At 38.8% G+C, this 144,179-nt stretch overlaps 1 protein-coding gene across 1 annotated transcript; it reads right to left on the bottom strand.

The window, feature by feature from the left end:
• Positions 1–3,019: 3,019 nt before the first annotated feature.
• On the bottom strand, positions 3,020–73,756 carry SESN3 (sestrin 3). Its single transcript, XM_004427425.3, has 10 exons — positions 73,470–73,756; positions 32,042–32,107; positions 28,453–28,650; positions 26,774–26,956; positions 22,415–22,651; positions 21,754–21,928; positions 16,287–16,405; positions 15,271–15,461; positions 12,454–12,598; positions 3,020–10,848 (listed from the first exon to the last, which is right to left on the bottom strand). The coding sequence occupies exons 1-10, from the start codon at positions 73,545–73,547 to the stop codon at positions 10,762–10,764; spliced, it is 1,479 nt and encodes a 492-aa protein (XP_004427482.1). The 5' UTR covers positions 73,548–73,756; the 3' UTR covers positions 3,020–10,761.
• Between the last annotated feature and the right edge of the window lie 70,423 nt (positions 73,757–144,179).

The raw sequence follows: 144,179 nt of genomic DNA on the forward strand, positions 1-144,179 counted from the left end.
TTCAAGGCCAGAGAGTTAGCAATGGTGGAGTCGAGATTTGAGTTTATTCTGGGATCTGCTTTCTAAGCCCCTACCCTCATCTTGGCCTGGGCTCCCCGGGAAGCAAAGGCGGAGACCAAGGTTTATTTGAGACGGAGGGAGGTCAGAGGGAGGGAACAGGGAAGGAGGGGAAGCCCAGAGATTTCACCCGGTCCTCTGAGTCTCCAAACTGTGGCCTGGGAATGAAAGAGGGAAGCACTGCTCCACAGTCCCCAGTTAGTCACTGCCCCTGGGTTAACTGTTAACTCCCTGCACTTCTGGTTGTGCATGCTTCGCACAAAGGCAGTTCCCTCTGGCATCCTGCCACAAGCACTCAGAACAGCCCCAGGCCAGGAAGCCAGAAGCAAACAGGCCAGGGCCACCAAAGGTACTTACCCACTGAAGCTGTGAAAACCAGCCAAAGCCTGCGTGGAACTGGTGGCCGCAGCAGCAGGCAGGCGGGAGCTAGAGAGGGGCCGGGTGATTGTGAAGCGGTGGACAAGAGGCCTGCACTAATGCCTCTGAGCAAAGAAAGGAGAGGGTCAGTGGTGAAAAGTACTATAACCAGGGGAGTTTCCCCAAATTTCATCTTGATGTGAAAATGAAGGATGTGTTTACATGTATTTTAGGAGCAGGCCAGTGCAAGAGGGAGAATTAAGAATTCTTGCCTCCAATTCCTTTTAAAGAGTTCTGTGGAAATGTTTGGGCTCACCTGTGTTTGGAAACTTGTCAAGTATGTGAAATTATGAGAGAAGAGACATTTTCTGAGACTTGCTTCTCAATTCAGTTAGAAAGTTACATGCATTAGAAACTATGACTTTGAATTAGTAACTTCCACCATGTGGTAGGATGGTCCTAAAAATAAAAATGCAACACAGTTTTAAGCTTTCCTGAGTCTTCTTTATAATCACGCTTATTCACCTGAGAGAAACTTGTAGTGTTTAAATTGACAGGTACTGATTTTATATATGGGTCTGTGAACCTTCCCCTCAGAGATCATCTTTTAAAATCAAAGGGCCCGTTCAGGACTGGAGAAAAAAATCTATTCTTTAAAATTAAAAAAGTTGCAAGTTGGGGCCGGCCCAGTGGCATAGTGGTTAATTTCTCACGCTCCGCTTTGGCAGCCCGGGCTCTGCACGTTTGGATTCCGGGTGCGGACGCACTGCTTGTCAAGCCATGCTGTGGCAGGCATCCCACATATAAGGTAGAGGAGGATGGGCACGGATGTTAGCCCAGGGTCAATCTTCCTCAACAAAAAGAGGAGGATTGGCAACAGATATTAGCTCAGGGCTAATCTTCCTCACCAAAAAAAAAAAAAAAAAAAAAAAGTTGCAAGTTAGCCAGAGAGGAAAATTATCTAAGCTCTGGCTTGGAGCATGGACTATCCTTTTACTTTTTAGTAAAATGTCATGTTGATAGCATGATCATTTATATCATTAAGCAAGAAATTTAGCCTGAGTTAAGGTAGTGAAGTTCAGTATAAAAAGTGACATCAGAAAGATCAGAATTTACATCCCCACTGTGCCGATTCTAGGTGCCAATTCTTGGGCAAAGCTAAGAGTCAATTTCCTTGTCTGTAAAATGATATCAGTTCTTTACAAAGTTATTGTGAGGATTAAATGAGATCATATGTGAAAGGACCAAGCACACACAGAAACATGGAGTTTTATTTTACTTTTAAAAATGACTCAAAGTTATTAATAAATTCTGAGGGAACTAGTGTCAAAAAGCTGGCTTTTGAGTGCGGGGGGGAGACTTGTGGAAGGGCTGGGCTGTTGGCTGAGTGCGTCTCATGTGCCCTGTCCTTTATCTCGGCCAGAGGTGGCATATTATTGGAAAAGACAGACTCTAATCAGCAAGGAGCTGGTTTCTGCTGATCCCCCATTACAGCTGGACATATGGCACCAAGGGAGAGCCCTTGCCTTTGATATGAACTTTTATGTCATCAGAAAGTTAAGAGAAATGAAAAGTTAGGACTTTGGAAAACCTGGCACAAAAGACTTTACACATCCCCTCATAGCTTTCCAAAAGCCTATCCTACATTTCTAGTTGGAAGCCTTATCATCACTTCACATTTCACATGTATAATGTCCCCCTCCCCATCAATTCTCCTTCCTACCTCCTTCTCTCTGGGCTCTCTCTTTTACCCATTCAAACTCATCACTGTACCGTATATTTCAAACACATTATTACATTTCACCCAATTCTCAAACAACCATCTCAAGAAGGTGTTAGTCCCCTCAGACTATGGTATGGAAATCAAGGTTCATAGAGATAAAATTACTTCCAAGGTCACAAAGCTAGTAGAATGTGAAAAAAATAGGTTTATTTATTTTTTTGTGAGGAAGATCAGCCCTGAGCTAACATCCATGCTAATCCTCCTCTTTTTGCTGAGGAAGACTGGCTCTGAGCTAACATCTATTGCCAATCCTCCTCCTTTTTTATTTTCCCGAAAGCCCCAGTAGATAGTTGTATGTCATAGATGCACATCCTTCTGGTTGCTGTATGTGGGACGTGGCCTCAGCATGGCCGGAGAAGTGGTGCGTCGGTGCGCGCCCGGGATCCGAACCCGGGCCGCCAGTAGCGGAGCGTGAGCACTTAACCGCTAAGCCACAGGGCTGGCCCAAAAATAGGTTTTGAATCCAGGCTCTGATCCCATGTTCAGTGCTCCTTTCCCCATTCTACACTACTATTTTGGTTAACAAGAGATAACAGTGACATTAATTTGCTTCTTGCTGAGCTCACAATCCACATTTTAAAAGGTAATAATAATTATACATTTTGCACAACTGACACTATTGCAATATTCCATTAATGCAATACTGAGTGATTATAACAAATGTCACAAGAAAACTGGGTCAGGAAGAAAAAAGGGGAAAAATGACTCAATTCTGATGTCTTTCAGAATGCCTGTTGCAGTAATTAAGCAGAAACCAACCTAGGCAAGAATGCTACTCCAATACAAACATAAATACATATATATAAAAGCAAATAATCAGGGTTCAGTTTTGCCAATTTTATTGAACCAATAAAATTCCTACTAATAACAATGAAATAAATTTCTGCAAGTATAAATGTGATACAGTTTAACAAAACCCATTGTTCTGTACCTATAAATAGATTTTCAAAATGTCATAAAAAGTGCAGTTATGAATTGTTAACATGTTAATACAGTTCCTTTATTTCAAATGTGTTTGTCTTGACTCACTAACAGTTCCTTCTGCATCTGTTCAAATAATATTACCCATCCCTCCAAAAAAAAAACAAAAAGGAGGCATTAAAGCACTGGAATATTACACTTAAACTGATCCGCTTAGGTCAGCTTTAGTCAGAATTGTAAAATCAGCAACATAAGAAAAATAAAACCTAGTTATACATACAAAAAGCTTTCATAAGTTCTATAATCTCCTTACTGCTGACTCACGGGGAGGGTGTAATAGTTGAAAAGGCTTATATGGTTAACTACCTTAGACTACATCTACAGCAGGGTCTGGTCTGCCAGAACAAATTTAAAGTGGCTGTTTATCAAGTTTGCTATTTTCAGAATTGAACCTATAAATGTAAGACCGCGATTTGACACTGAAAATTGTGTGCATCCTAAATTGCATCAATGAGCTATTTGATAAAAGCTTATTCTATTTGAAAACCTTATATAGTAAGAGACTGATATATATAGCAGTCTTAAAGATCACGTCATCCGCCTCACATTAGTCCAAAGTCACGTGCTTCGTAAAAAAAAGAAAATTACAGTAACAAAGCACAGGACTACAAAGGCAAAACATCACAGCTTCTGATTACACTGAATAAAAAGTACCGAGGAACGCAAAAGATAATTCTGTATTAATACTGATGAATTAAAGAACTATAATAGACGTTTCACAGCATGCTACATACATCACTCACAACTTAAGGATAAAATGATGTCTAAAATTCAAAGTCAAGAAGTTGGCAATCTGATTTCATGTGCAATTCAGCTACAAAGTCTTAATATATACATTCATTATGTAGCTGCCCTGCAAAATCAGGATTTTAAAAAAAGAGAGATTTCAAGTTCAAATCCTATTTCATACGCTAAAGGATACATCCAGTTCTTCTGTGACCAGGAAAGTTATTTTCAGGTTTGAAGGAGCTAATTAAGTAGCAAGGCCATGTTCCAGGTTGACCTGACAGGGTTCTTTTCTACCTTGCTCAGACTGTGCCTGTGGATGTGACTATTCTATTAGCATGGAGAAGATGCCAAACTGGCTTGTGTTTTCCTTTCTGTGTCTATCTTATTTTGGGTTGAAAAGAGTAAATGTGAAGAGAAAGAGGAAGGGAAAAGTCATATTTTCTTTCTAGAGAAGATATATGAATGCAAAGGAATTATTTGTACTAGATAGAGAGTTTGGATCACTTGATGAACAGGGTATGATTTAATTCTCAGCTTTTATTTTAGAGAACCAGTGAAATTCAGAAAAGAGAAAATAGTCTCAACATTACAAAGGAAACTTCTTGGCTACCCAACTGATACGTTTCCTTTATCCTACCTTTGGATCCTTCCTTATCAGATTTGGGAGTCACTTGAAAATTTGTAAAGACTGATTAATTTAAGGAAGAGATGTATGATCAGTTTCATTTGGTAAGTGTCATAATGTGTACATTTATCTAGCCAGGATTCATGAATGATATTTTAGCATTAAAGACCAGAGATTCTCTCTCCCTTGGATATTCTTTCTGTAGAAATTATACATTCATTTTTAAGAGATTAAATTGAGGGGTGCAAAATAGACTGTTTTAGCAAAATGTATATAGCAAAAATTATATTTATCATACTTAGACTTACTAATGTTTGATGTTGTCCTATGAGCTGTAAAATGGGGTGTTTGTTCTAAAGCCTATTTTATAGTATGCATTTCATTATTTCAAAGATTTCCAGAAGCATTGAAAAGGATCAGATATTCATTCTTTTTCCCTCTCTCTATTTTTTTTCAGTTCTGTACCTCATGGTGGTGTAGTCTTAATTAATTTAAAGCTAGAATGAACATTTCATGATATATGATTTAATAAAAACCATCCCTTCAGTCTCCCATTATTAAGTCTCATTTCTTAACTAGGCATCAATTCATTCCTGGGCTCTTACACGCATTTACTGGACTCTGCTGTCAGGTTGGGTTGTTCATGAATGGGAACGGAAAGCATGCAAATACCACCATAGATCATAATAATCTATACTTTCAAACAGGGTGGTTCGTCATCAGGTCAGACAACCATTCATAAACATGCCCCACATTAGAAATCTGACAGAGTTTTCATCTACGAACTATACCAAGTGCACAACAGCTGGAGAGGAAGAACTGTCGCTTCTTCCTCCTCTGTGCATTTCTTGTTCCTTAACGATACTGTCTGGACATATCTGAAGTGCAACCAGGGGAATAAAGACTGCAGTCAATGCATTCCTTTTTCATCCCATAGTGCATTTTTTTTCCCATGAGAACAGGGTAGGAATGGGGTTAGAAGCTTAGTCTAACCCAGGAAAGTTTGATCAAAACCCTTAGGGATCCAATTTTGTGGTATTTTATCTAAATTATAAATCAAGTGGGCTTCTGAGATCCAATGGGACCACCTAAACACCCTTTATCATATGTTGTTCTATTAGAAATGTGTTTAAGGCCCAAACACCACCAAAAAAAACAAATGTCTCAAACACCACCCATTTGTATGCCAGAAATTTCCTGTTCTACTGAAGGGTTGAGATCAATCTGGCTGCTGGAGAATTTTAACTTTACATTCAAACAACTTAGACTAACAGCAGTATTTATTACCTAATATAGATCCAGGTTAGGATGGCAATTCAATCACCTTAAAATCCTGCTAAATGCTAAATTCTGCATGGTAGAAATAGTTCAATTTCTGTATCATGTATAAATATAAAGATTCTTACTTTGATAGAAGGCAAAAATCTTCTATGATTTATTTAAAATATGGAAGTAATATTACTGAACAATAGAGAGTGAATCCATGAAAAGGTTGGATACTCTGAATTTATAGGCTCTTTGGGGATGAGGTAGAGGAGAGCAAGATATTTTGGCAGCTGGGAAAGGGTAGGATAGGATGGGATGGACAAGATTACACTTGGTGCTGCATAATATCTGGTAGGGTGTCTAGGGCAAAGGTCAGCCAAAATATAGCTGGATGGTTGAGGGATTCAGGGGGAGTTGGGACAAAGTCATGTCAATGAATGGAGAAAAGTGACTCAGAAAAGTAAATGCTGGTGACTATCAGCAGGTGGCTGGTGATGTTTGGTTTGGATTGTGAAAAGGCATTCAGACCAAGACAGGCTGAGGGAAGGGGAGGAGAGGAAGCGTGCAGAGGTCGAGGCACTTGGAGGAGGAGAAAGCAGACAGGAAAGGGTGGACTGAATGCAGGCAGGAGCTCCCACAACAGGAACTGCTCCCTTACATTAGTTGTATGATGCTGAGGACAGCCACACTCTCAGAATTATGTTCCATGTGTTTGAAAAACTTTTCCTTCCTCCCAGGGCTCTGCCTTGTCACATACCTCTACCGCTATGATCTATCTCACCCCAGCTATTTTTGTTCTAGGTCTCACCTGAGCAGACACTGCTAACTAAGCCAAATTAGCATGGAAATACGCTCCAAATACAGGCGGCATTTCAGTTCTGGTGACTCAGATGAATACATTCATGTTACAGTACTGCTTTGAGGAAAGACTACTTAATTTGATTCTCAGTCTCCAGAGGGATATAATAGGGAAACCTAGTTTATGATGACGGCCACCTAGAAGAGGTTCTGATTATACAAATTAGGGAACTTAAAACTCATCTGAACAGAGGAGCCACATGTCTCTCAGTTTGCTGCTGAATTATACTTCTAAGAAAATTTCATATACTATTTATAAAACATTACTGTCGCATAAATTTTACTCCATGCAAGACCATCTATTTGCATAAAAAGAGAAAAAGTCCTATTGGATAAAGAGAAGAGTTAAGGTCTTGCTTTCCAGAGGAATGATTTACACTTGTCTTTAAAATACAACATAAAACAAAACAAAAACTTCATTTTACTACGACAGTGCAAATCATTTTTATAACATGCACTGAAATTTACTTTTTTCCCTGATGAATTGTCTTTAGAGTTTAAAAGACTCCTTCCATCATATACGCATGCACTCTGCACTAAAGTGGTGAACTATTTTTAAGTACAGATCTTTAATTGTTTGCTGATAATTTTATTTTGCTGCAGCATAAAAATCTAAGATTTTGGATCTGAAAAAACTTGATAAGACGGAAAAGGAAAAAGTTGCTCTGGAATAATATTAATTGGTTTTTAGAAGCATTTAAAACCTTTAGGAGATTTTATAACAATTAAAATAGGGGCTCTGGTTCAAATATGATTTTGATAAGGAGCTTACATGGAATTTTCTGTTCTAAAACAGTCCTGTGTTGCTCTGTTATTATTTGGGTTTAAGGCCATAATTAAAGGGCAAGGCCATGCCCCAGATTCCAAATTAGCCATCTTTTGTTTAAAAAGTACCCCAAATGGGACAAAGATTCTTCCTGAGACTGAGACAATTAGTTCAAAAAGATGAAGAAGGTAATAAGTAGTCCCGTCTCAAAAGCCTCTCTTCCTCTAATGGTCACGCGTGCATCTGAGGAAGCCTGATCTGAAGGATCCAATGCGGCAGCTGCCTGGCCCCTCCCAGAGTCAAGGGACCGGGTTTAAGAACAGATTTCCTTTCAAATGGGAGAGTACTTAAGATATTTTTTAAGGTGATGTGAGAAATTAAGAATTATAATCGAAGCTGGAAAACTTGATGTTCCAAAGTAACTAGACATCAATCAAGCATACATATCAGTGGATTATTAGACTAATTTTAACATAATAAGCAACGAAGTTAGAGAATTCACATTCACATGTGCTTTCTTCACAGACACGTGCATTTACATTTGGCACAATGTGAGCCCCAGGTGTATGTTAGCATATTGTATGATCACATCATTACACCAATTGAACCAGATATCTCTTTTAAAAATATCACATTTTAATATAAAAAGCTATACTATAAATTACTACATAGTAAATTCAATACTCCGAAAAAATACCACCCTGGAAAACCGCATCAGAATTTCAAGTTTGCATTAGATAAAGTTTACAGCAAACTAGTTGTAAAATGGTATTCACAACCTGGAATGCTGTGCATGCTGCATCTTAGGAGGTGCTTTAGCACTTCAGAAGTCAATTTCTCTAGGCTGGTTCACTGAGGTTCATAAATATATTGTTTTGTTTTGTTTATAGTTCCAAGTCAACTGATTTTCCTGATTATTGATGAGATAGATCAATGCTGAGCTAAAAAAAAATTAAAAATTGCTAGGAAAGAGATCTAGTAAAGGCACTAATATTTCCATAACCCAAACTCCAACTACTTACATTTCTGGGGGAAAAAAACAAAAACAAAAACTAAGTGGCCATTTTAGTTACTTAAACCTTGTTTCCCTTTTGGTCTAAAGCTCATGTGGTGTTCTGTGAGAATTTCCCCTCCTTTTCAATATACAAAAATCATTTTTCATCCTGTAATACAGGTCACCTGCACAAAAACATAGGGCCATTAACTAAAAGAATTCTAGTAAAAAAACAAATGTTAAGAATAAAAGATATCATCAACTTGAAAGTTCTAAAGTTAGGGAAGTCAAAGGGACATTTATGTTGTCATCCATGTTTTGTCATTCTCCTAAATACTTTCTTTGTAGTTAATATGTATCTATATAATGTGATACTGAATAAAATCAACATATGGTATATGCAATAAACAAAACAGAAGAGATCTGGCATGAGTTCTTCAAATAATCTCCCTACATAAACCACCCTGTCTTAAAAAATATTAGTCATCTTTTCCTCACATGGAAGATTTCAAAGATCCTGTAATCCAAAAATGCAGAACTACCTTATGTTAATAGGTTTACAGTCATCTTTCTATTTTCTTATCTGGAACAAAATCTAAAAGAAAGGAATCTAATGTATTGTACCAGAAAGGGATGATAAATGGAAGGGGAAAATGATTTAATAGAACGCTAGTCCACGATTCTTTCATGAGAGGAAAAAATGTAAGTCCTATATAACAGGTAAGTCAGTCTAAAATGAAATCTTTGTGGGAAGTCTAACGGAAAATTTTAACACTATTATTTACTATGAAAAAATGGATCTGTTTTAAAAAATTAGCATGTTTGTGTAAAATTCAAGTCACCCTTAATTAACCAAAAAGTGTTTATGCAGTGCATCCGTGTCCTACTGGATAGTTGTAAGCATCTCTTTAGGCACTTCACTGGTTCATGAGCATAATACAAATTAAAGCTATAAACATATCATGTTGTGCTCTGTGAAGATAGTCTAATTAAGCAACAGAAACCAATGCAAAAATGTGACTTTCTGGATGCTTATTCCTCCCCTAAGACTTGATATTTTTAACCAGTTGTCCAAAGAGATTTTTCTGGGGAAGGGGATGCTTTGGCATTATGAAAGGAACGTTGTTCAACCCCAGTAAGGCAAAAGCCTTGTGCAATAAAGAAATTTGAACAAAATTTCTTTATGGCTCTGTTTAAAAGGACACTTCTGCAGTGACATAACAGGGGGAAAGTTTAGTTGAGTATTTTTTTTTTAACATATTGCACTTTTTTTCTTGTTGTTGTTCAATCACATTAATGCATAGAAACACAATTTTTACCTTTGAATAATAAACTGTTTAACCTAGTATAAGAAAAATCATGGAAAATAAGTTCTAAAAGCCTAACAGGAAAAATATAGGTATAGTAACCTTCCTCTGCTTACTGCAGTATAGAAAACACTATGAGAAAAGAAAAATGTGCAAAGAAAATTTTTGGTCAGTCTTGTGTGTGTACAGGTTTATATGTGCCAACTAAATGAACTGTAAGCAGCACTGTGAGCACTGATTATTCAAGATGACTGAGGATTACTGTCAGTGATAGAAAGGATTGTGCATAATTCCACTTTTAATATATACATCTGATATGGAAAACTGAAACTTCTGTTTCAGATGAGAAAGAAACAGCTGAATTTGGCATTTCAGTAGCATGCTATAGAATTCATCATGATTAATTTCACATTAAATTATGGACAATGGCTGTATCACATTTCACGTTATCACCAATAGCAGTAAAAAAACAAAAACAAATAAACAAAAAAAACAAACAGTGCCTGACAAATAATCTCCTGGGGACACAGATGTGTGTCCTGTGAGCAGCTTAGTTCAACAGCGCATGCTTTTCCTCCACCAGATTTAGGACACAACATTAAAAGTTTAGAATGGCCAGAGGAGGTCATTCTTTGCCGAATTCCAATATCTGAAAAACAATTGCTTGAGCAGATTGTAAGCGCTTTTCCTTATTTAAAAAAAAAAAAAGGAAGGAAAAAATACACATACACACAAACCCAAAAGCGCTGAAGTTAAGCATTAACAAACCAGGTTCATGATTTATGATCAGTATCCAAAAATCCAACTATGAACAATGCAAAGTAGTGCTCCTCAGTATTATTTTTGCAATTGTTAGTAATGTTAAGCATCAAGAAAAAGAAAACACATCATTGCACATTACAGCCGCCAAAAAAAAACGGCTCAACTTTGACACTAGAGAATTGAATAATTTTTGATGCTACATCACAAACAGCTTCTGATGTATATCTCACGTGAAAAGGTCTTTACGCAGACACGCTACTGTCCCGGGATGATGCTTCAGGTCAAATGCCGGGTTATGGCACGAAGAGCATAAAGAAGTTCAGCTTGCATCCGCGCTTCCATTAAAAGTAAATTGACGTGAACCTAGAAATGAAAATGTTACCAGTTTAGTGACCGTTATAAACAAATGAAAGAACTTTCATTTATTTTCATATATCAGATATTCACGAAGGTTTTTCACGTGTAGTTAGACACATGTACACACATACGCACACACGCCTGGGCATATTTATGCATGTACATGATGTAACACCCAAGAAAACTGCATTTATAAATAACGGCTCTTGTGAGCAGTAAAAATGACCCCAAAGACTTAAAAATTCCAATGATTTTGTAGAATATATGTTATGTAAAGCCAATCAATCTTTGAGTTAAATAAAACTAAATTTTATAAATTACGCTTGTCCTACGAAGTACACTTTCCTCCAGTTGTAAAATTTTATATGGCTAAAAATCAGCCCTACATTTCTTATAGCCTATGTTTATTCCTTAGAAAGCTTTAAAAAACATTTCTTACTATTTACTTGAAATATACTAAAGCGAAACTCTGAATCTTACAGCAGTGTGTAATTAGTGTCTGGTACTCATTAGATACGCATAGCTTCTCTAGAGCCTTTTAGATAACAGCTGTGAACAAGCACCTGACTTTTGGGGCTATGTCTCAGCTGATAGGTTAAAATGAATACACACACGTTTTCAAAATTTATTACAAAGAGTACGTTATATTATATTTAAGTTATTTTGATATCTTTCTATAGGCTGGATACATTGTTGGATATATTCCCTTCACGGGTAAAGAGAATTTCTAGATATAACCTAGTAAAGAAAGAAAATCTAATGCAAACATATAAATAGGGCATAAAGATCCATTAAGGAGAGATGCTGGAGATAAAATGGGTATTTATTTGATGTGATTGGCTCTAAGACTTCAAAAAATCTATTAGGTATTGAAGCCATAACATTCTCTGTCAAAGTCACACAGTTAAGTAGTGAATATTAGGACCCTGAAAAGATTTTCTTACCCTCAAGCTTGGAAACTGTGGTATAAATGGAAGATTCTGAGACTTAAAGGTCAAAAGACCTAGGATTTAAGTCCAGTTCTTCTACCATACAGTTGGTAAAGATCCTTAACATTTATTAAGTCTTAAATAATGAATCCTATATATTTCACCCAAAAAAATATTCCTATATATTTGGCTCAAAGGTCCTGCATTATATTGTCAAAATACTAAATTACCAAATTGGAATAAGAAGCTGTTGTTCTAATGGGTTAACTCTAATGGCTAGGGTTAAACAATCTCTAAATGGATATGTCTTCTGGGCCAAGATAGAACTACGCATAACACACATCTCAGTAGGTTTGATTTTTATTAATAGTTAGAATGGTAGACAGTTTCCCAAATGTACTTTTAAAATATCAGTATTAAGATCCAATCTTTCAAAGGCTGATGCTAAACCTATACTTTATACACCACCTTGGACAAAACATATAACCAAAATTTAGTTAATATTCAATTAAACCAGAATTTAAAAACATTAAAAAAAAAAACAAAACAGATGGCTAGATGGTGCCACTTCCATTTCTGTAATGGCACTAATTTATTAATGTTTTCATGTATAACTTTTCATAATCATTATTTCTTATATTGAACATTGGTCTATGGTATAGTGTTTGGTCATGAAACACACCTTTTCTGAGTGTTTGAACTGACGCCAGTAACTGTCATACATGCGCTTGGTAGTTCTCTCAGGATAGCAGGTCACTGTCTTAATGTAAACCTTCAGGCTTCGTTCAAGTAATTGATTAACTTCTCCATAATCATAGTCATCATACCTAGATGGAATATGACAACAGCTTTATAACGACAAAGTCAAATTTATGACTTATAAAGTTGTACAAAGAGACATTTATTGTCCAGTAATTACACACCAAAAGCTCATTAATTCATTTAACAAATATTTACTGAGTGCCGATTATCTGCCGTGTACTTTCCATGTACTCTTCTAGGCACTGGTGGTACACTAATGAACAAAATAAACAAAAATCCCTGGTGTCATGGAATTTAAATTCTACTGGAGGAAAAAGAAAAAAATTAAAAAGATAACTATATAATATATCAGATGGTGATAACTGCTGCAGAGATAAAATGAAACTGGAGGCTGGAGGAGAGGAGCTGTGATTTTAGATAGGGTAGGCAGGAAGGCTTCTCTGAAAGGCTGACATCTGAGCAAACACAAGAGAGGGAGAAGAGAAAATGTACAGCCCTAAGGCAGGAGTCAAGTGTTTCAAGGGAGAGGGAGGAAGTAATCGACTATGTCCCATGTTGCTGCCTAGTAAAATAAGATGATAACTGAGAACTGACCACTGGAAGGAGCTATACAGAGGTCACTGGCAACCCCCATAGGAGCAGTCTTGTTGGCATGGTAGGAGTAAAAGCCTGATACTGTAGTGGGTTCAAGAGAGAATGGGAGATGAGAAAATGGTGGCAGTAAATATACAAAATTTTTTCAAAGAGATTTGCTGTGCATGGGAGCAGAAATATGAGGGAATAGCTGGGGGAAACAGGGATGAAGAAAGGATTTTTTTTAAAAGAGAGAAATAACAGTATGTTTATGAACTAATGGGAAAGGTCCAATAAAGAGACAAAAGTTGATTATGCAGGAGAGAGAAGGGAGAATTGCTGGAATAGGGAACTTTAGAAGATGAGATGAGATGGGATTTTGTGCCGAAGTGCATAACAGCATTGACAGTTCATTCATAATAACAGAGAAGAGACAGGGACTGGCCCCCTGGCGTAGCGGTTAAGTGCACGCGCTCCGCTGCTGGCAGCCCAGGTTCGGATCCCCGGCGCGCACGCACCGCTTGTGAGGCCACGCTGTGGTGGCGTCCCATGTAAAGTGGAGGAAGATGGGCACTGTTGTTAGCCCGGGGCCAATCTTCCTCAGCAAAAAGAGGAGGATTGGCATGGATGTTAGCTCAGGGCTGATCTTCCTCACCAAAAAAAAAAAAAGAGAGAGAGAGAGAAGAGACAGCAGAATAAATGGGCACAGAGGCAGACAGGAGGGTAAATGCAGCGGTGGGAGCTTGTGGGATTTCTCTTCTATATTTTTCAGTTAATTTTTAACCCAAACACAAGGCTTAGTTAAAAATAAGTATATCCAGGGCCGGCCCCGTGGCGTAGTGGTTAAGTGCACACACTCCGCTGCTGGCAGCCCAGGTTCGGATCCCAGGCACGCACCGACGCACCGCTTGTCAGGCCATGCTGTGGTGGTGTCCCATATAAAACGGAGGAAGATGGGCCCAAATATTAGCCCAGGGCCAGTCTTCCTCAGCAAAAAGAGGAGGACTGGCATGGATGTTAGTTCAGGGCTGATCTTCCTCACAAAAACAAAACAAAACAAAAAAATAAGTATCTCGAGGATTTTACATAAGCTTTATTTAGTTACATCCAACAGATAAACACAATCACCATAACATTTGTTATTTGTTGTCTTGAAGATAATAAATATTTATCATAATTGAATTCAATTCTGTTACTGTTTATTTTTCTTAATTAGGTAGGCATAATATCTGTGTTTTAAAATGTGATGATTTTGTGATAACTTACTATCTAAGATGGTAAAGAGCAAATAGCATAGTCATCATTTACCATCATAACAGTGTCTTTTAAGTAGAATGTTTCATTATTATTTGATTTTTCAGGAAATTTGGGGGTTTTTTCGTTAAAATTATAGAAACTACTTTGCTTAACAAATTGAATTCTAATTCCATTCCATAAAGGCTTTCTGATACTATATCAGAGAGATATAGTATAGAGTCAAACTGAATGTATTCATAACTGGGAATTTTCTCTTTCTGCAAATCTATCTCCACAAAAGCCTTCAAAACCCAGCAATAAGGCACATTCTCCAAAAAAAGCTTTCCTGATTACATCATTCAATCTCATTCACTTATTTACTCACTGTCCTCTCAATGCTAATGTTCTAAATTTAGAGGCCATCAATTTACATTGATAGTTTCATTTCAGTGTTCTTATGTGAGCTTATGTAAGTCAGCTTTATGAGGGCAGAATCTATCCTAGTTTTATCGATACCCTAATGTAACATTCCTTCAAAAATAATAAATAAATAAACAATCAAACCAGCATTTATTATAGTGATCTAAAGAGACATAATTTATGTTTTTTAACTGTCCAATTCTTCAAAGAAGGATTCTCAAATTGAGTCTGATATAGAATCTTCAATGATTCTATCCCCAATGATTACTGATGTTTTTTTCCCTCCTTAGTAAATTCTTACTACTGTATTTATATATGCATGTTAAGATTCACTATAGTTAAGCAAAGGAAAATGCTTTTTTGTAAAATAGAATTAATTTTTTAAAATCAGAAGTCCACGTGTAATATTTTCTCCCCAGAACTGTATACTCCTAAATAGGATAGAAGTAAAACTCACGTCAGAATTTTCATCTAGAAATGTATAGAGCTCTCTCCACAATGAACATACCTGATTCCAAACATACAGTGAACATAGTTAAATAAAGCTCTGCGCAGCATGGTTGTGTCAACATCCTCATGGGTGGCCATAGTGTTATAGGTGAGATTGTAGACCATGCGAAACTTTTCATCAAGAAGATGTCCAATGTCAGAATAAAGTCTGTTCACCAGGGAGAACCCATGATTTTCCCAGGTATAGTCCTAAAAGAATAAAATGTATCCAATTACAAAATGGGCATTCTCCATTTAAACTCTACGATTTTATTCAATATAACTACTGAAGCAAGTAAGTGAAGATATTTCAAATTTAATTCTAAGTCTGTAGCTTTACTAAGAACCTTTCCCACCAGTTTGTAGATTGGAGTGCCATGTAGTTTCCTCAATGGGGCCCAGGATTTGGCATGTTGGTGGTGAACTCTGGCCACCTCCTGGGGTCAGGTACTATGCAAACTAAGCCCTTATCTGGAAGGACCCCAGAAGATCTTGGAATATTCCTATGTGATCAAACCTACGCAGTGACATGGACAGTTAGTAGATCATCTAAAACAAGCACAAAAGAGTCTGTCTTAATTCAAACTTACACCTTCTCCAGGAGCCACATCACTATTTATTGTGGCTATGTTTCCTAGGAATGGGGAGGGATGCAGCCCTTAAGCCCATCATTCCTGGTATGTGATCTTCTTACAAAATGCCTTTTTATTATAAATGCAACTGTATCACTTGATTTCCTCCCTGCTTCTCTCCAAAAAGTGGTATGAACATTATACGACTACCATGAAATAATATGGGTAACCCATAAAACAGACAGTTTTCCTTTTGCCTTCTTAGGGAGAAAATGTTGAAATAATAATCCATCTACTGGGACATCAAATTAGACTAGGCTGAAAACTAGGCTACGTAAAAAGATTTACAGACTCTATCAAATGGCCTATTAATTTCTTTAGAAGTCTCTTTACATTTCATCATTTCACAGGTAAAATGACAGTATCGATTCGCTAGTTTCCCTGAATTAAAGGCATCTTATACCTGAGCTCGGAATGTTGGCAAATGTTCTTCTCCTCGCCTGGCAAAGTCTTCATACCCAAAACCAGGGTCTTCGATATAACGGGAGACATCAGAGGTTATAACCATGTCATCCTCAAAATCTAAGGACAATAATGAACAATCCAATGTTAAGGAAACTGTACACATTTAGAACAACGAAACAACTCCATTTTCCTCCACTTTTTAGCTTTTCCACAGGTTTCCAAAGTAACAGTATTGTCTACGTGCCTTAAATCATATAAAATATCTATTGCTGGCAACTTGAACATTTAACTGTAGTTATCCAGGCAAAAAACTGACTAAATTGAAATATCTAAACAGTAGTGGCAAAGGATGAACACACTACTGTAGCTCTACTTCTTTAGAAAAGGAAGACAGCAAAGGCCTGTAAGCACAGAACTTAAATATTTTTTTGATCTCTCTAGGGGTTGAAGTGGGATGTGGGGAAAGAGAAGAGATGAAGGTGAAGACCACTTTAATTGAGTTTAATGTTAAGATAGATTTTGTTAAAATTAGATGGTGTTTCATCTGGATGTATTCACAGTGAAAATGAGTTCAGTATAGTTCATTTTTAGCTTACAGAGAGGGATAAGGACTGGGAAGGGAACACAACAGGGAGGGAAGTAGACTTTTGGTGCCACTAAATTCTTATTTGACTTGGCTGCTAGTTAAACAGCAAGGCTCAGTTTGTAAAAATTCATTGAGTTTTACACCTAAGATATGTGCCTTTTTCTCTGCATATGAAAAAGTGTACAACACATGAAGTAAACATGTGCTAATGAGACTGTGATTAGAGATTGTAATTAGAATATTACCAAAGTGGCATTTAGGAAGACAGGAAGATTATAATATTTTAAGACAGCCAACTTCTGCATATTTCAGCACTGAAAACTTTTAAATGCCCAATGCATGTTAAACTGGTTTAAAGATTATCTCTTCCAACTTACTTTTTTTTTTTATTTTTATTTTTTTGTGAGGAAGATCATCCCTAAGCTAATCCTCCTCTTTTTGCTGAGGAAGACCAGCTCTGAGCTAACATCTATTGCCAATCCACCTCCTTTTTTTTCCCCAAAGCCCCACTAGATAGTTGTACTTCATAGTTGCACATCCTTCTAGTTGCTGTATGTGGGACGAGACCTCAGCATGGCCAGAGAAGGGGTGCGTCGGTGCGTACCTGGGATCTGAACCCGGGCCGCCAGTAGCGGAGCGCGCACTTCACCGCTAAGCCACAGGGCCGGCCCCCAACTTACTTTTTTTAGGTTAGTCTGTCTTTAAAATTACTTTTTTCTGATTTCAACCACTAAAAGGAAATGAACAATCTTTATTTACTGCCTTCAACTCTAGAAAATGAACATAAAGTTTTCAAAATAAAAATTAGCTCCTTCCATGCCAAGAACAATATTCTCTTAATAAGTATTTCAATTAATATTAAATAAATTCAATATTTAATAAATATTAAATAGTTAACAAAACAATTTTATGCCATAATAAAAAAACTATAATTCTTAATTAGACAGTCTTGAGAGGCTTAAAAAACAAGTGCAATTATAATAATTCATCCGAAACACTTGGTACCTTCATTATCTTTAATTTTTGCTATTTCATGAAAATCCTAGCAACAAGTATTCTTTTCTCACAAGTTTTCACCTTTCCTTAGGGTGCTGCCATGGACTAATTGGGATGCTCGATACGGGCAGAGAACCACCCTTATCGAGCCCAGGCCACCCAACTTTGGAAATATCTTATTAATATTCTTCCCTAACTTCTTTATTACACATAAACAGAAGAGATTGGCATTTGTTGAGTACTTACTACATACCAGGTACTGTGCTATTTACTTAATATCTATTTTTTCTTTGTTTCATTAATAAGAAAAGAAGTATCTATAAAAGAAATAAGTAAACTAACTGTAAGTTACTCATATCATTGTCAGTACTGAGTGTCAATTAAGAAATACAATGGGGATTAGTTTAAGATGATGTGGAAAACTTGTAAACATTACACCACTTAAACTGATCTGAAGCTTTTAAGTCACTCTCAGTTCTCTGAAGAGAAATCTCAGACTTAGCCCCAGCCCAACCCCAGCTACTGTGTCGTCTCCTTGCGCTCCAGCACTCTATGCAGGTATAGAAACACTTCAGAAATGGCATTTTCAATGCCTTATCTCTTAACATTTATGAACAAGGTTATGCTTTCCTTACTTCAGCCTGTCATGTAATAATCAACAGAAACAAAGAAAAAAATGTAGTAGCGATCACTGAGGCTGCTATGAAAACTAGGAGTTTTGTGGGTTGTAAAGTAAAATTAAACCAAGAACAGTGACTGATAACTAAACTCTGTAAAACAGAGTTTTGAAGTGATATTTCCCCCCACACCGTACAGCTGGGTGGTTTCGTTCGGCAAATATCAATACTGGAGTTGACTATTACATAGCTGGATCCTTTGACTTTGATGTTAGTTTTTGTTTTGCTCATATACGTTTTCAAGTCATCATATGACTTTTAAACATTTTTAAATAAACAATAAAGACTAACCAATTTATCCTATGAATAATATCCTATGAACTTATCCTATGAATAATATCCATTTATTCTTTTTAAAATTAGAAGCCACCAAGACCTGTTTTCTAGACAATTCTGCCCACAGAAAGAAATGTACAGAGGTCTCTCAACCCACAAATATTTTTTTCCTAAATTTATCTTAAGAAGTTAAAATATTTTTTAAAAAGAATTTAAAATTAGTACTCCAATCAACAAATCTAAAATTCAATTTTAATTCTATCTGAACAAATATTTCAAAGTCTGGACTTAAAGGAAATAATATTTTGCACATTGTCTGCCTTCTTCTGCCCCTAAGAGGTGGCTACTAACATAATACAGAAGAAGCTATGTTACAGTATTGGAAGATCTTTCTAACTTGAAAAACAAAAAACAATAAAAGCTAGTTGACTCTGTTATCAAGCTCTAGAATATGACCCCTATAGAACACTTTAAACATTCATTTTCTTCGAAAGGCTTGAAAAACTATTCTTAGAATCTCTACATGGAATCTGGAATGCTTTATCACACTGCTCAAACCAAGAAATATTTTATAGGAAAAAATAAATTTCTAATTCCATTTTAAAACACGCTAAGTCTATAAAAATGACTCAGCCACTGTACTGAGTCATTTTTCTATGTTCTTTTTGTGATCAACAAATTTAGTACTGGGAATGGTTAAGAGTAAATAATGAAATGATTTATTTCCTTGAATGATCTGCAAATGATACAGCCTCTTCTGTTAAAATTAGAATATAATTTTTGTCTAGGGTCTAAGACTTGCTAGTCAAAATTCAGTTTAGAAGGCAGTAGTCCCTGCTCAAGGGTCCAAGAAGGTAGAGAATGGGATCCAAAATATATTTTCAATATTTAAAAAAACCTAAAAGAAATAAAACATTTATATCCTTCAAGCTCTAGTGAATCTTAGCAAAGTTCTTGAAAATTAATGCCTAAAAGCAAATAGATATTAATAACCTTAATAAATATGTTAGATTTTTAAATATTGGTTTACCTAGAAGGTTCACCTAGGCTCATTATTTCCCTCTGTCCCATTTGTTCTCCCTGGATGATTTTTATAATCAACTCTTTTGATTTTAACTCCCAATTATATGCTGATAACTTCCAAAACTTTATCTTGAGCTTAAACCTTCCCCTGACCTTCAGACTATCTGCTAAACCCTTGCTTCTCCAAGTGTGGTTTGCAGACCAGCAGCACTGACATCACTTGGAGGTGTGATAGAAATATGGCCTCTCAGAATCTGCATCTCAACAAGATTCCCCAGTGACTCATATGCACATTAAAGTTTGAGAAGCACTGTACTGGACATCTCCAGTACAGTGTCTCAACTCAAAATGTCTAAATATGGCAGGTTTCATGTTCCTTTAGGTTAGAAAGGTCATCATGATAAGGTCTCTGTCTACCTAACCAGCTTCCTCCTCACATTATCTACCTCATGATTTATGTCCTAAGAACACAGAACCACTTGTTTCTGCGCCCAGAATCCTGTTTCCTTACCATTGTACCTTGGCTCAGGCTTGGATGCTGGTTACCACCAACTCCCCTATCCCCCAGCCATTGCCTGACTCCCCTGCACTCAAGTCTCTAAGATTTAGCTTAGAGTCAAATGGTTGGAGGAAGTCTTCCTCTAGGATTCCTTCTGTCCACATTCCTCCCCACCAAGACTGGGTTCAGAGTCCTCTTCTAGGTTCATACACCTTTCACATTCTGCTATGTGTTATAATTATTTATTTCTCTCCCACTAGCAATGAGAGCTCCCAGAGGGCAGGAAGCATGTCTTACCTAGCCTGAAAACCTTAGCACTTACCATAATGCTGTCACTAAATGAGGTACTCAATAAATGTTTGTAGAATGAATATTCAACCAATAACTAAAACACTAATTTTTTTTTATTTTGGTTTCCTGTTGATTAGAAGCTCTGAGAAACTCTTACTTAATACACTCAATTTCGCAGATAAAAAAAGATTGTCAGGGAAAACAATGAAAGGAGTTTTTGTCCTTCCTGGTAAAACATCTGAGAGCTAGTGGTCCATGTTACGTTTAATGTTAACAAAAAAGTTATGGCCAAGTCAATTACCCTCAGAATTTATGAGATTGACTAGCTGTAAGACTAGTAATTTTGAAGCCCTCTTTTAAACCAATGGAACACTATTCTAAAAATAAATGTTATGTAGATTGACGACTTTGAACGGTTTAAGCTTTCTATTGAGTATATGCTATTTTAATAACATTTACTATGTGCTATTTGATACCTTTTTAAGTCATAATCACAGTTACCCTCCTATTTCTGTCTCAGAATATTAGAAAAAACATATTTTTAAGACTAGAGCAAAGAAGCCTAGCTTTTAATACAGAACGAATTCTTCCAAATTCTAAGAAAATGACCTAAATAATACATTTTTATAAAATTCCAAAGATTTCTCCAAAGAAATGCAAATGCAAGTGCAATGTAATTTTAGAACTAATCTGGAAAAGCAGCAGTATAAGAACAGTCCTCCCACACACTCCCCACCCACAAAAAAGGCAAAGACATCTTTTTAAAAATTATATCTATTGAAACAGGATTTCACTTATCATTAAAGAAATCGCAAAAGTGGGGTGAATTAAATATTTCTATCTACCATTATAAAAAACTGGTCTGCTTTGAATGACATTTCACCCGGGCTAGAGTATGGACCACAAAGCTGGAAGTTCCTCTCGCCTGGATCTGAAATGTACTCAAAGATGCACTGACCTGAGAGGTGAGGCATAACACTGGGGTAAGGAGGGACGGGAACTGAATAAAAGGAAGAGGGCAGTAGAATTTTGTACACATCCATGTGGAAGATACTGAAGGTGGTCTGTCAGGGTTCTAACAACAACTAAAAGGCAAAGAGTGAACACAAAAATGCACCTGAATGAGGAAATGAATGAAAAGTATCTCCAGAAACCACAAAAAGACTTTCTTTCTTCTCCTTCTCAAAACGAGTGGTCATTTCTTCCTGAGATGCCTCTTCATCTTCCCTTTCTTCTTGAAGCCTTTTCATTCTTTCCATTAAGGCCTCTAGCTCACTTAGAGAATCTACAATCTGGAGCCAGATAAGATAATGTTGGGTGTTATTAATATTAAAAATTGTTCCAGTAAATGTCTCCATCTCCCAATGTCACCTTATTAAGTACAGTGGCATGGGCACCATTACTAAGTATCTGAGTGTTCCACTAACTCCAAAGAAAATCATATGACATACTCAAACATTTTGCTTCAGTTATAAATATAGAAAGGTTATAAGTATAAATACATTTAATCTAGAATTCTAGCATTTGGTATATATTAAATTATATTATAGTTTATTTTTTTAAAAATGAGGCAGCCCTATATTTGTAATAATATCTATTTGCTTTAAAAGCCTCTTTAAGACAATTCAGAACTTCAGGTACAAGGTAAATTCTTACAGTAATAAAAATTATGCAATAATATTTCAAGTATATAATATCCTGTTTAATCAGAGAATAAATTCTTTCTAGATATTTTTAATGTTAGGAAGTTTAAAGGCAAAACAGTTAAGAAAACTAACCCCAAAGTTGCTGCCTGTAAGGGATGCATTCTCTATGTTGTTGTCATTAGCGAGATCACAAACACAGAAATTGTTGACTGATATGAGCCTGAATCCATTGGAGATTTCTGGATCTCTCTCTGGATTGATGCCACTACCGAAAACAAAGCTTGCCAAAGCATGATAATGTGCCAGTAGGACCACAGCATGTACCAGTTCAGGCAGAGACCAATTATTTTCTCCAGTTTTGACAAGTTTCTGAAATGAGAAAGCAAATTAGTGTAAAAATGTAAATCACAGAATGCTACAAAGCAATTTTAGGAAGCATGGAAAATTTACCAAATTTCATAAGTCCATTTATAGTAATAAAACTTAAAACTCCCTTTAAAAAATATTTCATATATTAAAGATACGGCTTTGGTCAAATAATCTTACACTGTAACAAACAATGTTACATTAAAACTATCAAACCTAACAATATAATTATGTTGTGGCTTCTTCTAAATTCCTTATATATACAATGAAACTTCTGCTTCCAACTTTTACATATTATGTTACTTTAGAAAGATATTTCAGAGAATCAAAGAACATTGAAACTAGAAGGGACTTTAAAGATTATCTAGCAAAACCATTCATTTTAAGGTTTTAAGGTAGACTTTACCATAAAAATCACATAAAAATCCAATTCAGTAAGTCAACTTTTAGTTATCTTTTAGATATCTTCTCTGATGGAGAAAGACCCTATAGTAGATGACAGAAACTGTAGAATGTTACCTCACAGTTGAGTAAGAACTTAAAAAATTTCAAAGCATTTTTTCATATGCTATTTTACTTGATCCTCCAGCTGACTGATGGAATCACAAGTGAAGCCATTAAAAACAGTAATCCCTCCATCCCCTCTTTCTCCAAGAGCCAATTCCGTCTATTAATCTCAGGGATTCTTTCCCATCAGTGTTCTATGTCTCTCTCTCTCTTTTGGGGTGTGTGTGTGTATATCCTGCTGCTCCCTGCAAATCTAAAACTTTCATTTACCTCACTTCACAGCTAAAACCCAAAACCAAAAAACTGCTTTTGCTTTACTCCCTATATTTAACTACACACACACACACACACACACACAGAAAAAAATCAATCATATTCTACCACCCTAATGTAACTTTTACATATCTTCTTTTATTTTTATAAACATAATTATATAATCAGAGTATATATCTATTTTTTTTTCTGCTTTTCAAACTTGACATTTTGACATATTCATTTTTCATGAGGCTACACTGTCTTATATTAATTTTAAACATGGGCTATATTACACAGCAATGGATGTACAGAATTACTTCTCCATTCCCTTACTGTTAGATATTTAAATTGCTTCTAAACTTTTTTTATTTGCTATTACTTAAACAGCATCTTCATGTTATAGCTTCATTCATATTCTAGAAACAATTCCTAATGGGATTTTTAGGGCAAATGGTATTGATATTTTTATGACTTTTTGATAATACTGCCAAAGAGCTTTCCAAAAGGATTGGTTGAATTTACAATGCCTTTGCCAGTCTTTGCAGGATTATCATTAAACCTGAAAGGATAGCCAACAGTCATCATCTCAAATTTCTCACCTCACATTCATTTCTACTTTTTTAATTCATTATAATCGGGTTTCTTTTTCAAACAAACTCCTGAAGTTACTTTCACTAAGGTCAAATATGACATCCAAAAGGCCAAATCTGACTATTTCTTTTTAGTCCTTATCCTGTTTGATTTCTGCAGAATTTACATTTTCCTAATTTCCTCCCTTCTTGAAATTCTTGAAATGAATCTCCCTTGACTTCAGCAATTCCACTATTTTTTTGCACCCTTTCTACCCTGAGATGCACTTTTCTCCATCTCCTTCACAGCCCTCTTCTTTTTCCTGCTTGCCTCCAAAATGTTGGCTTGCTCTATTCTACCCACGATCTTCTTTCCTTGTACAGTATCTCCTGGATGGATCATTCATTCTTTCAACTTGACCTTTGCTTTTCTGTAAATAACTATCTGATTTTTTTCCTAATCTATTCTTATCTTGAGCTACAGACCTGTACTTTCTTCAGTAACTGGACTTCATTACACGCATGTCATCCTCTTTTGTTCTCAGGCCTCTGTATGCTATCCTGCTCACGGCATTGCCTTTTGCCCAGTCAAGAAGGGCAAACCTTAGAGTTACTCTCCCGTCCCAGCCTCTTTCTCCATTTTCACATTCTGCCAGTCGCCAAATCCTGCTTATTCTTATGCAGAATAGTTCAGACAGTCTGATCTCTCCTCTTTATCGCCCCACGTCTTAAAAAAAAAAAATCATCTCTCAGGTGGATTTCTAAGCTGTTTTATGACTGGCCTCCCTGCTTCTAGCCTGAACCACATATAATTTGTCTTCTGCCTCACCAAATATGCTCATATTACAACTCAGTTCAAAAACTTTTAATGATTCTTGATTCTTTATCACAGTTATCTCCAAGCTCTCTTTTTTTTTTTAATTTTATAACATATTTTATATAACCAAATATATCCAAAATATCATCATTTCAACATGTAATCAATATAAAAAATAATGGAATAGTTTCTAATTTTTTCTTTACTAAGTCCTGGATGTTTGGTGTATATTTTTACATGTACAGTATATCCTCTGTACTGGACAGCCCAGCCCTAGAAACAAAGGCACTCTTCTACCAGGGGAGTACGATCTCCAAGCTCCTTTGATCATATATACTTCTGACAGCAACAATTGGGGGGCCCAACTCCTGATAGTATGTACATTTATTTATAAATTAATATATACTTATAAAATATAACATTTTATATAGGTTAGTTATATCCATGTACTGTAATATTAATATTGTAAAATATACAAATACAGAAGTTTAAAAGGATGAGATGAGAATATACACACACACAGACAGACACAGTTTTCTAACATTTTGAAGGATTGTCTTGTGTACCCCCTGGGGTACCATAACATAACTCTGGAGACCATAGCTTTTTGAGGATAAAACACAAATTTTTTAATATAGTATTCACTGGGTCATACAGTACGATCCCAATTCTTCCTGCCTCTTATCCCCCACCTTACATAACCATTCCTACACGACAGTAACCTGAAGCTGTTAGCTTCTTTTCCAACATATCAATATTTCATATCCTATTGTTTGCCTGGAACACCCTTCATCTACTTCAAAATTCCCACTTATTCTTCAAGACCTACCTCAAATGTTACTTCTTTCTAGAAACCTCCTTATCCATTCTCTTTATTCATACCCTCAAACACTATTGTGCTGTGATTATTGTCATTACCTCCGTGTCTCTCCTCCCCTAGACTCCAAGCCCGTCAAGGGCGGGGGTCTATCTTTTTAGACCCACCAAAGTATCTGGCACCAAGTAATTAACATTTGACACAGAAATAATGATTAATTATCTTATCTATTTAACATATTACCAAACCAGAACATAAACCTCAGGACAACACTGTGTTTCACAGATTCCCAGACAGATAATCAAAATCTTAGAGTACACAGATTGACAAAAGCTAAGTTTGGTTTAAGCGAGCAAATAGCTAACAAAAATGTAGTCTAATAAGAGGATCAAAAAAACAAGGACATTTCTATACATTAGAAGCAGGGATTTTAAATACCTAAAGCTTCTACTGATAATAATTTAGATGATAGCTCCTATTTATTGAGTGGTTACCAAGTGCCAAGCACGGTGCTAAGAATATTGTGTAACAACCACACCCTGTATGCCTTTGATGGACACTCCTTTTGAGGAGCAAGTGTTCTAGTCAATCACAACTCTATTTCTCATGTAAGCTCTAGCTTCTAGAGGCATTTAAGCATTCACACACCAGTTGGCAAATCGCTTTTTATTTGTAAAATCATTTTTTGAAAGTCTTAAAATTATGAAAAGTTAGAACTAGAAAAGAGTTTAGAACTCATTTAATCTAGGCCTCTCATTTTATAGAAGGGGAACTACCGGGGGCCACAGAAGTTAACTCACTAAAGGTCACCAACTTGTCAGTAACAGGGTAGACACTAGAACCCAGGTATCCTATCATGCTAGTGTATTTTCTTTGTTCTATCTACGGCTTGAAAATAGAAATCAACTTTTCTCACAGCCACTCACTGAAGCACTTGTATAGCTAATTACTGATTACTTAAAGAGAAGTATTCACTTGTATCTAAATTAAACCCACTGACTTTCTAAATTCATTTCTTCTACACATATTAATATACTATTTTTTTATTTTTCAAGCTCCTAATATGCAAGTTATTTAAAATTAAGTCCTAAGCAAAAAAATTAACTCTTAGTTAGAATCATTGGTAAACTTCTTTTTTATTTCAAAGGAACACTCAGTACCTGAATGTGCTCTTTCGTGATCAGCCAGGGTCGGTGTGCTAGCAGCTTATTGATTTCATTAAGATTTTTCAGTCTTTGTGGTACATATTCCAAACCATTCAACCACTCAGCAATACCTCCTGTCTTTAAAAATTCGTCCACGTGCATGTTTATTAAGTAAGAACACTGATGTCTAGCTGCAGCCTAAAACACAAAGAAAAGAGTTAGTTGATAAAACAAGCATAGAGTCTTATGTTATTTCTCTTTCTAAAATAATTTAGATGGAGTTTAATAATTTTTATAGGCAATAATTCTTTTCTTACAGATTCCTCTTCCTTCTAAAACTTTCATCACAACACTGCCACAGATTCTTGAATGAAATCATGTAGCTGATACTCACATAAGCAAATAATTGTCACATGAGGACAATTTTTTCCTCATCCAGAACTTGGTACAGGTCAACCTAGAACGCACTTTCTAGCTATATTAGGAAAACACATGTCCATTGCATTATGGTAAATGATATCACCTGTTTTCTGTTTAAAACATAATAAAATCTCATTAACCTGTATTCTACCAATTCAGGATGCATGCTAATTTGGGGCCCTCTCTTATCCCCTTTAAGATAATTGTGATTTCAGTCTTATCTGTGCACATCACCCTACTGAGACTGAACCGAAGCTCACCGACGCGTTCCTTCCTAGGCAGTCACAATCAGCCCCCATACTGACAATCTAGTAAATCCATGCAAAGCAGACTTTTCACTGTTCCTTTCCTCAGGGCTGATTCTCAATAAAACAGCATTGTTTTATTCTATTTTCCATATCTTATTTACGTCTTTGTTCGTAACCATTCAAAGTCTGCTTTCAGCCTTACTGTCATCAAAACTTTAACCTGAAATTATAGTCTTAGTCAAGTTCATGATTCAATAAAACATAGAAGGCTGCCCTCTTTTGTTGCTAAAACTTCAGTGAGGGTATAAACAAGATAATCAAATTAAACTTGGTAAAAACTAATCTCCTAACTCCTGGCTAGCTCTGCCAGCCCAGCTGTTCTCCTAAACTCTCCAAATATATAGGACTTGCACCATGTTCTCCTTCCTCTTTTTCTCTAGTAATAGTCCAACTGTAACACTGTTTTCTTTCTATCCTTCTCATTCCTGCTCCCTATCATCCCAATTTATAATTCTCTCCCCCCAAAAAACGTTAATTGGTTAACTAGCTTGTACCAAGTATTATACTTAGAAGTATTATAACTCATTTAAGAATTCCTCTCTTATCCAGAGTCTCCACCAGTGCTGATACTTTCTCTTACTTGGCCAAATTACTAACATTGTTTATGTATAAAATGACTAAATAAAATGTCACAAACAATCTGTTTTATATTAATAATAAAAACAAGATATCAAGAGCAAAAACAAAACTTGTGGGATATTAGGGATATTACTTTGGATTCTACCAGCATCTTTAATCATAAGAGATTAAACTGATAAATGAGAAACATTCAGTACATTAAGTGGTTTAAAGCATTCATAATGTATCCAAGGGATTTGGTATCCAAAAAGCCACAGGCTTCTTCAATTCTCATTTCTATAAAATCATATTTACCTCTACACACACACAAACACACATACAAACAACATTAGGAGGGAAAAGGAATAAGTGAGGACGATGTCTCGTGAACACAGGAAACGCGCGCACCATTATTGCGATGTAGTGCCTGTGTGGTAAAGGAAGGGGGCCGTCCATGCGCAGCATGTAGAACTGGCTTCGCAGGAAAGACTCCAGGTACTGAGCGTGCAGACTCATGACCTGAGTGATGTTGTCCAGACGACCAGATGTAGAGTATTCTTCCACAAGAAAGTTAGTACGTTCATCCACTGTGTTTGCTTGGACAACCTTACAACCAAGAAACACAAAACAATTATTGAGAAGTAAACACATCTTTGGTTTACATAAATTATGCCACTATTGAAGCAAATGAATGTTCTTTTGATATTAACAGACATTGAAATGTTGCAGTTGCTCATACTAGAACTGAAATAAAAAAGAAAGGAACATTTATTTTTGGCTCTGGGACTACAATTTATTAAACAACAAATGTCAAATTATCAAACATAATACACATAGCTACAAAACTGGAGAAAAGAAGCTTCCATCTGCTTTGCCAGGCACATAAGGTGAATTTTTCAGGGCCCACTTGCCTGGCCATTGTCACACCAATTTGTGGTACGGCAAAGGCAGTGGCAGTTGATTACATATATTTACAATTTTATCTCATCATCCTATCAACATCCTTAATCATATTATCTTAAGACAGATATTTTCAGTCTGATCCTTTGCTTGTTTTTGTTATTCAACATTAAAAAAAAAAGCCTTCTGAAGTATCTTTAGGGACAAAGGAAAATATGATAATTTGTAGAAAAGTGTTAATTGAAAAATTAATAAGAACACTAGAATACTGTCATTCCTATTTTGAGCCTATCGTATTAATTACTAAAAACAAGTTTAAGTTATTAAAATGGACATCTTCCATCCTAGGGAATCAAAAGGGCTTTCTCAAAATAGATTATTTATATACAACTTTATGCACCATGATAGCTTGGGCATCACACCAAGAATTGGCTCTGAAGTTAAGTGTTAAGAGCTTATTAGCACCTTGTAGAAGGACTCAGCTCTGTGGGAATTAATGGACATGAAAGGCATATTTCTAGGATTGGTCCATTATTTATTGATATTTTAGAATTAGAGTTCCAGACTGAAGAAGAATGGATTCCTTATTTTAGATAAGGAAATAGATTCAAGATTAAATTCAAGCTCATACACCCAGTTAATAGCAGAGCCTGGACTAGAATCCAGCTCCTAAAGTCCCGACTAACGGTCTTTCCAAAGAGCCACAGTGCTATTAAGAGACTCCGTCTACTCTTCAGGGCTGGCTACACAGCCGCTTCTGAAAAATAAGTACAAATTACACAAAGGCACTATCGAGTGAGGAAAATTTAATCCCAAAGGAAATATAATGTTTGAAAAGTGTAAATTGTGAGGAAATGTTAATTACAATGGTGTAAAAAAGAGGCAATTTCACTTCAGCTAATTATAAAGCCAGATATACTTTCATTTGCCCATTTCTCCCCATTTTGTCAACTACAGGAATCAAGATGATAGTTAAAAACATAAGAGGATCCAGGTAAACCACATACAATTAGGGATAGAATATTTGCTGTTTTTATTTCGACTTCCCCAGCAGAAGTTTCTTCTGTTTAACTGATGCCTAAGATACATTAACAGACTCATATGACGCAAAGATCCTGAAAACAGTGGTGGCTTCTGCAAACTAGATTATCTTCAAATATATACTGTGAAAATGACTGTGCTTCAGGAAGTCTTTATATCTATGAGGCAATCACTCCACTAAGAGCAGCCCCTACGCTGTTTGAGGGAAACAGGCACAAGTTCTGCAGTTTCTCTAATGTGCGGTCGCTACCTAGATCAGCTACAGTCATGGAGTTCCCCAAACATTACTCTCAACTTTCATTTAACATTTTCCTTTAAATGGTAAAGTCACTAAACGAGCAAAATGAAGAGGAAGGGACTGCTGACTTTGGCAACGACCTGGCATGTATTATTTGAATTCTTTTTTTTTTTTTTTTTTTTTAATTTTTTGTTTATTGCAGTAACATTGGTTTATAACATTGTAAAAGTTTCAGGTGTACATCATTGTACTTCTATTTCTGCATGGACTACATCATGTTCACCACCAAAATACTAATTACAACCCATCACCACACACATGTACCGAATTATCCCTTTCACCCTCCTCCCTCCCCCCTTCCCCTCTGGTAACCACCAATCCAATCTCTGTCCCTATGTGTTTGTTTATTGTTGTTATTATCTACTACTTAATGAAGGAAATCATACGGTATTTGACCTTCTCCCTCTGACTTATTTCACTTTGCATTATACCCTCAATGTCCATCCATGTTGTCACAAATGGCTGGATTTCGTCGTTTCTTATGGCTGAGTAGTATTCCATTGTGTATATATACCACAGCTTCTTTATCCATTCGTCCCTTGATGGGCACTTAGGTTGCTTCCAAGTCTTGGCTTTCGTGAATAAGGCTGCAATGAACACAGGGGTGCATGTACCTTTGCAAATTGGTGTTTTCAAGTTCTTTGGATAAATACCCAACAGTGGAATAGCTGGATCATATGGTAGTTCTATCGTTGATTTTTTGAGGAATCTCCATACTGTTTTCCATAGTGGCTGCACCAGTTTGCACTCCCACCAGCAGTGTATGAGAGTTCCCTTCTCTCCACAACCTCTCCAACACATGTTGTTTCCTGTCTTGTTAATTATAGCCATTCTGACGGGCGTGAGGTGATATCTCATTGTAGTTTTGATTTGCTACTTATCCCTTCTTTTAAGACAATGCCTGGCACAAAACAATTTATATAAAACTGCTCTACAAATATTTGCTGACTAATTTCAGAACAATATACGATAATGCTGGTGCTCTAAGCTAAATGATATCTTTGCAGTAAATAGTGAATCAGTATATATAACCGTATTCAATGTGAGTTACTAACTCCTCAAAGCAGAGAAAAACTCCTCAATTAGTGGTTCTTAAACTTTTCTTAGCCCAAGTGTATCTGAGAGACATCTAGGAATCTGGAAGGTCCTGCACATTGCTGTGATCTTTCATAGAGATATATACACAACAGGCACAAATCTTGTATTGAATATAATCTCCTTTGTGTCACTTTACAACCTCTCATTTTTGCATTCACCAAAGGTGCAGGTTATATTGGAGAGTCTGTGACATTCTGTCCAATCAGAGACTTAGAAATGAAAACAGTGACTACTAGTGATGTAATAATATCATATTTTGTTTAATAGGTTTAGTTGGGAAACTCACTTTTTCATTTCAAAATATTTTTTCTTAACATTTATGTACCCTATAATCACCATGAAATAGCGGCCATTTTAAAACCTAAAACCTTCAGGTTAGTATTAAATTTCATTACTGTTAGCAGCTTTCTTCAGAAAAGTTATATTTGAAATCAAATGTTTTTCTAACCTTGCAGTACTATCTAACTCTGAAATAAGAAGGCAGATTACACACATAAACTTTTAAGTGAAGTTGAAAAGAAAATATCTCTATGGTTTTCTGACATATAAATAAGAAACAAGAGCAAAACACGTTTACTTCCACATTAACAATGGAGATTTTTTTGATACAATTAAGTTATTTTTTTAAATCACACTTTATATATTTTAAGACAAACTCACTTCCTTCTCTGGAATAAAGGCACTTGGTCCTCTTGTCAAGGGTTGAGACACTCTGATTCTTTTATCCTGTTTTTAAAAGAAAAGTTTTGTGTATTAATGATGACTTTCCAAGGAAAATTAAATTGATGCAAATTTATTGCTAAGATACTAAAATAAATAGAATAAATAAATAGAATTATGTAAAATCAATAAGTGTTACATCTCAGATCAAAGAAAATCCAAAGGGCCATTGCGTGAATAAGATAATGGGGCGAATTCCTACCATAGTGCTGGGTGCACGGTAGGTTCCCAAAATGTCATTTTCCTCAGTCATATTCTACAGCACCATTGATTTTCTAGCCCATATTTGACATGACTGAAAACCATCAACCTCCATAATAAAATCGTATCTAACAGTATATTAGCACACTGTTAGACCTCAATTTGAAAGCTAAAGGAAAAGTCAAATTCAAAGAGGATTACATCCAACTCCCCAAAGCAATGACCTGACCTGTTTTTTTCGTGAATAAAATAGGAATAAGCATATCTAATATGAAGTTTTGAAGTTTTAAGCAAAAAAAAATGTAAAACTTGGAGAAGTAGAGATTAATTTAATCTAAGAAATGGAGAACACAACAATGCTATGCTCTACTTGCTGTTCTATTTAGTATTAATAACTAGTAAATTGCCAATGGTATGTCTGAGTGCTAGATTTTTTTTTTAAGTTAATTTTTTTTGTTAAATTTTTTAATTGAAAAATATTTTTGTGTCCTCATTTAAGTGTGATTATCTATAATCCAGGAAAATTCCAACTAGGGAATAACTTCCTTCTCCATAGGCATGTTGAGGAGTAGGAATAATCAGAGGGAGGCTCCCAGGCTTTGAAGTCCTTCTCAGCCAAGAGAAGAGATAGGAGAAATGGTCGCTTAATTTTCTATAATAAAAGTAATATTCTAAAGTTCTGAAAAAGAAGCCCTCCAAAACCATAACATAAAAGGTAGGGACTATGCCACAGTTTATAAAGATTATAAAGACTGAGTGGGCAATTGAAGAACATAGGAACAGATGTCTACCGGAAAAGAGTGTATTAATAGGTGCCACCAAGCCCTCCTCTGGAAACTTTTAAACTGAGGAAGTAACTCTAGGTGGTTCCTTATCTGAAGATGGCAATATCTATCTCACATGACCTTGTCTCCCTGTCACAGCTGACTAGACCAATCAACACAGACGCTGATCTACAGCCCCTTGATGAAAAAGTTCTGCCCAAATAGAGTTGAGGGTAATTAGCTGGACCCGTAAGATTCTAGAGTACTAGAAGTAACTCCAGATTACTACTAGAGTTGTATGAAAGTTATATATTCTGACAGAGAGAAGAGAAGCAAAAGAGCACTCAGAAGCAGAGGCAAAGAGAAAACCATGAAGAGGCAACAGAGTAGGCATCAACAGATACCTGCTTCCAAGGAGAAAACCACGAGAGTTTCTATGGATTCACCAGAGAAAGCAAAGCCTAATCGTGGGCTCTGTTCTCTCTTTCTCTCCCTTCTCCATTAATTTAATCAATTTCTTAAGCAGAGATGTGGATCTAATACAATTCTGGGGGTGATGTAGCCTCTGGGCCAGAGAGACACACACAAAAACAAAGGAAAAAAAAAAGAAAACCCAGCTGAGAAGTGTCTGCTATAGCCCAGGGGAGAGATGAGGTGGCCTGACCTACGAGAGCTGTTTATACACTAAACAGAAGGGAAAAACTAACATCATTTTTAAGTTTACCATCATGTATCCTTCCTCTGTTGTATTTTTAAAATGGCATCACTACTGAAATGATCAGCCTAGTTCCTGCTTCTGTATAAGGAGCATCTTTTATGGCAAGGACTCTACTATTGTCTCAGTTGGCTGCTTTGTGTATTTATACGAAGGTGAAAAAAACAAAATTTAAAAAATGATCAACACAGCTTATAAATTCCACTGTAAACTCATTTACAGACAGTTTTCTTCCCCCACCTACTCTCTATCTCTGTATGTTTTTAAGTTGATAAGATCAAATACAAAAGAAATAGGATGGCACTATATCCAAAAGATTCACTTTAAAACATAAAGCTGGAGTTCTGGTCTCCTGTAATACCTCGTAATACATTTCCCTCAGCTTTTATTTCATATCCAAAATGCCCAGGACCGAGTTCCTATTTCATTCATACCCTGATTAACTTTTCTGAAGTTGCTAGACTTGTGTTGCCTTGTATGGTAGCCATCAGCCACATGTGACTAAATTTAAATTAATTAAAATTAAATCAAGTTAAAAATATAGTTCCTCAATCATGTAGTCACATTTCACGTGCTCAAAAGCCACATGTGGCTATTGCTACCGTTCAGGACAGGGCAGACGTTTCCATCCGCCATCACAGAAGGTTTTACCAGACAGTGCCGCTCTAGACTCTTCATCACATCTTCAGGCATTTTAATGCTTTTTTGAAATGTTAAATGACTGCTCTGCAGAGATATTGGTTTGGTGGTCACACCTGCTCAATCCCTTATCCAAGCATTTTAAGGTATGTAATTGCAGAAATGCTTTCAACCAAATTAAGAGTAAACCCAGATTGGGGCAATTCAGGAAAAGACAAAATAAAAAAATCAGCCAGTTTCAAGAATCCTTGTCTCAATTTCCTCTCACATTACAGTCTCAGAAAAATATCAAGAACTTTTTTTCTTTTTCTCCCTTTCTTAAAAATTATGGTAAAAAAAAAAAAGCATAACATGAGATCTACCCTCTTAACAAATTAAGTGGACAGGACAGTATTGTTAACTGTAAGCACAATGTTGTAAAACAGATGTCTAGGGCTTTTGCATCTTGCATAACTGAAACTTTACACCCACTGAACAACTCCCCAGCCCTTGGCAACCACTACTTTCTGCTTTGTATGTAAGCACACTCCTCAGATCCCAGCTGAGAGGCTCCCTTTTGTAATCATCAGCCTTCTCACCTCCCTGCACAATCCAGATCTGCCTCTTTCTGTGCAGCTCTCCCTTTGCTCGGCTTCCGTAACACCAAACCATCCAATCCACTTACTTCCTTGACCACTTTTACACTCTTCCTAGACATTCCCTGCATTTCTTTCATCAATATTCATTCTCTCAACTGAGTGTTCTTGTCCGTGGCTTACATCTTCTTTACGCAAACAAAATTCTACTGAATTGTGTGACAGTCACTATATTGGGGGGAGGAGGGTGGAGCAGGTAAATGAGAAAAAAGGGCATGTGATATGAAAACAAGCAAGCCATGCAACTGACTCCTGCATCTTTTATATCTAGCTAGGAACTAGCTCTTCTCTGCCCTTCAGCCTGGCTTTGGGGTGTTTTGAACTGCCTGTGACATCCTCTGTTTGTAATATCAGCACCTTAAAATCAACATTTAAAACTAATCTTCTACCCCAAACCAGATGTTCCTCCTCAGTTTCCTCTCTAAGTTATAAAATCACCACACAGATCAGTAACCCTAGCTCCGATTTACAATTATCTTTGACTCTTCATTCTAGGAGTCTGCATTCAAACAGTTGCCAAATCCTCTGATTGCCTTTTCCCCCCTAAATCTTTAAGTCATCTTCTCCACAGACCCTTGTCAACCATAAGAGTTAAGAAATATTTTCCCCTAACAACTGAGAATAATGGCAATTCTAGGTCTTAGCTTTCCCTCTTATTGGGAGGCTTTGAGAAGGTAACACATAAAAATGTAAAAACTGCAAAGCACAAAACAAAATAATGCCTTATTTTTGCTTTTCTCCTGCCAATTTTCCCTAATGTAAAACAAAACACCACAACTAGAATAGCTACGTTTTCTCAACAGATGCTACTTTTATTGAAGAATTCAAGGGTTGTTCTTTAGGTGAAAATAACCTGTAGCTGCACTAATTTAATGTTGCCATATTTTCCTCTCTTTACATATAAAGCTAATATCTTATTCTGGGGAACAAATGACTTTGATCATACTAGTGAATCTTATACAACGGCCTTTAAGTTATGAGTCTTGTTTTGTTTCTATGAAAATCTAAAACCAAAAAACAAGCACTTGAGGTTTTTTAGCTGCACTTTCCATTATAGTAACCATTAGTCACATGTGGTTATTTAAATTTAAGTTGATTAACATTAAATAAAATTTAGTGCCCCAATTGCACTAGTCGTATTTCAAGTGTACAATAGCCACATGTGGCTAGTGGGTACCATACTGGACCATGCAAATCTAGGATTCTTCTGTCATCGCCAAAGTTTCTATGGTACAGCATTGCTCCATAGCATTGATTAGTCCTGATTTCAGCTACTGAAATGATGCAAAAATACAAAATGGTTAAAAATTCAGGAAAACCATAATAAATATGTATTAAGGTAACTTCATAGAAATAAAAATTGATTTGGATGTTAAAACTGGAAAACCAATAAAACTAACAAATTAACTACAATGGCAGAATAGTTGGAAGATACCATTCTTCAGACTCTTAATTTGATGACAATGTTCAAGTCACTAACTAAAAAGAAGAAATTCTGTAAAATGTTGACCAGGGTTAAAAAATTAAAAAGGGTTTACCTTAGACAACAGTCACAGAATTTGCTCAGATTTTGTCCATAAAATCCTATCATTTCTTTTTTTTTTAAAAGATTTTATTTATTTTATTTTTCCCCCCAAAGCCCCAGTGGATAGTTGTATGTCGTAGCTGCACATCTTTCTAGTTGCTGTATGCGGGACTCGGCCTCAGGATGAACGGAGAAGTGGTGCCTCGATGCGCACCCGGGATCCGAACCCGGGCCACCAGCATCGCAGCGCGCGCACTTAACCACCAAGCCACAGGGCCGGCCCGAAATCCTATGATTTCAATCGAGAAAAAACTAGTTATAAAATAGGAACTGATACTTTCTATGTGTCAGTTCTATATATTCTAAGAGATTATTTTACAAGGGTTGTGATTTCAAGAACACTACCACAAGGAAAGTTTCTTTTTTCAAATATCTTATTATAGCTGAATGAAGTTATGCTTGAAATTCGTCAGTTGTGATTATGCCTATTAAGTAATTATCTGCTGGAAAACAAAACACTGAATGGATAAAGATGAATTATATTTAGAAAACTGCTTATTTTGACACTTAACAGCTAAGCCAATTTACTAGATCACTTTATATAAATTAATCCCAATAGAAAATTAAGACACTTGGATGTTAGAAATTCTTAAAATTATGAGTCTTTAGAGGTAATCAGCAAATTACCTGGCCCTAAAAAGCTGACTGCCAAAGAGAATTAATTGCTGCATTTTAAGCTACTAAATGCTTTTAAAATAAATTATTGAATTTAATTTTTACTTATCTCTTCAGTTTATTTCATTAAAAAATGGAAAAATAAAAAAATACATTCTATCCATTAAAGTGTAAAAGCTGCTTATGAATTTAGCCCAATAGGAGAGAAGGATATTGAGAGTAATACGTGTAATTTTACACACAGACACTTAACGAAGAGATTTATTAAAAAAATCTATTCAACATATAAGAAATTCTGGCAAAGCAGAAATTTGACTCCACCAAGCATACTAATCCTACAATTTTTAAAGATATCCTTAGAAGATAGTTTAATAGCTTCAACATTCTTTTTTAACACACCACAATGACAAAATACCTTAAACATGAAACACATGCCCCAAACAAAATTTTTAAGTGTGACTATAAGAAAGTCAACTACAATTACCAATACAAATAGTAAATTTCAGTTGTTGACTCTCCTTCTATTCTTTATAGATGTTCCATTTTGGCAGAGACCACTGCAAAAAGGGCAGAGATGGACAGGTGGCTCTATACTATGAAATAATGCTGATGCCATCTTTTTATTCCTGGCAGACAACCTCAGGAATAATGGCTGTGTTTATAGAAATTGATGACATTACATATTTCAGAAGGAAAGGGCAAATAGAAAGGAACACAGAGATAAAAACTCTCTATCCCTAAATGAGAAAAGAACAGGTTTTAAATTAGATTAATTGTAATAGATTGGTAATTTTACAGTAAACACAAATTTAAATGTCTACCATTACCTGGAATACACATTATGTTCCCACCATCCCAAAACAGCCCAAAGACTAACAAAATTGTGACTTCTACAATAGATTAAAATACGTATTGACCTTCGTGGTACTGTAATAACTGAGATCTAAGGTCATTTAGTGAGAAAAGATCTGGAAGCAGAAAATGGCAAGAGCACCAAGGGTGAGAATCTTTCAAATCACACCATCATCTCTCTGTTACTTAGAACTGGAGTGGTGCAAGGAATCACTGAAGATCAGGAGCCCAGCCAGGCACCACAGGGTGTGGCAGAAATTCACTGACATTCCAAAGAGCACTCAAAATTTTCCTCCATAAGTGGGGAATCCTGTCTCATGCTAAAGGCCTGAGACTTTAGGGGTGGACTCTTTTTTTTTTTTGCAGGGAAGGATTCACCCGGAGCTAACGTCTATTGCCAATCTTCCTCTTTTTTTTTTCTTTTCTTCTCCCTAAAGCCCCAGTGCATGGTTGTATATCCTAGGTGTAAGTCCTTCTAGTTCTATGTGAGCCGCTACCCCAGCATGGCAACTGACAGATGGGTGGTGTGGTTCCACAACTGGGAAACAAACCTGGGCCACCAAAGTGGTGAGAGCACAGAGCCTTAACCACCAGACCATCAGGGCTGGCTCAGAAGTGGACTCCTTTTAACTGAACTATTAAAACCAAGGCTGTCATGTCCTGCCTGCAACAACTCTGGGTAGAGTCACTTGAGGAACATCGCAAAGATCTTGTTATGAATAGTGTGAATTTCAGCCTTCTTCAACAACACATACTGATTAAAATTTTTAACTTGAAATGTCAAAAACATTTCCACTAAAAGCAATGCATTTATCGACTGTATTTTAGCAATTTCTTTACCTCTTCTTTCCCCTACTAAGCTGTCAGCTCCAGGTGGGCCAGGATAGTGCCTTGTTCATCTTTGAGTATTTCAACTTTAGTACAGTGTACGGTGTGAGGTAAATCTCTGGTCCATTTTTGAAAGTTTTACATAATGGTCATTTGAACAACAGTATTATTTTTTTTTTCTATTTCACTTTTCAAAAACTGAGTCCCAAGAAATAATGAGATATCATGATTAAGTAACTCATTAAAAAAACAAAAAACCTTGGTTGCCATTTGGTAGGAACCGTTAGGTAAATTTTGTTTTACCAATGTGGGCCTAAAAATAGACAAACTCACCTACTGAGTACTCTAGAAATGGTAGCTATGAGTACCGCTATTAATAGCAGAAATCGGCAGTAGTTGTTGCTGTAGTAGATGCAGTTAAGCATGCAAAGATGAATGGACCTCATCCCAGCACTAGAAGAATCAAAAATGTATATCCACATAGCAAAGGGTAGCTAATGAGTTAAATTTGCAATGTATAGCTGAGTTTCTAAATGAGCTTTTCCTTGGCTAGTAACAAAATCCTTTACATTTCACTCATCAGAACACATAGAGAACATGTTCAAAGTGCCAGCAAGTTTTTATATTTATACACTGACTATGGAATAGCAAACTTCTAAAAACAAAAGGACCACTAGTATCCCGTACAACCACAGAGTGACACAAACCTACAAAGGTGGAAATATTAAGAACAAATATGGGGGTAGGATAGTTTTTCAACTACACCATTAGCATCATACTACCACTAATCCTTTAAACTGGAAGTAAATCTAAAATCTCGGTCATGTCCAGTGCCATCCAGAGGCAGGTAGCAAAGAATATATCTCCTTTTCCAATTTCTGTGTAATGCCACAGAGTAGCATAAATCAATCAAGTTAGATTCATCTGTAAGTTAAAAACTGGTAGTTCTAATACAGCAGGTCTTTTCTGTGTTCTGTGGAATTTAGATATATTTGAACCAGCATTTCCTGAGGCTCTGCCTTCCCTTTTTATCTCTATTGAAATGCTACCCATTCTTCCTTTAAGACCCAGCTCAAATACCGACTCCTTTGGCCCCTCTCCACTCCCTCTAATTTCCAAGCTCTTCTATGAATTTAAACCTATTCTTAAGAGTCACAATTATGTTTCTCTCTCTTAAAGCTATTAACATATATCATTATCTTATCACTCCTTTCAGACCATAAATAAGCTCCTCAAAGAGCAGGATCAATTTCTAACATGATATCTGTAGCATTATAGCATAGCAACATGAAAATAATAGATACTCATGTATTTGTTCCATTGAATTATGGAGACAGGAGTCTGGTGCAGAGTCTTCCACCCCTTTTCTTGTCCTTCCTTCAACAGAGTAAGAGCGTCCTGTGGACTTGAGGCACTTCTCTGTATTCTTTTTGAGAAACACCAACAAATTAAACTAATAAATACAGTCCTAGACATCAATCCACTACCTTCTTTGTACCCTCTGGGTTCCCTATGTGACAAATATTCACTTTTCCCCATTTGTTTATTTTCTTATGTTGTTAAAACAAGTAATATCTGCAATTTCCTATAATTTGCGCTATTTTATTAGAAATCAGTAATAATATTGCATGCTGTGACACTAATCTTGAGCAACAGAGGCTTTCTATATAAGCTTTTAAGTGTTGAGCACTTTCTTTAGAGATGCAGAACTACAAAAAATACTTGTTGAATATGCTGTTAAAATTTTGGCTGAAGCCCAAGAAAATGTGGGCTTCTTAAGTCTTTGTACCTGAGATAATGCAAGTCCACAATAACTACCTAAAACTCAATGCTTCCTTATTAACATACAGACAATATACTTTTCTACCACTAATTATAAGATCTCTCCCCAGGTTCCACAAAAGTATTAATAAGAGCTTTACCTCCATACAAACAATTTTTAGTTCTGTATTGCATAATAGTAAAAACTCGCCTTGAATTTTATAAAGCTTTACCTATTAAAATTATGTCCCAGTTAGATTTAAAGAAATTAAAATTGGGAGTTTTAGAAAGTAAGACTCCCACTAGAGATAACTACAGTTTCATAACATTCTAATATTACTCATTTGACAGTTGATAGCTACCAGTCTTTTGGAGAAACAAAAAATATGCTGTGCATGTTAACCTTGGTATATGAGGGAAAAGTAGAGTTTTAAATCAAACCTCTATACTCAGCACCTATTACCTAGATTGTAACAAAATCAAAAGGCCTTTAGGTTATTCAAATAGAATACAGAATGACAGAACAGTTTCCAGGTGTTTCAAAGCACAGATTAATAAAACACAGGTCACTTGCTCAGATTAGAAGAATCAGAGAAAAAACATTAAATACAGTTGATTTCTAGAGATTTACAAAACATAAGCATTTTAGCCATCTGAAAACCAATACTTCTTTACACATGGAGTAGTCAAAAATAACAAGAACTCATGCTCTTATTTAAATTGAGAAAGTAAGTTTCATACAGCCTCCCAGGAACACAACAACTGAGCAAATTAAAATACATTTGATTTTACACTGAATTATATTAAACTTCAATTTTAATGAAACTTACAAGAAAAACAGAAGTTTTTGTTTCTAGTTTTGAAAAGAACAGTTGTGTTTTAATTTTCTCATGGAATAAAAATAGATCTGATCTGTATAGTGAATTTTCATTAACTTCATCTCTGCTCTATTTCGTAAACCCCTAAGACTATAAACAGAGGACTACGAACGAAATTGTGCTTTAATGTACTTAATGTATACAGATAAACTTTTTAAAATCTATTGTAAGCAGAATTAACACCATGAATTGTGGGGCCGGCCCTGTGGCGTAGCAGTTAAGTGTGCGCACTCCGCTGCTGGCGGCCCAGGTTCAGATCCCGGGCTCACACTGGTGCACCGCTTGTCAGGCCATGCAATGGCGGCGTCCCACATAAAGTGGAGGAAGGTGGGCACAGATGTTAGCTCAGGGCCAATCTTCCTCAGCAAAAAGAGGAGGATTGGCATGGATGTAAGCTCAGGGCTGATCTTCCTCACAAAAAAAAAAAAAAAAAACCCAAAACCATGAATTGTTATGCTTATTTAAATAGATGGTTCACAAATTTTTTGATATTAGGACCCCTTTATAGTGTTAAAAATTATTGACTCCATAAGCTTTTATGTAAGTAGTATCTATCAATAATTACCATATTAGAAATTAAATCAAAGGAAATTTTTAAGTATTTATTAATTCATTTAAAAATAGACATAATAGGGCCGGCCCTGTGGCTTGGTGGTTAAGTGCGCGCGCTGCGATGCTGGTGGCCCGGGTTCGGATCCCGGGTGCGCATCGAGGCACCACTTCTCCGTTCATCCTGAGGCCGAGTCCCACATACAGCAACTAGAAGGATGTGCAGCTACAACACACAACTATCCACTGGGGCTTTGGGGGGAAAAATAAAATAAATAAAATCTTTAAAAAAAAAAAAAAATAGACATAATAAAGTCATTACATGTTAACACATATGAATTTTTTGCAAACTGTCATTTCCAAAACAAACAAAATTGCTGAGACCAGTAGCATTGTTTCACATTTGTGTAAATATCTGGCTTAATTGAAGAGAACTGGAGTCTTATATCTGCTTCTGCATTCAATCTGTTGCTATATGTGGTTGCACAACATGAAGAAAATCTGGCTTTACAAAGATATGTAGTTGGAAAAGGGAGGAGTATTTTAATAGCCTTTCAGATAATTTTAGACATTCTTTCACACTACCCTAAAATTTGACAAGTGGTGGCTTTTAAAAGTTTGCTGCGAGGGAGAAAGTCAATTACCGTATGATCTCACTCATAAGTGGAAGATAAAAACAAAAAACAAACACATAGAGACAGAGATTGGATTGGCGGTTACCAGAGGGGAAGCGGGGAGGGAGGAGGGCGAAAGGGGTGATTAGGCACATGTGTGTGGTGATGGATTGTAATTAGCCTTTGGGTGGTGAACATGATGTAATCTATGCAGAAATAGAAGTATAATGATGTACACCTGAAATTTATACAATGTTATAAACCAATGTTACCACAATAAAAAGAAAGTAAAAAAAAAAGTTTGTTGAAATGTGGAATCTGAAATCATATCAATAAACTTCTTACTCTGTTACATTAAAATCCATTGGCTTATCTTGTACTTTGAATGAGTCATTTACCCATGCATGATTTTGTAATGTTAACCAGTGGTCATTTAGAAAATATTGGTTCACTGACCTTTGCAGGTTTTCCAAATGTTGATACATTTAATATGGTATTAATAATAAAATTTGTTAATACCACCACTGATCACATCATAAAAATCTGTAAATATTGGGAAATGGTTAAGCTCATGGTAGAAGATACAAATTTTCCAAAATCCTTTTCTCCTGAAAGCTCAAATTTTATCATTGGCAATAAATGCTGTGAGTTATTTCCTTTAATGTTCATTTTTGTGAAAATGTCTGCCAAATACCCAAGTCTGTATAACCACAGTTATCAGTCAGTCATTCTTTCATGTAAAAATGGTGTTCCATAAAAAGTGACTAGTTTGGCTCACAACTCAGTCACACGGCTGCTTTTCCTTGAGACAACCATCATTCTTCGGCATGCAGACGAGTTCTGTGCATATCTTCCATTTTGAAGCAGAGATTATTAAAAAGATAAGTATTCAATGGTTGAAATTTAATAAAATGTTTAATTTTTACTGTTTCATCAAGGATATTCTTGAGTGAAACTGACATTTTTACTGTGAATTCAGGGTGCTGAGGAAAACAGCGATTACGATTACAGTGTGATGTCATGGCTTTGATTTGTGCTAAGGTGCTAGAGGTCCACAGACCACACTTTGGGAACCACTAATTGAAATAAATGTTTCCAATACACTCTTGTCTCTCTTCCTTTTAATTATATATCCTTATAAATGGTTTCAGTCATCTGCAAAAAGATTGCTACATTAACCTTCATATTAAAACAAAGTATTAAGAAATCCTTAAGAACAATTATTATTTTTTATTTTTCTCATTACTACATGGTCATAGAACTTCTATGGAAGTGTTCATTTTCTTATTTGTGAAATAAACTTTTAATCAATTAAGCAAGCATGAATGATCGAGAAAACTCTGTAAAAGAAGAGCAATGTAGGAGGGATGCTAGCTATGTTATACAGAAACATAATATTTCTATAATTAAGAGTTGTGTTAGCACATGAACAGACTCACAGACCAATGGAACTTTCCTAATGATGACTCAAATTCAGAAACAATAAAACAATTTGGCAATTCAACTATACACACATACACAAAATATAAAACAAAAAACTTTTGCATGGTACAAAAACACCATAAGCAAAATCAGATCACAAATATTTGCAATTTAACACAGACAATGGCTAATACTCTAATTATATAAGGAGCTCCCGAAAATCAAGAGGAAAAAAATCAACAACCAAATTGAAAAATGAACAAAAACTGGGCAATTAGAAGAAATTACTCATAAAAATAGAAAAGCAAATATTATATTTCATATATCAGATTGCCAAAAACCCAAGGTAGGAAACATATTTATTGACAAGACTGTAGGGGAACAGGCACTCTCAAAATTGTGGGAATGCAAAATCAAAAAACCCTCACAGATAGGAATTTGACAATGTCCAGAAAAATTAGATATGAATTTATCCTTTGACCCAGCAATCCCACACTTCCAGGAATCTAACCCATCAATACAGCCATAAAAAAGGATGAGGAAAATTTCTATATACCAAAAAATAACTTGAACCTGAATCTAATAGAGGCTTTAGCCCAAACTTCAAATTAATAGGAAATAGAGGAACAAGTTAAATGACAACATGAGGAAACACAGAAAAATATCCAGATTATGAAATATTCTATAGGACAACTGACCCAATCAGTTAAAGGCAAGAAAAACAACAACAAACAGGAGGTACTACTATTAAGAGAGACTTAAAAAACATTACCAAATGTTAATGGTGGACCTAATTCAGAAAAAGTCAACTCTAAAATGACATTAAACAACTGGAAGGAAGTTGATTAAGATGGGATAACAGACGGTATCAAACAATTATTACTAATTTTGTTAGGTGTGATACTGGCATTATAGTTATACAAAAATGAGTTCATGTATTTCAGAAATGCATACTAACCTATGCAGGGGTAAAAGGAAAGGAGATTTAATTTAAATTACTTCAGCAACAATAACAATACAGAACTGATGAGGTAAGAGTGGCAAAATCTTGCCAATATTGAATCTGGTGATGGGTTTTGGAAGTTCTTTACAGTATTCTTTCTGCTTTTGTGTAGCTTGACATTTTTCATGATAATTTTTTTAAAGGTAACTACAAAGCACCTGCATGTAACAGACATTTAATAAACAGCAATTTTTACAATCAAGTTTGGTAATTTATAATACAAGTTAAAGAAGAAAAACTGTTATGTATATTTAAACCTTCCTAAGATTAAAATTAAACATTATAACTTTTATAAAGAACTATTAATTTATTCAACAGATTTTTTTCCTTTGTAAGAGTCATTATTTGGAAGGTCTTCGGCTAAGTCCTGGGAGTACCAAGATAAATGAAGCCTAAGTGCTGACTTAAGGACACATCAGGTAAATAAATATGGATGCACAACCACAATTAATGTTCGGAGCTATCGTGGACCAAAACGGGAATGCCGAAGTCTGCCTGCAAAGGGATGGATCAAAAAAGCCTTCCAGAACGGATAAATTTTTAGGAAGGAATAGGAATGTGTCAGGCTACTTAGAAAAGAATAGATGGGTCTATGTGGGTACAACATCCCAGGCAAAAGGAATAGAAAATACAAAGACATGACACATTTGGGGAACTATATACTGTTCTCTATGATCCCTGAACCTCTCTCAGGGAATAAGACTAGAGACATGGGCAAGGGACACATCATGAATGCCATGCTCAAGACCTTGGATTTCATATAAACAATAGACAATATTAAAAGGATTGTATCTGTCTTTTATTTATTTTGGTGAGAAAGATTGGCCCTGAGCTAACATCTGTTGCCAATCTTTCTTGTTTTTGCTTAAGGATGATTAGCCCTGAGCTAACACCTGTGCCCATCTTCCTCTATTTTGTATGTGAGATGCCGCCACAGCATACCTTGATGAGCGGTGTGTAGGCCCGCGCCCAGGATCCAAATCCACGAACCCCAGGCCACCAAAGCAGAGCCATGAACTTAATCATCACCGGGTGGGCCCCCATATTTGTCTTGTAAAAAAATATTTGTGACGTCAGTTAGAAAATGGGCTGAGGTGGGGGAGGCTTGAGGAAATAAAACCTGTTAGAAGGCTACTATAATTTCTAGGAAAGAGAAGATTTGGGTTAACTAAGCAGTATGGATTAAGAAAAGGAATTATGTTGAGAGCTATTTAGGAGACAGAATAAATAGACGAGTGATTGACTGGATATGATGGTAAAGCAGTGAGAGAAGACTAGAATGCCTCACAGAATTCTGAATTGGATGACTGGGTGGATGAATAATGGTGACACCAACTGATATAAAAGAAATCAAGAGAGTGAGGCAGCTTGGATTTAGCTTATAATAATCCAGGGATATATGTTTATAAGGCAGGTATACAGAAGGATATGAGTTTCAGGGAGATGAAAGTGCTGGCAAGAGTCAAGTCTTTCATTATTTTAACCTGCATTTAAAGACTCAAATTTCCTATTATGCATAACACTCTAACATTTAATAACAACTTCATACTAGGTTATCTCACCACCTGTTTACAGAAGTTTCTTTCAGTGACTCTAATTAAATGTTTTCTATTTCTACCACCACTACTACATTTAGTATATCATTTTATCCCCAGCTATGGGGGAAAAAAAGGAACAGTAGAAACAGGGGGTAGGGTTTTCAACTTTCTGGCCCTTACCTAGCTTTCTGATGTTTGCTTTCCAAGTGTTCCAGACGCGAACACTTCACATTGGCTACACTGATCTGCCGACTCCCAAACACTCTTTTGCACATTTCTGTGCCTTTGTTCCTTTGTCCTTGAACTTTCACGTAGAATGCCACATCCTTTCTTCATATTTGTTACAATGTTGCTAACTCATCTCTTACCACCCAACTCAGTTCCCACATTCTCTATATGGAGTCATTCAAACCCACAGTGAGTTGTCCCCTCTCCTCGGTTATCACTTAATATGACTACCTGGTCACCTATGTGTGTCTTTATCTTCTCTTTCACTAATTTGATTATAAAAGAAGTGTTCCAGCTTACTTAATAATTAATTCAAATCAGGTGCTCAATAAATGTTGATCGATCATGTAATATTTCTCTATATTACTGAGCCTATTACACATTTAATGATATTAAGTAACTATTTTTGAACAAAAACCACCATAAAAATTGTTTCTTGGCCTCCTGGACTCATGTTAGCCCTAAAAACACAAACACACAGGTACACACACAATTATAACTGAACAGAATTATTTTACAACATCCAAAGGTTTTGAATTTTTGTTTTGGCAACAAAATTCTCAGAATGTAGTTTCTGGGTGAAAGAAAGAGCTGTAATTATGCTACAATTAAGATCTGTGAAAGTAATTATCTTGTAATAATCAAAAAGACTTTCTTTAATTTGTCATTCTCCTGATAGCTCCTCCCATTTTCTTGATTAGCTTACAGACAGATGCTATTCATGCACATTTCTGTTCTTTATCATTCTATTTTAACTAACAACTCATTTTAACTAAGGATAGCCTGTACTTAAAGGCTTCAATGTTAGTATACTAAATCCATAATTTTCTAGTTAACTCTAAATAAATGAGATCATTCATATGCTATAAGCATTACCAATTTTAAGCAATAAAAGGACATCTAATGGGAACTAGAGCTGGCTGTTGGCTGAGGTGCCGGGCTTCTCCTCCACATGGGCTGCTTTTGCTTCCTCCAAGAATGGCAGGGTTCCGAAAGGAAGAATCCAAATGGCAAAGGCTGAAGCTGTGGATCCTCCTTGAGTTTTTGTTGTTAGCTCTTCAAAGCCGAATTTTACTTTCTAAAGCAAAGAATTTTAGTTTCCCTAGTTCACCCCAAACTATCTTTTCTCTAAGGTGAGTGTATTACAGTGGGAACAACTCTGGGTTCTTTCAGCACAATTATATGAGTGGTAACCAGACCTAAGGATTAAGTTCACATGACAAAGTACATTTCCAAATCAACACAACTAGTCCAGTGATAGTTTTAGAGGATTTAAAGACTAATCAAATGGTGATTTTACATTATGATCAAGAGCAGAAGTGAACTTATCAAAGTTAAGTCACTCTTACCCATAAGGTGAATAAAATTATTTTTAATAACAGTTTGAATAGACATATGTGATTACTTAATCAGCAGAGTTTAGTTGGCAAATATTTTTAAATACTTTTAACATACCAACAGACTTCTGCACTTCAGATAGCCAATAATTTCTTTTGTATTTTGTTAATGCTATTATTTGACTTTTTAGAGAAAAACATGAACGTATCAAATAAGAATGCTATATGGAACAGAGGCCCCAGCTTAATTTCACTGATAAGCATTGAAGTAACATTTATTCCTATAATGGAATCTAAATATAGATCCATAAGTCTCAAATGGCAATATTCTAAAATGTTATAAGGCCATGGGGTCCCTCTCCACAAAAGTTGACAACCTTTTTTCCCCAGGAAATATGGTTTTTTTTCCTAATTTAGAGAACAAGATGATAGTGTTTTTCTTATTACAAATAAAAAATCAATGAAAGTGTTTCAAAAATACACATTTCCCCAGAGAAAAAGAAAAGTAATACATCATAATGGTAACAGTGTAGTATCTAAGGAGCAGGTAAACATTTAATCTCTTCAAGCCTCAATTTATTCTCTCATAAAGTGGGGATGGTATCTCAACTTCATAAGATTGTTATGAGGATTAAATGAGACAAGGTATGAAGAAAAAAACCTAGTACTGTGTCAAGAATATAGTGGGCACAAAATGAAAAGTAGCCCTATATTAAAATTTTAAATAGAATTCCTGGCAAGATTTACTAATTTCTCTTCATTCTGGATTGTTTTCCTAAGACCTTCACTAAGAAATGAATTAAGTCATTAGTACCACATCCCCCGACACACTCACTGGCGTGCTTTCCCTCTCTCTCTCTGTAGTTTTCCTTTTTTTCTGATTATAAAAGTAACATTTACTTAAGGTGGAAAATAAAGAAAAGTACAAATAAGCAAATAAAACTTCTTTATAATTTCATCACACAAAAATAACCACTGTTAACATGGTGGTTTCCATCTTTCCAATTTGTAAATACAAAATTGTATAAAATTATGATCTCTGGTAAATTTGTAATTTCTTTTTCTCCCCCAAATTCCCCCAACATGTAAATTTTAATAACTTCACAATAATAAATTACGCATTTAATTATGAATTGAGGTGATGTGTTCATGACAGTTCTCTCTAAGGCCCTCATAGTTGACACGCTTTAAAGACAAACCCACTGAATTCCTATATCTGATTTACCACATATATAATTTGTAAATTTACTAGATTAATCACACTATTACAATGAATTAACTAAAATTCAAGACTAATTTGGAAAAAAAAAATAGGGTAACCTTTCAATTACAACCATTCTGCTATAACACAACATATGTGCCCCTAAAAAAAAAATCACTGCACTATGCAAAATCATGCAATGAAACCCACAGGGCTTATGGGGAAAATGAAGTTAAGGGCACAACACTAAAAAAATTGCATCTAATAAAAAATTGTACCACAGTTTCACACGTTAAATTGTTTAAAAAAATACATAAATATTACAATAAATATGGCACATTACTTTGAGGAAAGTTGTTTATGAAAGTGAGTATTGGAAGGTGTGCAGCTTATGAGTGATGAAGCAGCTTGTGAGTTATGAAGATGATCTGGGGGCTGGCCTCATGCCAGCACTCCGCTGCTGGCAGCCCGGGTTCAGATGCCGGTTGCGCACCGAGGCACCACTGGTCAGGCCATGCTGTGGCAGCGTCCCATATAAAGTGGAGGAAGATGGGCACAGATGTTAGCCCAGGGCCAGTCTTCCTCAGCAAAAAGAGGAGGATTGGCATGGATGTTAGCTCAGGGCTGATCTTCCTCACAAAAAACAAACAAACAAAAATAAATAAATAAATAAATAAAATTAAAAAAGAAAAAATAGGATATATACCTCAGATAATCATCAATTACTTCCTGGTGTATAGATAAAGTATGTTTTAAAAACAATAAGGACAAATCAAGTTTGCAAATTCCAAAGTTGTAATCAAGTAAATCAGCAAAATTTCTATCAACCAAAAGGTATTTTATATTCATATTTATAAGAAATATAGTTAAGTTACTCATAGAAACACTAGCTTTTAGAAATAAAGACCAAAAGACCATTCCCTTCCATGCTAGACAGAATAAAATCCAAATTATTTCAATATTTATTCTGTTTAATTTAAAGGCTCTAAGAAGAGGAAAACCAAATCTATCATCTCTCTTGATACTGACTATGTTTAGCAACTCTCAATCAAGAAATGCAAATGTATTTACCTACATTAGAGTTTATAGACTTATAAAAGGAAATGAAATAAAATTATCAGGGCACTTGGATGAAAACTCCTTGGCGATTAGTAATACAAACACTAAAGGAGTTCATTTCTATTTATGAGATAGAAATGGGGGTAAAACACTGAATTTCTATATGCTTTCATTTCTGGGTATTGAGAATTGCTATCTAGATTAAGGGAAAGCAAACATATAAGAAAATGGTTAGGGGCACAGTCATCATAGTTTCAATCCTCATCATAGTTCATACCCTCATCTATGAAATGGGAACAATAATAGTACCTACCTCATAGGGTAGTACAGTGTAAAACCTAAAATTAAGCCTCAATATTATGTGCTGCCTTGACATCTGATAAAATCGGGAAGACCTCAAATGGCCTAACTGCAAGTTCCCCTCCCCATTCTGCTCATGGGGATAAGGTCCCTGGCCAAACAACTCCCCTTATCAAAAGGACCAGGTACAATTCCTGCTTATCCCTGAGTAGCAGGTTTCAGTTCCTTACCAGCCCATGGAATTAGTCAAACAAGTCAGTCACAGATTCCCACAGGAACCAGGGGTACCTCACCCTCTTGATACTACAAAGCCTCTCTCCCACAGCCCCTGATTGTTCACTCCTGAGTGCAACCTCCATATGGCCCTGGATGGCATGCAGTGTTTTCCTCCCTCAGGCTGTGAGTATATGTAACTAATAAACTGTTGATCTCATCTGTCCAGTGTTGGGCATTGTATGTTTGGCCATCCCCATGACCCAAAGTTGGGAATCCATCCCTCACCAATGGGATGAATAGGAGGCCATTAAAACAGGCAATGAGAATATTATGTATGAGTTAACATCTGAAAAGCTCTTAAAACAGTGCCATATTGTCTATTACATAAGTATTTGCTATCATTAGAATTATGCAACACTGAGTCCATAAAGTACAATCTAACTAGTCAAAATGTTTAAACATTATCTAACAAGTTAAAAAAAAGATTTAGAGAATAGACTGGATTTAGAAAACTATTAATTGGCTCACAGTAGTCCCTTAATTCAATGTTTTGCACAACAAATGACCCAGGCAATTAAAAATGAAAAATAAAATTGGCAAATAAAGTCACTTAAGTGAGAAACATTAATTTACAAAATAGTTGGTTATAGATACTCTATAATGAGTAGATGATCATTTTCAAGAATTAAAATTTAGATTTAAAAAAATGATTAAAAATGCAGTCATCAAGATCATATTACTCTCCCTTGACAATAAGAACATCTATTTAATATTTAATATTTAACTATCCTTTTCCACACAGTAGCGTATTCAGATGATCGAAACTTTATTCATACCTTCACAACTGCTACCGATAAACAATAATCTGTGCATATCTATAAAAAGCCAAAAGGATATAATGTTTTCCATTTTTACCTCTCTTCATAATTATTTAGAAAATATTTTTCTCTCCAACCACAGAGTAAGCTCTTTAAAACCCAGGTCATATTCTGTATACCTTTTTATTCTTCAAAAACCCTAGAATGTAAATATTAATTAACTGTAAAATTAAATTATTTCATACAATAACCATCTTTTACTATCTTCAGGGTCTAATCGATAACATCTCTAGATTATACAATGTTCAAATTACATATTTGATAAATTCCTGAAATTTATACAGTCTTATCTACCATACAGCATAACAGTAGAGCAATACAATTGTAGCTATCTTTTGAATTCAAAATTAAAGAGAAAAAACTAATTTTCTGATTAAATGTTAATAAGTACATCAGGTTAATAAAGGGAAATCCTGGAATGATTGATATGATAACATAAAGGAATATGCTGTACAGACAGCTATAATACCTTCATTCATTTCCAGATTGTACATATGGGAGTCCTCATTAGCCACCTACACACACATTATTCCATTGGCAATTTACCCACAGCTTCTATGGATCTCTATTAAATCTATGAGATTTTGTTTTTATCTCAATGTGTCTTTAATTTACCATCTCATTTGGATTTGGTCTCTGCACTATCCTTCACTTAAATTATTTGTTCTACTCTATTATTTCAAAACAGTAACACCTCTTAAAATTTTTATGAAATCTACATTTATTGTTAAAACAAACAAAAGACAAGGAAGAGAGGTAGATGGTAAAAATAATTTCCAGTAATCCCACCACCCAGAAATTAATACTATTAGAGTTCACCCTTCTATATCTTTTTACCTTTTTAAATATGAAAATGAAAAACTTCATATCCTTTAAAAAAAACAGGCTTTTCCACTCAATTACCTATTATGGACATCTGTTCACTTCAAAACATAGATCTACATCCTAAGAGTTGTCCAGTACTCCACTGTAGTTAGGTTGCACTATTTGTTTAACCAGTTCCATCCTTAACAGTGACCTCAGAGTATTAAGCATCTACTGATGATACCTTAAAAGTAAGAGATGATTCAACTGGAAATAAACCCTATATTGAGATATGATTTGGTCAAGGAGGAAATAAATATAGAAAAGAAAAGGACAAAAGAAGATTACAAAGGATAACATGGTCTTATTCTTTAACCCCTAATACACAGCACTCTCATTGACCTTCACTGGTTCTTCACTGACCCAGCGGTGAGAACCCACCACTCTTACGTGGGTGTGGATGTAAGAGGGAACAAGGGAAGCAGCTTGCCGGCGGAGTTTTTTACACAGAAGTGATCCATAGACACAAAATTGTAGGAAACAGTTAGAAAAAACTGGCATAATCTTGTTATTGCTTCCAGTGTTCCAGAGATAATTCTGTTTAAATATAATCAAGTATGACCCATAATTTAGGCAGTATTTTTATTCTTTATGAGAATAAAATTACAACCAGAGCTAGGAAACTCTTTTTTTCTCAGGCATGGGCCACAATCCTAAGCTTATATCTGAGTTTCTCAAGCTTTCTATTTATCTGAAGATAATAATTACCACTCATTAATTAGAAGGAACTGCTGTATAGCACTTTCAAATACTCAGATAAAAAGGGCTATATAAAAAAAGATATGCTATGCTAGCTTAATCAGTCATGTAATAAGTGACAGGAAATATTCTCATACCTTACTTTTGCTGCACTGCTATTTTAGACCATGAAAATGCTTTTTAAAATTTCCTTTTTTATGAGTCTCAAAGTCAAAAGCTGACTGCCCATTGCCATGGAGACAGTTCTATTTAAGGTACTATATTAATCCTTTCCTCACAGAAAAAGGATAGAAAAGTGGTCAATTGAAAAGCATCACTCTCCATGGTTTAGAATTAATTCATTACATATGCTTCTGGGGCAGCCAACACATAAGGGAATTTGGGGGTGGGGGAGCAACTTAATACGGTCCATTATTTTTCCTAAGTAAAATCAACACAGGCTAAATTTTAGCTTCAGCTAGAGACAATTATGAGGAAAACTCCCATTACCTCAAAATTAGATGCAACCAAATCGCAAAATAAAATTACTTTTATTCACTATCCTCAATAGAACTGCAACTAACTGAAATAGTCTTTTCTTTTCAAAGAGCAATCTTTTATCCTTTTGATTTATCTAAGGCCCATGTATAATATACATTCCTTAGGTTTGTTTTGTTTTAATTTTTAGGCTTCCTGATGTGACTTTCTAACACCCCGTTTGTAATTGAAGAGTAAGCTACCAGTTTATAGGTGAAAAAGAATACTCATAATTTACATGCATATTTAATCTTGTCTAAGAGACTCAAAACAATAAAAATATATATATATAATGTATCCTAAACCTGTCTTTAGGACAAATATTATCACTTCTCATTCTGTTTAAGGAAAAAAAAATGTCCAAGATAATCTTCTTCTCCATGAAAGCTTAAAATATCAATCTTCCTTGAAATAAAAATAATCTAAAATGGTAAGACCCATCAGAGCCTACCAATGTTAGCACCAAAACACTTATTCTTATGTAAACAAGCAATCTCAAGAGATATTTTCACTTGATTTCAGTCATAAGCGAGCTTCCAAAACCCAACTTTCTTTTTTTCCTTAGAAGTTCAGAATCTAGCAACAGTAAAATAAGACATTATATTTTTCTTAACCTGAGAGCATATTGTGTCTGAAGATCTCAAGTCTATAACTATATATTTAAAACAGGCAAAAGGAATCTTCCTGATTCTAGAGCTGGTACTGCCATTATTATCTACAGAGTAGGGATTTAGTATTGATTTAATTTGAAACAATTTCCTTTTTTTTTTTTTTACCATATTTCTCAAATAACTGAAAATGCATACTGAAAATAAAATGGATGTATATAATTTTGACTTGTAGAAGCGTTTGGTTAATAATCCTAGATCAGTGGTTCTCAGTCCTTAGAGTGCATCAGGATCACCTGGTGGGCTTGTTAAAATACAGACTGATGCGTCCCACCTCCAGAATTTCTGATTCAGCAAGTCTGGGGCAGGCCCAAAAATCTGCACTTCTAACAAACTCCCAGGTAGTGCTGAGGCTGCTGGGTCCAGGACCACACTTCAAGAACCATTGTCCTAGACATTAAACAATCTTATTAGCTTACGGAATTGTTATTCCCTGTTAATAAATTACTTCTATCTTTCCCAAAATGAACCATTTTAAATAAAACAATACCTTCAGTCTCTGGGGGGGAACAGTCAATCATAGCAATTTGGAAAGGATACTAATTCAATCAAGACCAAGTTAATTCCTAAAACTTGCTATCCAGAGGTTGGATAACTGCTGTGAATTACAATGACATTCAGGAAAGTAAATCCCTGACCAGCAGTAAATGGCTTGTGCTGCCTGTGAGTTCAACTGGCCTTAAAAAGCAAGCATCTACTATAAAATTGTGAAGAGGAACTCAGTATTCAAATGTAAATTTTTCTTAGAAATAACTATAAACCAATTATGCATTACACATGTTCCAGAAAAGGTATGTATCAGGTTTCTGTGAGTCCAATCTAGTTCTCCCACTGACTTACACCTTCATTTTAGAAATCCTTTATCCTGAATTGATTGATCTACAACTGACAGCACATTATAGTTTTCAAGTGCTTTACAGCTCTGTCAAATAGTTAATTATCCATAAACACTAAAATGTATTAAAATGACTATAAAGACAGAATAAAAGGAAATGGTCTTTTATGATAACAATGTATTCCTCTCCTCTTTTATGGTCATGAAATGTATACCTCTCACTGAAAAAGTGATGGACAACTTAGGAGTTCTAGAAAACAAATTGCTTCACTTTTATGACATCAGAGTACCTTTCATGAATGATAACACAATGATTTATTAAAAGCTAAAATTACTAAATGCACACTGCCACAACTGGTTCAAATTTTAGTGGGACTCTAAAATGATGCAACATCTGGTAGCACACTGATGGCAGGATTCTGAGTTAGTTTCATACCCAGTATTTTAAAAAATCTAAATATTTCTATAAATATCTGAAGTCAAATGGAGTTTATCATCAAGGTACTCACATAATTATCAATTCTTTCCATTTGCCATTGTGACAAACATTTCTCTGCAATAGCTTTAATAAAGACCATTAGTAAAGGAGGCAAGAGAAAAACACATAGATGTCATGTACTTACCTTTAAAAGTTTAACATCGATTAAAAGTAAAATACTTTCCATTAATGGCTGCTTATACATCATGGGAATTTGTTTTTTAAAACCAAGTGCATCCCATTAGTGATTACTTCATCAGATAAAAGAGAACAGGATAAGAATTATCATCCATATCAATGCTTGGATTATTTAATTCTTTAATTCGCTTAATTCTCTCATATATAATCATAACAATATGCAATCATAACAAGATTTGGTCAAAAGAACTCCCTACCAGATCTAGCTTGAAGCACACATCATTGAAATGCATAGTTGTCAATCTTCATTTCAATGAAAATTCTGATTGCTTGAATAGGGTTTGAATCTTGCACTTTGCATTGGCTATGTCATTGCTGTGGGTATCATTAGTTCCCAACCATGGAAAACATCATATACTGATGCTTTTACAAACATGCAACCTGGATGAATGGTGCCTCATTATATTCACTGATTAAATGCTCAGTGTGAAATTTTTAAAGCTCACCTCCATAAAAAGTATCCTGAATAACTAATGATTTTCCATTTTTAAATTATTGACAGCCATCGCTTCTGTTCACCAGAGGAGGGTTTGTTTCCACTGAATTACCCTCCCCTCACACACACTCCCCAACACCAACATTCATGTATCTCTGCATTCAGGTACTACTCTTGTCGGCTCTGGAGTATGTTTGTTTCACTTAGTCTATGACACATTTCTTGAGTGCCACTATGTTAATGTTGGTTGAAGAAGACAGTTAAGGAATTAGGACTTGAATGGAATAAGACAATGAGTTCAATACTTGAAAATTATTTACTATAGGAAAACTACTATGCTTGTTGTACTGCCTAGCTATAGTCATAAAGAGTGTCTATGAAACTGCCATACATTCTCCTCACTCGAGACCTTAAAGAAAATATGAATGACAGAGATCTGAAGTCCTAACAAGGGGACTCTGACTGGCATGAAACACATTCAGACTCTTAAGTGACTAGTTTTGCACTACAACATATCAATCCAAACCATTCATATAAATTGGGTTTTGGAAAACTCTCAAAATGTAACTAATTAAAATGTAGGGCTCTGGAATACATAATGGCACTTCTACTGAAATCAAACAAGGTGTGACAACTTCGTAAAAGGTAAAAAACACTGTTTATAAGTGCCAAATGACCTGACAAATAGGCTTTCAAGCATATTTAGTATCTACAGATTTTTTAAAGTTTTATTTTGGATCTATCCAAATTATATCTATCCAGGTACTAAATAGGTCATTCTAATTAGATGGTTTTACAAATGATGGTGTTTATTACATAATCAGCTTTTGATTAATTTTGCACACCAATGAAAGTATAGTTAGAATGACATAGAAAATGTTTTTTTAACAGGTACTGTTTAATAATGAGCAAAGCACAATTTAGAAAGGTCACCTAACCTACGCCTTTGATGCCAAATTCCTTGTACTTTCTTCTATACCAGGTTAGCAGGAGGTCACCAAACGCGACCCGGTGCCTCTTTTTGTACTGCTGGGAGCCAAGGATGGGTTTTATATTTTTAGATGATTGAAAAAAATCAAGAGAATGTTCACGAGACATGAAAATTATATAAAATTAAAATTTCAGTGTCCATAAATAAAGTTTTATGAGAACAAAGCCACATCCATTCTTTAATGAATTGTCTACGGCTGGTTTCATGTTACAAAGGCAGAGTTGAATAGTTGTCACAGACACAACTATTTAGGCCTTCTTAAGCCTCAAATATTTACTATCTAGCCTTTTACAGGAAAAATTTGCCAAACCCTGTTCTATACTATCTGTCAAGTGAGGGGCATAATCTTGAAGATCTCTTTGTGAGATCCAGATGTATGTCACAACTCATGACACTGCTTAGGCAAGAACCCTGATGTTCTAATTCTGTGTTCTTTCAGTGCCCAACAGGTAGGAGCACTTAATGTTTGTTGAATGAACAAGTAAATGAATGAAAAATATTTGTATAATACATGTGGGGTTTATAAATGTTAACAGCCTTTACATTTCTTGCCTGCTTAAGAATATGAAGGGCATGAAAGAGTAAGAGCATTGAGACACAGAATAAGCATAAAATGGCAATGTATATACTTTTACCAAAAAAAGAGAATCACTTCTACATTTCTATTTACCTAAATATATATTTTCCCTCATTCCCTATTAAATACTAAGTAGGCTCTTGCATAATCAAAAGAATATTTACTAGAATTCATACTAATCTTGAGTGTTCAACAATGCACTTTGCCTAATGAATATTAGAACCTAGACCTTATAGTTATTTTAATAGCTACACAACATGAAACAATATCTCACAAGATTATTAACTATATGTCATACTCTATTAAAAAATAAAACTACAACACAATAGATATTCTACACCCCAACTGAGAATTCACTAATTTCAAGTAATACATTATACAAAAAAGTTTTGATTAAATAAAAGAATCTGAAACATTACTTGGGGTTAAGTGTGAAGGTAGCTTTAGCTTAGGTGATTTTTGTTTTATTTTAATTCTGTTTTAGTGGAGTAAATTTGCTGGGCTTGTTTTCCTTTATTAATATATACCAAAAAAATTCAGATACACAAGTTAAATTCCTAATTTCATATAAAAAGGAAACTTTCTGGAGAGTTAAAATTGACTATTTTTTAAATTTATATTACCTTAAAGACAACGACTAGTAAAAAATATGCCACCCAGGGGCCAGCCCCGTGGCTTAGCAGTTAAGTGCAAGCGCTCAGCTACTGGCGGCCCGGGTTCGGATCCCGGGCGCACACCAACGCACCGGCCATGGTGATGCCGCATCCCACATACAGCAACTAGAAGGATGTGCAACTATGACATACAACTATCTACTAGGGCTTTGGAGGAAAAAAAAAGGAGGAAGATTGGCAATGGATGTTAGCTCAGAGCTGGTCTTCCTCAGCAAAAAGAGGAGGATTAGCATGGATTTTAGCTCAGGACTGATCTTCCTCAAAAAAAAAAAAAAAAATTCTAATACGCCACCCAGCTTAAAATGCACCATGTTGTATGGCCAGAGCCTTATTTAGTCAGTACAAAGTGAACAAGGATAAGCCAGCTTGATGCTGGCCTTTGGTTATCCCAGCACGCTGATTATCACAATTTCTATCCCTTTCTTCATTTGAACTCCTACCTGAACATTGGATGGAACTGCACTAACGCCGTTCTCCTATTAGACCCAATAACCAACCATATTCTCGGAGTGAACATATTAAAAAGTATCTTTTGTCAAAATCATTACCCTTTCTAGTGTTAAGTACACAAGTTAGGACAGACAGCCTCCAGTGAAGCAGTTACTTAGATTTCAGGATATATTTTTCCCTGGAAATCATGTCATACCTAGTGGCTAGGTTTCCAGGCTCATCAGTAAATGCCTATTGAATATATCTTTAATTTTGATAATACTCTGGAACTTAACTAGGTATCTTACTGTGTTTCTATGGAAAACTCTCAAGTTTCTAATTTACAAAGAGCAGAACCACATCTTCCCACAAATCCCTCTCCCCAACATAAACCCTCTGTAAGACTGCAGACTCTTCTGAAGACCAAGCATTGCACGGGGTGTAGGTAGAGGAAGGCCAGTGGAAGGATACCAGTCTCAGGGTTTCTTTGCTTCCTTTTACCATCATTTTTGCCTCAACACAGAAAGCCAAAATGACTGGTGAAAATGAGCATTCATGTTATTTCTTATCTTCATAAATAACTCTTTTTTTTCTTTTTTGTGAGGAAGATCAGCCCTGAGCTAACATCCATGCTAATCCTCCTCTTTTTGCTGAGGAAGACCGGCTCTGAGCTAACATCTATTGCCAATCCTCCTTTTTTTCGTTTTCCCCCCAAAGCCCCAGTAGATAGTTGTATGTCATAGCTGCACATCCTCCTAGTTGCTGTATGTGGCACGCGACCTCAGCATGGCCGGAGAAGCGGTGCGTTGGCGCGCGCCCGGGATCCAAACCCGGGCCACCAGCAGCGGAGCGCGCGCACCCAACCGCTAAGCCACGGGGCCGGCCCAAATAACTCTTTTTTTACGGAAAAAAATTTACCAAAATGTGAAAACATTTCTTAGAGGTCAAGAGATACAATACTTAAACTCAAAATGTTTTTAGACAGTGTCTTTTGTCACAGATATTATAGCAGTATTGAATGAATCAATGTTATCAAACTAATGAATGACTGGTTGGCAAAAGGAGTAGGCCAAAGTTTGCCAGGAAATTAGGAAAAATATATCCTGGAATTAGGAAAGAACAGTCACATAACTAACAAGAGATTTACAAAGATAAATGAGTTAACTAGGTAGGTCAAAACTGTTCAATCAATGAGAACTTCAATTTGTTTCTCAATTGATTTAATCTTATAAAGAGAAAATTCTGCATTTCTAATGTAAAAATAAAGTAGTAGATAATATCTGAATATGAAATCACCCCTATTAATCTCTTGAATAATCAAGTCCTATTCAGTTTCATTAATTTTATATTTTCCTTTTGCATAAAGAAAACGTGCAATGTATGGAAATGCAGTGTTTATACCTCTATAGTGAGCAAGGCTTTGGAGTTAGACCTGGTTTCAGATCCTAAGTCTGTCACTTATTGGTCCTATAATCCTAAGCAAGTAACTAAAGCTCTCTGAGCCCTAGTTTCTTCATCCATAAAATATAAGTAATATTCTTTATAGGTTCATTGTGATGATTAAATGTGATACACATGTATGGGTTAAATACTTCACCCAATCTATGGCACACAGGCGGTATTCAGTAGAAGCTACTATTGTTATTGATTTTATAAAATGTATTTCAAAACCAAGAGTGACAGTCTCTGATTATTACAATAATCTTCCACAAAATCCAGCTTTAGTTACTCATGAGGTATATTTGACCTCTCTAAATATTTAGCATATATCTATAACTGAAAAGAGAGATTTCATTTTTCCAACTGACGAGTTGCATCTTTGCAATAGAGGAAGATGTAAAAATAAAATATATCTCTAGAAATGAGAACACATACCTCCATTACAAGTAGCTACTAATTAGTAGAGCAAATAAGTCTGACTCAAATATATATTTTAAGAAATCTCTGGTGCAAGAAATAATATGGCCCTAAATCAGCCATTTTTATACTTGGTCACACTTATTCATAAATATTATATTCAACCCATTCTTTTTGAAACATAAGGTAAAATGCCTGTTAGAAGCTTTTTTTTTTTTTTTTGAGCTTATTAGAAGCTTTGAGTAGTAAAATGCAAGGTATTTCAACCCACCATTGACTATCCCATAATATTCATGTGTCCCTCGGGGGGCAGTCAATACCCTGGCCCACAGACCAATAAATGACTCACTTCTGGGTAGATCTAAAAAGTAAAAGCTAGCTAAGGGGTAGTCCAGGCCTACGAACAACTCTCTGCTTCAGCTCCTAAGGGAGGGCCTACTGGCCCAGGAGATCACAGCTGGCTTGGGAGACTTCCAAAGTTAAGGGACTTGGGGGGAAGCGGAAGAGGGGAAGGCTTGGCCAGAATTCTGTGGTGAAACTGGAACCTTAGGAAGAGGCCTACAGATAATCTTGGAAGTTTGAAGATTACTAGTCTAAAATAGCCATTCCCTATAGAACACTAGCAGATTCCAGGAGGTGGAGCATGTGCCCATACCAAAGCAAGGCCATTTCACATTTCTGAGAAGGACCAGCAGCCAAAGCCAGTGTCCTGACCCTCTTAGTAGACTAACATTCTTGCTTCCTATCAGAACTCCCTCCAAAAGTGGTATGATATTAACTGAAACATTCCCATGGTCACAAAGACAATAATTACTATTGAAGTGCTCCTTATAGATAAAAGAACAAAATATGGCTGTAAGGAACAGACATATCAGACAGAGTTTGGAAAATGAGAAAAGTTTTCATTTTATTAGTTAAATTATACTGTATCCAATAGAAATATACTACCAATATTTATAAGCCCAATATATCTTTAAATCAAAATCCTGTTTTGCTAAAAATAAACTTTCCATTAACTAGATCCCAAATAAGTGGCAACCTAGTAGGGGAAAGATATATGTAAATTGTTAATTATAATTCAATGTGCTAAGTGCAATATATGCAGTATACTGGATAGCATGGCAGTCCTGAGGACAGAGGGAAAAGGAAAAGAGTATGAAGATTAGGAAAGGCTGTTTGGAGTTGTCACAAGAGTTTTGAAGAAAATTTTTGAAAGACAAATAGGAATTCTACATGTTAACTATAAATTTAGGTGGTATAAGATATATAGTTTTAAATAGTTTACACTGCATCTACTTATAGGTTTAAGGTAACTGTCATGGGACACATAACTAAATGTTTTGGCCTGGCAATGTTTTTACCATATATAGTGAATTCCACCTCCTCCCCCATCCCCACTCCCATCACAGTGATGTCTAAGGGACAGTTTAGATATTGGTAGGCATTGTAGATCTCACCAGATCTAATCATACAGAGTTAAGTAGATCCTTATGCCCATGCCTTCAAGACCACACTGAATTACAGGTGGTTGTTGGCTGCCATGGCTTTTGTGTACAGTGTACCATCACCACCCCCCGTCACACACACACAAAGTGGAAAATAATCTAAACCTCTGAAGATGGCAGTATGTAGGACTCCCACATTCAGAGCTATCCTATCTCCTGTCTACAGTGGTGGTTTTCTTTTCATTATAACAACGCTCACTATCAGTAGTCTACATTGATACTTCTCTTTCTTCTGACTCCTGTCCCTTCTTCTGCTGCTTCTCCCACATTTCTCAGCTTTCAAGAAAAAAAGGCTAACCTTGCTACTCGGGGCCTTTTTTTTCTTTTCAGCCAAGAACCAACCAATTAGAGCCCAATGGACATAATCTTTGGATCTGACCATTCTTCAGTTGTTGCATAGTGCTAAGGAGAACATTCCTTCAAAGCCAAAGAGCTTTGGTTTTTTCCCTCCCTGGTTTCTACTAGGCAAAGAGATGCTCACAAAATTAGAGAAAGATCATCTCTAGTTAGCTTAAGTCTTTCTGTGGTAGTAGAGAAGCTTCTAGGATGTCACTGGAAAGGTGCTAGGCAGCAAGTAATCCCCACACAGAATAGAGGTGAGTGGGTCGGCCTTATCCATATTTTCTGTCAGTAGTATTAGCCCTTTTTCCCCTCATTGACACTCCTGAGAATTACAAGCATACCCCCCTTTATTGTGCTTCACAGATACTGCATTTTCTACAAATTGAAGTTTTGCGGCAACCTTGCATCAAGCAAGTCTATCGGCACCATTTTTCCAACAGCATTTGCTCACTTAGTGCCATATTTTGGTAATTCTCGCAATATTTCAAACTTCATTATTATTATATTTGTTGTGGTCATCTGTGATCAGTGATCTTTGATGTTACTATTGCTAGTGTTTTGGGGTGTGCCCATATAAGATGGCAAACTTAATCGATAAATGTTGTATGTGTGCTGACTGCTCCACCCACCGGCTGTTCCCTCATCTCTCTCCCTTTCCCCAGCCCTCATCTCTCTCCCTTTCCCCGGGCCTCCTTATTCCCTGAGACATAACAATGTTGAAATTAGGCCAATTAATTACCCTACAATGGTCTCTAAGTGTTCAAGTGAAAGGAAGAGTCGCACATCTCTAACTTTAAATCAAAAGATAGAAATGATTAAGCTTAGTGAGGAAGACATGTGGAAAGCAAAGACAGGCCGAAAGCTAGGCCTCTTGTGCCTAACAGTTAGCCAAGTTGTGAATGCAAACAAAAAGTTCTTGAAGGAAATTAAAAGTGCTACACGAATGACAAGAAAGTGAAACAGCCTTACTGCTGATAGGGAGAAAGTTTTAGTGGTCTGGATAGAAGATCAAACCAACCACAACATTCCCTTAAGCCAAAGCCTAACCCAAAGCAAGGCCCTAAACTCTCTCCAATTCTATGAGTGCTGAGAGAGGTGAAGAAGCTGCAGAAAAGTTTGAAGTTAGTAGAAGTTGGTTCCTAAAGTTTAAGGAAAGAAGCCATCTCCATAACATAGAAGTAGAAGGTGAAGCAGCAAGTTCTGATGTGAAGCTGCAGCAAGTTATCCAGAAGGTCCAGTTAAGACAATTAATGAAGGTGGTTACACTAAACAATAGATTTTCAAAGTAGACGGAACAGCCTTATATTGGAAGAAGACGCTATCTAAGACTTTCATAGCTAGAGAGGAGAGGTCAATGCTCGGCTTTAAGGCTTCAAAGGACAGGCTGATTCTCCTATTAGGGGCTAATGCAGCTGTTGACTTTAAGTTAAAGCCAATGCTCATTTACCATTCCAAAAATCCTAGGGCCCTTAAGAATTATGCTAAATCTATTCTGCCTGTGCTCTATAAATGAAACAATAAAGCCTGGATGACAGCACATCTGCTTACACCATGGTTGACTGAATATTTTAAACTCACTGTTGAGACCTACTGCTCAGAAAAAAAGATTCTTTTCAAAATATTACTGCTCATTGACAATGCACCTGGTCACCCAAGAGCTCTGATGGAGATGTATAATAAGATTAATGTTGCTTTCATGCCTGCTAACATGATATCCATTCTGTAGCCCACGGATCAAGGAGTTAATTTTGACTTTCATGTCTTATTATTTAAGAAATACATTTTGTAAGGCTATAGTTGCCATAGATAGTGATTCCTTTGATGGATCTGGGCAAATTAAAAACCTTCCGGTAAAGATTCATCATTCTAGACATCATTAAGAATATTCGTGATTCATGGGAAGAGGTCAAAATACCAACATTAAAAATAGTTTGGAAGAAGTTAATTTCAACCCTCATGGATGACTTTGAGGGGTTCAAGACAAGTGGAGGAAGTAACTGCAGATGTGGTGGAAATAGCAAAAAACCCTAGAATTAGAAGTGAAGCCTGAAGATGTGACTGAATTGCTGCAATCTCATGATAAAACCTTAACGGATGAGGAGGCTGCTTCTTATGAAAGAGCAAAGAAAGTGGTTTCTTGAGATGGAATCTACTCCTGGTGAAGACTGTTGAAATGACAAAAAAAGGATTTAGAATATTACATAAACTTAATTAATAAAACAATGGCAGGGTTTGAGAGGACTGACTCCAATTTTGAAAGAAGTTATACTGTGGGTAAAATGCTATTAGTCAGCAGCCATCAACATGGAGACTAGACTCTCCAACAGCAAAAAAGATTACGATGCACTGAAGGCTCAGATGATGGTTAGCATTTTTTAGCAATAAAGTGTTTTTTAATTAACGTATGTACATTGTTTTATAAGACATAATGCTATTGCACACTTAATAGACTACAGTACAGTGTAAACATAACTTTAATAAGCACTGGGAAACCAAAAAATTCATGTGACTAGCTTTATTGAGATATTTGCTTTATTGCAGTGGTCTGGAACGGAACTTGCAATATTTCCGAGGTATGCCTGTATATTTATATGTACCATACACTGCTGTCAGGAACTCCGGCTCAGCAGTTCTCAAATGTTTTGGTCTTGGAACACCTTCACACTCTAAAATTATTGAGGACCCCAAAGAGCTTTTGCTTAGTGGGTTATAACTGTCAATATTTACTGTACTTGAAATTAACAGCAAGAAATTTTTAAATGTCTATTAATTCATTTAAAATAATAATAGTAAATCTATTACACATTAACATAAGTCACATATTTTTATGAAAACTTTTTCAAAACAAAAAAGTAGTGAGAAGAGTGACATTTATGTGTTTACAAATCTCTTTAATGTCTGTTTAATAGGACAGCTGAGTTTCATATCTGCTTCTGCATTCAATCTTGTGGGGTTTTTTTTTTTTGTTTTTTTGGTGAGGAAGATTCACTCTGAGCCAAAACCTGTTGCCAATCTTGCTCTTTTTTTGCTTGAGGAAGATTAGCCCTGAGCTAACATCTGTGCCAATCCTCCTCTATGTTGTATGTGGGTTTTGCTTGAGGAAGATTAGCCCTGAGCTAACATCTGTGCCACTCCTCCTCTATGTTGTATGTGGGTTGCCACCACAGCATGGCTTGATGAGTGGTGTAGGTCCATGCCTGGGGTCCAAACCCATGAACCCAGGCCACCAAAGTGGAACGCACCAGACTTAACCACTACGCCACAGGGCTGGCCCCCTGTTGTGATGTTTTGACTGAAATATGTGAGGAAAATCTGGCCTCACACAGATATGCAGTTGGAAAATGAAAGAGATAATTATGAATATTCTTCTTTGATAGTATACCAAAACTCGACAAGTACAGCTTCTTCAAGGTTAGTTGCAATGTGGAATCTAAAGCCCTATCAGTAAACTTAAGCTTCTGCATTATATTAAAATCCATTTGTCTATCTTGTACCTTGAGTGGATCTTTTACTCGTGTATGATTTTGACAAACATTTTCTCAAAGTGATCCTGAAAATTCAAGGAAAACAATTGATAATATTCATTGCCAGAGATAAAAAGAATGGTCAGATGGCAAAGATTATGTCCCTTGTGCTCTAAGTGGTTGGTTCTTAGCTGAAAAGGAAAGAAAGACCCTGAGTAGCAATGTCCTCATGCATTGGTCATTTGGAAGATATTGGTTCACTAAGTTATGCAGATCTTCCAAATTTTGACACATTTTGTTATACAGCATCAAAAAAACCACATCCATTAGTATAACCCTTGATCTCAAGAGGAGAGTCTTTAAGAAGTGGGAAGCTTTTGTGCTAATGGTGTCAGATACACATTTCCCAAAATTCTAATTTTTCCTTGAAAGCTTTAATTTTATCACTGGCAATGAATATTGTCAGTTTTTTTTCTTTGAATTTTCAGGGTCACATTACTCATTTTTTAGAAAATTTTTATCAAATACCCAAGTTTAAACAACCGAAGTTTGTTGGACAGATGTTCTTTTAAGTAAAAATGGGGTTACATTTAAAAAGTGCTAGTTCAACCCGCAACTACAAGCACACAAGTTCTCTCCCTAGAGACAACTAGTCTGCTGTGCACTTTATACTCTTCTCATTTCCTCATACAGGATTTTAAAAAGATGGACACTCAAGGGCCAAAATTTAAATTTTTACTGCTTCTTCAAGGACATTCTTAAGTGAAATGGGCATTTTTTTCCCCACTATGAGTGTATGGCAGTGAAGAATACAGTGGTGACTGTTTCGTGCCCCTACGTTGACTATATACAAAGGGGCCAGCATAGTTTTACCTCCTCTGCTTTTGTACACAGTGAAAAAGGCAATAAAGTCTTAGTATGATGATGAAAATAGTTTTGACCTCCCAGAGCCCCTGAAGAGGTCTTGAACACCCCCAGGGTCCAAAGATCATATTTGAGAACTGCTGCTTTATCTTATTAAGGAATTAACCAAACAACCATTACAGAGATAATAAAAATAGCCAGCTAATTCTTCTCCTTCACCTCCAGTTGATCTGCAATAATATGTCAAAGAGTGGTTAAAATTCAAACTCCCAACTAATAGTACCTGGAGAGTTTCAGGTACCCATAGGCATTCCGCAGATGCTGAAGCTGGGAGTGGGGATATTCCCTGATGGCCTCAATACTGAAAGGGACAATTCGAACACAGTTTCGTTTATTATAGAATAAATATAGAATAGTATTAAGAATTAAATGGACTTCTTACTAGTTGTATGACAGAGGCTATGCCACTTAAATTTTCTCAGTTTGTGAGAATCAACTGATAACGTGAAAGCACTCTAAAAATTGTGACGGTCTAGACAAACCTAAGTTATAGCCCAATCCCTTCAAAAGGGAAAAAAGAGATGAAGAGACGGGGAGAAAAGATTAAGAGATGCTTACTTCTATAACTCTTCTCCTAAATTAAAATAATTAAAAACTCTTTGCTTTTCCCTAAATTTATCCCCACTTCTATTTATAATAATCATCCTTAACGCTTAGTCTTTTCAAACCAAATACCAATTTCCCTCATTTGCTGAAGTGTCCAAAAGGCAATTTTATTTTATTTAATTGTTTGAAAAACCAAAAGCAGAACATTGGATTACTATTGGGGGTGGGGGGGATAGAATACAAATAGAAATACCAAATCAAAAATCAGTATGTTGATCATTCTAACTAAAAGTATAGTATATTTACCTCTCATTTACAGGCAATAATTACACAGGACAAACAAGTAAAGGTTAACCAAATCACTCAGTGTGTAGTGAAAGATATTGCCACAACACACAAAGAACTAAGGTATTCTGGGAATAGGGAAAATAAATAGGCTAGTTTTTTTCTTTCTTATATTTATAGTTGTACTTTATGGCTTACAAAGTACTTTAACACACATTACCTCTCTCGAGCTATGCAGCAACCTGTAAGACAAGTAGAAATGATCTACATTTTACACAGAAAACTAGGCTTCAAGGAAGTTAACTAACTTGCCTCAAATTAAAAGACCTATCCAAGGCCTAACTGTGAGCACATCTTGTGGCTTCCAGTATACTACATTAGCAGTTATGTTTTAGCAGTTTATTTATTTGGTGGTGGGAGGGGAAGAAGCAAAATCCCTTTTACAAAAGAAATCTTATATTGACCTGAACTATGAAACATAACAATACACAAAACAACCATTTTTATAAATGTTTTAAAGTAACAATTACTGATAAAAATGTTTGTGTTCTCACAAGTAAAAATTTAACATGAATAGATATGTACAGGAAGAAAATTTTTTTTAAGGCCAGTGCCTTCTTAATCAATGGCAATCTTTCTCATCAATGTCATATTAACAAAAAAGTTCAAATGTATGTACAACTGTAGCAGAACAAGTTTAATTCAAGGCCTGCACAAGAAAAATCTTACAACAAAAGATTTTTAGGTAGCTGTATTTTTAAATTATAATTTAAAATGTACTTAAAAATATAATCCAACTCAAGCAGTTTTGAACACTGAAGCATCTTAGGCCTCCATAAAAAGCAGTTTGAAAACCACTGCATAATGGTTTGCTGTCATAAATTCACTGCTTGATCCCTGCTTAGTTCATTTAAGATAAAATTAAGTAAAAAACTGCTTTTGACAATCAAAAATATGTACATAAGAAACCTGATTATTCTTTTTTTTGTGTGTGTGAGGAAGATCAGCCCTGAGCTAACAACCATGCCAATCCTCCTCTTTTTGCTGAGGAAGACTGGCCCTGGGCTAACATCTGTGCCCATCTTCCTCCACTATTTTATATGGGACACTGCCACAGCATGGCTTGACATGCCGTGCAGCTGTGCACGCCCGGGGTCTGAACCCGGGCCTCCAGCAGCGGAGTGCACGCACTTTACCGCTATGCCGCCGGGCTGGCCCAAGAAACCTGATTAAACAAAGCAGAATATAAGTACTAACCCAGTCAAAGCAACTCCATTCTATTAGTTGAACCATATAAAACTGCTATTAACTGACGATTTTGACTATAATAAAGGGTTCAAATAGTTCAATCTAATATTTCCAATTTTATTTTCCCACTTCAGTTATAAAACCATCAAAAAGTTGTTAAAATAGTGGTTATATAAGCAAAGTGGAAAAGTGTAATAACCAACAAAGATATACCACTGGATCTACCTAAACATATTAAGAAGTTTTAAATGTTTTTTTTTTTTTTTTTAAAGATTTTATTTATTCATTTTTTTCCCCCCAAAACCCCAGTAGATAGTTGTATGTCATAGGTTCGCCTCCTTCTAGTTGCTATACGTGGGACTCGGCCTCGGGTTGGACGGAGAAGTGGTGCCTTGGGGCGTGCCCGGGATCCGAACCCGGGCCGCCAGCATCAGAGCGCGCGCACTTAACCGCTAAGCCACGGAGCTGGCCCAGAAGTTTTAAATGTTAAATCCTCTAACTCATAGTGAGGAGTTTACTCACTTCAGTAGCACTAACTGCTCAAAACTCAAAGTACATTGTAACATGCCACCTTTTATTTATCGGAAGATGGGCAGTCTGACAGTTACCTACCTTTCTTAATGCAGTTTGGCGCTCCACTCTGAAATTTACCTAGTTTTATCACTGGAATTTCTTCAAGTAAAATGTATTACACTTCAAAACTCATTAACTTTTCCAAAGTAAATAGAACCATTTTCTTTTTTATTCAAAACTTTATTGAATGGGGCCGGCCCAGTGGCACAAGCGGTTAAGTGCGCCCGCTCCACTGCGGCGGCCTGGGGTTCGCCAGTTCGGATCCCGGGTGCACACCAACACACCGCTTGTCAAGCCAAGCTGTGGCGGCGTCCCATATAAAGTGGAGGAAGATGAGCATGGATGTTAGCCCAGGGCCAGTCTTCCTCAGCAAAAAGAGGAGGATTGGCACATGTTAGCTCAGGGCCAGTCTTCCTCACCAAAAAAAAAAAACTTTATTGAATTATTTCATTGATAACATAGCAAGTTAGGAGTTATAGATTTGAGGATACTTTTGTTTGTTTGTTTCCCTGTATGGCATACTTCTCCATTTCTTTTTACTGACATAAGGTTACCAAATTAGGTATATTCAATATTTTAAGAAGTCTCTTTAGGGCCGGCCCCGTGGCTTAGCGGTTAAGTGCGCGTGCTCCGCTGCTGGCGGCCCGGGTTCGGATCCCGGGCACGCATCAACGTACCGCTTCTCCGGCCATGCTGAGGCCGCGTCCCACATACAGCAACTAGAAGGATGTGCAACTATGACATACAACTATCTACTGGGGCTTTGGGGGGAAAAAAAAATAAGTCTCATTTTGGAAGACATTGAATCAAAATTGTAAAGGTACTTCTAAGAATAAATGTGATTCTCATACAATATATAATTCAATTTTCAGATATTGGATTAAACCAAATTATTTCATTTGAAGGTGAACCCAGTTCCTTTCGAAGTTCCCCCCAAATTCAACAGATTGCAACAAATTAAGCCACTCAGAGAAAACGGCTTCACGCCACATATAAAGGTGACTCTTCCCCCATCATTAATGAGGATTCTAACAGCAAAGAGTACTTCACACTGGGTGTGCATGAGTTTCATTTTTCCATTATGAACAAACGACACTGAACTAAAATTCAAAATGCTATGACTCACTTGGTTATTACTGAACCTTTTATTAAGTGGAAAATACAAGATAAATTCAGAGAATCACATTTTGAGAGTTATTGATGAATTCTGCTTAGAGTTATATAGTTTCTATCAAAAAGAAAGCCATCTCTTTAGAAATAAACTCTTACATGCTATTTTTAGAATAATGAAGAATTCAAAATGCTAAACACTCGATATCTTTTAAGAGCACTTAAGAATGGCACTCTTAAAAAGCTACAAATGTTGCCAAGTCATGTCATAACTGGTTCAAACAATCCCATTTCCATCTAAAGTTATTTCATGCTACTGCATGAATCAATATTAAATACCTTGGAGTTACTAAAAACTAGAATATTGGCAGAGTGTGAGCAGCAATTATAAAATATGAAAACGGTGAATATCCATTTTCCATATACTTCTTTTAATAATGGCTAGAAATGAGGATATTCTTTCCAGGTAAACAGAAATAGTTTCTTAAAAGCTAAAAGAAAGCTATAAAGATGTTTCAAATGCTAGCAAAAGTGTAACAGATCCATAGCCATGGTTCTCTCAAAAGAAAAATAGATTTTGAAGCCTACTATCACCTCCAAATATTTTATTAGCCTACCATCGCCAGAGCCATTAAAAAAAAAAAATCGAAGTCAAGATAGCTTTTTTCCCTTATTCAGTTAAAAAATAACTAGCTGTTATTTTAACCAGGCTTAAGTTTAATCAAATGTGTCTCAAACAACACTTTTTTCATGTTAAAGACATAACATCACTTTTAAAGTTAGGAAATAATAATCATCATTTTCTTAAAAAAGCTAAATTTCAGATGACATCTGGCCCTGAAGTGAAAGAGTTAACATTCAACTAAGTTGATCTGCACTTCTGATCCATTACATTTCTCACAAGCTGCTCTACAATGAGCTGAGCAAGTATCAACTGTAATTTGATCCCAGAGTTTATGGAAAAAAATAACTGCACATACTCAACATGCACATTTAATAAAAATCTGTTTCTAGAGAAACATATCCAATAACCACAATTTAAGGCATATTTAACTGTTCGCTTAACTTCAAATCTACAATCCCTTTGCTTTCTTCATGCTCGCAAATGAAGGGAAAAAAAAAAAAAACAGCAGCCCTACTGCAGGGAAAAGAGGCTTGAAAAACAACTTTGATTGGCATTTGGCCTGACCCACAGAGGAAGAAAAACAGTTTTTGGACAAAGAGCGCAAATATTTGAGCTTGCTTACGCTTTCTTTCTAATATATAAGGAACAATCCCAATTGAACCGTATTTAGAGAAATCGACTAAAAACGGTGCCGTATTCATCTCGCTCTTTCAGTCCCGGTGCATTTGCACAGCTCAGCAATTTTAATTCATTTGTACTGGACAAACAGAAGCACCTCAACTAATGTTTCCACTTAATGAAATGTAAAAACAGACTTGGGAGAAGAATAAACTGATTATAATATTACCCAGTGGCGGCTGTTCCAAGTCCGATTAAAAGCTTTTCTCGGTCTAAAACGACATCTTTTCACACCCCCCTTCCCCCTTAACAGAGCGATTAAGCCAAGTAAGCTAAACAATACTGGAGTAAACTTTCTATCAGTCACTCTGGGAAGCAATAAGCTGATTGTGCGTCTGATTTTTCTGGACCAACGCGGGAGGGGGAAGGGGGTGCTAAGGTGGGATAACCCACGTCCACCTCAGTCTCCTCCTCCCCCAACCCCAGCCTGAGGAACTGCGAGGTCGAATAGCATTTCCCATGGGCATAAAGTTTAAGCTGCTTTACCAGTTCCTTTCAGGACTGAACTCTACACACAAGACGACTATCAAAAGAATGTACAAAGGGGGTGTTAGGAAGGAACGCGCAAGGAAGGCAGAAACAACCGAATAAACAAAAACAACGCCCGCAAGAGTTGCCGCAGCAAAGAGGGGCCAGGCTCCTCAAGACCAGACCAGGCTGTGCTGGTTTCACACCGACCTCCATCAACAGCACCGGGAGAAGGATCGCACCGGTCCCTCCTTCCCTCCGTCCGAGGAGCAGGCCTGGGGCGGCAAGGTAGGGAGGTGACCCGAAAAACAGACCACAGGGACCAAAAAAAAAGATATCCCCAACCCCTCGGGACTAGCGTCTGTCCCGGTGGAGATAAAAAGCAACAGCAGTCCCAACCCTCCACCCTAACCCACGCCCCCTTCTTCGGTCTCGGCGTAGCAAAGGTGCCCCGGGATCGCTCTGAGCCTCGCCCCAAGAGTGCGCCCCGAGGCCGAGCAGCCAGAGACCCGGCCGGCAGGAAGCCCCCTCTCGGGCCGGACCCCAGGCCGAGCCCGTACCTTCCGCAGCACTTTCCGGCAGTTGGTACAGAGCAGGTAGTTGGCGGCGGCCGACGGGCTGCTGCTGCCCCGGTTCATTGTGGCTGCGGGCGCCGAGGGCGAGGGCAGGCGGCGGGCCGGGGCCGGGCTGTCACTGCGGCCGTCCGCGCCGCTGCGGGGCCTGACCGTCCCCCCGCCGCCGGCCGCGCTTCAGCCTCTGCCTCCTCCGGGCGGGATGTCGGGATGGCAGGCGACGGCCCGGGAGCGAGCGGCGCAGCCCGAGCCGACCACCGCGGCGGCTGCCAAAGCGACGGCGGAGACGGCGGCGGCTGCTCCTCACCGGCTCGTTGTTCCACCCGCCCCCATCCTCCAGACCCCCGCCCCCGCCAGGCTAGGATGAGCAGCCGCCACCGCTGCAGCCGCCGCCGTCGCCGCCGCCGCCGCCGCCGCCGCCGCAGCGCCTCAGTGCGGCCCCGCCCCCGCCTCCCCACCACCTTCACCACCGCCGCGCTCTGGTACCGCCCCCTCCCGCCAATCGGACAGCTCCGGCCACGCCCCCGGGGCGCTAGCCCGCAGCCAATGAGCAACTAGAACCCGGCTGGGAGCTGCGCCGGCCAATCACTGAGGCCGAGGACGCCTTGAATCTCCAGGCGAGTTAAGTTTGTCTCCGAGGCTCCGAACTGAAGGGAGCTGGCGGGTTAGTTAGGTAGTGGGGTGGGAGGGGATACAGTTTGTGCTGCTCCGCCAATAGGAGGAAGAGGGAGTGTTGTATGCAAATTACCCCGGGAAGCCCAGCCCCTCCTCTGAGGCAGGCCACGCCCCCTTCTCTAGGTCCCTGCAGAAATGGTGCGGAGAGTGAGATAAATAAATGGGAGATAGAGCTCGCTAGAGGGTCTAAGACTGAGTTAAATATTTCCTGATTTCTTGAGCAAGATTGGGAAGGGGGGGAGCTAAAACGTTCATACCATCAGGGCAGTGATTAGGCTTTCTCTCAGCCACAATCTTAGCTTAGCTGTAAAGAAGATTGCAGTCACGTAGCACTTTGCATCCAGGGATCTCAAAGAACTTTATGCATCATTTATCTTGAGCCTTGTTTTTGCAAAAAGAACAGTTACCTGAGGCTTGGGCGGGGGGTAGGGGATAGATATTTGAGGTGTATTTACACCAATAATCGAGTTAGGGAGGAAAAAAGACACAAAACCTCTGGTTTAGCGGTTTTCTCCTCCCATCTGTAGCCCCTTCTCGCTGTCCTCCCAGCAATGAAAGTTCCTTTATTTGTCCAGCACGAAAGGGCCAAAGAAACAGGTTTATCCTCTCGCCCAAAAGTCATTTCTGAGGCGGCTAATCAGACATATACAGAGCACAGAGCCCTGCTTGGGAAGGAAGGTTTAGAGAACAAATTGCCTTTTAAAACTGCTGGGCTGGACCTGCTTCTTCCAAAGCTAAAAATGGTGAGTCAGGATTTGGGCGTCCATGCTGTGGGGAGAGAAGGCAGATGTAATTGGGGAAAGCTCTGGCTGGCAGGGTGTGGGGGGACAGGCGAGTGGGGGAGCCAGTTCTCCCGAAGGGGATAGCAACGCGCGTGCTGGCCAATTGCGGGTTCCCGACACGAGACACCCCGAAACCTGCTCCCCAGTGAGAACAAAGGCAGGCGCCGAGCGAGAACCTGATTGGTGCCCGGTCCTCACCGGTGTCCTCCGGGCCCCGGAGATAATTTGCTTCACCCACTGGCGCGGAGCTCCGTGCTCACTGGAGCCCCAGCTCCCCACCCAGCCTTGGCTGTGACCACACAGGACTGAGCGTTATGACATCACCTGTTTTCCCTCTTTAGAACACGATCAGTATTCTCGGCTTCTTCTTTAAAGGTCTCGTGCATGAGGATTTGCGAAGGCCTGCAGTTCGCAGAATGAATCTGTGGAGATGATTTAAAAGAATCGCTGGTTTGCATTTCTTTCTTTTCTTCCTTTTCTTTTTAACAATGTAAAAAACTACCCTGGTTTCCTTAGGGATTCAGTGTGGTGTTGTGATGCAAAATCAGAAAGGTACACTTGGAGGAGCTAGCAAGTTTAGCATATCAAAGCTGACCAAATTGTGTGGTTAAAACTGCCAATCTCCTCATTTTTCAACAGCCGCCTCCTTTCTGTCCCTTGTAGAGACCAACACGCTTAAACCAGGTCTACACAAGAAATAAAGGAAATGGAAATCTGCCAGTGTCAGGTTTAAATAGTTTAAAATAGACTGGAAAACCCCAAAAGGATCTAAGTTATGTGGTTGGGTAAACGTGTTGATCCAGCTAAAGAGTGATACTTAAAGGTCGCTTGATGGTGTGTAGACATATATAGCCTAGAAAGCAATGGTATGGGGAAGGTGCTTAACATTCAGTTGGAAGGAGCTGTAAAAGCAAGAAAATTCGGCAAAGGGAGAAATTACCACATGCCCTTCAATATTAAGAACCAAGAAACACAGGGAGAAAGTTAGCAAGGCAGTTTTCCTAAGAACTGAAACACATATGTATCCCCATTTAGTGGTAAATTTCCTGGGCTGTATTCCTGGCTGGTTCTGTCTTGTAAAGCAGATTTTATGTGAATACATTTTAAAGGAAAGGAGAAATTGAAAGATGACATGAATTTTTGTGCAGAGATGGAACTTTCTCAAATAGAATTTTAATTTCAAATTGTTTTCTATCATATTCTTCTTATAACCTTTCCTTTTACTTAATAGCTAAAATCCTTTCACAGTGAAGTCCTTAAGTTCTTCAATAACTAAAACAAGATGGCCAGGAGAGTCCAACCCTACACAACTATACCCTCTAACAAGGATTGCTACAAGGTTTTAGAGGAATATCTTCATTGATACATGGTCAGATACATGTATGTGACCAAACGATGGCTCTCTCCTCCAAACTCCTCCAAACTTTTATAATATTCATTGTCTATAGTGCCATTTATTTGGCAGTTAACCATGTACTACTGCATTGTGACATTTCTTATACATATTGAACCGTTATACTATATGTGTCTATGTTCCACCCCTGAAATCTTCAATCCAGTAACTCATTCTGAATACACAACCACCACCCTTTCTTCCAGTTCTTCACTACCCTTGCTCCCATCATATTTGTTCTCCGCTGTCATGGTGGTGTTCAGCTTCTAGATCCTTACTTTCTTTCCATTCCCCACCTGGCCTCCCTTCCTTTCCTAGCCAGCCTGAACATCATAAAGAGAATGTGATTTAGAGAATAAGTGACTTGCAAATCCTGGATCACGCTGTTAGTTAAGAAAGAAGGAAACAAAAGCCAATTCTTTTGATTTCACACAGAGCGAGGAGAAACTCCACCCCTTTTGTTGTCTGTTACTATGTCTAAAACAAGAAAGGACTTTAGAAAAGGAAGATATGAGTGAAAAATCACAACCCATGTTGAGAGCTACTTTTTAATTTTTTTATTACAAAATTAAATGATACTTCATTAAACATTTTGCATCATTTTTTAAAATCATTTTTGCTCATTTTGAAATATTCTTTTAAAATGTGATTTTTTTTCTTATAAGTAGTGCATAAAACCACATGGCTTGGATGTACCATAACTTAGTTAACCATTACTCCATTATTGAACATGTAGGTTGTTTCCAGTTTTTCAGTTATAAATAATGCTGTGATAAGCTTCTCCATACATAAGTTACTGACAGCTTCTCTGATTCCTAAATTCCTAGTAGAATTTCTAACTGAAAGGACATGAATATGTTTTAAGGCTCTGGATGCAATTTGCTAAAATATTTTGTGGAAAGGTTTAACCAGTTTGCACTCATCTCCCAGTGAATAAGAACACAGGGGAGAGAATCACTTGAAAGCACAAATCAGATCTGTCGTTCTCCTACCTAAGGCCCGTCAGTAGTCCACTTATCTCTACCTCTAATGCCCTCCATCTCCTTCTGCCTGGTGATTTTATTCTCCCATTACAAGGTCTCCTGGTAGAGTCAAGCACTTGTCAAAGTGTCCATGGTGCCTCTCTTATATCTCTTTTTTAGCTTCAAGCTCAGTATTAAAATGATTGGTTTAAATTCTATTTTCTCATTAGACTGTGAACCCCTTCAGGGCAGGGATGGAGTTACATTTACTTTGTATTCTCAACTCCTAGCCCTCTCTTACTTTCCTAAATACACCATATATTCTTCTAGGGTATTTCTTTTGAACCTCTAATAATAGTGACAGGATCTTATATAAGGGCCTCAGTAAATATTTGTGAATTGAATGGTTCAAAAAAACTACTGCTGCAGAGCAGAGAGATAGGGCTCATGTCCCTATCTGTCACCTTTCTTTCTCTGAAGGGCTGGGACTTGCTGTCTCTTTTATAAAATGAAAGTTCTTGCCATAAACCAAGGGTGTGGGGAGGGTTAGGGACAAATGTTTATGTTTAGCACTTTTGAAAGAAGGTGCCCTGTTAATAACATGCTGTGACTTTGGGACTTGAAATTGTTTACTTCTCTAGATATTTTCATTCTACTGACCTAAGAACTGGGCCTCTTTATAGTTCCTAAATAAAGATTCAATTGAAAAAAATCAATTACTAAAGATATTTTTTAAATTCCATTTCTTGAGACAATAGGTCTTTTTCTAACATTTTGCCTCCTCAGACTTCTTTTTCTTTCTCCCGGGGGGCACCCAAAGCCTTTGGATGGCAGGGTAAGTGCTGCCTTATTTACAAACTTGCAAATTCTGTAATTTGTTTCATGCACAAAGGAATTTGCACTTCACACAATTGTAAATTGATTGCTCCCTTTGAGCTGTTAATTAGATTCCTGCAATTTTTTCCTAAGGCTCAAGACCAATAGTACGCCAAAGGAGAAATTAGGAGGGTCTGATCCCAAAGGGCCACTGCTTTAGTGCCCATTCCCATTCCACCCCCTCAATCACCCACCGCCACCAGGAAAGTTATTCTTACCAAAACTCATTTTGCAAAGAACACATATTCCACTGAGATCCAAATTTCTGTCAGGCTTCTCTTCTAACTTCCCATTTCAGGGTTTCCTGCAACTTAACGCCATATAAAGCAGACTACAAATGAGAGGCCCAGGAATGTGAGGTTTGTTTCTGTTTGTCTGTCCTGCACTTAGCTAGCACAGTGCTTTAAAAAAAATTGAATTACTTTAAAATATTTACAATTAGGAGATTTTCCACCAAAAATCTAGATTTCCAGTTTCTCTTGAAAAATTGTCAGATCTGGTCACACTGGGTTCAAAGTGCCACATGGCAACCATCTATTGAAGCCCAGGACTTGCTGTTTGGTTTTGGACATGCCAACCCGAATTTACCAAAGTCTCTGTCACTCCCTGGGAGTTACATTTTGCCACTTTATTTACGTGTCTTCTTGACATTTGTAGGGATTTGCCACCTCTGAAAACTTTCTACAGCAGCTAAATTACTGGTCTGCTGATTGTCACTCTTAACTTTATCATAGAATATGAATTAAAAATAAACTTGTCATCTCTTGGCTACGACAAAAGTTGAAGAAACAAGTCAGATGCAAGAAATATCATGCTTGTAGCTAGGTACCCTGACACAGATAAGTGTGTGCACACAATGGGATATATTTATGTTTCCCACAACGGGAAGGACAGTTGTCTAAGAAGGGACTATTATGTCCTTTATGCCTCTAACCTACTCCTTATTCTAATTCTGCCCAGCATTCCCATTCTAATTGTGGCTTCAGGAGAAAGGGACCACATAGAATATGGCAATAGTAGAAGGGCATGGAGGGTGTTTTCTTTGATGGGCATTATCACTTTAGAGGCTAGGAGCCCTGGCTCTGGAGTCAGACATGGATTCGAGTACCAACTTTGCCCCTTACTAGATATATGACCAAGTTACCTAATGTCTCTGCACTTTAGTTTCCTCATCTGTAAGATGGAGTAGTAATGCTCCCTATCTTAAAGAATGATTGTAAGATTGAATGAGATAATACACTATGGTGCTCAGCAAGGTGACAAGAACATTGTAAGCCCTCAAAAAATGTTTGCTGCTAGCTGCCACAATACAAAGGATGTTATGCTCTTCACATACTGTGTGACCTTAGTCTAGTTACTTAACCTTTCTATGTCTCAGTTGTCGTCATCCGAAAAATGAGGATATTAGTATTAGCTTAGTCAGAGAGTTGCTTTGAGGATTAAAAGATTTATATGTAAAGCACTTTAAAACAATGTCTAGCATATAAGAAATGCTATATAAATATTTGCTATTATTATATACCATGGTCAGGAGATTTTTTATTACTTGCTTCTTTTTTTTTTTTTCGCTGAAGAAGATTGGCCCTGAGCTAACATCTGTGTCAGTCTTCCTCTACTTTATATGTGGGTCACTCATGGCTGATGAGTGGTGTAAGTCCGAGCCTAGGATCCAAACCTGCAAACCCGGGCCACCGAAGCAGAATGCGCTGAACTTAACCACTACGCTATGGGGCTGGCCCCTTTTATTTTCTTCTTTTTATTTTTCAGTTAAGATCTTTGATTTTTGAGGTACTTCTCAAAAGTCAGATAATGTAGAGCAGTAGAAATAGCAATGGACTGAAAGTTAGGAGACCTAGGTTTAGTTCACTACTGCTGTGAACTATGTGATATCGGGCCTCAGTTTCCTCATCTGTTAAATGTGGAAGGGTGGGTAAGTAGGCTCAGGGCCAGATCCAGGTTTTAGGGGGATTGAAGCTTATATACTATTGGGACCTTTAAGAAAAAAATATAAAATTATGGTTGCAAAATTAGATATGCAAGTGAATACTTATTTAAAATTAGCAACAAAATCACAATAAATTTTAAAAAGCTTGAAAATACCATAGACATCACAAAATCCAAATAAATAAATTTTTTTAAATTAACTATCTGATACAACCCATAATACTTTTTTTCCTCTCATTTTTTGGGCTGTATACTTTGATTTCCTCTTCATATGACAATGATTTTTGCAATGTTATCTTCTATGGAGAGAATAAAAAGAAAGTTTAGCATACAATTCCAGTGCTAAATGCCCTAGGACACATATGCATCAAGAAACAGCCTCTAACCCTACATCTTTGTGCCATGATACCAGTGAATTGGCTTGGTGATGTGGAAATATTCCTAGAACCCATTTTTACATTGGGACAACTCGAAACAACAACCACACACTGAAATGACTGTGATCCACATATATATATAACCCACTAAACCCAAGCTAAAGATATCTCCATGTCAACTTCCCCTTAGCCAGATCAACAAAAATACCCATAGCTTCCCCAATTCCGGCAGCATCAGGGAGAGTTTGAAAGAGTTAAACTGGAGTGCAAGGAGACTGTGGTCTTTACCAAGAATGGTTAAAATAGCTTACTTTTGAAATTTAATTAAAAATATGACCATGTGAATACATGGCTCAGGCCTCTCCCAGGGCCTTGGAAGGGGCCAATGCCAGTGACAGACCTTTAAGTTTAAACTTCATTAAGTGTGTGGTTAATCTATGTCTGAGGAGAGAATTACAAAGACCTTTCAAGCTCTAAAATTCTGTGAATTTGTTTTGTCTTAGTATTTCCATGAGAATCTAGTGTAAGCAGGATATAGGAGAAGTAGAAGAATTTCTTCAAGTGGGCAGGGAGAAAGTAAAAGCGGCTCTTTTCTCAAAAATCCCCAGAGTTGTGTTGGTTTTCCTTTGTTTCCTCAGAGATTATTTCTCCTGTTAGCCTGTTTGTCTCCTTGATAATCCAAATTCACTGTCCCAGAGTCTCAATATCCTTCTTTCAGAGATGAGGAAACTGAGATAGAGCAATATTTTGTATATTTTAAAGAAAGATCATTGTGAAATATACTGGCTTCTGGATGTTAAAAAGGAAAGTAGATAAATAAAATAGAAAAATCACGTGAGAGTAAGGGGTTGAGGAGTAGGATCTAATTAATGGGAGTACAGAAGAGTTAAAATTTGTAGACTCGGAAGTCTTAGATGCAATTATATTCTTTTGTGAGGGATTTGCAGGAAATCAACATGTAGGTCTGAGGTGAGATTGAAGGAGCCCTTAGACAGGAATGGTCTACCCTTCAACTTTCAGACCCCCTGGATGTGATTACGGTATGTACAGACTTTGAGCATATTCAGGGGCGAGTCTTATTCATCTGAGTATTTCAAGTAGATGTAACCTAAGAGGTGCTCCAAAAACCTTGTTGGATGAAATGATTCGATGTATTAGAGTTTGTTAACTAGAAAGCAAGTGGACATATTATTTTTACCAACAGAAGTTCCCAAATTGTCTTAAAATCGTAAAAAGATTTTCATGCAAAGGTAAAATTTGCCTTGTTAAAAAGAAGAAACTTTCAGAATTTACTCGAGTGATAACAACAAAGACAGCAATTTCAAAGATAAAATGTTGGCTTGAGATGATGCCTTCCTACATGAACTCAAGCTTGGAATCACAAGAGCAACTTTTGAGATTCTGGAAGGCTGCAAGTTTGGAAGAGTATGCTTCAAAATATATGCTGTCCAGATATTCCTTTATTCACTCATTTATTTATTGGATGCTTACCAACTGGTAAGTCCTGGTAATAAAAATAGCAAAAGACAGGTTTATAATCTAATAGTGAGACTGAGGTATAATCTCTGCATTGGTATAGAAGACAAATAGAAAATGGAGAATAGAGAGTAAAAAGGATTATTAGCAAAGAGCTCAGAAAGATCTTTTGAGCATTTGTGTCTGCAACCAGATGCCTCTTAGTGGTAGTGATGGAGGCATGATACAGAATTGTTCCTGTGTCTTAATGCAAGTTACAATGTCAACAGGAAGACAGGATTAACCCTCATAAATATTAGAGAACAATACAGAACAGCATATGATGAAATCACCTACTAATTCCATGTTCATTACTTCATTCGTCCTTGCATTCATGCATTCATTCACTCAGCATATGTTTGTGGAGTGCTTACCATGTACCAGGCACTTGGCCAGTCATGGAGATAAAGTGATGAACATGAGAGTCAGGGTCTTACAGAACTTATAACCTAACAGAGAAGATGCACTTTAAACTAACATTGCCAATATGTAATGAGTGTCATGGTAGGAAAAACACAGGAAGGGAACATACAGCAGGGGAATCTGGTTTGGGCCTCCGTGGGGAAGTGAAATATAAACCCAAATAATGGGCTGTCCCCTGGTTTCTGACAGTGACTCCCACGTATTCCATCCAGTAAGTCCTTTCCATTTCCAACTCTCCTCTTAATGTTTCAATTCCCCCTTTCATGCTTCAGTTATGAAACTCCTATGAATCCTAGCTTCCTACATTACAATAGACAAACTTTTATGCTGGGAGCAATCCCTCCTGTCTTTTCTAAGAGGCACTATCCCTATTAAAAATTCACCAGAATTTTAACCTCCTTTTCCTGATTAAAGAATATCACTTAACATCATTATTTCACACTTAGCATTTCACATTTAACCCACCATTGTGCTGAGTTCCACTTGTGTATGTGCAAGTTATATGTATGTATGTACCATTTCTAATATGTATGTCTATATTATCTCTCTTAAGACTGCAAAGTATTTGAAGATAACCCTCATATCTCTAATCTGTATTCTCTAATCCTCATAACACCCATGGTAATGATATTGTAATCGTAATAGATATAGTGATAGAAGCAACCACTGCCATTTATTGAGTGCTTACTATGTGCGTCATTTTGCAATAAACTACATACGTTATCTTGCTTACTGTTTACAAAACCTCCATGAAGTGGTCATAATTATCTCCATTTTACAAATTATTTGTAGAGATTAAAAGTTTGGTCAAAGTCGCACAGTTATTACAAGACAGAGCTGTGATTTGAACCCAGATTTGCTTGATGCCAGTGTTTCTAGTGTTATGCAATCTGCCTTGGCCTTATACAATCAGTCATTACTGTAACTATTCTTTGAACTAATTCTCTGTATTAGGTTACCAAACTGTGAGGTCCACTGACTTAAATCTCCCAAATATTCACCAAATATAGTTTGGGCACCTCTATTAATTGGATTCCTATTGAAATAAAAGCTATAGGAGCAGGCAAAGAAGTATCAATAATTCCCTATTCTAATATCTTATTGCCCACTAGCATGTTACTCTAAAATAAAACAATTGAATGATCCTGGTTTCAAAAAATACTTTTGTTTTTATCTATAACTTGGCACTTGGTTAGTCATGAAGATAAGGTGATGGATGTAACAGAGATAAAGTTGATAAAGTCGAGTGAAAGGGGAGGGGAAAGAAAGTGCTGCTGCTACTGTCACATGCTGTATCAAGGTAGTCCAGGTCTATTGCGATTAGTTGAGATTAACTCCTCTAAGAAAGAAGATGAATAAACTGATTTCCACATAATCTGCCAGTGAACTAGAGATACTTATCTCAACTTGTCCCATCCATATCCTCCTCTAAAACAATCTTTCTGCTTGTGGCCTCATTCTAAATAGTCATGCTCTATACTATGTGTTGCTCCTTGTCCTAGATGAGTGGACCAAGGGGTAGACACTTGGCTCAAAGATAGCCATTCTGTGACATGGCCAGCCATCTATATGGACTAGCTTAACATAATCACCTGGGCCAATCAGATGTCTTTCTTGGAAATTTGGCAATGGGAAACTAAGACACTAAGCCAGTTGGCAGCAAAGTCAGATTGTGAGAGGATACCATGAACCATATGCAAGCTAAAACTATGAAGGAACAGAAGAGAGAGAGAGTAAAGGCTGAGACAGCTGGTTAAGAAAGGAGAATGGGAGCAACAACAGAAAGAAAGTAGACAGTAAGACACTGGAATTTAGAGTTGCCTTCAGTCCTGGTGTGTTTCCACTTCCAGTCTCTGTTGTGTATCCTTGTAACAATTCCCTTCCCCCATCTAATCTCCTCCCCCCACTCATTTTGTGAAGTAACTTGAGTACGCCTCTTGTTTCTTTCAACCAAAAAAGACTGACTGAAACAATCTTCCCTCATTTCTGTGTCAAGCACTTACAGATATGAAATATTACTCTTAGTTCTCATTAGTAGATGGATGTGAAAGTCAGACATTCCAAAAGAAAGAACTAGAACTCACTGGGCCAGAAAACCCCATTTTAGTTTCTGCACATGAAAAATTCTTACAGCCTACGTTTTATTAAGAAAGTCTGCTCTGCAGAAACCTCAAACTTTTTAGAAACTTTTTGTGTTCCTAGTTGGAGAATAGAGATCAGTAACCTATTACCCAAACTGCTTCTCCTCTCCAAGTTTAATGTCAAAGTGATTCTAATGTGTCTACACTAGCAACTGCCCATGAAGAAAACCTTGAGAGACAAAAGGCATTCTTCCTTTCCACTCTTTATCCTTCATTCAGACTTAATGCCTGTTGGCCCAGTTTAATGATTTTCTAGGGTTTTTGAACCAAAAAGATTTTTTCAAAAGTAAAAACAAACAGAAATCAAAGTTAAATTTCCTTAAAAGTTTCCAAGAACTAAAGTAGTCGGAAAAAAATAAAGTGAATCAGGGCATCTTTATGTCTGTTTGCAGGGTAAAGATCACTGTGACGGTCTTCATGGAGTATAAAGGGGTCCAGGCGTATACTAGGAAGTCATTGTGTTTTGGAAATATAAACACATGTAAATGTTTTAATTTGACTCAACTTGCTAAATGTGGAATGTACCTAAATAATTGATCTGTTTCTGTAGAGCCAATCACTAGCCTTAGAGAAGCTCATCTCAGTTAACCGTAATAGATCTGGACTTTTCTTGGTTTCCATCCTGGTGCATCATATGCCTCGTCTCTGCAGAAGCCAGTGCTCCTTTTTCCCTTTCTAAGTCTCTCTCTCTCTTTCTCGCTTTTGTTTATACTGGGCTCATTCTGAGCTCAGCACCTCTTGAACCTGTTCTCTACCTCATAGATAAAATAGTTCTCAGGATTTGCAAAGCTTTTAGAAAATAAAGAAGGATCCTTTTACCAAGAAGAATCATCTTTGCAGGTGTGCCTTGCCACATCTTTGAAAACTTTATGGATGGGGAAGGAAAGAAAATGATGCTTCTCCCTGAGCAATATGAAAAGTGTTGTGGTTGTGTTGGATTTGCTGTTGGTGAGATAACTCTACTGTTATTTCTGTATATGCAAGACCTGTCACTTTGCATTTTCTATTTTTCTGAGAAGACCTGAACATCTAGAGATTCACATATCTATGGGGAACTAGAATGCTGAGGAATGGAAGCAAATGGAAGCATCCACATAGTGTACAAGTGAAACTTTAGCTGTGATCTGAAATGTATTGCCTAAGAGCTCTGTTAAGGTGAAATTGAAAACTTTTCCTTTTCTCTCTCAATGTTGTATAATCTAGTCACTGTTCAAAAACTCTTCAAATTTCATTTTTTAGTACTTACTTTATAGGGCTTTTTGAGGACTAAATGAAAAAAAATGTATGTAAAGTGGTTACAACATTGTCCCTCCTATTATGAGCACTCAATAAATGTTAGCTATTATTATTTTTAAAAGGTTTCATACAACAATAATATATTTTTTCAATAGCAATTGAAATTTACTTGAATTCTGATGTTTGGGGTTTCCTGATACATTTGCCACTATTTGTTTGAATTAAAAGGGCCTCTAGTGCTTAATAACATGCAAAGTTTATCATTAAACATCTTTATTGCACTTGTGTTTGCAAAGTACATTTTTATCTTCTGTTAGTTAGTCTATCTGATCACATTCTAAGATAGAGAACTCTGTGTCAGAGACACTGTTGAATAATGAAGAACTGAAGTGCTTGGAGAAATTAAATGACAACACTGTATCCCTCATTCTAACCTCTCTTTAGAGGAAGAAAGACGATCTTCTCTAGAACTTGGGCTTGCACAATTATATAGGTGAGTGTACATGCACATACACATATATGTATATATACCTTTATGTGTCCTGCTCTCAACAAATTCTTTTTTCTAAGGTAGAGACAGTGAGTCATTACCATTCTTTAAGCTTTTAACTGAAGAGGTGCAGTTATTTTTTTTTTTTTTATAATTTTATTTATTTATTTTTTCCCCCAAAGTCCCAGTAGATAGTTGTACGTCATAGTTGCACATCCTTCCAGTTGCTGTATGTGGGACGCGGCCTCAGGGTGGCTGGAGAAGAGGCGCGTCGGTGCACGCCCGGGATCCCAACCCGGGCCGCCAGCAGCAGAGCGCGCGCACTTAACCTCCAAGCCACGGGGCCGGCCCTGAAGAGGTGCAGTTTGCTAGTTAATGAAAAGGAAATATTATTCCCATGTAAGAGCTGGAATTCTGAGACAGAGTCTCTTGGAATACTTCAAGAGCTTTGCCTACTAGCCAATAGCTGATGTTTCCCAATTAACTCTGCAGGAGGCAACTACCCTCTATGATAGGAAAAAATCATGAAAGATAGTGTACCTGATGTATTCTGTATGACTCAAGCAAGAACCTAACCATATTATAAATAGGTCTGTATTTTTTAAAATATAGCTCTGGGCTGAGAGGGTCTCTGGATGGTATAATGAGCAGCATATATAAAGCATGCACCAAGCCACAGTTTCTGTCATCTTTGCCTTTTACAATTGCCCTCTGTTTATAGAAGCCTATTTGTGAGTCTGCCTTGGTCATCAGGCAAAATGCCTTATTTATTTCCTAGTTGTTTACAAACCAAGGATCCAGGCTACAGGATATTTATACTGTTGTCTATCAAAGCATTCATTGGGAGAAGAGATAAGCAATTCTTCTGCCAAAAATATTGTGGCTTGCAAATTATGAGTGCACATGAAAAAGGTCACTGCATTACCAGGTCAGAAGTAAATGAATTTGTTCTCTTGAGCAAATGATGCAACTCATTTAGGTCAATTTCACCTTCTTCAGATGTCATGAACATAATTTTTTCTTTTTCGCTATAGTTCTTAGCCTTTTCAAAGAACTAGGGAGTATATTTAGCCAAATGAGGATGAGGTTGTAGATGTGGAGGGTAACAAGGAAGGGTAAGATTTTTCTAGGTAGAAAAACTAAAGAAGAGAAGGCAGATGCTTGGGTGTGTTGGTACCATAGTTTTTGTAGCCCTGGTGGTACCCAAACGAGCTTCAGAATGAACACCAGCAGTCTGCTCCCCTAGATAGGACAACAACCCAGGGTGAATAGAGGCTATAGCCCCAATCTGCCAGCTCCTGAGCCAGTTCCGCACCACCTCAACTCTGTTCTCTTTGCCATTGTCTTCAGGGCTTCAGCAACATCATTCTACCCCTATTCCAGAGTGAGAGCAGTTGAATTCCTCTGAGCCCATGGATCCCAATGACATGTTAGCTACACTGACTTTGTGTCACCATTGCTTCTGGTGCTCCAGAAGCAGATTGGACAAGACTACATGATTTCAAAGCCTTTTAATCTCTCTTGCCTTTGGCCCTGTCACTTATCTGACCTACTTTCAATTTTTCATGTTCCAGTCTTCCATCCCTTTTATTAATCTGCTTCCTTTCCACATCATCAGCCCAACTCCCTACTTCCTTCTAACTATAGCAAACTGCTAAACCCCAGTACTTTTGCTCTCTTGTTCATATTCTCCTCAAAAGTCACCCAAAGTATCCTGGAAGCAAATAGAAGTGCTTAAAAAGATTTTTGCAGTGAGAAGCCCAGAGATGACTTGGCCTATTTGCCACTTGATGTTGTTCTTGCTCCTGCCAGGGGGAAGTTAAGGATGGGATTTCGGCTAATCATGTTTAGTGTTGCCCATGCTGAGTCAGCCATAGTTTAAGCAAATGAAGGCAAGTGTCCTTGAGGAATGGTAATGGAGGCATTGGTGGTGTTCACATGGCTGAAAACTTGCACATTACCTCTGATCCTGTCCATGAACAGAATCTCAACCCTAGCCATATTCTTCTAAAAGAAAAGATGATTTTCATCGTTCAACTGGAAGCTCCATGAGGGCACACCTCTATCTGGGCTCTGTACCCGGGTGCAGAGAACGGAGCCTACCCCATTGTAGGTGCTCAGTAAGTCTGTTAATTTGAATTCCTACCTGATAAAGTTATTATCCTAGCATGGCATTCCAACAAGGCTCTTCTCCATTAAATAGCACAATATCAAACAGGTACGGCAAAGTAGATTTTGGTACGCTAACTAAAATACACAGAAAACGTGATCATTGTATCTATCACGGGGCTTTGAATGAACATGAGCTTCTGAGGGCTGTAAATGTATCTCAGAAAACAGGATTAGGAATAGAATAGAAATATGTTAAATTTTAAGGAATATCTCAAACATAAAGGGTCATTGATAATAAGAAAATTTATTTTTTTAATTATAGAAATGTGAAATTGATAGAGTTCTCCAGTTGTCTGAAACACCAAGTGTTTTCTTAGGACCTTAATATTGTTATTCCTAAAATAAAAGGGATTTAGACTGGGTAAAATCCCTTCCAAATCTAAAAATATATGAGACTACGATTATAAATGATCAAAAATTGTAAAAAATAAATAAAACCGAGGACTTTATTTTCTCTTTTGGGAATGAGTCTAACCCTAAAACAAAGGACCCTCACCTAAAGTCTATGGTTGTACTGCCTTGTATCTTTGAATTCCCTGAAACTGTGTGCAGAAATTTTGTACATGTGCGTTTTTCTCCTGAGGAACAAGCACCCATAGTTTTCATCAAATTCCCGAGGTAGTTTGAGACCTCAAAAACCTTACAAGCTACTGGGTTATAACATTTTAGATTGTCACCTCATAAGGCTTGACAGAATTCTTTCTAGCGTCAGGCATTATGCTAAACATTTTATATGAATTACCTCATTTAACCCTAACTTCACAATACTACTGCTTTTCTGAAAAGTAGATTAATTTTCTCAAAGTCTTACAACTGATAAGTGATGGAGCTGGGATACCCAGCCAGGCTGAACCAGAATGCCATGCTTTTATTCATTATGTAGAACTTCTTCGTTTTCGGTAGGCAGAACATTTGCCTAAAACTAGAGCCTTTTCGGTCTTAGCCATCATTTTCCCTTTCAGTCAACTTTTATATTTATATAGTAACTGCTTCCTAAGCATCTTCAAGCCTTACCACACCCGAGCAGCATTTCTCTGTGGAACCAGCCTTCTAAAGCACAGAAACAACCCTCTCTAGACTGCTCACCTGAGTTTTTTTCCATTGTACAACTAGGCTGCAGTAAGCATAATTTTGTCTTAACTGTCTATTCTAGACTCAAGTCTGGCCACATGGCACAAATGGACAACACATACATTTGGAGAGATTCCAAGAAATCCATCCCAAGCACTGAATGATCTTGGCCCTGTTCCAAAATTTACTAATCTTCCACAAATTGGGATTCCAGACACGTCTATACCTTGGCCTCCAGGATAATGAAAGCCACAAAAGAGACAGAAATTAAAATGTCAGCCCAGCTGGGCCGGCAATGTGGGCCAGCAATTACAATGGAACCCATTGCCTCTTAGATCACCTGAGTACAGCACATGTGTGTTTCCTGCAAAAAAGATGTTAAAATAATCCAGAGCAGTGTCCTAAATGTTCCTTAACTCAGTGTAAATACAGTGTGCTACTTAACAATAGCAACTACAATTTTAATAAGCAACAGGAAAATTTTTAAAAATCAGGTGACAAGCAGAGATCAGAATTCTGGTAAGCTTTGTAATTCAGCTACCACTTCCATCACTTTGGACCTGAATAACCTGAAATATATGATCAAGGCTAGAGAGGCAAGTAAAATAAATCATTGTTATTCTCTGCCTTAGAAAAGAGTGTCACCTAAACCTTCTAACTTACTACAGATTCTGAAGGACAAGTAGTATGCCATGTCACTGAAGATGGAGAAAAGAATGTCCACAGCAAAGGTGATACCTGAGAGGTCATACGATTTGTGGGATCATGATAGAAGTTCAAAACATCAACCAGAGAAAAATAAGTAAAACTGAGAACCAAAGTCGGAAGTATGGGTGACATAAGGGATTAAATGGTGTGGGAATGGAGACATTGCCAATCTCCTCACTTTCTCCTTTTTTATTCTTGATAGATCCAGCCACTGATAGAAGCTGCTCATTTCACCTGAAGTATTCTGTTGTTTTCAGGGCTCTGAAGGTGCTGATTTCAGTGTCTGTGATGTTACATCGGTGAGTCTTTGCTAGGTTTGAAACTGCGTGCTCCAAGCAAGTGGATACCTTTTCTTCTTCTGGTATGCCAGGGAAACACTGAGATTATTTCACCAAAAATAAGGTTTCTGTCAATCTTCAGCATAACTCAGAGAGACAGCTGGTCAAGTTAACAAAGAAAACTGATATTTAGTCCTAAAGGAGTTTGGTTGAACTTTCGCTTTATCTTTTTATATTTTGATACAACAGTATGGAGATAGGTTATTGTCTTATGGTATTTGTCACCTGCTTTGTGATTATTTTTTTAATTGGCTTCCTTCTCCATGAGATTATAGGCTTCATAAGGACAGTTTTCTTCATCATTGTATCCTCAATACAATAAACATTTTTTTGAAGAAATGAATAAAAGTCAATGCAGAAGAGTCTTCTGGTCTATGTTATACGAATAGTGAATTCTTCTCAGGTTAATAAAATGTGGGTTGAATTGCTCAGAAGTTTCTAATAACCAGGAGTTGTCAACTGAATTTATATTGTGTGCAAATGTAATATTGAGTGTAGTTATAAGTTTTAGAATAGGAACAAGGGTTCAGACCGCGGTGGCTAACTGTGGTGTTTGTCCTCCACATCTTATTTTTCCTTCAGGTAACACTTAGTCTGGGAAATTGCCCCCTCCTTCAGTCTCAGCACAGTCTTCGTCCTCCTCCTCCAAGTGCCGCCGGTCCAAGGTTGGCACGTGATTCTCTGTTGCACCAGAGAACTGTCTTCCCAGGGCCACGGAGCTTTGGTGAGGCACACTTCTAGCTGGTCCTGGCAGAGGAGCGCCAGAGCAGGAGGATGTCCTTTCTTTGCTTTGGGGAGAAGTGAGCTGGAGCTGTGGGGATCTTTACACTGAAGCCAACACCGGGGAAGGTGGGGGGTGGGAGGAGAAGGGGAAAGAGAGAGAAAGAGAAAGGGTCCTGATGACACTGTTAGATGCAATAAATCACCCATAACTTTTTTTCTGTCATTTGCCACAAAAATAACTCTAACTGGTCTAGAGGCTATGTTGTGTTCCTTAGTTTTTATATTTGTGAGAAAGAGATCATTTAGATGGCTCCTAGAGGGAGTGAAGTTTGGTACATTTTGGTCTTGTTAGGAAATTCATTATTTTATTGGACCGAGATCTCTGCCCTAGATTTGATGTTTGAGCTTCTAGAGATACAGATAACTTAGCATGCATGTAATCTGTCCCCTGAGAGCTCCATATGCAGAGAACAACTATGACTCATTTGTTCATTCATTCAATAAATATTTGTTGAGCACCTACTATATACAGGCACATCTTCTCTCCAGGCTTTATGTTTAGACCTTTTTTGAACTGTTTCCCATGTCACGGGGATTCTGGACCAAGGCTGGTGTTCCTTGCTTAGAAGGACTCCACTGTGTCAAGGTCTCGCCCTTAAAATACGGCATCTGGAGCAGAGCATAACATCCATTCATCAGTGGTACACATTCCTTGAGCACCAACCATGTGCCAGGCATGAAGGTAACAGTGATGACTCAGATACAGTTTTGATCTCAGAGGACTCACTGCCCAGAAGGAGGAGGCTGCCCTATAAATAAGCTAGGACAGCATAGGGCGCTACAGCAGAACCCAGATGAGGGAGCGGCCAGTTCTCCTTGGAGAGGGGAATCTGGAAATGCTTTCCACATAGGGGAGGTGAATCAGGATAAGAATGTGGACTTCTGACAGGTGGATGGAGCTGGGACAGGGGATTTCAGGGAGAGTCAGCTGCCTGAGCAAAGGTGGGGAGGAATGAAATAGCCTAGTGAGTTCAAGGAACTGCAAAGGCTTTGACAGGGCAGGAGGGTGGGATGTGAGATGGGAGTACAAAAGAGGGAGGACCAGAAAAGTAGGCAAGGGAGAGACTTGAATGGCATCATGAGAAGCTTGGATTTTTTCCCCACAAGGTAATAGGGAGTCTTAAAGTTTTTAGAGAAGAGAGATAACATGATTAGGTTTACATTGTAGAAAGACACTTTGAAGCTGTGTGGCCCAGGGGCTAGAGCTCAGGAAACTGAGAAGGAAGACCAGCTGAGAGACCAGATCATCTGAGTGAGAGATGCAAAGGGATTCCATGAAGGCAATAGCTGTGAGGATGGAAAGAAAGGGATGGTCTAAGGCAGTGAGGACTCACGGGCAGGCTGTGCTGAAGGACTTGGCTACTCAAAGTGGCTCAGAGAACCAGTAGCATCAGCATCATCTGGAAGAAATGAAGGATCTCAGGCCCCACCCCAGACCTACCGAATCAGAATCTGCAGGTTAACATCCCCCAGGCCATTCATCGGCACGTTGAAGTTTGAGAAACACTGGCCTGGGTACCTGGGATACAGTGGAGAAGACACAAGACAGCCAAGGGCCCTGCCCTCCTGGAGCTCTCATTCTAGCAGGGGAGGCAGATTTGAAACAATAATTCCATGGTTAACATTAAATGACTATTGTGATAAGTGCTACTTGGGGGACACATCGGGAACTGGGAGAGCATGCAATAGAGGGACCTGACCTGGGCTCTGCATTCAGGGGAGGGTTCCCTGAGTAAGTTAACACAACATGTTGGAGTGAACCAGGAGAAGCAGGTGGAAAATGTGTGTGTGGGAGTGGGGAGGTGGGGAGGAGTCTTCCCTGCAGAGAGACCAGTGCTTGTACAAGCTGGAAGAGACACCGGGGCCCTGGAGGAACTAAAAGAGCTGGAGCAGTGTGTGAGCGAGAAGAGTCGTGTCAAGCGGGGCTGGGATCAGGTGGGGCATCGGGTCAGCCTTCTAAATCATGCAGAGCATTTTGATTTTTATATTAAGAAGAAAACTAGAGGAGAAAGCCCAGACCAGTATCAGGAAGGCTGTACATAAGAGGAGAGCTGACAGCCTTCCCTGGTGGTTCTGACTACAGCCCGTTCATTAGTGGAGCCCATTGCTTTAGGCTTTTTTAGTTTTGGTTCCACTTAAGAAAGTTCTATCTAGCTTGTACTCTGTACTAAGCCCTATTCTAGGCAAAGGAGGGATATTAAAGTATTTAAGATGTGATCCCTGCCCTTAAGGATATTACAGTTTAATAATGATATTTTACTTCATTAAAGAAGCTTATGTCAAACCAAGAGAAACTTCCAGTTAATCATTCCCTGTGTCTTCTCACATAGACTGCTTCTGAGCCAGTTTTCCCTCCTCCTGTTTTAATATATTTGATTTTTTTGTATAAATTTTTACATTTTTCTTGGTTTCAGGCCATCCTCCCAGCCTGCTAGATCTTTTTGAATCTTGCTTCAATCGCCAATTTGCCAGCTTTCTCCCAACTTTACGCCACACGCAGACCTGATGAATGTCTTCTTTTTGTCAATTTAAGTCTATACTTTAAAAATTGGTGCCCTTAAGCCCCCTAGCATGGCAGTGGTAGAGATTCCCTTCTGGGTGATTATTAATTGATTAATCAACACATGTTGGGAACCACACAGTATTTTTTTCCTGGAAGTGTCTCCCTATCTTGAAGCTAGAGACAAGTGCACTATTGATGGGAGCCCACAGCACCCGTGAATACCCGTATCACAGTCCTTGTGACATCGTATTTTAAGGTTGTTACGTATCTGACTATCAGTATGGGGCTGCCGTTTTCCTCATCACCGTATTCCCAACAGTCAGCACCGAGTGTATTGCTTATGGTGGACACTCAATACACATTTGTTCAGTGACTTAACCTGCATAATTTTTTGTGGATTTGCAGAAATTGTACAAAACAGCCAGGCCATTTGATACATTTCAAGGATTGAAATATAAACTTTAGCCCTTCAGATGTTTCCCAGGTCTGTGGCCAGTTCAGTTCTATGTGACTTAGTAACCAGGGCTCATGCTCATCTGCCAGAGTCAGCTCCACGGTAGCATATGCTTTGCTCTCTGGAATATTTCCTAATATTTTGTGAAAGTTTTTGGTCTCTCTAGTTATCCTAGAGATTCCGCAAGTGATGCAGTGAACTCAGGAGAAAAGAGATGTATAACTCCTTCTAGACATCACTGATCCCCAGTTTCATTAATAGGGTTTTTTAATTAAATAATTAAATAATTAAAAGGACTGGATTTTGCCAATAGCACTCCAGTTAACAGGGATACCAAGTATAATAAAAGCCACAGTTTAACTTGGCAAAGCTCAATAATAACAACAATAACGAAATCCTTCTTTTTGATGCTAATCATCTATACATATTTGTAATTTTTCATACCATCCTTGCATATTTCACTTGCTTTTTCTTTAACCAAACTATGGGTACTAAAGATACTCCTTTTCGAAATTTGCTTTCATTAGTTCCTCACTACCTTGATTTTCTTCCTTATTGCATCTGAATTTCTGTCAGTTTGGCAAAAATACTTGGTAACATTTATTGGGACTTTTCTCCGTCTCACATCCCACTTCTGTGATATGGACATCACAGGCATTGTCTTATTTAATCCTCATCTGTAAGAAGTACGTATATGACTATGCTTGATTTATAAAAAAATGAAATAGATGGGGGAGGTTAAACTATCTACACATTTTTATGGGTTTCCATCCCTCCTCCCAGTCTACTGGTGTGTTGCAGAGCTGAGGTTTGAATGAGGCCTGATTACAGAGCCAGAACTCTTAACCAGCACACACAACTTTGCAAAGGGCCCAAAGACCTAGGATGTCACGCTGGAGTGCCCTTCAAGATCACCTAGCTCAGAACATGTTGCATGCTTGTAGATCTGATTTGCTCAGTCACTTTTTGGGCAAACCGAATCTCCCAACGGAGAGCAAAAGGCAGGGAGGGGAGATGAGTGGAATGGGAGAAGGGGATGATCCCAGGAGAGGGCTTTCATGTCTGGAGCTTCAGAATTGGATGGATAGTGTACAAATTTCTCAGCCTACATTAATGTGTTTCTTCATCAATAAAATATTTGTTTAATAATTAAGTGAGGTTGGAATCTAATTTTAGTTTTTACTGCCATCAACTAGCTATGTGGTCATAGGATTTTTTTTTTCCTCGAACATTTACTAAGTGGTAACTGTGCCTTTTTTAAGACAAACATTTCAAGCAAAGGGACAGAAGGAGCAAAGGTGTGGTGCAGTCACTGAACAGAAAGGGAGAATTGGATGTGGGAACTGCCTAGGTTCACCGCGGAGAGTCCATGAGACCAAGATTCTATTTTTCAATATGACAAATTACTTGTTACTTTAAAATAACACAGAAAGACAAAAATCAGTAAGTTTGTACTTTCACAGGCAGTGAAAACATGAACATCTGAGCAGTGTGAAACGAAGCTAGTTTCAGAGAGAGCATTTTGCTGAAATTGAGAGTAACCTGTTTACATAAGTCACGCACAGGAAGCACAAGACATGAGGATTGAGGGGGACACAGAGCCCCACAATGTCCCCAAAGAGAAAAAAGGCAACTAGTGGGAAAATAATAGAAGCTTGCAAAGTACATGAAGTCAGCTATGTAAATAGTGAAACATAAATCACAGTGCTGTGTGTTTTGGGGCTGCAATCACAAAGATCAAGATAGAAAATAAAAATTTGTACTTCCATGTCTGAGTTGTCTGTGCTCCTCACTCCCTCATTCCCTCCTCCAACATTTCAGTCTCCCAAGCCTTTGTTGAAGGATTCTCTGTCTCAGTTAAATATAAGGATGGGCGAGGGAGTATTGTTTTTGCCTGAGCAAACCAGATGTGGTGGGCTCCATGGAGTAACTCCACGGTTTTTTGCTCTGCTTATGGAAATATAACTTAGGGAAGCTGACATATTTCAAATGTGTATTAAAAGTGGAAGAGAGGAAGAGTTTAGAGTAATGAATGAGATGAAAGAGAAATCTGTGCCAGGCAAGATGAAAGCCAAGCAAAGGGCGGTTCATCATCCCAGCTGGAGATCAACAGGAGAAATCCAGTGTCTCCTCAGAGATGAGGAGGAGCCCCACTCTCCACGGCAGAAATGTCTCTGACATCTAAGTTACTGAGCTGGGTATAAGAATGCTATTTCTGCTCTGTCAAAGTCATTCCATTAAAACTTAAAATAAGCCTGCAACTAGAGACTCTTACCCCTTATAGAAGTCTTATGTAATGTATGCAAATATGCAACTGAATTATTAGGTTTCTATTTTTTTCTCAAAGCTGCACTTAATAAGTAAAAGCTTGTGAAGCCTAGAGATTTCTGAAATAAATGTGTATCTAAGAACATCTCTAAAGGAAACCTGAAGAATGATGTCTTGAGAGCTAGCAAGAGCTTTAGAAGAAAAGACTCTGTATAGAGAAGGAGGATTACTGGGTCCTGGCACTGGTGTAGCTACTCACTTTGGACTGCCCTCTGCAAGCACTCATCCTCCCAGCACTGAAAGATGCTGTGTTCGAGTGGGAAGAGCTCAGAAACAAGGCTCAGAAAGCCTTGGTTTGAGTCCCCGACTTGTCATTTATGAGCTGTGTGGCTGGCAAGGAATTTAATATTTGGGGGTTTGTTTCCTTATCTATAAAATGGGGGAGGTAATATTCCTCGTGCATAGGATTGTTGTGAGGGACAAATGAGACAAGGGACATAAAAAGTGCTTTGCAAACAGTACAGGGTAATAAACAAGTTGGCCTTTGCCATCTCTTCCCCAGTTTATCTATGCTTCACAGAATACTGGGGGAAGAAATGAGAGCTAGAAAGGCATTTATTACAGAGAGTTTGAAGAATTACTTCACAATTCACTGTGGCAAGTAAGGACATACTTCAATCCTGTTGATAAAGGCAAATATAAACTAATCAGAAAGCCAGCCTCATCTGAGATGTATAAAACCTCTTCCATCTACGCTCAAAGAAACACGGTATTCTAGAGGGTGTTGGGGGTTGGGTGGCTTGGAGGAGAGAGTGTCACACAAAAGCGTTTGCTAGATGCCGGTGTGTGGGGAGGCACGCTATAATTTAAAGAGGCATAAAATGACTGAAACTATCACACAAAAAGGAGATCTTCTAATTCCATTTGAGCTATAATCTGATTTTGCTGTTGAGTACAATGTCCCTTTCACAAGCATCTGAAGTCAGTATCGAGGGCTGCGCAGCAGCAGCAGTTTTCCGCCCAGCAACAGGATGATGTCAGCAGCCAGGAGAACAACCAATCAGCAGGCAGAAGGAATCAGAGCGTGCTGGGATTTCGTTCAACGGTCTCCTAGCAAAGCAAGCTGAGCTCCGAAGAGCAAGGGCTATTTGCACTTCCTCTGCACTTGAAGCTGAGCCTGAAGGGCTTCTTAGCTGAAAGAGTAGCAATGCGTGTGCAAGCAGTTAAGGTTATTTGCATCCAAACAGCCAGTCCTATGGGTAATAAGAGTCATATCTCTGCTTTTCTGCAAGTATTTTTTTGCAATAAAAAATTCAGCATTAATAAAGATTTGTATGTTGTGCCTTAAAATTGTTTGAAACCTGTTTGGTTCCATGCATTATGTGCTGCTGGGCAGCTCTTGGCACATGAGCTACACATAAAGTTCAACACTGTACCGTATAGATTTTGAACTTGCGTTTGATGTTTCCAGTCTTCTCTCTAATGACGAACAGTCTGGAAGCCAACAGCTGTTTCATTTCTGGGTCAAAAGCTCCAGTTCTCCAATTCCACTAAAATGTGTTCTGTGTATGCTTTAAAAACAAGTCTCAGTGGGAAGGTTATGATGTGACTTGTAGATATCACCTCATGATGGGGGAGGGTAGAGCTTTGTAGTACTTCTGAGAACATGTAGCTATGCCCTGACATCTTGTCAGTTTTTCTGACCTTAGTAGTCAGTGGCAGCAGTACTGGAAAAAGGGGCAAAGGGTTAAACCTACCTACCCAGCATCCCAGTCGATTACCCTTCCAGGCAGGTTGCTCACCTACCCAGCCTGCATGCACCCGGAGAGGACAATCTGCACCAAGGCCAGAGGCAGTCCCTGCTGCGAGTGGTGAAAACACATCTTTCCAAAAGAAAAAAAAATAATAAAGAGGGAGTGATTTTCCATCTTGTCTTCTTCAAGAGTCGTTGGTAGGTCTCAGGAAGCACCATGGATTGTGATTGATTAGCCCAGACCTGCCACAACCTCTCTCTCCTTCGACAGCTTGCTTTTTGGCTGAATGCATCATTTTCCTCATTACAGAAATGAAAACAGTTTACAAAAGCTAGTTAACTTGGGCTAGTAAGGGACAGGCCATTCTGAAATATTGAGAAGACTAAATTCAGGAATATACTTTAGAGAAAAGCAGACTTAATACCTTCAAAGGTTGATAAAGTGCTGGAGGAGGGCACATAGGTTCTGGAGTTCAGGCTTGTCTGGGTTTGAATCCCAGCTCCAGCACTTACCAGCTCTGCATCCCAGGCCAAACCTCCACTCCACAGGTGCAGACTGGGGCAAAGCTTAGCTCCAAAGATGGCTGTGAAGACAAAGATAAACAATCTCTCACTGAGCACAGCAAAACGCGTTGTAGCTGCTCAATAATTCATAGACCCTCCACCAGCTTTAAACTGGAAATAAACAACTTGTTGGCAAATAGAAATCCCAGAGGGCCCCGCTTTCACAAATAGCAGGGTTTGTAATTAGCATGTAAAAGGATTGCTTCCAAGCCTTGAAAGCAGGTTGTCCTTTGCAGGCTCTTAGGTATACTTGGGAAGCCTTGTTTACACTGTAGCATTAATTTGCTCAGCAAATCCTAACTGCTAGGGAAAAATTAAATTTCAGTTCAGGCTCTGTTTGAATGACCCCAAACTCCAAACGAAGGTGGCTTTAGTGGGATCGAAGTTTCATTTTTCTGGGAGCCTTGAGATGAATGCGGTGGGCCTTCAAATACTTCTATAAAGCCATGACACTCTTTACAAGAAAGATGTGACTGTGAAGTATCTGAACTCATCCTGTTATCACCATTCCCCCTCTGCACCTGAACGTCCCTCAAAGGGATGTGCTTGTGGTGCCCAGAGGAGTTTAGAAAAGCTTTCTGCAAACTGGGGCAGACCAGGACATGTGGGGATGTGAAAGCCCCAGGGCAGGTTAGAGGTCAGAGCAGCTGTGATGCCCAGAGGAGAAGACAGGAGGAAGTGGGGTGGGGGACGCACTTCCTGGGTGAGACCGAATCAGCTATTTTAGACTCTTTGGTTCCTCATTAGTCAGCAGTCAAGAAGACTGCAGAAATGGTAACATTCTACTGTTTCCACGGGGCCTTTCTCCTGGAAAATGAGTTTGCTGTCTAAGATCTCATGTCCTAGATTCTCTGTTCACTCAAGGCTTATTGCACCACCGAGAGGGGAATGAGAAGCCGCCTTCTTCCCACTTTACAGAGAGATAAACTGATGGCTTGTCAGCAAGCTCAGGGGTTTGTGAAAGGTCACTTCACATTAGGACAGCAGGCTGGAGATGCTGAATAGGGAAACAATGAAACAGAAATGAGATTTTCTGACAGTACCTCTATTATTCCAATCACTTCAAGCCCAAGTAAAGTTAGATATGGGTAAAATTGCAACTACAGCTTTAACCAAGAGTCAAGATCTGCCTATTTTTGAATGACTGGACCTCCGTATACAGGTCCTAACAGATCTTTACCTGTATTTAGGCAAGGGGAAGCCAGTTTATTCCAAGAGTGCCATTTCGTGTGAGAACAACTAGATATGATGTTTTGGGTTGAATTGTGTTCCCCCCCTTCGCCTGCCACCCCCACCATAAAAAAAAAAAGATGGGCCGGCCAGGTGGTGCAAGTGGTTAAGTGCGCACGCTCAGCTTTGGCGGCCCGGGGTTCACAGGTTCAGATCCTGGGTGCGCACCGACGCACCGCTTGTCAAAGTCATGCTGTGGCGGCGTCCCATATAAAGTGGAGGAAGACGGGCATGGATGTTAGCTCAGGGCCAACCTTCCCCAGCCAAAAAAAAAAAAAAGAGAAGGATTGGCATTGGATGTTAGCTCAGGGCTGATCTTCCTCACACACACAAAAAAAACCCCAAAAAACAAAAAATAAAACAAAACAAAAAAAAGATGTACTGAAGTCCTAACCCCCAGTACCTCAGAATGTGACCTTATTTGGGAATAGGTTTGTTGCAGATGTAATTAGTTAAGATGAGGTCATAACGGAGTAGTGTGGGTCCCTTATGAAATATAACTTGTGTCCTTATAAGAAGATGACAGTGTGAAGACAGACACAGAGAGGGAGAATGCCATGTGAAGACGGGGTATTGGAGTGATGCATCCACAAGCCAAGGAACACCAAAGACTGCCAGCACACTACCAGAAGGCAGGCAAGTAGGAGACAAGGAAGGGTTCCCCTAGAGATTTCAGAGGGAGCATGCCCCTGCTGACACCTTGATTTCAGACTTTAGTCTCCAGAACTGTGAGGCAATAAATTTCTGTTGGTTTAAGCCACCTAATTTGTGGTACATTGTTATAGCAGCCCTAACAAACTAATGTGTATGGCAATAACCAAAATCACCGATGTCACTCCAGATGGGGTAAAGCTGGCAGCTGTGTGATCTTGGGTAGGTTGCTTGACCTCTCTGGAACAAAGTTTTCTTATCTGTGAAATAGGGGTGGAGTAGGTGACTCAAAAAGACTCTAATCCTTGGAAACTACGCAGATATCTTCCAATATTTTATAGCTTTTCTCCCTCTGATCTAGTTCTTGAATCCTTCCCCATTTCTCCATCTGCACTTGCCCATAACGTTCAGGGCCCAGTTATTTCTTGCCTGGAAAATTGCAAAACTGTTCTCCCCTTCAACCTATATATAACACGAGTGCCTGAAGGATCTTTACAGACACAGGTCTGATAACATCGTTCCCCTACACACCCCTTCCACAGCCTGACTTTGCCTGCAGAATACTGTGGACACCTCCTTAACTTGGCATGAGGCTCTAAACCTCTCCCTCAGGCTTGTCTCCCATCACCCCCTGCCAAGTTCCCCTCACCCCCACACTTCATATATTCTAGACACGCTAAAATACTGTCTCCTAAACAAGCCATGAACTTCCCTTTCCTAAAATCCTGTACCCATCTACTCCCCAGAGACTAACCCCCGACAAGACCATGAGCAATTTGAAGGTGGGAACTATGTCTTATTCACTGTTTTTCTCCACCACCTAGCACTTTCCTAAGCATAGAGTAAGAGGTTGATAAGTATGAATTGAAGGAAGGAATTTTTTATTCTTCAAGACCCATTTCTGAGAGGTTTTTTCCCGCTATGCATGCCTGAATTAGGTGTTCCTGTGCAGTTCCCATTGCACTGTCACGATTTTATTATATCAGTCCTCCCATCTATGAGTCCTCTAGCTCTGTGCACATTGCTTTGCACGTAAGTACTCAAAAAATGCTTGTGGAGTAGATGGACAAATAAATAATGGGCATATTATTACTCTAAGTGTGTGCATTTTTGGTTTAGTGTGAAACTCTTTGAATCGTCTGTGGTAAGCGGAAAACTTTAACCCCAATTTGATGGACTTCTCTTATTTCATCAGATTATGGCTGTGGCAGTTTAGTTCAGTTGATCAGGATGTATGCTAAGGGTTGCCTTCCTATAGAGTCCTGCCCTTATTTAGGGTCGGGCACAGCTAGCTCCCAAACCCCAGATGGCACTGGGAAACTCTGCAGGGCAGGGCCTTCTCCTCGGTTACTAGGGGGACAGAGTGAAAGAGTGTGGAGGGGTCAGCACAAACTCACCATGAGGGTCAGCAGCTCGGCCTGAGGGCGGTGGACAGGCGCTGGAGAGTAACTAGCAATAAGCTCTAAGCAATGTGGGTCTTTCATGTGGTATGCCCCCCCTTCTCCTTCTCCATGGCTAAGTTTGGCCAAACAAGGCCTTGGGTGGGCAGGGAGGAAGTAAAACCTCCTGGGAAGTGCCACACATACTCCTCTCCAGGCAGGTCTTCATGGCAAATGGGTCCACTGCAAGGCATGCAAGGCATCAGCTGCCAGGCTTAGTGTTACCCACAGGTCAGGAGAATCATCTTTTGAATTGTAATAATTGTAGTGATAATGACCGTGTGTTGGACATTTACTATATGCCGAGTTCTCTGTGTGTGTGTGTGTGTATATATATATGATATAAAGTGAATATATATGATATAATAGCTCTCTCTCTCTCTCTCTCTATATATATATATATATGATTAAAGTGAATTCTAACAACTCTGCAAGGTAGATATTATTATCCCCTTTTTCCAGATATGGACATTGAACTATGTGCCCAAGGTTACACAGCTGGTGAGGAGCAAGGACAGGAGTTTAAGCCAGGTCTGTTTGACCTAACAGACTTTGCTCTTGACCACTAAACACACTGCTTTCCCAGTCCATTGTAGTCTATCAGATTAACAAATAAATTAATTAACTAAACGATATTTGTTTAAAACCTACTATATGCCAGTTACAGTTGAGGTTCTTGGGGTAATGTGGCAAACGAGACAGATAAAGTCCTGCTCTCCTGGATCTTATGGTTTAGAGAAGGGAGATAGACAATAAAAACATAAGCAAATAATTTTACCTAATGATAAGTGCTATGGAGAAAATAAAATATGGTAAATGATAGAGAGTGTGATTGGCAGCCTCTGAGATGGTCTCCAACAATCTCCACCTTCTGATGTTCACCCTCTTGTATGATCACTTGAGCATGAACTGGACTTAGTGACTTACTTCTAACTAATAGAATATGGCAAAGGCGGAAGGATGTCATTTCCAAATATAGGTTGCAAAAACACTTTTTAAAGTACTTTGAAATACTTTATGCATGTAGGATTCTGTGAGATGCACGCATTACATTAAGTAACATTACTGCATTAATTTATGTTAAGTTATGTTAACCAACAATTAGCTCTAGAGACAAACCTGGGATTTTAAGAATATTTGGTAAAGAGAAGAACTCTAACTATTGATACAGCACTTGTTTAACTTCCTTGAGCCAGGAGACCAACAAATTTTATACTTTTTGCCCAATTTTGTTCAATGTCCCTGCCTAGATCATTCCAAGCCCTCAATTCATATAGTGAGCCCATTATGATTTTCTCCAATAACCCAGATTTCTGAAAGCTGGACATATTAAAAGCCTGATCTTGACTTTTATGGGTACTAAAAGTCAACATTAAGGCTTTTAGGGAGTATTTTTGCATTTTCTCAAGCTATAAAGACATATGAAATGAGAAATTTCTTCAATTAGACTAGGCCTGAACAAGAATTTAAAAATTAAACATTTATGAATAATAAATGTACAAAAAAGGTGTAACCTCACTAGAAATTGAAGAAATACAAAGGCAATAATGAAATATAATTTTTTGCCTTTCAAATTGGAAAATATGATTCTTAATCCATATAGGATTCAGTGAAATGCCAAGTCTCAAACAGCTCATGTGGGATAAATTACCGGAACATCTTTCAAGTGAAGCAGTTGGCCACATGCATCAAGATTCTTAACTATATTCCTCCCCTTTACCCAGTAACACTGAAGTATCTTCAGCCCCTCAACTGTAGCTGGTGCATTGTAGATATTTAGTAAGTATTTGTGGAATTAATTAATTAAATCTGGTACAAGCCTAACAAAGTCTGAGAAAGTAATATCAGTCATAAAATGTACAAAGATGTTTATCGAAGCATTCGTGGTTTTTTTCCTGTTTTTCTTTTTTTTTTTTTTCCTGGGAAAGATTCTCCCTGAGCTACAATCTTCTTCTCGCTTTTGTTTTTCCTTCCTCAGAGCCCCAGTACGTAGTTGTATATTCTAGTTGTAAGTCCTTCTAGTTCTTCTATGTGAGCTGCTGCCACAGCGTGGCTACTGACAGACAGGTGATGTGGTTTCATACCCAGAATGGAACCTGGGCCGCTGAAGGGGAGTGCCCTGGACTTTAACCATTAGGCCATCAGGGCTGGCTTGAAGCATTTGTTTTAATAAAGGAAATGAAAACAACCTGAATGCCTAAAACAGAGGTTTGACTAAATAAATTATAGAATATCCATTTGTTGGAATCTTTTTCTGCCCTTAAAATGAGGCTTTAGAAGAATTTTTAGTAAGAAGGTACAACATGGACAAAGATCCAGATACTAAACTCAGTGTATACCATCATCCTCAAAATGCATATCTAGAAGGCATTTTGAAGAACATACAAGCTATACATAAGAAAAAATAATTGACAAGACATAGTCTAAAATGTAAATAGTGGTTATCTCGTGAGTTATTTTCTTCATCTATTCTGTATTTTAAAATTTTTCTACAATGACTTTGATTTACCTTTATAGTTAGGAAAACAGCAATGCAAATAATTTAATAGTAATTTTCTAATCTAAGCCTGCAAAATTTAGACCACTAAACTATGACTTTGTATTGAACCAAAAGTTTACAGTAAAACAAACAGAAAAACCACTTTTGGTTGTCCCCAAATATTAGGATCATGCTAGTTTTTCTCCTTTTATTCCTTTTAAATCAGCCAGATCAATCTGGGTAAGCACAGAAGGAGGCCATATGGAACACTGGTGATGAGCATATTCTCTAGAACCAGGCTTGGTTAGTTTACACCTAGGCTCTGACACTTACTAGCTGGGTGACGTTCGGCAAATTATCTAACCTCTTGGAATCTTAGTTTCTTCATCTGTAAAATGAGAAGATTAATAGTATCTATCTCATAGGATGATCGCATGTGTTAAGTGAGAATAGTATATGTAAAGCACTTAGAACCATGCCTGGCAGGTGGTGAGTAGCACTTGTGTTTGCTGTTGGCATTGTGTGATTTCTGCCAAGAAGAGCTCTGTTTAGTGTCAAAGGTGTGAAATCCAAACTCTTCTCCTGTCCTCCACAAACCAAGACGACAAGCTTGGCAGTAAGGCTTCTGTGTTATTTGGATGTCCACGTGTGCATGATTTACAGAAGAAATGACTAAGATGATAAATTGAAAGAATTTAGATGAACCGAATCTTAAATGTCATGGCCTTTTAAAGTAAGCACTTTGAAATGTACTTTATTATGGGCACTTTGAGTTCTCTTGCCTTGAAATTGTCCAGAATAATATCAAGCTCTCAATTCACAGAGGGATTCTTTCAACCTTAATGGAGAAGCAGCAAAATCTCGGGAGTTTTGGCCCCCGGGAAATAGAAGGGTCTGTTGAGCTGAGCACTGAGTGGACATCTGAGGTCCAGATCACGTTCTTCCTCCACCAGGAGGTCTCTCTTTGCCTGCTCAGCAAAACCAATTCCTCTCTCTTCTGAATCCCTGAGTCTTTTTTCTAGAGCCCCTTGGTGACTATTCCTACTTCTGTCTTGTATTGTGATTATTGTATGTGTGTCAACATAGATCTTAAATTTCAAGTTTCCTGATATCATCTACCTACATCCAGCATAGTAGAACCTAAAATTTTTGGAATGAATTTCAATAAATAAATCCTGTAGATATTTAGAGCTGGGAAAATATCTTAAAGATGCCACTTTAGATCCGGAGATCTGGAAGTATGGAGAGAAGAACCATAATCTGCAGTCAGAGAGAAGTCGAGTTTTAATTGGGCTCTAACATTCACATGCTGTGCGATCTTGGGGAACTTTCTAACCTTTCTGATAATCTTCGTCCTTATCTGTAACCATGAGGATGGCAATACCTATCTCACAGAACTAATAGCAGGATAGGATCGGATAAGAGGATAACTTGCTAGCGGTTGTCACTCAATAACACAAGTGAAAACAACATTGCTCAAGACTGCAATTTAGCTTGGTAGCTGCTAAAGCTATTGCGCTGTACTCTCTTGTTTCTCTTTCTTTGATCACCTTTTAGGTTTTACCCAAATACCATGGCTGTGATATGAGGGTCTCTTTTAGGAGAAGAGTGAGGAGAGGAAGTAACATTTGTTGAGAGTCTGCTATGTCCCAGGCAACTGAACCCTGAGCGTTACCTATAGCTTTGGAAGCTACTCTTGGTGATAAAACCTACGGAAGTGGGTGAAACAGTCAAATGAACTGACATTACATTTTCATGTTTCAAGCACTCTTGAATGTTTTCTTAAGATCTTGCCCACTTTATTCCCCTTTATTTGGACTCCAAGATATCTGGAGATAGCAGATCAGGTCACCAGACTGAAAACCTCTGGGAAATGAGAGTAACATTCACCTATGTGGGATAATTGGAACTTCTGGTTACTTGAAACTCCCTCCATTATGGAGTTCTCAGAGCTAAAGGGCTAAGCTGACTTACTCACAGTCTTTCTGTGAATCCTGCAAGAGACCTTTCAGCAGCACAATAAGCTGGCCTGTGTGAGATAATGTACCACAGCCAACTTCCTGGCAAGTAGCATAACTCAGCATTTGCCATTGGCCCATCAATGGCTTTTTAAAATTATAGACAACTCCGCCTCCAAATAACAAGAATTTTCAAGCGAGGATAATAAGAATGCACCCCAGAACTAATTTAACTCTTTTGATCTATGTTTTACAAAAAAAGTGTAACCCAACCAAGTGGACTTTCTTTTTCAGAAGAAAGAAACATTAGTGAGGACCTACCATGTACCAACACTATGTTGTGTGCTCCGCCATGTTATCCCATTGTTTCTTCACAATAGTCAAGCCAAACAACATTATTCCCATTTTATAGCAGCTTATTTACTTGCAAGATGCCATACACAACTCAGCCTTAAGTAGTAAAGCCAGGAATCAAACCCTTTTCTTCTTATTTATTTTTTTTTTTGAAACCTACAAGGTCAATGTTCTTTTGGCCAAACTTTACATCTCATCTTCAATTATTTTCAGAGAGATTTAAAAAAATAAGTCATTGATTTATTCATGTTATTCAACAGACATTTATTGAATGAGAAGCATGTTCCAGACGTAGAGTAGTCAGTGGAGATACAGAGTTGAAGACAGTCTTTCTCCTCAGGGGGCTTGCTCTGCAGTGTCTTATTTTAAGGACTGTATGAATCCGCCTCTAAAGTCAACGGATTCTGTTTGGATTTTGTTACCTCAGGGATGATATTGGATAACATTATGTCAAATCTCAGTAGTGGCATCTGTGTTGAAATGGAGAGTTTTTAGAAGGTAATTTACAAGTTAATCATTGACTCAGTGTGTGGAGATGGAAACATAGTGAATAGTTTGCTGTGTTAGGTGTGTGGGGTGTGGCAATCCCGCCAAGAGTGTAGCTGTCGCTGCACGTAACATGGTAAACCCCAAATTAATAATGGCTGCTCTCCTAACACTTGACCTTTGGAAAAAAGAACCACAGGAATCACATTTTTGTAAATGTAGCAATTGAATTTGTTTAAATTTATAGATAAAATATTGATAATGTATATCAAAAGGGGTGTGCGAAGTTTTGGCAATGAAGTCTGGTTTCAGGGAAACTGTCTAGTAGAAGACCAACAAATGCAAGCTGTGGGTCATGTGGTTTACTCTGTTGGCACTGAGACTCGTGCCCCAAAGTTTATGGTGGTGTAACACAGTGGTTGAGAGATAGTATGTCTTTGGAGACAGGTAAAGTGGGGTTCAAATCTTAGCCTTCTCATTCACTTATGCTCTTGTGCTTGTATAGGTCATTTAGCCTTCATGAGCCATGGTTTCTTCAATTGTTCCTACTTTTTAGCATTGCTCTGAGGATAAAATGAAATGCTTTTTGTTAAGTACTTAGCAGAGTTCCCAGTAAACAGTAAACAATAAATGATAGTAATTTTAATTAAATATTAGTTGATGGGAAAGCCAGTATAGGAATATCAAAGAGGTGAAATATTTGCAACACTTTCTTGTTTTGTAATAACATCAGATTTAAAAAAATATATATCCTATGTCTTTCCTTTTAAAAATTCTGGAATTTATGCACATAGAATGTGAGCTCTGCAAGGACGGAGACTTTGTCCTCTAATGACTTCGGTATCCCCTATATCTAGAACAGTGTCTGGCCCATAGTGGGCAGTGGATAAATATTTATTGAATGAATGAATTCACTCAATCAGTCGTTCAACCTTTAGTGTGTACTGTTAAGTTCTGTAAGTGTTGTGAGAGACGCAAAGATGAATAGCATAGGTTTCTTTCCCTAGTATACTATACCGAATTAGGTATAGGGGAGAGAAATGAATAGGTACATAGAAAGTGACGCTCCAAATAATTCCTTGAATAAGATAAGGGCTCTAAGCTGAGAATTCAAAGGAGGAGGAGGGATATGAGAGGACAAGAAAAAAGCTGCAAGGGGGAGTGGTATTTGAATTAAGCTTAAATGGATAGGAGGAATATTGACAAGTAGAGATACTGGGGATATGAAGGGAGAGTAGGGAATGGAGACAATATTCCCGGGAGGGAAACGTCGCAAGCAGAGGTCTGGAGGCAAGAAAGAACCAGGTATGTTTGAAGACAAGGAGAAGTACAATTTTACTAATAAATAGAAGACTCAAAGGGATCTTAGGACAGGGACTATCTTTCCCGAACACTTTGCACAGAGCCCAGGAGCCCATCCAAGGTTCAGTAAACAACCTATGAGTCACTGCCACGGAGGGCTGTGAAATGAGCATGCAGAAGGCCCAGTGAGACGATTGCTTAGCCACAGGAAGGAGAGGACGCGGCTGTGAAATTAGCTTCAGACAAGGGATGGAGCATGGGATTGATTACAGTATTATTTCCAAACCCACCCACCAGCAGTGTCTGGGAAGATTTCACCAAATTCTAGGAAATGAGGACTTTGGAACCCTGGGTTTATTGGCTTAGGACTAGTCTGTCTCTGCATTTTGACTCTAAATAAAAGAATATTGGTGTTTTCATTACCTGAATCCATTCATTTGGAAGAAAACACAGTCGTGAAGAACATCTGCATGGCACAGAGCTCTATCTAGCAGGTGGCATTCAGCCCCATCCATGTCTCCTAGCTTTGGCTGTTGGAGCTGATAGAAATCCTGTCTAAATTCTGCACCACCAAGGAATATAGTGGTGGAATACAACTCCTCCTGAGTTGCAGTGGACAAACTTTGGATCTTCTTCAAGTGTCTGAGATTTCCACATAAGATCAACCCCCAGATGATTCTCTCCCGCCTGAATTAGTGGAAGACAATAATAACAGCGAACCTAATTGAGCATATACTATGGGCTAGGCTCTGCACTATCTCATTTAATTTAATCTTCACAACAACCCAACGAGGTGACTTCTATTATCCCCTCTATTATATAATTGAGAAAATAAGATTCTGCGAGGTTAGATTACTGAAGAAGTAAACACAGAGCTTCAACTCAAAGCCAGGTCTGTTTGTTGAGTTAATTGCATTTCATTGCAATCCTAGAAAATTTTTTTAAAAATTAATTTTATTAGATAGGTACAAAGAGCTGAGGGAAAACGCAACACTTGCTAGAATTTAGTGGAGTGGGAGGGAGAGTCTCAGAATGCATGAGGGGCAGAAGTCTGGGTCAGCAAATGGAGTGGAGATAGTTACAAAACTAACAGCTCCGGCTTTTTCTCCTAAGGTGACAATAGTTTTCCTCTGCCACAGTCAGGTGGAGAAGTGGGCTTCAGACTAGCTTCGTGGTCTCCCTGGCAAGGGGTAGATATTTTAAATAAAATCCCCATAGTGCATCAGTCCCATGTCTGAGGCCACACACAAGGGCAAGGCTGCCAGGTCTCCCTGAGGCGCAGCTGTGCTTGAAAACTGGGCACCCACCTTGAGCAGGGCTCTGTTGTCATTCTAATTAATCATTAAGCCAGGGATTTGCAGTTACCAGACTTAAGCCCTGTGCATGACATAGGAGCTTAGGTTTCTCTGTCCCACTCAGGCTGGTGCACTGCCCAGAGTCAGCTCCTCATACCAGTTCAGATCTGCAGTCACCTCTGGAGCTGAGGGAAGGGAAGGGAGGGGCTCCTGTGGATTCTGAGGCTTCCAGGCAGCAGGAAATCCAGAAGAAAACTGAGAAGGCAAAATGGAGTTAGCGGTTCCAAGATCTCCCCTTTGGAATTAGATCAGCGTTGTGGAGTGGAGACAAGGAGAAATCTCCACTCTGACAAGGAGAAATGAATCTGCTCTGTTTCATATTGCGATATTGAAATTTAAGCTGTTGTTTAAAACTCCTCCTGAGTGCTCAGGGGTATCTGCTCTGCAAACCCCAGGCTCTTAGTAATGTAAATTTCTCCCAAAGTCTCCTGTCACCAATTGGCCTGAAAGTTGGAGTGGATAGAAGCAGAAGGGGCCCCAGACAATTAAAGTGAAATGTGAGAGTGGAAGGGAAGTGGCTCAAAATGCAGACCCTGCTCAGCAATACTTGCGCTGGGACAGGAGCAAAATACGGCAAAATGGAAACCAGATCTTCGACTAATCTGCCAGCTGAGAGATGCTTCACTAGGATAAACAGTTGAATTCAAACTCCAAGGTACATCCAGGAATGGCAATCTGTTCATCGTTCCCCTGTCTAAAATGGCTTCCTTTGGCTCTTAGGAGAGAGATGAATATCTTTAACGTGCCTCCAAGGCCCACAATCTGGGCCCTATCCTCTCCATCACTGGGCTGTAGCCATATTGGCTTTATCTCATTTCCTGGAACATGCCGGCACGGTGCTCCATGTCATTCCCAGCCTTAAGCTTGCACGTGCCCTTCTCTCTTCCTGCATGGTTATTGTCCACCCCACCTCCACCCACCTCACCAAAAAACAAAGCAAAACAAAACAAAATCAGCTCCCTTCTTCCCTGAAAGAGAATGTTAGCTCCTTGAGTGCAGGGACCATGTCCTTCTTGTTTATACTCTATCTCCATGCCCAGAATAGTGCCTGGCATGTAGTCAATGCTCAATAAATATTTGTTGAATGAATGAATGGAGCCAGATTGCTTCAAACAGTCACATAGTATTGTTCTGTTGGATAAACAGTATGAACACAATGGCTGGTTATATAGCATACTTCCACAATATATCCCAAACTAGATGCCAATCAATAAACAACTTGCACCTACAGGGTGCCAGGTACCATGCTTAGTGCTGTCAAATTGACAGTGGAATAATTCTCTGAGCACAAAAGCTTCCAAAGAAAGCCTTAATGGGGGTGGGGGTAGGGAGGAGAATCTAAGGAAAGTGCCTTGTATCTTTTCTGCACAAGAGAATAACTGAAACGATCAGTGTGACGTTTTCAGTGCAGGCAGTGAACTAGCTCACCTAGATAGAGCATCTTTGACTCAACATTTATTCATAATGATTTACTGAGAATTTACTAGATTCTCTGGTGAAAGAGAAGACTGACACATCTGGTGGAACTGAGTCTGATCTGCAGAACCGTCGAAGCTGGTGCTACAATAAACGCCTGGTTCTGCCTGAAATGGGCGCCCAGTGCTGCTGGGCAGCATTTTCCTTCTCTTTTCTCAGCATTGTCTTTCATTCTCCTCAGTGTTTTTTCCAAATCTTTACCATTCTCATTACACTCTCTACTTCTACTCTGACTTCATTCTGCCCATCCTCGACAGATGACCTCAACTCCTACTTGAGGAAATGTGTGGCCATGAGGCCTGAAATGCCTCAACTTCCTCTGTATCACTGTATATTTATCCTCATCTCTATCCAACTTTATTTTCTTCTAATTTTGAAAGATTTAGAGATTGGACTTTTAGAGATCAAAGAATCTTTTTCTTGTTGTCACGTTCTTTAAAACTTTAGGACCTGATCAATTACTAGGGCATAAAATCAACTTGGGGGTTATGACTAGCATTTTTTTTTAAATTTTTTATTGATGTCATAATAGTTTATAACATTGTGAGATTCCAGTTGTACATTATTATTTGTCAGTCACCATATAAATGTGTCCCTTAACCCCTTGTGCCCACCTCCCAACTCCCGTCCCCCTGGTAAACACCAAACTGTTCTCTCTGTCCCTGTGTTAGTTTATACTCCACATATGAGAGAGGTCATACAGTGTTTGTCTTTCTCTGTCTGGCTTATTTCACTTAACATAATACACTCCAGGTCCATCCATGTTGTTGCAAATGGGATGATTTTGTCTTTTTTTATGGCTGAGTAGTATTCCATTGTATATATATACCACATCTTCTTTATCTAATCATCCGTTGATGGACACTTGGGTGGCTCCCATGTCTTGGCTATAGTGAATAATGCTGCAATGAACATAGGGGTGTGTAAGCCTCTTTGGATTGTTGATTTCAAGTTCTTTGGATAAATACCGAGAAGTGGGATAGCTGGATCATAAGGTATTTCTATTCTTAATTTTTTGCGGAATCTCCATACTGTTTTCCATAGAGGCTGCACCAGTTTGCATTCCTACCAGCAGTGAATGAGGGTTCCCTTTTCTCCACATCCTCTTCAGCATTTGTTATTTTTTGTCTTGGTGATTATAGCCATTCTCACAGGTGTAAGGTGATATGTTAGTGTAGTTTTGATTTGCATTTCCCTTATGATTAGTGATGTTGAACATCTTTTTGTGTGCCTATTGTCCATCTGTATATCTTCCTTGGAAAAATGTCTGTTCATATCCTCTGCCCATTTTTTGATTGGGTTATTTGTTTTTTTGTTGTTCAGATGTGTGTGTTCTTTATATATTATGGAGATTAATCCCTTGTCAGATATATGGTTTGCAAATATTTTCTCCCAGCTGGTGGGTTGTCTTTTCATTTTGATCCTGATTTCGTTTGCCTTGCAGAAGCTCTTTAGTTTGATGAAGTCCCACTTGTTAATTTTTTCTTTTGTTTCCCTTGTCCGAGTAGACATGGAATTCGAGAAGATCCCTTTATGACCAATGACGAATAGTGTACTGCTTACATTTTCTTCCAGGAGTTTTATAGTTTTAGGTCTCACCTTCAGGTCTTTGATCCATTTTGAGTTAATTTTTCTGTATGGCAAAAGAAGATGGTCTACTTTCATTCTCTTGAAAGTGGCTGTCCAGTTTTCACAGCACCATTTATTGAAGAGACTTTCCTTTCTCCATTGTATGTTCTTTGCTCCTTTGTTGAAGATTAGCTGCCCGTAAATATAGGTTTTATTTCTGGGGTTTCAATTCTGTTACATTGATTTGTGTGTCTGTTTTTGTACAAGTACCATGCTGTTTTGATTACCATTGCTTTGTAGTATGCTTTGAATGACTAGTATTTTTTAATGAAATAAAATAAAACAGAAAAGAAAATTTGGGGGTACATGATATGTAACAAGGGCAAATATTGTCTCAAAACTTTGTTTTACATCTATGATTATGTGTACATCTTCGTGTGTGTACTGGGTCTTGAGTGAGACGTATTTCTTGTAGGGCGTCATGGTTGAAAATATTAAGAACATCATCTTTCAAGGCCATTCTCCCCATCCCTTCACATTTTCACAGCCTTCCCATTCCTTCCACTATCTTCTATCTTCTCTACATATTCAATCTCTTCCTTTCTAGTGATTCTTCCCCTGTAGCTTATGATGCCCTCTAATTTCTCCAGCTTAAAACTGTCCTCCTTTGACCTAGCTTTCCTTCAACTCACTCTTCTTAGTCAAGAAATAGGATCTAAACTCCAGCTCCTTTTCTTTTCTCCTCCAACCCCCAGACCATTGCAACTGCTTTTTAAGAGGTTGCAAATGTTGTTCATGTTGCTGATGGAAGGCTTATTATTTTAGGCTGATATTAGTGGCATTTTTGTGTTTATTTATTATTGTTGGCCATCTGCTTGAAACTTTCAATGTTCTGGATTTCTTTCCTTCTTCTTCTACCATTCTGATCATTTCTCTGCTGTCCCTTCATGCATTCTTCCTCTTTTTTCTGCCCCTTAAGCTTGGGTGTTCCTCAGGGTCCCAATTCACCTTCTGATCTTTTCTCTTCATAAGTTTTCCTGGCTTCCTCTCCTCCCTGTCAGTTGATGACTCCCAAATTTATATGCCCAGCCTATAACTCTCCTCTGAGCTTTGGCTTTTTATATTGAGATGCCTGCTAGGTTTACTTCATTCTCCCACAATACATCCCAAGCTGAGCTCATCATTGTCTCCAAATCTGTGGCTCCAACATTCCTTTTGATCAGGCTGTTCCCTGTGTCTGAAATGCCCTTCCCGGCTTTATTCACCTGGCTAACTCTTATATGGCTTTAAAATTCTGCTCAGGTGTGATCTCTTTGAGGAAGCCAAGCTGCGCTAAAACTTCTGCATCACCTGTAGCTCTCATTGACCACATTGTGTCAATATGGTTTGTGTGTCTGTCTTTCCCATTAGACCTTAAAGGGCAGGGAAGTTTAAATCAATTTTTGCATTCTAGTGCCTAACACGAGTGTCTGGCCCATTATAAGTGCTCAATAAATATTTCTTAAAACTGTTGTTATAGTGGAGAACCAGAAACTATCACATGAATTCATAGCACAAACAGGGCTCAGGTTAATTTTGAATGAAGCAGTCTGCTCTAGGCAGATCCAGAGTCTGACGTACCCTAGTAGTTAGCTTTCCCAGATTTACTGTATAACTGTTCCACTTTTTAATTGCCTTGTGCTGTGTAGACCTGGTGCTAGATATAAAGAGGAAATCTGATATCAAAAACTAGGACTCAATTAGCTGTTAACTAAAACTAATGACTTGGAGAATAGACAGTACACATCTTTTCTAAGTTATTGATTATCCCAAAGGGAAGGATGTCAAGACTTGGTCGAATTTGTTCCAAACCTAACTAGAGAAGCTCTTTAAAACTGTATCACGCCCATTATTGGATTTAATCACATTCCTAAATTGTTGCAAATACTAGCTTATTCTACTTTTCATGGCAGCCCTGTGATAGAGGTCTAGCATGTCTGTTTAAACTTATGACTAAACTGCTATTGTGTACTTGCATTAAAGTGAAAGGTCACTTAGAGATTCTTTTTGGTGGGCTCGCCTTCTTCCTTCAATACCTTTGTATCTTTGGTGTTCAGCCGTCATGTTCTAATTCCATTGTTAAAATCTAGCGAAATGAGAAATTGACGTTAGGGTGAGTTGGGAGCTAGGTTCAGTTATATTTCTTCTATCAGCCTCTTAGAAGTAGGGTTTGTTGGGGGTGGGGAGAATGCAGCTAAGATTAGTCATTATGATTATTGCCATAAACTACTTAACAAATACTTGAATTCATGAGAGCATGCTCTGCTGATTTCGTTAGTTCTAATAGTGTGGACAGTGAATAGTGATTTAATTTCTCCCACATGAGTTGATATGTAGGATCAGAGGGCCAGTGATATATTGAAAATGCCATTGTGCTATGATTCAAATTTATGGTGATTTAAACTTCTCCTGTCTCTTCCATAGTCTCATTGGGATTATACATGGGTTCAAAAATAAGAGAAGGAGAAACCCTTGTAGTTCACTCTTTAAAAATATTAATAATTTTGCATATTAGACTAGCACTGTGTAGTTTACAAAGAGTTTTATATATATCATTTAATTTAATTCTCAAAACAACCCTCAGGATTACTCTCGATTTATAAATCACCAAGTTAAAACTCAGAGAGGTTACAGTGACTTGTCCAAAGTCACACAATTAGTGTTAGAGCCACAATCCTGTTTGAGAGGAAGATTTCTCAACAAAGGCCTTTGAAATTCCCTTTTAAATCTATTCTAATTAAATTCTAGTTTTAGGGGAAAGTATTTTGAACACTTAAATCTACCAACAGCTATTACTCAAGAATAGTTAGTTCGTTCTTTCAGATTTCTGGTTATCCTAAAATATTTATTGAGATAGCTTTCTTCTAATGCTTCAGTTAGTTCCTCACTTTCTCTGCAGTTTGTGATGATATAGAAATGTCCTCAGTTTTTTTATTTTATTTATTTATTTTTTTTATTTATTTTATTTTTTCCCCCCAAAGCCCCAGTAGATAGTTGTATGTCATAGCTGCACATCCTTCTAGTTGCTGTATGTGGGACTTGGCCTCAGGATGGACGGAGAAGTGGTGCCTCGATGCGCACCCGGGATCCGAACCCGGGCCACCAGCATTGCAGTGCGTGCACTTAACCACCAAGCCACAGGGCCGGCCCGAAATGTCCTCAGTTTTATCTTTTGGGAAAATTGAAATGAATTTCGTTATGCTCACTTCGTCCCAACCCAATGATGAAAAATTCTAACCGTCTGTCTCTAAGCCCCTCATAGAGTTAAAGACTGTTAGAAGACGCAAGAGACCATATAATCCCCGGTATGGCAAGTCATATCATTCATCTTTCTTTTTTACTCTAGTACATTTCTATAGCATTGTGTCAACAAGGATTGTGAGACTGTGTTGAGCTCAGTGGGAACAAGAGCTATAACTGATTAGCAATGCAAGCTATGGGCTCATTGTAGGGCCGTGGTCATCCTTAATGACCTTCTTTCTTTTGCCATTGATCTCTAATCTGTCAGAAAGTCCTATCAGTCAAACCTATGAAGCTATCCCAAATCTGATTACTTTTCATCATTTCTACTGTTAGTATCTCAATTGATTAGGATATGCTAGGTTATGCTGTGGTAACATATAACCCCCAAACCTCCGTGGTTTAAACAACAAACATCGTCTTCTCACTTGGGCTACACGACCATTGCATATTAGCAGGGAGACCTACTCCACTTCTTCCTTGCTCTGGGCCCCTTACTGAAAAGGTTCCACAATCTGGAATGTTACCAGCCACAGCTGCAGGGGATAAGAGAGCACAGGAAGCCATCAAGTACTCCAGTCTGGAAGTGAGACACACCATTTCTGCTCCCAATCCATCGGCCAGAACTAGTCACATGACACTACCCACTACAAAGGGGACAAGGAAGTATAATTCTTCCATGTGCATGGAAAGTGAGGAAAATATAATTAGGCGAACATTAGAAATCTAAGCCATACCATCTCTCACTTGAATTCTTAAAAAGTATCCTAACTAGTTTCTCTGCGTCCGTTCTTGCCCTGCTGTAGTACACTCTCCATAAGGCAATTAGAAGGTTTATTTAAAATATGAATCAGAATATCCCTTTCCAACTAGTCAATTGGTACAGAAGAAGAATTCTTTTTTGGGAAAGGACCTTCTATTGTGTCCACAGTACCTTCTATGTTGTCATGTATTTCCATAACAACCACTCTCTTAAATCGTTCTTTTTGAATGAGAAATAGGTCAGAGTATTTTCATGCAGCCAGATGGAGATGGATAAGGGAGAGTCCTTATACAGAGTGACCTTCTACATTTTTCTCTTGTAGACAGCCCAAGAGCGGTTGCTGTGAAAGAGGTGAAAGTTATGCCAGCTATTATGTGGAGTCCTCCATAAGGCCCTGTCTTCATTACCCACATCAAGTTCCCTGGTGCTGGCTATACTGGTTCAGCTTGGTAGGAGAGTGAAAGGGAAGTAGGGAGTGGCTTGTTTTCCCTCCATATAGGGCCAGGACAAAATAAGTGTCTAAGAAAGACATATTGCTTTCTCCTTTCTTATCTCATCTCCTCTCCTGGCTCCAGTGTCTCTAAACCATTTGACTCTTCTGATGTTCTGTGATGAAAAGCAATCCTCCAAAATCTTTATCGGTATCTTACTTGAGGCAGTATCTTTCTTCATGAGTATCACTTCGCATGATATTCTGACTACAATGAGCACCTATGGGCAAAGCTACCTATAAATATAAACAGCACAGGGAGAAAGTAAGCTATGCCCTAAAATTTGATCTCTCCTTGATTTTTTCTGTTCTTCAGTGCTATTAATATCCATTCTCTAATCCCAGACTCTGGGCTCTGTCTGCTCTGACCTACAGCTCTTTCTCCACCCTTCCTGCATTGGCTGATTTGTTTGGAACTGACTTCTGACTTATCTAGATTTATGTTGTCTGTCCGGCCTTTTTAGTATTGAGTACTTCTCCAGAGTCACTACCCAGATCTGTACTCTCGTATAATTTCCTTTCATTATGTCCATCGTATTTTCCTTGTTCATGTATCTGGCCTCAACATGCTTTCAATAACAACACCAATATATTTCTCAACATGAGCAGGTCTCAACATGACATGTGTTTCTGGGAGAGAAAGCTATGTTTCCTCATATCACCATAGCCTATAAAGAAATGCTCTGAGAAATATAATTTACTTAATTTGGAAAAATTATTATAGAGGTTCTGAGATCTCTCTCCAAAGTACTTAAACTAATTTCATAAAGGCATAATTCACATAAAGATAGAGCTGGAAGAAACCCTAGGGATTGTCTAGTTCAACCCTTTCAATATGAGGAAACTGAAACCAAGAAACAATAAGTTAAATGTCCAATATCACAAATTTATCTTGCGTTATGCTGGAATCCAGGTCCCCCAGGCCCAGGGCCCCTGACTCTCCACTCTATGACACTATCTTTGATTTCACATTATAACCATTATCTGAGATGTTGATATCCAAGTGTTCATTATTACAAAGAAAATATGTGTTCAAGAATCTTTTTTTTTAGGAGATTCAGCTTTAGAGAATGGAGTTGTTCAAAATAAGAAAAAAAGCATACCCATTCACAGGATATAGTTACAAATTTTGTCTTATATACTGGGGATCACATATATCACTCCTTTTTTATACTAGAGACCTATTTGAAAACTCCTTTTTGTATTTTCTTCTTCGATACCAAGTCTATTGTTGCCAAGTACAAATCATATCTGGATAGGGTCTGAAAATCTAGAACATTGCTTTGATAGAAACAAAAAATATCAGTGATAGAAAGAATACAGAAATCTCTAATCTAATTTATATTTCTTTTTGTTAATTCCTTTGAAAGGACCAGAAGCATCTATGAGCCACAATTTCAATGTAATTTCCCATTCTATAGGTACAATGTTTTTGTTTTATCATTTAACTCACATTTGGACTATAATACATCTACCTTCTATTTATCTCTTCTTTCTCAGATCAGCAAATATTTTTTTAAAATGTTTAGAAGTTCATGGGGCCGGCCCCGTGGCTTAGCGGTTAAGTGCACGCGCTCCTCTACTGGCGGCCTGGGTTCGGATCCCAGGTGTGCACCAATGCATGGCTTCTCTGGCCAAGCTGAGGTGGCATCCCACATACAGCAACTAGAAGGATGTGCAACTATGACATACAACTATCTACTGGGGCTTTGGGGGGAAAAAAAAAGGAGGAGGTTTGGCAATAGATGTTAGCTCAGAGCTGGTCTTCCTCGCCAAAAAGAGGAGGATTAGCATGGATGTTAGCTCAGGGCTGATCTTCCTCATAAAAAAAAAAAAGAAGTTCAAAATCTCCTTTAAAAATACAATACACCTCCAAAAGAAGTGGAGTCTGGAAACAAAGCAGTCTAAGTATCCCAAGTGGAAAAGAAATGTCTGAATTGTCTATTTCTTTTAATTTTAAATACTTTAAAGATTTTAATTCTAAATACTATTCATCCCAAATTCCATTTAATTTGGTCTAGAAGGCTGCAAACTCTGCCCTGGAGAGATGATCACTCTACATGTATGCATATTTTTGCCCCATTCTTGAGCAGTAAAATCAGACAAGAGTCAAAACAGTTTTCTATCAGGGACTCATCTCTCTCAGTAATGGTAAAAGCTGTGGATCTGTGCAAGATAACAATTTGAAAGTCTAAAGCATGGGTAAGGAATTTGAAATGCTTGCTTCTGAAGAAGATGTGTTATGTGGCCTTGGGGGATATCACTCAACATTTGGATGTCTTCCTCAATCAACAGAATAGGTCAACAGCTATCTGCTTTCCCCTGGTGATGAGAATTTACTTAAAGTTCTGATGCAGTGAAAACTACTGGAAGACTCCTTAATAGGTCAACTCGTAAGTCAGAATCATTAGAATATGAAGGGAGAGCCAGTTTGGGAAAGGAGAGACCACTTGATTATCTTGAGTTTTAGGGCTTGGGCAGTTGTGATTAATTGTATATTCCGGTTAACTGAGGATCAACCACAAGATCTCATTTATTTCTCTTTTCAAAAATGTTTCTGAAATATATGAATGAACTCCTGCACTAATGTAGTATGTATAATATGAGGCACAGAGATTCTGGAGTAAGGGAAATCAGGGTTTAAATCCCACTTTGACCACATAGAATGTGTTAAGCAAATTACTTAGCCTATATCAGCTTGAGTAATTTGGGGATGATAACTGTCTTGAAAATTTGTTGTGAAGGCAAGATTAAAATAAATTAAATTTCAAAATTTATGTAAAGTCTCAAAAGTAGCGCTTGGTACATAATAGATAATAAATAATCCTCATCTCAGACTCTGCATCAGTTCTGGAGACACAGAGCCTGAGACAAGGATTTTTATGGCAGTGATTTATTGAGGGAGTGCGCTCAGGTAAAGCCTGTAAGGGAATAAGTGAGAGAAGCAGGATAAGGAAGAGCCAGATAAAGATGTGTATTCAGCTGAAGGCTAGCTTTAGCTTGATTCCCTGGGGAACTCTAGATGGTGAATGACACCATACAACTTTCCCACACTGAGGCAAGGGGGGGATACTTGTTGGATCCCTTTATCAGTCAGTCATTGGTCAGAAACCACCAGCCCCACCTCTGGAGTTAAAGTGCAACCTCCCAGGCCTTTCTGGAAGAGGTGCTTCTATCCACTAAGGGCAATTCTCAGGAGAAGGGGGCAGCTGCCAGCTGTTTGCAGCCACTTACATTAGCTGGAGGATGGGGCTACTGGTTGGTAAAGGGAATCTGGGCAGGGCACCAAAAGTGTCTTCCTCACTAAAGATAACTGGATGCTTTTGAGGGCAGAGGCTACATCTTGTCTGTTTTTATATTTCCTATTCATTCATCATTCACTCATCCACTCAGCAATTATTTGTTGAGTACCACCTCTCTGACAAGCAGTATTATAGGCACATGGGGTACATCAGTGAGTGAAATAAAGATCATTCCCTCATGGCACTCATATTGCAGTTAGAGGGAAATAATAAGCAAAGAGATATAAAAATAATTACATGCCGTGTTATATGGTGATAAGTACTATGGTGAATGGGTAATATGATAGTCTTTTTTTTTAGTTGAGTAAAATTTAATTCTTTGTTTGGTTCCAATATTTCTTAACAGGGTTGTCTTTTAGTCACCAAAAATGTTCAGCATCTCAAGACTTGATTCCTAATCTCAGGCATCCCTGTGGAGCATTGTAGATGTATGTAGTACGGAATCACATAGGCATAGATTTTTTTAGAGATTAAATTCAATATTTGATGCATATGTACTGATGTCTGACATACTATAATTTGTGTTTTGACTATATGTTTGATATGATCTAAGTTCTCTGTCTTTTTTTCCCTCTAAAATGGGAGTAGTGACACTTTTCAGTTAATTCTGCTTTCTGGTAATTCAAATTCATTCACTTATTCACATCTATAAATAGCATTTGAGTGTCTCCTGTGTGTTAAACACTGATGAAGTTTGGAATGGATAAGGCAAAAATTTCTGCCCCTAGGAGCTTACAATCTAGCAGGAAAGATAAGCTGGGTGTACTAACAGCTCTATCATAAGGAAGAAGGCGCCAGAGCCAGGAAACCTACGTACAAGGCCTAATGGAGGAGGGCGAGATCAGCTGTAACCAGGAGGGTTCCAAGAGGCCATATGGAGAAGTTTCCAGCTGAGGGTCAAAGGCTGGGGCTCAAAGAGATGTAGACATTTGGAAAAGTAGGTGATGGGCGTTCCGAGCAGTGAGAACCTATCAAACAAGATATAGACAGCAAAAGGCTAAATGTATTTGTGGGATAATGAGTAGCTCCGGTTGGGTCTGATTCCTGAGGCAAAACAGTGGATTAAAAAGATAAATTTATGACTCATTAGAGAAGGATTTGAGGGTATTCTTGTCAAGAATCTTTCGGTAGGAAGAAACAGAATCTCATTCCAACTAAAACACATAAAAGGATTTATTAAAATAAAATAGAGAAATTGCACAGAATTCAAGAAGGAAAGTACAACTGGGCACCCCCTTGAAATTTGTTGTAGGAAATTTCAAGGGCTCTCTTTCTATCTCCCAGGGCCTGTGAGGTCTTGACTCTACTTCTCGTTATTTGTTATTTGTCTGTTTCACTCTTCTCTTTCTCTCCCTGGTTTTCTCTGTTTACTTATTTTTCTCACAGCCCAAGCCAACATAGCCAAATCTGGTGAGGAGCAAAGATGGTCATGTCCAGGTCTCATGGCACAAAGTTTTAAGGGAGAGACTCTTACTGGCTCTCCTTAGGCAATGTGTCCACCCTAGTCAAGTCACCTGAGACTGGAAGGGAGGCATCACAAGGTTGCTGCCTACTCAGCAAACTCTGTGCCGGGGGACCTTGGAAGGGAATCCTGGTGGGGCAGGCAGTGTTGGGGACTTGTACCAAGACGGCCTGGCTGAGTAGCTCCATTCTTTAGGAGGCGATGGGGAGCCTGGGAAACTTTCTGAGTAGGAAGTTCTAGTTCATTTATTTTTTTTTGCTAGAGTTGCTTTGTTTCTCAGTTCCATGAACTGTTAACAACACTGTGACCTTCTCAGATTGTGTTAACTGTGCAAACTTGAGCATCTGACAACAATGAGTGTATGGCACCCGGGCGTCTCAGAGCCTCAACTGTATAAACGCCCCTCACCTGGGAGTGTATGCTATAGCCCCTCACTGTATTCACTATATTCTGTTAAAAGTGTTTGTCTGAGAGTCTCTCTCTGTGATACTCTGCATTCCTTTGAATATTAGTATTCCTAGAGCCCAACATCATGCCTGGCATACAGTAGAAGTTCAATAATTGCTTTTCTGAAGCATTTATCTCTCCAAAATTATTTATACAGTACGTTGAATGCATGAATCTCTAGATATATTAGAAATGAGGTGCTGGCATTCACATACTGATAAATTGGAAAATAGTCAACTATGCTCTTCTCGGGCTCTTTTCCTAAGAAAACAACAAGAAAAAATGGAACAGGCTCTGGGAAGTTGTAGGATTTTGGAATCAGCCGATTTGGGGTTGAATTCCAATTTGCCATTTCCTGGTTGTGTGACCTGGGGCAAGTTACTTAATTATAAAGTCTTACCTTCTGTTCTCTCATTGGTAAAGCGGGAACAATATGTATTATTGTTTACACACATGCAAGTTTGTGTTAGCATTGAGATACTATATGTAAAGCTCCAAGCGTTGTATCTGATACATAAAAGTACCAATAATTACAGCTATTATCATTATCATTGTTGTTCTCAGGACTTGTTACCATGAAAAAGCAATGGTACAATTATCTTCTTATAAAACAGAATTCCGAGAAAATGTGGTGGGAGTGTGCTATTGATAGGCATTATAGCATCATGATTTGGCATAGCTTTTGTGTCAGAAACACAAAACACACACACACACGTACATACACCACCACCACCACCACCAAATCTATCAAACATTTTGTTTTTGCTCCAGCTGATCCTTATTCCATATGGACCAATATAGTTCCACAATCATTAATAAACATTACATGGAAGGGGGTGAGTGTGTGTGTGTGTAGTGTACTGTTTGTGTATGCGTGTAGTGCAGAAACATTTAAGACTATCTCAAGATTTGAAATAACTGTTCCAGAGACCCTGGGTAGAGGCAGCCAAGAATCAAAGCAGCTAAATCTCCCTCAATCCCAAGCCAAGTGTTTACCTCCCCAGCAAAACAAAGCCGCTGAAAGCGAAGCAGCAGAACAAAAGCTGAGACTTGGAAAGTAACTTTGAGGGATATTGGAGGGAATTGTAAAGAACTTGTCCTTTCTAATCCCAGAGTTGCTGAAACTACAGAAAAGCTGGTGGAAATTAACCGTTTGTGTCACAGGCAGAACACCGTATGCTGCTTGCCTTACCAGGAGAAACAACAGCCAGCAATTGCTTCCCCCTCCCCAGGGCGGCTGAGCTCAGCCTGCACTCACTTGGGCTCTCAAATGAGAGGCAATTTGCAATTCGGCTAGCCAGGCCCCAGCACGCTTAACCTTTGGACCACGAATGCCAATGTTTCTCTGGAGAAAGTCAGTAGGGTTTGTCTTGGTGACCGTGATGCAACAACTGAAGGGAGAAAAGGCTTATACCCACTATGATTTTGCAATGGCTCCAACAAAGGGCTTAAAGGATTTCAGATTCATTTGGAAATTAAACTCTGCTGGCCCTCCTGAGCCAGCATCTCTTCTGAATACCAGAAGGACTGACAATGACAAAACCCAGACCCAATTTCTGATGCGGGCTTGATGGTATTTGGGATGTCTAGTCATGACAAGGCATAAACAAATCTCTCTGCCACTGTTCGCATGTGAAAAAATGGCATCTCATCTGGCTGCTTTCTCCCCAGCACTGGCGGGTTGCCCCAACGTCCCCCACCCTCTCTCCCCAAGTGGATCTTTGCGAAACTGACCTTGAACACAGAACATGGAATTTTTTTAAGTGATAAATGCTCTCATTCCCTCTCTGCTTATATAGATATTTCTGGTCAAAGGCGAACGACAGTAGGGATTCAGGACAGCTTGACAAGAGGTCAGTTCCTGCTGACATCAGTGAAAAGGGGCAGACCTCAGAGGTGGTGTCTGACTTAGAAGGAAATGAAAAATGAGAGCTTGCTACAAAGACAGGAAATTTTTTTTTTTAAGTATGGTTCTTAACATAGCAATTTCTTTTGGTATGTACTCTGTAGATTATAAGTAACGAACTAGATTTCTGTAACCCGGACAGGAGAGAGTAAGGGGTGGCTGTGTGGCAGGGGGGCTGGGATGGAGCAGTGGTGGAGTTTTGTTGCCGTTTGGAAGGGCATGGAGACTTATACGTGGAGGACACTGGCTTCTACTCTCAATTGTCTTACTCCAAGTTTTGGGGGTATGAGTTGTAAAGAAATGGGTTCTCCCCATAACCAAAAATGACTGGGATTTTACTGCAATGGGTCTAATTAGGAAGAGTAAGAAACTATTGCTCAATTTGTTGAATGGTCATGATTTTATACTCATATTTTTGTCACTGTGACTTCATAATGTGAAATAGAGTCTCATTGCAACATGAATCACTAACAGACAAAATCACACACTGCTGTAGCCCCTGCCCCACCCCAATCCAATGCTGCACACAGACAAGGCCTCTGATGAGGGAGGGTGCAGGCTGCCTGCACACTTCACCTGTACAGTGACTTCCTCCAAATCCAATGGGTGGAGAAGCAAACCAAGACATGGTTGCGTTCCCCAAGAATCTAGGTGGTCAGTCCCTAGTAGACCCAATGTAACCAGAAGATCCTAGCAAATCACCCTGCCCAGTGATGGATTACCTTTACTCTTGCCTTCCTTTTGCCTTTCCTAAAAATTTAATTATTTGGTCTCTTTCTCTCTATGTCAATTTGGCTCAGTAAGAATTTACCTCAGTGTGATGTGAGTGAAAAAGAAAGACATGAGGGGAAAAAAAGGAATAGAGTGAGGAGGAGGAGAGAGGTAAGAACATATAAATGAAACAAGAAAGCAAACAGTCTTCAGGAAGTCGGAGCTACCGCAGGCCAGCTACTCACGGACAAGGAGTCAGATTTTAACCACGTAAAAATGAAAAGAGACTGTGTGCAGGAGTGTGTGCATGTGTGGGGGATGGACAGAGTTACATCAGATAGCCCCAGCGCAGGCCAGTTCCATCACCCACAATGGAAACTCCAGCAGTTTTAGAATCTTCTCCTTTCCTTGAGCCCAACATCGTGTGAGTTATCAGGTTCCCTGACTACCTGCCTTAACCTGGGTTCCACCAAAAACAAAACCTGAGACAAGACCTGTGAACAGTGGTTTATTTGGAGGTGGACCCAGGGAGCAGTGAGAGGGATAGGGGAGTGCATAGGGAAGGAGCAAGAGTCAAATCAAGGTTGTATTATTGAGTTGGCCACTGCAGCGAATCCTTGATCCTGCAGGATCTTTTGAGGAGCCTTATGAAACGCGTCTCAGAACTGTCCACACGGTAGACTCCCGTCCACCATCATTCAAGCAGGGCCCCATGGGCATTAACATCATCCTGCTTCTGGGTTGTGCATGTAAGACTGCAGAGTAGGTTCTTGGGGCATTCCACCCAGCACCATGGGAGAAGACTCTGGCTGAGAAGCATGGAGTGTGTGGCCTTTGGCTGGGGGAACACACTCTCAGTTTGCATCTGCCTAGAACTAGTTGAAGTCTGTGCAGAAATGGTGACCACAGTAAAGAGCAGGGTAGGAGAGACGTGAAGTAGTGCACAAGAGGTAACTTTTTCCACTGTCACTGCCTTAGTTTAGGGCGTCTTTTGCCTGAATAATTACTGTAGCCTCCTGACTGAACTCGTTGTCGGCAAATCTCTTTCTTTTCAAATTTACTAATCAGATGCTGCCAAAATCATCTTTCCAAATCCCAGATCTGATTATATCACTCCCTTCCTTAAAAACCTCTCTTTCTTCACTCTTTTCTTCTTTGTTGATTTCATACTTTTGTATATTTCTTGGCTCTCCTCTGAATTTTTGGTATGGCATAAAAGGTGGTTTTCAAAAATCTGCCTCTCGGGACTCATTTCTCACTTCCCCCAAACAAGTACCCTTCATGCAGACCTGATGTATCCAACTTGTGTACTCCAGGGTCCTATGGAATTATTTCGAAAGATCAGAAAAACCATATGTACATCAATAAATCTGTAGCCTGAATAAGTAATGTGACTTAGACATATGTTGTAGCTTCACAAAACTTAACTCACACTTCTCCTTGGATTTGCAGAGAAAATGGAATTTCTTAATTTTGTCTAGATCTAGTTTCTTTTATGATCATTCCCTCTACTCTCTTCCCCATCTGCTGGTAGCAGGCATAAATACTAGCTCATGTAGGAGATGCCTTTCTTTTGTGGTTTTTGGGGCGGTGGTCGGTCCTGAGAGACTCACTGAGGGAAAGAACAGGGAATTGTCCTGCCACTGACATGCTCTCAAGCTTGGGGGTCTTTGGCTTTCATTCTGTTAACCTACAAAGTGGCCTCTGGTCAGGGAGCATGCCTGTTATTGAATATCCCCATGTCGATCTTCCCCAGAACCAAGCTTCGCAAACTCTGAGGGAGGGGCAAGCTTTTCTTTGACTCGAGGGTTCGATTCAACATCCCCAAATAGCACAGAGCCTGATGACTGGGATTTGGGGCTTTTTTGCTAACTTGTTCCCATGCCCCATACAAATCTGCCTCACTTTCTAGTTTCTCATGATAGCTGCCTCATTTTCTGACTTAATTTCCCTTTTCTTGTCCTTTTCCTGAAGCTCCCCTCTTTAAATTCTTCACATTCAGTGGCCCACTTCACGTTCCCTTGGAAAGATCTCTTCTTGGGGTAGAGTTGGGGGGACACTGGGTTCCAACTGAATTACCTAACAGTAAACACACCTCATCACTGCAAAATATTTAATTTTGTTTCTTCTGAAGATAATGGTCTATTCTCACTCAAGAAACATATTCCTCTGTTAAAATAACATTGAGCCTATTAATGGGAAAGTAATAACCCTGACATTATTGTGCTGAGGGAAGAATGTAAGCTCTGTGAGGTCAAGGATTTTGTTGTTTATTAATTGCTTTACCTGGAGCACTGGAATGGCCCCTGACACATAGCAGGCATTCAATTCATGCATGTGAATAATTGAGGGAAGAAATAAATGGAATATACTCTTCTTTCTGAGGCTTCTTTTTGTTACAAAGGACCCCCACATTGGCAAAGAATAGATTTGGAGGAGACAGGAATGATATCTTAATTCTGCCACTGGGTTATAATTTTTAAGGATAACTATAAGAAATATTAGAAGAAATATATCCTTATGTAGTAATTTTTTTTTTTTGGAAGAAAACAAGAGTCCATAAAAGGAACTCTTTCATTCCAGAGGCAGCTTCCTCAACCCTGTTTCATGTCCTAGAGGCAATCACTATTAATAGGCCGTGTTTTCAATTCTGCTGGTAACCAATGACTTTAAATAATATACTTAAGCCTCTATTTCTTGTTATTATCATCTGGAGAGAACTACTAACTCTTTGTTATGGAAGATCAGGAAATGAACACTATATCACTGTCTACCCATATTCCCCTTTCTCCTTGTCTCATATTCTGCGTATTTTTTACTTTATTGATATAAATTTTGGGAGCTTTCCTTGACTTCATTTTCTGAGTAGCCGATTTGGTCGTTGGCTGTGTTTAGTATATTATTCAGCCCACTCAGGGAATTTCTTGTCATTTTTATTTTCTAAGAACTATTTTCTGTTTTGGGCTGTTTGTTTCTTTTTATATAGCACCCTGTTCTTGTTTGATGCAAAATCTTGAATCTCTGAGAATTCTAATGAAAAAAAATTTTTAAAGGTCTTTTCTGTCCCCTAGATTATCTCTGATTTCTCTGGGGCCAGTCGGTTTGCTTCCAATGTCTGTTGATAATTCCAAGGCTATCTTTGTGTGTGGGAGTTAGGCTGTTGGATATGTTTTTTCTGCAGCTGTAGAAATCTCTGGATTAAAGAGCCTGTGGGCTCTTTGTAAGAAGGATTTCCTTCAGTAGGCAGCTTGGGGACCCCAACATTTGCAAAGGAGGATGGCTTTACTTTGGTGACAGAGAACTTGGGAAGACGCTATTTCACCCTTGGGCAGCGTTGCCCTTTCTTCTCAACTTGTCTCTCTCCTCCCAGCATCACCCCCCAGACACACTATTGCATGTCTGTGTAGGGTTAAAAAACTGCCTAAAGCCCTAATCTTCTTCTCTCTCAAGCTCTGATGCCCTCACCAGGAGGATTTTCTAGAAAGACTACATATTTTCCTTAGAGCACAATACTCCATCTTAGTTTCAATGGGACTTTTAGAGGAAGGGAGGGTAGAGGCGAGCTTTAAGTCTGCCATCATGTGCTACTATTTTTTGACTGAATATAGATGCTGTAGTGATTGATAAAACACACACTTATTCAAGAGCTTTACTAAATGCACAGTAGATTTTGCTGTGATGTGCTTTCTCAATCAATGGATGCTAAAGCTACAACTATTTTCATTAGGTGTGAATGAAACTCTGGTGTTAAAATTGTTGGGAACCTATCTTAGCCAGGTTGCCTTAATCACCTGCAATATGATGCGTGCTCTATGCCTTCACACTGCTCTCTATACTTGGAATGCTTATCTCACTTCTACCTGCAAAATCCTACCATCTTGAGGGACTAGTTCAATGATCAGTTTCTCTGTGAAGTTTTCCTCTATGCTCTGAGGCAGAATTAATTGCTCCATCTTCATTATTCCCTGGACACTCTGTCCATCCCTCTAGCATAGTAATTACCATGTTTTATGATAGTCTTTTACATTCTCTCTCACTCCACTCCAGTCTTATTCATCTTTTTATTTTTTATCTCAAATACTCAACACAGAATGAATACTTTTTGGCTTATATTGAATTGCAGATTTTGCTCTTATGATTTGTAATGATTGTCATTGACTGTATGTGATGAAAAGAAGGCCATAAACTAAAGGGATTATCTTTAATCTTACGTCTGTGAAGCCTTCTGGAGTAGACCAGTCACCTCAGTCATTATTCTTGGTGTTTTCTAAAGCTGTTCAGAAGAAGAAGGTTCCTGTGTATGTGTTTCTGCTAAGGTTATTCTTTTTTCCTTACAACGGCTACCTAAGAAAAAAGTAAAAACTCCATTTCAAGAGATCTCCAAGAAGAAATGAGGAAGAAAATGTAAATAATATTCAATGAAGACAAGAGTTGGGAGGAGAGAGGAGAATATGTTTCTTTTTCCATTATCTAGAAGTTCCCTTAGGGCAGGACTTGTGTTCACTATTGCTTTTGTATCATCATTCATTCACCCATTTACTCCATAAATATTTATTGAGTCCCTATGGTGTGTGGGGCATTGTGTCAGGACTTGGGAAAATGCTGAACATGGTTGACAAGGTCCCTGTCCTTACACAGTTTACAATCTCCTGGACAGTTCACCATGTTGCTAAATGACTCATGTGGGAGTCACCCCAAAAGCATGTCAATAGACAATTAATCAATGATATTTATTGGGTATTTCTTATATACTCACCCCAGTGCTAGGCTTTGTAGGTAGTTTAAAAGTAAGATAGACCTTATCTGTAAGGAATTTAGAATTTAAAATTACTAGAGTCCAGTATAAAGTGGCATAGAGAGTCAGCAAATTTGATGGTTCATAATACAAGGATGTTAGCAGTTCAGGGTCTTAGGGATCAGCTTGTTTGGAAGAGCTATAGATGGTGATATTGGAGGTCTTTGGATGATCCCCTGGAGACCTCTTCCTTTTCTCCCTCTACCCCCAGCGCCTAGTATACAGACTTGCCTAAAGAAAGAGTTAAAAAATGTTTGCTGTAGTTGAAAATCTATGAAATTGTGTGTGGATCCAGGTCCACAGCCAAGTTTCAGGGGAATTGACAATTTACTTGAGACCTGAAGGAGAAGGAATAAATAGTTCAGTGATAGGGTGGAAGAAGAAGATTCCAGTTTGAATGAAAACATGTGTGAAGGTCTGGAAGAGTTGATGAGCATGAATTTTAAGGCATCAATTTTCTTTGTATGGCCAGGACATTGAGAATGCAGTCAGGGAGTGGTGTGAGATGAGGCTGGAAAGATAGGTAGGAGCTAAATCATGCAGGGTTTTGTCAACCTTCTTACCATGATGGTGTTATATAAGAAGGAGGGAGCAAAAGGTCCTCTGCCTGAAATAATGCCCCATCATGGTGTGACTTTCTGACTGCGATGTGTTATAAACTCATTTTTGATTCTGGGTTTTGCTAACATACACATTTACACACACCCACACAAATACACACATGGTTATGTAAAAGAGCACTTGACATGATGATTTTTGTGTAGATTATGAAGTCTTCCAACGTCAAAAAGTTGACAATTCAGTGGGGGTTATTTTTTGTTTTAGCTTTGTGATGTTGACAAAAGGGTAAGGCTACCCCGTCTCAAGACAGACAAATCTGTTGAAAGAGAGGGCAGATGGTTAAGCAGGGAGACAAAGCTCAAGAAAAGATTATTACGGAAAATAAGAAATAGTACCCGGTATAAAAAATATCCTTGGTGTGTGACTCAGCTACAGTGTATAGTGAGTTCTATTCTTGCATCTGTCACAGGAGGAATCTAGAAAGAACCTCATCCTCCTCCTCTACTAAGTTTGCAAAAGGGAGATGAGCTATCCTGTTTCTTGCTCTTGCAAAACAACAGAGCTTCCCCGGGAGAGTATATTAGCGGGCCAGTTACAGCTGCATACTTAAATATACAGACAGCTTTCAATTACTGGAATGAAGAGCAATGAGGATGTAAGAAAAAGCCTAACAGATAATCCAAAAGTCATCGAAACTTGGCTTTTGAATGAATTGTATTGTTTTCTTGCAGTAGATTTGCGTTCCTAATTATGCCTTGCTTAAGCTAATATTAAAATGAGTTTGCATTCCCACAGAAAGCACACACCAGCTGGGCAAAAGAAGGAGAGGACCCAAGAACTTGCTGAGTGATGGGGTAGGGGTAGTCATAAGGGAAGTGGCCTACAACTGAATATTTGCTATAACAATCAAGATTAGCCCTCCTGGACCCTCCCAACTTCCATAAATATGCTGTAGGGACACAATATGCATATGAAAACATTATCGCTAAATCAAGGAACCAAATAAAAGCTGGTGCAACTTTATATATGGTGCATAAAATAATTTCTTGTTTAGGAAATCCTGTATTTCAAAAGCCAAATTACCTTTGTTGCAATATGGGGTGGGAGAGGGAAAGGGCCCATTTAGAAGTTGCTTGACCCCAGTGGAATTTAAGCCTTAATTATCACTTAACCTATGAAAGCTCTACCAGTATTATAACAGGAAGTCCCTTCAGAACTGTAATTAAGTTTCTGCCTGTGGCTAATGTGGGTAAATCCTGTAAGAGGGGCGAATCAATTATGCGAACACTTAAGTGAGCTATAAAACCCAGGAAGACAAAAGTTCCTAAGCATTATTGGAGAATTCTAGGATTATGTCAAAATCCTAGAATAATTTTACCACCTTACTCTAGAAATAACCAAGGCTGATTATTGTGCCTGAGCAGGGAGGGCTCTGAGAAAGTGCATTCACAGTCACAGAATTTATAGTGTTGTAAAATATTAGAGCTCAAAGAGCTGATAAAGGCAACAGCTAAGACTCGCTGAGCATGTACTGTGGGTTCTGCATGGCTCTAAGAGTTTTGTATGTGATAACTCTCTGAGCACCCAGTCTAACCGTCCCTCTTAGAGATGAGAAAACTGAGCCTGTGGTATTTAAAGACCCAGCCAAGCTGCATGACTAGGAATGTGCAGAGGCAGAACTAGAACCCAAGACTTTTGACTCCTAATCAGGGCTTTCCTTCTATGTCAGGCTCCCTTTCTGTCAGCTGGAAGATCCTATCACTCGATCATACCTGCAGGCAAAATGTGCTGGGGACAGTGGAAGAAGCATGGACTTGAGAGCTGACCCTGCACTTGAACTCTTATTGCTACTTACTTCTAAGAGTTTAGCCTTCTGCGGGACTACCATGTCTCTCCTTGGCTTGCATCCCTCTGTGATTCCCTGGAACAAAGTCCAGCATCCTTGCTTGGCCTGTGAGGCTGGCCCTGGTGGCTCTAGGCTGTACTGATCTCACCAGCTTCACCATGTGCAGGTCCCCACCTCCCTTTCTCTGCTCTAACCACCCTGGTGTGTTTTCACTTCTTTGAAGAGCCGTGCTTCTCTCCACCATGGGGGCTCAGTGCTCGCTTGCCCCTCTCCTAAGGAACTCCTTAGGTCTCAGCTTCTACTTGCTTCCTTGGGGAAGTCTTCTTAGATCCTCACACTGGGTCATCTCTCTCTCTTATATGTCCTCATAGCATCCTCACTTGACCTTTGTAGCTCTCTTATCCCCACAATAATTGATTAAATGTTTGCAGTTGCTGAATGGATGTTCCCCTACAAGAATAGAAGCGCTGTGAGGGCGAGGACAGGTATTCCCAGTGCTAAGGTCAATAGAAGGCACTCAATAAATAGGTATGAATGAATGAACCCATCTCCAGCCTCAGTTTTTCCTTCTTGAAAGTGGAGATAGACATTGGATGATTGTCAGCATTAAATGGTAAATTTATTAAGGCATCCAGCTCAGGGTTAGCAGCATAGAACTCCATAAATGTGAATTTCATTTCCTGCATCCTCTTCCTTCTATGACAATGTCCCTGAGGCACCATGCCTGCTGAAACATCTAAGAATGATGGAATTAATTTCTGGATGGTTTTAGTATAAAATGTATTTTATGCATTCTGAGTTTTTGAACACCGGTCACCCACTGATGGTGTACGTGGCAACTAATTCTCCATGACCCAGTGTATTTGACAAAGCAGGGCACCTCACTCCCCAGCTGGACAGGATAACAGAGCGCTTACTGTAGGCATCATTCTCTTGGGGTCAGAACCTTAAACTAATCCCCCTGCTGAATATGGAACAGATGAAACAGGAGCAGCTGCTCTTCTCAGCTGGTGAGCTGCTGGAGCCTGAAACAGTGTGGTTTTCAGGTGTCTTTCCCCTCCAAGCCCAGACAGAGTGACACGAGGCTGTTCAGATTTGTGCTGACGTGGAAACCTCTGGTCATGCTTTCCTCTGGAAGGAAAATACTAGTTCTCTCCCTTCCCCCACAGCTGGAATCCAGACTCCCTGAAGACAAAGCATTGTGTTTCCTTCTCAGCAGGCTCTCCTGTGGATTGTAACTCTCCTCACAGCCCTTGACCCTGGCTGCTTTGAAAACTCTGTGGGGAGTGTGGGAGAGGAATCTGATAGAGAGTTTGGGCCCCCGTTTTTTTTAAACATAAGGGGAGGGGAGATGGAGCATGTACAGGATGTAGGCAGCAGAGGAGGCATGTTACAAACCCTTAAGAACAAGCTATGGATGGATCAAGTTTGTGTTTAAGTTAAAGAGAAAGGATATTTTTAATATAATTTCAAGCAATAGAGCTGGTTTTAAGACCGTGGGTATGGAATTAGACCTGGAACCAAGACTTGCCACTTACTATCTGGGTGGCCTTGGGTAATGACTTCACCCCTCTAAAACTCAGTTTTCTCATCTGTAAAGTGGGCACAGTGATAGTACCAATCTTATAGGCCATGGATGGGCAAACATTTTCTTTTAAGGATCATATAGCAAATATTTTAGGCTTTGCAGCACGTATGGTCTTGATGCATATTCTTTTTTGTTTGTTTTTTACAAAGCTTTAAAAATGTACAAACTATTTTTTGCTTGAGGCCTATATGAAAACAGGCCAGGGCCAGATTTTGTGACCCCTGTTTAGGCTTATTGTGAAGATTAAATGAGATAACTTATATAGAATGCTTTGCATTGGACTAAAACATAGCAGATTTTCAACAAGCGAAAGGTATGATGATTCCCATTGGTGACTGTGTAGAAGGCTAACTAAATGCAGTATTAGAAGTTTCAGGCTTAGATATGCCAGCTCTCCAGCCACACACCCATCCAACAAAACAGATATTTACAAGGACAGTATAACTCATACAAATTAGAACCATTAATGTGATCCTCATTATTTGATTTGACGCATTTGAAAATTAAAGAGTATGGTCAAGGAATTGGGGCCAGTGGACATTTCTGAGTGCCAGCTGTATGCCAGGCCTCTGCCATGCACTTCTCCTGTGTTATTTCACAACACTCCAGGGAAGTGGATTTTATTGTTCTTGTTACAGAAGAGAAGCAGAGCTCGGGGAAGAAAACTACCCCTGGAAACCAGGTCTGTCTGCCCAGGGCCTCCATGTTGTGCAAATTTTAAGGCTATACTCATGGCCTTCTTCTCTTATATCCATTCTCTTTCTAACATGCACACATTCACATCATTTTTTGTTCCTTGACCCTGGAATAGATGGCTGCCTATTGAATGGAATTTAATGAGTGGTTCAAAGGTTGTTCCTAATTGTATACCTGCTGTGTGCCAAGCGCTGTACTAGACACTGGAATTACAAAAAAAGAAAAAGAAAAAAAAGAGTGTGACACAATCCTTCTGGTTGAAAAACCAAGTCCAGCAGGAAAGACTCCACCCATGTAGCTAATCATGATACATTATGAAAGTATTCTATTAGTAGATCTTGGTGGAAAATTCCTTAAGTCAAGTCTTCATCATTAGGAAGTCATTGTGACAATGCCTAGATTTGTATTAAAAACACAGCTTTGATCCCATTGCAATCTCCTCATTCCAGTATAAAATCGTCATTGACTTCCTATTACCCATAGAATAAAGTTCAAACTTCTTGGATCATATTCAAGGCCTTATGCCAAAGCTTCCCAGTCAGTGTGCCAGATATACTGAGATGGTTCAAAGGACTGAACGTTTGTGTCTCCCCAACTTCATACGTTGCAACTCAATCCCCAATGTGATGGTGTTTGGAGGTAGGGCCTCTAAGAAGTGATTAGGTCATGAGCGTGGAGCCCTCATGAATAGGATTAGCACCCTTATAAAAGAGACACCAGAGAGATCCCTGGCCCCTTCAGCCATGTAAGTTTACAGTGAGAAGACAGCCATTTATGAGGAAGCAGGTCCTCATCAGACACTGAATCTGCTGGCACCATGATCTTGAATTTCCCAACCTCCAGAACTGTGAGAAATAAATTTCTGTTGTTTATAAGTTATCCAGTCTATGGTGTTTTGTTATAGCAGCCTGAATGGACTAAGACAGATGGCAATCCCGCCATAGCAGCCTTGTCTTTTTTCCCTGGTGTATGATACAAATATGGTCATTTTTCTATATGTGCCTCAACCTGGTGTGGGGAGGGTTTGGGAAGCATTGTCCTTCACAATCTGTCCCTGACTTACCTTTCCTGCATAATTTCCCTCAACTGTTCCAATGCACCCTGTGTCTGCTCCCTGCTCCTTACACATCCACCATGTTTTCCAACCTACACTCATTTGCTCACGTGGTTCTTTCTGCCTGGAAGTCTCACCCTATCCTTTTGACCACTTCTGAATAATCTGCAAATTCTTTAAAAGAATAACCTGAAAGTTACCTCTTTCATGAACAATTCCCTGCATTCATTGTCCTTTGAACTTAAATAGCGTTTTATCTTTTTTATGACATATGCCATCTGTTACATCCAAAGTAGTGAAAGGACCTAATGCTGGATCTGGTACATAGTAGGGCTTAGGTGGCCAGTTGGCCAGCCTGCCTTCCTTTCCTGCTCTATTTGTAGAATCTTAGGAAAATTACTTAAATCAGTGGTTCTTAAACATGGCTGCATATTACAATTGCTTGAAGAGGTGTTTTCTTTTGTTTAATATCCTGATGCCCAGGCCATACCCCAAATCAGTGAAACCAGAGACTGTGGAGGGTGGGATCCAGCATCAAATCTCCCGAGTGACTCCAACCTGCAGCCAGGGTCCAGAGCCACTGTTTAGAACCACCTGAGCCTTGTTTCTATGGTTGTTCTGAAAATTAAATGCAATGTTTGTAAAACCTTGGCCCAGGGGCTGGTGCAGAGGGAATGTGCAGTAACTGTTAATTATTGTATTATATTTTACCCCGTCTTTTCATTTCTTTGCCAACAATGTCTTGCACATAGTAGGTACTGAATAAATGCTGGTTGAATGAATAAATGCTACTTGGGGAGGCCTAAGGGAAACTCCCTGCAGGCTGTTGTAGAAAGCTGGTTTCTATGTGGAACAGAAGGTTGGGCCTGGAGCAGAGGCATGGGGATGGCAGAAGTGTGTGTGGTATGTCCTGGGTACAGGCAATGGGGAAGAAGGGAAGGAGGGTCCTGGCTTTACAGGATTTAAAAACAATAATAAAGCCAACTACAAATTGATCTTCTTTTTTTATCACCATGCACTGGAAATTCTTAACAACAGCAGTGATAAAATGCTTCTCGCAGGGGTGGCCTTCTCTACCACCACTGTCCCCTCCACCTTGTCTTGGTACACCACTGGCCTGGAGCCCAGCAAGAAAGGACTGAAGAGCTCTTATAGTCAGCACCATTAAGGAGCTAAATGGCTTGAGACAGAAACAAGGGAACTGTAAATTATATTTATAAATTAAGTCATGTAAGGCTGGACTAAGTAATTAAACTGTGCCCCCATAATTAAATACTTGTATAGCATTTGGGCCCTGAGCTTGCTTTCTGCCATAATGTAATGGTTGGCAGTCTGTGTGGTGGGCTGATGACTCATACAGAGGTCCTGGGGCAGGCTGGTGCCACGGCCACTGTCTAAACAGAAGAATCCTTGGGGGTTACTCATGGATGTGGTCAAAGGAATGGGCAAATGATATATAGGGTAAGAGAGGAGTAGGGAGAAAGCCCCAGACCGCCCCCCTCCCTGAGCATCTGAGAGGCAGTATTAGCATCCTAGATTAGTGAAGGAAGGCCAAGAAGCAGTGCTCTCAGGCCCAGTGGAAAGGAAAGACCTTCATATGTTTGGGCCCAGCCAGCCATCCACTTTCATTTCCTGTCCTCCCCTCCCCATCGAGAGCCACAGAAGTCAATGCATATTCTTTGAACACAGTCTACTTTTTCTGTCTCTCTACCTTTGCCCCTGTCATTCCCTGCATGCCCTTCCCTTCTCCATTCCTCACCTAGCCATTTAGTCTTTCAAGACCTAGCTCCAAGGTGCCTCATGAAGCCTTCTCCTGACTCATTTAGGCAGGTGGTAAGTCTTCCTCCGGCTCCCACAGTTACGTTGTGGGATAATCCTCTGCTGAATCTCTCCATCTGCAACATCCTGGATAGCAAAGCCTCTATTCTTAGCTCCTAAAAGTTGCCTGGCAGAATGGAAGGCAAAGATTAATATATATCTGTTGAGTAGGTGAGTAAATGGATGAAGGATAGCCCTGCGAAGAAGGGGAGATGGCATTGTCCTCCTCCTCTAGATAGAGGAGCTAGACTGTAGCACTTGAGGCCAGGGGCTGTGTCTTACTCAGCTTCATGTTGGCAGCACCCTGCATGGTGCTCAGAGGATGGAAATTGCTTCACAAATATTTGCTAGGTGAATAAGAGACAATCGAAAGGAGGTATACTTTGGCACAAATTTCCCTCATCCCAGCTCCATACCCCCAAATAAATAAATAGAGTAAGAATACAGCTAGGACAATTGTCAGTGTACACTGGTGTTTATAAAACAACACTGTCTATATTAGTAAAAGCATGGGGAGGGCAGGCAATGCACACAGATCTAAGATCCAAGTGAGACTGGTTGGGGGGCTGTGGAGGGAAGAGATGGGAGAGAGGGATGTGGGAGCCCTGGAGGCCCAGGTGTGGGAATTAAGGGAAGGAGGAGGAGGAGACTGTGATGCAAAGCAACCTTTAAAGGGAGGTCACGAAAGATATGAAGAGTCAAGAGGGTGTGGTTTGAGAGGATTTTTGATCAGCTGTTAGATAAGCCACATGAATGGCAAGGGAATGCTTTAAGAGTGAGAAAAAGACAGGGAGAAAACTGGGGGGACTGGACCAAGAGGTGCTGAGAGGAACCCAGGGGTGAGGCCCAGCTTTTTGCATTGCTCACAAGCACCCCAGGTGGTGCGGAGACACACTGAGATTTGAAATCTGCTGGTAATGGTTAAAGAACTGGGACTCTGCACTTACAGAGAGCTGGCTGGGGTGGGATGAACTCCTGCCTCTGCCATTTACTGGGTGTGTGACCTGGGGATGGCTTTATATCTGTTTCCTTAGATGTAAACTGGGGATAATAAACGTACCTACCTCTTAGGGTGTTGTGAGGATTCAATGAGTTGGTATATATAAGTAGTGTCTGGCACACAGTAAATGCTCAATAAAGATCAGAAATAATAACTATACACAATACATAATTTGACATTTTACTAGCTGATTCCATGTTTTTCTGCATCTTTCCACCTAAGGGAGGGAAATACTAAAAGAGTCTCTGAACTCCTTACTTCCATAGGTAGCAGAAGCAGGAAGTTGGATGGGAGAGAATTACACACTTCTTAAACATTTTTCCCATTACAGTATTGTCATATGTCTAGTCTATTATGAAGTTTTGTTGTTGCCAAGGGGGAGCACAACAGCCAGCTGTGTGAACTTGAGGAAGTGACCTTCTCTTTCTGAAGTTTGGAAGGACTGTAAGTTTGTTATCCATCTGTAAGTTATCCATCTGTAAGTTTGGAAGAACTGATTCTCTGATCTCTAACTAGCCCTTCCCACTTTACCATTCCATGATGCCACTGATTCTAAATCAGGCAAGGGCTGAGAAAGGAGTGGGGGAAGAGATGAGCACCGGAGGGCGAGATGGAGACCAACTTGGCCGACCGAGAACGTCCTAGACCTGTGTAAGGTTGAGGAGCTGCTAGGGTCATAGTCTTCAATCTCAGAGTCCCTAAGAGTACTGGGGATGGCTGTGTACTGCACCATCTCTACCCTGGGAGAAGGGTAGAGAGATGGTTGGCTCAGAGGGCAACAGCACTGGCCGTGCAGCATCCATGAGATATCCATCGGGGAACAGGGCAAGGGAAAAGAGCTGCAAGACGACATCCATGATCCGTGGAGCCATTTGTCTCTCTGTAGCCCTGCATTACAGGACTGCTGGATAGGAATTGGATTAGGTGCTGCAGTGTTTTATCAGGCCAGATGTCCTATCGTGTAAATCCCTTCAATATCAACCCTTACAGCCTTAACGAAATTGCAAGAAAACTCCTGCCCTCTCTGCCTGAGCCTTCATATTTATTTAGGTCATCTGTAATTTGAGAAAATATTCTTCTCAATACCCAAAGGCTCTTTTCTATGCCTCAATCTCTCTCTCTTTCTCTTGTCTCTCTCTCTCTTTCCCCGAAGACATGTTTTTCTGTAAATACTGCAGCTCAGCTCTGAATCACAGATCAAAGCATTTCTTCTTCATTCATCTTTTGAGGCCAAATTGCAATTTATAATGTCTGTGGTTTTCACTAATCCGTCTCTGTGTCATCTCACTTTAAATCAACAGAAAGCAGCTCACAATAACACACTGAAGCTGCCCCACGGAAGCAGAGAGTATAATTTGAGCACGGCATTACTGAGTTCCAGTACCCACAGGTAGAACTATCTGGGGCCTTTATTATACCCGACATTAATCTTGGTAAACAACTTGTTTTGATGAACGTTGAAAGCCAGATGAAACAAGGAAAATACACGGTTATCCAAAAACAAAATGTGATCCCTTCCTCCTCCCACCCCTTCATGTCCTTTCCAGTGACATCTAAGGCTTTGTCTATTTGGACCGAATGAAGGGAGGACGGAAGTCGGGCTGTTTTCCTCCCTCCCTGTTTCTCTGTTTTCCTCAGAGAATATGCCGATAGACAGTTCCGGAACTTTTGGGAATTGGACATTTGCAGAGTTTGGGGCCTGGGAGTAGTCCTGGAGAGCTACAGGTTTTTTTGTTTTCCTCCTCAGAGGAAAACATTCCTCAAGGCAGTGATTATGCCTTCTTGTTTAACCTATTTGCTCGTCTCCTGGGGACCGGCTGACACTAATTGTGCTCACCCTCAGCTTTTTGGGTGAAACACTGTACCTCAGAGGACCTGGGGTCTAATGGGGGTGTGATAGACCAACACCACCTGCACAAATGGAAAAGGCTTGCACAGATGGACCAAGGTTAAACACATCAGTGAATAAACTGTATTTGTAAGCACATCAGGTTTCTACACATGCTGGATAAAAATAATAGTATGAATAATCCTTATTCTTGCTGAATTTCTCTAGGAGACTTTAAGGAGCTTAGTTGTCACGTAGGCCAAGCAACGGAAGGTTGATGATTTGGCATCTCCAAGTCCTGGGAGTGCCTCAGGGTTTAATTTCAGGCCCAACTCCCTCTAGGCTGCTAGAATCTGTCGAATCTCCCAGAGACAGGAGCCAGTAAAGATCTCCTTGTTTGATCTTCTCCTGGGGAACATATTAACCACAGGAAAGCAGGGTGGGAGGGAGGGGGGGAGTACGGGGAGATGGGAGAATCTGGTTAAAATTCCCCAGTTCAGTCTTCCCCAAGAAGGAGATGCACCATTGCAACACTTTATGATGTGCTTCAGTTTACAAGAACAATTTCAGATTAAAGTATTCTATATAAGGTAAGCAAGGTAGAGGACGTTATCTTCATTTCATAGATGAAGAAATCCAGTCCCTGAGAGGTTAAGGTAATTACTTGCCCGCAATTACTCAACTACTATGTGGCAAAGGAAAGACTTCAAATCCAGCGTTTCTTTCTTATTCGAGTCTACTCATGGAGACCTGTGAGGCTAAAGACTGATCAGGCACAGAGTGGGGCCCTGGCAGATAATGCAGGTCATCCAAACCTGACTGTAACTGAGCAAGGTGGTGTTATCATCCCCATTTTACATATGGGTAAACTGAACTTTCTAGAGTTTAAACCTCTTTCTCAACATCACACAGCTGGGAGGTGGCAGAGCTTGGATTCGAATACAAGTCTTCCAGTCCTAAATCTAGTGTTCTTTTTGTGCCACGTTGCTGGGTGTCGGAAAATCAATATGGAAATAAAGCAAAAGATGCCTTTGCTACCCTGAATTATCTGGATTGATGGTCTACAGTAGGAAACATGTAAAGTTAAGAGTTTACTTTTCTAGGGAGATGTAGGATTATAATGGATAGACTCTTGTCCTAACTATGTGCACTGTAATTGTGTCCCTTCCTACTGAAGACAAAGGTTACTTTATGGATGTGATATGTGAATGTGGTTGGGGGATGATGATTTTGTAATGAACTGGAAGTGGTTTGTCGGGGTCAGACAATAAATGGATTAAGACAGGGCAGGACAGGGTGGGGAGGAGTACGGTAGGTTCAAAAGTCTGATACAGAGAAAAAGGTTTTGAGAGAAGACAGGCAGGTTAAAAGCAAGGATTGGAGGGGGCTGGCCTGGTGGCGTAGCGGTCAAGTTCCCGTGCTGAGCTTCAGCAGCCCGGGGTTCGCAGGTTTGGATCCTGGGTGTGGACCGACGCACCGCTAGGCCACGGTGGCATCCCATGTAAAGTAGAGAAAGATGGGCACGGATGTTAGCCCAGGGCCAATCTTCCTCACAAAAAAAAAATAAATAAATAAATAAGTAAATAAATAAGCAAGGATTGGAGACACACTGAATGGACAAAGGCATAGTAGTTGATGAAATCTAGGAGAAGGTGGGATCTAGAGCAGAGAGTGAGAACTTAATGAAAGCAAGAGACTCTCTAAATAACTTCATATGCACCCACCACTGTTTCCTTAACCTAAACCCGATTAAGCATCCTTGGTCTAGAAGGAAAGCAAAAGAGAACTTAAAGAATCATTTATTAAGCTCAATCTGTCAGTGAGGCATCAGGAATTAGGACTCGTTTAGGGGTAGATGGATGGAACCCAGGAAAACAAGGAACTGTTATGGGGTCTATAGTTTGGGGTCTGGAAGGGAGATTTGCCTTTAGAACCCAGTCAGAAAGAACCTAAAGCCCCAAAAGCCAAGGCTGAGAGAGCCACCCAGCCTGGGGGGAAGCAGGCTGGGTCAGAGCTAGTGCTGGGTGGACCCATGCCAGGTGGGAACTGGTGACTAATCCGGGGACACTATTTATAATTTACTTATCAGTAAACATCGTGTACTCTGAAATGTCCATTTTGTAGTCAAGCAAATTGTCTCTTAATGGCTTCCTGAGAGCATTCTGCTTACTGATTCACAGCAGCAGAAGAAACAGGGAGAGGGAAGGTGCCAACATGACACCTCCAAAGAGAGAAGCAGACTGTACCAGCCACCAGGAGGGGAGTGGAGGCTGAAGACGTGCTCGGGAATCTGTTCCCCAAAGTCCAAAGTTGCCTTGCTGAGGGTGGTCCTGTTCAGTGTCATCTAGGAGAAATTATTGGGGCGTCAGATTTCAACTTTATATTTGTCAGCTGGACTTGACAGCAAATTAAAGGTTGCAATTTTGCATCAGTTTAAAGGTAAGTGGCTCTTTTAGAAACAATCTGCTCTTTAAAATTTGGGGTGTTTCTTACAAAGGTATCCTGTCCGTCTGGTCCTGCAAATATAGGGAGTCAGGGAAGTAGGCGTGTTAACTCTGAAGTAGGACTTACCTGAAATAGGAGTAGAACTGGCTGGATTGTCCTACATTCTCTTCTTTAAAATAAGAAAGGGCGCCCAAGAAATTATTCCTTCCTCCTCATGCTATACCCTGGAGGTTATAACTGACAGGTTGATTTAGACAAAGAAAAGATAAACAAAACTCCTCAGTCAGAAACTTCTCTGCAGAAGCTAGGATCAGACCATACAGTCAAGAGTTGTTCAATGACACTTATTCACTAAACACCCATCAAACCCCCACTTTGGTCAGGCAGTGTGCTTAGTATATGGCATGAGGGACGGACAGTCCCTTGTATAGAGACAAACTTGTTAACCTCTAGCATGAAGCAGAATCAAATAAATGGAAATAATGGGTTTGAGGAGTAAAACTGGAGGTAGAATGAATTTTGACCCATGGCAATCAGAGACTCTTTCCTGGCTGTGATTTGAGGTGAGTAAATGTGGGATATTTCCTCTGGGCCAGAAGAGAAACTCTGAAAGCCAGGGAATGGGCCTATGGTTTTGGAAAGCCAAAAGAGGACGGATGGGGTTGCCAAGGCTGGAATGAAGTTAGAGGGGAGGACCCTAGGCTCCCATTTAGACGCTTACAGAGAAGCTACAGAGCGTTCAGGTAGGACTTGAAGCATGGGTAGTGTTTGCATGACCAAGATTTCTCAACCTCAACACTATGGCCTTTTGGGGCTGGTTAATTCTCTGTTGTGGGGGCCATCTTGTGCATTGCAGGATGTTTAGCAGCGTGCCTGGCCTCTACCCACTAGATGCCAGTAGCATGCTCTACTCCAGTTGTGACAACCAAAAATATCACTAGACATTGCCAAATGTCCCCTTGGGGGCAAAATTGCCCCCA

Source organism: Ceratotherium simum, chromosome 7 (assembly GCF_057802395.1).
Source record: "Ceratotherium simum simum isolate JZ-2026a chromosome 7, ASM5780239v1, whole genome shotgun sequence".
Lineage (NCBI taxonomy): Eukaryota > Metazoa > Chordata > Mammalia > Perissodactyla > Rhinocerotidae > Ceratotherium > Ceratotherium simum.

What these genes read in the sequence shown, in the direction of transcription:
- SESN3 (XM_004427425.3), bottom strand. Translation starts at nt 73,547, where the DNA reads ATGAACCGGGGCAGCAGCAGCCCGTCGGCCGCCGCCAACTACCTGCTC. An exon ending in CCTTTATTCCAGAGAAGGAA is followed by an intron (nt 28,651 to 32,041) that starts GTGAGTTTGTCT and finishes CTTGGTTGTAAG; the next exon opens with GTTGTCCAAGCAAACACAGT. An exon ending in GGCACTACATCGCAATAATG is followed by an intron (nt 26,957 to 28,452) that starts GTGCGCGCGTTT and finishes TTTGTGTTTTAG; the next exon opens with GCTGCAGCTAGACATCAGTG.